At 35.2% G+C, this 144,179-nt stretch overlaps 9 protein-coding genes and 1 long non-coding RNA gene across 13 annotated transcripts; 6 read left to right on the top strand and 4 right to left on the bottom strand.

Annotated features, from left to right (window-relative positions):
- Window positions 1-40,829: 40,829 nt before the first annotated feature.
- LOC114359921 (uncharacterized) lies at window positions 40,830-48,962 on the bottom strand. Its single transcript, XM_028314471.1, has 10 exons — window positions 48,728-48,962; window positions 48,438-48,601; window positions 47,338-47,534; window positions 46,525-46,737; window positions 45,219-45,390; window positions 44,541-44,718; window positions 43,804-44,464; window positions 43,618-43,733; window positions 43,280-43,439; window positions 40,830-41,085 (listed from the first exon to the last, which is right to left on the bottom strand). The coding sequence occupies exons 1-10, from the start codon at window positions 48,956-48,958 to the stop codon at window positions 41,042-41,044; spliced, it is 2,136 nt and encodes a 711-aa protein (XP_028170272.1). The 5' UTR covers window positions 48,959-48,962; the 3' UTR covers window positions 40,830-41,041.
- Window positions 48,963-52,479: 3,517 nt separating this feature from the next.
- Window positions 52,480-54,803, top strand: LOC114359903 (ubiquinone biosynthesis O-methyltransferase-like). Its single transcript, XM_028314440.1, has 6 exons — window positions 52,480-52,669; window positions 52,780-52,962; window positions 53,056-53,170; window positions 53,514-53,645; window positions 53,919-54,189; window positions 54,377-54,803. The coding sequence occupies exons 1-6, from the start codon at window positions 52,608-52,610 to the stop codon at window positions 54,496-54,498; spliced, it is 885 nt and encodes a 294-aa protein (XP_028170241.1). The 5' UTR covers window positions 52,480-52,607; the 3' UTR covers window positions 54,499-54,803.
- A 1,181-nt stretch (window positions 54,804-55,984) lies between these two features.
- Window positions 55,985-61,077, top strand: LOC114359904 (ubiquinone biosynthesis O-methyltransferase-like). Of its 2 annotated transcripts, none has more exons than XM_028314443.1 (6): window positions 55,985-56,240; window positions 56,942-57,103; window positions 58,095-58,212; window positions 59,242-59,373; window positions 60,306-60,580; window positions 60,957-61,059. In XM_028314443.1, exons 1-6 carry the CDS (start codon window positions 56,200-56,202, stop codon window positions 60,958-60,960), a joined length of 732 nt encoding a protein of 243 aa, XP_028170244.1. In that variant the 5' UTR covers window positions 55,985-56,199; the 3' UTR covers window positions 60,961-61,059. The 2 variants fall into 2 exon arrangements, with proteins under 2 accessions (XP_028170244.1, XP_028170243.1); XM_028314442.1 differs by having other exon boundaries at window positions 55,987-56,240; window positions 60,306-60,576; window positions 60,957-61,077.
- Window positions 61,078-61,309: 232 nt separating this feature from the next.
- LOC114359905 (uncharacterized) lies at window positions 61,310-63,349 on the top strand. Its single transcript, XM_028314444.1, has 4 exons — window positions 61,310-61,628; window positions 62,037-62,261; window positions 62,761-62,877; window positions 63,055-63,349. The coding sequence occupies exons 1-4, from the start codon at window positions 61,538-61,540 to the stop codon at window positions 63,303-63,305; spliced, it is 684 nt and encodes a 227-aa protein (XP_028170245.1). The 5' UTR covers window positions 61,310-61,537; the 3' UTR covers window positions 63,306-63,349.
- Window positions 63,350-63,487: 138 nt separating this feature from the next.
- Window positions 63,488-67,783, bottom strand: Adck1 (aarF domain containing kinase 1). Its single transcript, XM_028314438.1, has 6 exons — window positions 67,207-67,783; window positions 66,621-67,031; window positions 64,912-65,085; window positions 64,455-64,655; window positions 64,050-64,256; window positions 63,488-63,939 (listed from the first exon to the last, which is right to left on the bottom strand). The coding sequence occupies exons 1-6, from the start codon at window positions 67,642-67,644 to the stop codon at window positions 63,820-63,822; spliced, it is 1,551 nt and encodes a 516-aa protein (XP_028170239.1). The 5' UTR covers window positions 67,645-67,783; the 3' UTR covers window positions 63,488-63,819.
- Window positions 67,784-67,925: 142 nt separating this feature from the next.
- RpL18A (ribosomal protein L18A) lies at window positions 67,926-70,834 on the top strand. Its single transcript, XM_028314445.1, has 4 exons — window positions 67,926-68,029; window positions 68,453-68,629; window positions 69,051-69,230; window positions 70,628-70,834. Exons 1-4 carry the CDS (start codon window positions 68,012-68,014, stop codon window positions 70,784-70,786), a joined length of 534 nt encoding a protein of 177 aa, XP_028170246.1. The 5' UTR covers window positions 67,926-68,011; the 3' UTR covers window positions 70,787-70,834.
- A 724-nt stretch (window positions 70,835-71,558) lies between these two features.
- Window positions 71,559-108,423, bottom strand: dcr-2 (dicer-2). Of its 3 annotated transcripts, none has more exons than XM_028314437.1 (35): window positions 108,236-108,423; window positions 107,319-107,442; window positions 106,793-106,920; window positions 106,285-106,398; window positions 105,809-105,986; window positions 103,717-103,840; window positions 103,188-103,377; window positions 102,043-102,221; window positions 101,738-101,874; window positions 101,211-101,451; window positions 100,606-100,724; window positions 99,776-99,888; window positions 99,362-99,467; window positions 98,518-98,699; window positions 97,612-97,727; window positions 96,898-97,036; window positions 96,255-96,541; window positions 95,679-95,856; window positions 94,343-94,428; window positions 94,084-94,222; window positions 93,010-93,224; window positions 92,419-92,501; window positions 92,236-92,332; window positions 91,231-91,342; window positions 90,691-90,863; window positions 90,076-90,312; window positions 89,526-89,661; window positions 80,201-80,299; window positions 79,230-79,322; window positions 76,243-76,347; window positions 75,336-75,491; window positions 74,760-74,971; window positions 73,814-73,967; window positions 73,325-73,509; window positions 71,559-72,896 (listed from the first exon to the last, which is right to left on the bottom strand). In XM_028314437.1, exons 2-35 carry the CDS (start codon window positions 107,419-107,421, stop codon window positions 72,740-72,742), a joined length of 5,073 nt encoding a protein of 1,690 aa, XP_028170238.1. In that variant the 5' UTR covers window positions 107,422-107,442; window positions 108,236-108,423; the 3' UTR covers window positions 71,559-72,739. The 3 variants fall into 3 exon arrangements, with proteins under 3 accessions (XP_028170238.1, XP_028170236.1, XP_028170237.1); XM_028314435.1 differs by lacking the exon at window positions 108,236-108,423 and adding an exon at window positions 107,809-108,092; XM_028314436.1 differs by lacking the exons at window positions 79,230-79,322; window positions 108,236-108,423 and adding an exon at window positions 107,809-108,092 and having other exon boundaries at window positions 80,108-80,299.
- Window positions 82,185-88,564, top strand: Jheh-lp1 (juvenile hormone epoxide hydrolase-like protein 1). The gene is made up of 7 exons (XM_028314439.1): window positions 82,185-82,385; window positions 84,516-84,701; window positions 84,979-85,368; window positions 85,768-85,925; window positions 86,276-86,466; window positions 86,738-86,966; window positions 87,423-88,564. Exons 2-7 carry the CDS (start codon window positions 84,516-84,518, stop codon window positions 87,640-87,642), a joined length of 1,374 nt encoding a protein of 457 aa, XP_028170240.1. The 5' UTR covers window positions 82,185-82,385; the 3' UTR covers window positions 87,643-88,564.
- An 831-nt stretch (window positions 108,424-109,254) lies between the features above and the next one.
- LOC114359922 (uncharacterized) lies at window positions 109,255-110,403 on the bottom strand. Its single transcript, XR_003656459.1, has 2 exons — window positions 110,342-110,403; window positions 109,255-109,642 (listed from the first exon to the last, which is right to left on the bottom strand). It is a non-coding gene; the product is annotated as an uncharacterized LOC114359922 (long non-coding RNA).
- Window positions 110,404-112,424: 2,021 nt separating this feature from the next.
- On the top strand, window positions 112,425-115,353 carry LOC114359927 (PRADC1-like protein). Its single transcript, XM_028314477.1, has 5 exons — window positions 112,425-112,612; window positions 112,745-112,881; window positions 113,183-113,298; window positions 113,716-113,832; window positions 114,557-115,353. Exons 1-5 carry the CDS (start codon window positions 112,525-112,527, stop codon window positions 114,726-114,728), a joined length of 630 nt encoding a protein of 209 aa, XP_028170278.1. The 5' UTR covers window positions 112,425-112,524; the 3' UTR covers window positions 114,729-115,353.
- The last annotated feature ends 28,826 nt before the right edge of the window (window positions 115,354-144,179 follow it).

Here is a 144,179-nt window from a genome sequence, read left to right as displayed (position 1 = left end):
CATCATTTGGATTTGTTTGATCGAAAAATTGGGTCCCGAGCTCCCGAAGTAGGAATAAGACGTGAAAGTGTTTACAAAATCTGGCGTCAATTCTAGGTACTTTTGAACCTATTTAAACCGATAATTATTCTTGTAATAAAAATGTTTTTTAACCAAAAACTTAAAAAGGGAAGGATAAAAATCATGATGATTGATTTATTACTTTAAGGCGAAAATTGAAAGTGCCAACCAACGAAACAATCCATACCTAGCCCTCGTAGGTGCAAAATTATCTTTTTGCATTCAGGCTTTGAATAAACAATAATCCCGATCGCATTTACAAAAATAATGGCCCAATTAAAATATCCCTTAAAATCTCTTTTGTCAGAGAATCGTTTTAATAGGTTAGATAATCGGTTGTGAAAGTATACCAAGCCGATTGGATACGATTATAAAAAGTAATAAACTCTTTATAATGGCACAAACGGGCGGAATAAACCGCTTCCAACGGTTGTGCTTAAGGCGTCTTAATTGGAAAAACTGAACGACCGGTATAATAACGGTTGTGGCACGCAATTCGTTCGTTTCTACGAAGTTAGTGTTTATGATAGTTTCAGTGATACTTTTACAAATATTCTCTACTACAAAGCATAAAGAAAAGCTCTGTACTGTAAACATACACGATACGAAACGGACCCTCGTTAAGAAACGCACTGTATCTAGGTATTAACAGACTGTACCTATAAGCGCCTCTAGTACCTGAAACTTTTACACCCTTCGAAAGAAAATCCCAAGGTTCTATTCATCAGCAGACTGTAGTTTCTCTAAACACTCCTTTCGAAAGCAAAATCCAAGGCCAAGTAATTAGGAAAAAATCTCCAAACTGTAGGGTGACTAGGGCCACACACCACCACGTGAGCCCAGTACGAATTCGTGTAGGGTGGATGTAAAGTTAGTGACCGACCTTACAGTTAGATGTTATCAGACCGCCCTAAGTAAGGCCCTTGACTAGGCTTAACAACTAAGTACCGAGTGTTATTATCTGGGATCAACTTTTATCGTGCTCTTTTAGCACAAAGATCCTTGTGATAAATACCCCCAAATTATAGTCGGAATGGTCACCCATCCATTAGCGACTGCGGCGAAGTCAGCTTAATTTGGTGTTTTTTGTTTAAGTCTTTCATAAACAGGGGGTGTCCCAAAATTAACACGTCACAACAGTTAATACGGGAGTAGATGGGCAAAAGACGTATCGAACAAGTCTATATTTAAAACTCATTAACTTTTCTTTGGAGATACCTACCTATTAGAAAATGGGTAGGTAAGTTCAAGCTAAAAATCTTACTAATTCAAAAACCAGGAGGCAATCTTACAAGCTATGTGTTTTGATATTAGAATTAATCACGTTTCCTATAGACCGTGTACGTTCCAGCCTTCATACCACTTTTATCAGCCACGACACATACTGATAACACACATGAATTTAGTTAATCACTTTGATTTGTCAGCCAAATGTGAACCGACAACTGGGGTCATGCAGCAATTTCATCATCGATCAAGTTAGCCGTTAATATCATTTTACAAATGAGATACAAATTATAAAACCAGTTTACACAAAATTAGTTACGCTGGAACTGTTTGATACGTGTATTGTGTTAAGAAAAAAATTCAAATTCGCGGAATATAAAAAATTAAAACAAAATATAATAAGCGAGTCACATCATCCATGCGAGTGAGTATACTTTTATAACATTAGAAGGGAAAATCCTGAAAAACCCACGCGATACGCTTCACTAAATTAATTTTGAGGTGTGTTTCCACTGCCGCCCCATTTAATGGTTATTTTTATATCACTTGAAAACGAGACACGTCGGCGGTCAAAAGTTACCACCAGTAAACCACCATGTTATTAGCAACTAGAATTCAAGGCACGAACACTGTTCGTCGAACAGGATAAAAGCTGAAAAATCGTTTACGCAAAAGTCCGAACAAACAATTATACATATTTATTTTGTCCGGGACGATTAACCCTAACGATTCGAACGTATTGTTGTTGCTCTTGAGTTTTAAGTCAGGTAGGTATATTTAAGTTAATTTTGTAGCTAAATAAATGACTATAATATTATTTTAAAAATTGTGATTGATAATAAATTAAAGTGTAATGCAATTATCCCATCTATCATAGGCAGTATGTGTCCTTCCGATTTTGAAAATGACCATATTAAAAAAAAATAACAAATTACAGCGTTGTTTCCGTTGGCGAAATTTTAACGAAAAACGATTAAAAAGTAGAATGAGTTTCTTAAATTAAAATACTTTTAAATATAGTGCAGTGCGATAAGGTACAGTGCATCTTTATCCATATTAGATTAATTGCTTTGTGCGCTCAGAGTTTAAAATAATCTATTTAAATGCTTATAAATTGTATTTAAATTTTATTGTTCTCTACGATCGCTTGACGTGAAACAATTCATGTCACGTGAAAAATATACAATACCCGTACGTAAAACAATTTATATTTTGACAATCTATCGAACAAAATATTATTTTGTCCGACGAGGAAGTGTGTCCCGCGAACAATATTCATGCCCGTTTTGATTCGACCTAGTTGCAAAATTGACACTTTATAACAGTCATTAAATACAAACAGTCCACACATTTTACTGGAGTTGAAATATCCTATGATTATACAAAAAAGTTTATAGGCTATACCTACTACTTCACAAACTTCATCAAAAACGCTCCTCATCTAACCTTAATATGTTATAGGTCCCCAGTTAGTTTTTTTGTTCAAATATAAAACTAAATTAAGAACCTCTTACATCTCTGTGTGTTGTCTGTTCAATTAGGTATTGAAAGAACATAACTTTTAAAAAAAATAAAACCGACTTCAAATGCGTGAACACAAAAAAAACTAAAAATTGCGTATAAAAAAGTTCATCCCCAATTTTCCACCCTTGGGGGTGAAATATTTTCTTCAAATTCGCATGAAACCACCCTTTTGATAATACCTATTCAACAAAAAAATAATCGTTCAAATTGATTTATAATCGGCGGAGATATTGCGTATAAAAAAGTTCATCCCCAATTTTCCACCCTTGGGGGTTGTTTTTTCTATTATTAAATTTAAATGGGACCACCCTTGAGGTATTACCTATACGCCGAAAAAAGATTTGTTCAAATCGGTTCATAATTGGCGGAGTTATCGCGTAACAAACATAGAAAAAAAAAAAAAAAAAAAACATACGGGTCGAATTGAGAACCTCCTCCTTTTTTTTGAAGTCGGTTGATAATAAACGGAAAATCAATAATAAATAGAGCCTTAAAAGCTTTCAACGCTGCTCGAAAACGGCAAACTAAAAAGCCCGAAACGTTCAAACAAAAAACAGGATTGATTAAATTAATTAATAGGCTCACTAAATGCCCAGCAGTTTGTCGAATATCCCGACCGAATGAAATTAATGAGGGAATTTTACGGTATTGAAACGAAAACTTTGCACTTTGCACGCTTTAATTTTGCTCTCGTATGGGTTGAAACAACTAACTACTCTATCAGATTTTGTCTGGTGTCGGATTTAATGAGCCAAAAAGGGCGATTTGATTCGAAGGCTTAATACGATTACTTACCCTCTCAGAGTTTTAGTTTTGGTCAAGGCGTCATATCTTACAAAATTGTTTTACGCGTGTGTCACCTGGGCATATCCAGAACTACTGAAACGAGAGTCAAACTCCCCACTGGATCGCAGTTGGTGTGGTTTCTCTTTACCCTACTCAGACAATCATTCAAACAACATACCAACAACAACTTTACGACGTGCATTAAATAAATTGTCGTGGTTTTGTTTGGACATTAAAAGCTTTGACCCAACATTCGAGCCCGTAAGCCAAAAAACAGCATGCAAATTGTGTCGGTGCCAACCGCAGACTATAAGGTTGCTTATTTATTCTACTGTTACCCTTAAACAGCTGCTAGAAATAATTAAAAGAACCTTCGTGCCTACCAGACCACAGCTGTTATAAAAATAAAACTGGCCGTCCCAAAATTAAATAAAGTTTGCGAAGTTTTTAGGACTTGTAGGTATTACAAAATCTCTTTGAAACCTGGCGAGATGTCAATATTAAATCATAGTCTGCAAAAAATACTAACATTTTTTTAATCTATACCTTCTATTGATCTACGTACCTCACGATCAAAAATGTTTACATTTCAAAGTTTTGAAACGATTCATGTTTAAGTAGATACTAAAGTTTATAAGCCCTAATTTAAAATCACTAGAATTCGTTTTAAACTTTCACTAGAATACCATTGATCTAAAATAGATTCTCTTTCTAGTCAAAGGACGATATTAGGAAAAATATCATATTTATTGCTGTGCCTACGACCAGGCTGAAGCTTATCCTTAATTGACCGTAAATTCTTGTTTATTTTGGAATCGTTATAGATAAAAAGATCAGACTACAGTGTTTTATGCAAAATCGTATTTATTACAACTAAATAAGACGCTACTGTGAAAGGTTACTGTACCATCGTCAACAAAACCGTTCTGAGAATCAAAAATTAGTATGATTTTGCCAACCCTCAATAAAAAAAGTCCGTAAGCTTCTCTGTTACAGGTGCAAATATATATTGAGATTCAAATTAGGTTCGATTTGATTTATATTTAATGGCGACTTCGAAGTAAACTGACATAATACACAGAGAGAGTCAGCAGGTACAACAGTCATCATCAAATGGTTCGTGACACCCATAGTAGTCAATAATACTTTGGGTGTCACGAAGGTATTAAGTTCGGAAAACATCTAAGATTGTGTTGTCAACTTTTTGGCCACTTCGGGTGTCACGAACTATGTGACGCTGACTGTACTTATTTGAAATGTTTGAAGACATAATTTTAGATTATTTTGAAATAAACTCAAAGTGCGATTTCACTAAATACGTTATTTGCCACTAATGCGACAAGTCGTTACTGTTAAGTAGTGTCATCTCTTACTGCTCTGAAACAACTGATAAGGATAGCCATAAGCGAGACACATCTTCAGAATAATAATAATATTTTGTAAGGCTTTCTAAAAGCTTCGCTACTTGACTACGTTTAATTAATTCGTTGAAGCTATAAGAGCCTACGAAAACGTATTCTGATATTTCGACGAACTTCTCGACAAACGAGTCTGGCTAGACAATAATGTCGTGCTTTACGTTACGGTCGTTAACTTGTGGAGTAGGGATCCTGTGTCACTAAGCGCTCATTGGCATTGGCAATTGGCATTTCTTGGTAAAGATGATTAAAGTACTTACTATCCGTTCGCTTTGAGTTTGCCGCTGGCGATATGACGTCACTCGAAGGGAAGCGTCTTTAACCGTATCACGTTAAAGTGTACATATGAAAATAGATGAAACTAGACCTATTTTTATCAATTATATTATTGTTCAAACTATCATAGCAAATGTTGTGATAGGGATAAAGACATGCAATTTTTGGTTTTACAAAGGTAATACAATAGAAAATAATACAAAACAATAAAAACCACCTGTTATAGGGGCATTTTTTGGAGAAATTTATCAAATAATCAAAAGAACACGAATTTTTAAGGAGATTTTTTTCAAAAAGTATCATTTTTTATTATTTGTTGGCAATTTTTGTGTATTTTATGTATTTTTTTAGTATTGCCTGTTATTTAGCATTATCACTGTTTTTATTTTATCAGGATATACCGCTTAGTTTAAAAGTTATTACGTTTTCTTTACAATACGTAATTGGAAGAAAAAAAAATCTATAAAATATTTTAAAAAAATCTCAAAAAAATTTTGATCTCTTTTTTGTCGATAAAAATAGGTCTAGTTTCATCTATTTTCATATGTACACTTTAACGTGACTCACACTGTATTTAAAAAATTTTTTTGTTCATAAAAAATGTTATTTGCGTAAAATAAGACACATTAATTGCGTTTAATCACTAACTAATTGCGTTTAATCGCGGTTGGGGGAGGGGACGCGCATTCCACGGACTAGCAAACTTAGCGTGAACGGGTAGTACATTACCTAAGGCCCGGCTTCCATCAAAGTGAAGAGGAGAGAGAGATGTGAATAACCAATCAGAATTTCCGAACCAAAACTGAGAAGAACTTAAAAATATGAAATATGAAATGTCTATTCAAACACAGCTCTCCATTTTGGTGGAAACCGAGCCTAAGGTATAAAATATAGCTCGTACATCTCGAATTGCAGACCTAAGGTGACTCATAAAATCTAATTACAGACTACGAACAAACATAAAATACAAAATAAAAAAATATGTTTGTGGAGCTCTTAATTATTATTTAGCTGTTACAATGAGGTTTCGCAAAACAGATTAGGTAGGTACTTGTTTATTTATTTTAAAACAATATTTTCAACCCCTTTTCAGCTTGATCCATTTCCAATCACAATACACAATTTATTCAATGAATGCAAATATTTTAATTAAGCATCTCATTTTCATTGAAAGTTTGTTCATTTGGAAACCTCGATGTGGAAAATCCCATAATTACAACATAACTCTTTTGGTTTCTACTGTATAAAGACGCATCCACACCGGCAGCGTACAGCAACAAGACATAGGTACATACACTTTCATTTGGCAATACTTCCTCCAGATAAAAAATAATTCTTTTGTATTAAATGACTAACCTGTTAAACCAATTTATCCCTAAATTCAGGTACCTATGTATATAAGCTGGATATCAGCATACACCCATGTAATGCCACTAAAACCAGCAAACTTGCCAAAATGTATTACGAGATTTCTTATAGGTAGGTCAATACATAAAAGTAGATAACTCGAGAGACAGAAACCTAATTTCTACGACGAAGTTTTCTTTACCAAACAAATGCACTCTGTGTGGATTCGCCTTTATATTCCACTTCGAATTGTCTTCAAAGTATTGAATTAATTAAAAGTCGATACTTGATGTACAAAGTTTAATAAGAATATGGTTTGTATAACTTTGGTACATTATTTATTACTCCATCGTACATTTGAGTATCTAAATAAAATCGATTTCAAAATTAAGAGGCTTTATTTTATTAAATGTCTAGTCAAGGCCACCTTTTTTAAGGTTCCGTAGTCCTGACAAGGAACCTTTATCAAAGGTTAGCGGTTGTCTAATAGGAAAGAACTCTATAGTAATTTGTATCTAGACTTGGCACTTTCCTTTGTTTCGTAATTATCTCTACTGCAAGAGATTTGCATCCTAAATTTTGGAAAAAACGTGCTAAAATTGGCTTATTCCACTATGACGGGGATTGTCAACGGGGATTAATGAACTTTTTTATTCACTATTACCCGTTATATTAGGATTTTATTTTCAACATTATAAGCTCCAATTGGCGTTAACGGGGAATAGTGAACAAAAAGTTCACTAATCCCCGTTGACGGGGATTGTCAATGGGGAATAGTGGAATAAGCCCTAAAATTGAGCCACTATTACTTGTTTCTCCAAGGAATTCTTAAATCAGATGCTAGAGATTAGATGCCGGAATTGCTACAAAATATTTTCAAATTTTCATTGAAAAAATAGTATAATCAAAACAATTAATAAAATAGACGCGGCTCGATAGACGAGGTCATCATATATCATGATGCTGATGGCGGTGAAAAAAACCCACATCCACACCCACAAAATCGTTTTTCTAATAAAATCCTATTTTTTAATTTAGGTATTAGTCGAAGCCTGATACCGGAGTGGACAGATAGCTAATAAATCTCAATGTACTATTTCGCCCAAAACCGAATAATTTCACGCCGAAGATTAATAGGTATGGTAATTAGTATTACCATTAATTATCCTATTTACAGCTGCTCTGTTGGAATAATGCATTGTACCTTTAAACCATCAATTCTCATTATTGTTGAATATTATTACTGAAATTTCAGTCAGTTCAGTGTCATTCATAATAAAGTTCTATTTTGAGGCTCTAATAATGTTTCAAGCATTGTCAGTTACCTTCATTAATAAATTGATGAGTGTCAATAAATTAACAAAATCACAAGCATATTTTATAAATGATTACATTAAACATATCAATTTTGAACATAAAAGCATACTTATTGTGTGTCAGTATAAAATAGGCCTTGAGATAGTATAAAGTATTTGAAATATTATGCTTTGCTATAAAATTTTATTAATTAACTTCATAAACTTCATAATGCTTTGGAGTAGTGACACAACAAGTCACCATTATTACAATAAAATCTTCGTACTTAGATCACTAATAATTAATTATAAAGGAATAATTAGCATCACTCACCATTAAAGCGCTATACATTTCCTAAGTGTGCACACGATGTAATTAACCAACACTAATTACTACACTATAGTTTTCACACACAAAAATACTATTTAAAAGTTTGAAACAAACTAGCTTAAACTTATACACGGCTGAAATATTATTTACTTCCGTAAATAACCGTAAAAAGTTCACAACAAGTTTAAATTTTTCACGTATTCGCGCATTTTTCGTAAAGATTCCGTAGCTGTCAAAATACCGGCGGACAGGACCCGAGCTGCCTGCACGCAGTCACTGGACCAACTGAAGTTGAGTCCGCCAAGTAAGCAGCGCGCAAGCGCCCAGAAACAAATGACAGTTTGAAAAGGGGCATCACAGAGCAACGAAGTTTCAGCGCTATTAAATTATTTGCAGTAAAATTCAATTATGTATCACATACGACCTTAATTAACATTATAATATTTGGCTTTTAGGCTGATTAAATAATTTATCGGTTGATTTATAATTTATATTCGTATTACATTATAGGCTTATTCCTTAAGAAGAAGAATATATCTTTTTTGTTCTCCATTATAAAGTTTTCCGATAATAATTCGAATCTTTCTCTAGCTACCATCTAAACTACCTACTTCACTTGAATTCGATAATTATTCGTTTATAAAAAGAATACAATTTTAATTATTTACAAATGGAAATAGTAGGAAAACAGTTTAAGGCTCGCATGATTATCAGCGAAGGCACCAGTATATTTGTACCGATAATCTCGTTATGTTGCTTATGTGGGTGGACGTTGCTTCGTTAAATCCGAATTCGTTATTGAGGTTCCGTAAAAAACATAAAAACCTTTAGTTTCACCTAGTTTGTTTGTTCAGCAGTCCATTGGTTTGAACTTGTACTTACCTACTATTTTAAACTACTCTACATATATTGTAGAATGATTGAATACATAAGCAATAATGAAGTAAATGATTTCAGGTGTAAATTAACTTTTAAAAAAAATAAAACCGACTTCAAATGCGTGAACACAAAAAAAAACTAAAAATTAAAAATATTGCGTATAAAAAAGTTCATCCCCAATTTTCTACCCTTGGGGGTGAAACATTTTCTTCAAATTCGCATGAAATCACCCTTTTGATAATACCTATTCAACAAAAAAATAATCGTTCAAATTGATTTATAATCGTCGGAGATATTGCGTATAAAAAAGTTCATCCCCAATTTTCCACCCTTGGGGGTTGTTTTTTCTATTATTAAATTTAAATGGGACCACCCTTGAGGTATTACCTATACGCCGAAAAAAGATTTGTTCAAATCGGTTCATAATTGGCGGAGTTATCGCGTAACAAACATAGAAAAAAAAACATAAGGGTCGAATTGAGAACCTCCTCCTTTTTTGAAGTCGGTTGAAAATAGAGCATGGATGTTTTTTAATGTTTAAGTGGCGTGTTATTGGATTACAGTTTTTCACGTACAGTCAGCGTCAAATATTTCGTGACCCCCAAAGTAGCCAAAAATTTCGCAACACGTCTTTGTTACAATTGGAATAAGGTTGTGTTGTAAATTTTTTGGCCACTTTGGGTATCACGAACTATTTGGCGCTGACTGTACAAAGTCACTTTAGGGATCTATTTGCTAAATGAAAACATTAAACTACTAATACCTACCTACTACAGAACCCTACACTGAGAATGACCGGACTCGAACACCTATAAATAACTATTTTCTACGATTCCACCCACAAGTATTTTTTCAGATCACCAAAGATAACCCACGTCTCTTGTGTATGGCGGATATCAAGAAACCAATATAAGTCAGCAGAGTAATCCTAAAAATACATTACATAATAATTGTATTTACTTAACTCATGGATGTTTCCTGGGTAAAAATAGTTTGAATCAGTCCGTCAGTAAACTTATCAAAAAATACTCGACACGTATTTTTAACTTTTTCAATCTAATGAAAATTTAAAGAGATAAAGCGCACCAAATTTGAAAAGAAGAGGCCCGTGATGTCAAAGCCTGCTTAAAAGTGTAGCGCATTGTGACGTCACGCGGAACTTCAACGCACCATAACTTCGTAATTACTTTTTGATTCAAAAATAAAAATATAATTGTCCAATAATTTTTGATATATCATTGACGGGCTAAATGCTTTTTTTAGGAAACTTTCCTAATATTGAAATATAAGCTCTTTATTATTGACCTACTTACGTAAATCAAGAATGTTAAAAAGGAATCACAACAAAGGCAGAGATCAAAAAACTCGTAGCAATACGTAGTCCGTAGTATTCGTAGCTCGTAGCACTTCGTAGTATTGCGTTACGCGCTTCGTAGTATAGCATCACTCTAGTGTGCCTAACAAAAAATGTTTCTCATTTTCAAATGGGGAAAATGTGTATCGTATTACCGTTATACAAAAATAATGGTTAGAGAACAGACTGAATGCTATATTACAATCCCCGCCATATAAATATGGCCAAATAATAACAAAAAAAAAACCAATAAATTTATTGAAAGAAAGAAAGAAAAAATATTTATTTGGTATTGAATGATCTTTTTTATAAAAATACATTTAGGTTTTAACGTCAACATTATAAAGCCATCGCGATACGCATTCCTTCTGCAACGGATAGAGGTATAACGTCGTTTATATTCGAGGAGATTTTTTTCCTAAATAGGAGTTATAAATAGCCTTAATTAATCAACACTGTATACACATGTTTGTATACGTCACAATACACAAAATTGTATAGCAATCGTTTAGGTTAAATAAATAAATAATAATAAAATAAAAAATATTTATTTTCAGACAAAACAGTCCATATTTTGCTAGTAACGAAAACCCTTAAACCCTTTCTGATTAACTCAAATAAATCCACGGTCTATTTAGATATGGAACAAATATTTGTCTAGCTATTTAAACAAATTCCCAGTATTTTGAATTTTAACTTGAATTCGTTCCATTATTTTAGCTATGCTAATAATTCGCTTTCTAATTCCAGTAATAATATTTTATGAATATAATATCTTGGTTTTTATTTTAATTTCCGGTGCGTCAATTGTGAGGAAGCACAGTTGCCGATGAGATGAGTGGGCTTTTGTTCAAATATGTGTCTTAACTCCAAAAATTTAGGGGTTAGATTAGGATGCTTTAGCTGTGGTCATCTAGATTTTGTTGAAAATGGGATTTAAATTACTCTTTGTCGTGCATTCGCCCGATTGGGCTTATCAAGATCTGTTAGCGACGCCGCCCATATTGAAATATTATAAGTTATGCGCGGCACATTTTTTATTGCCCAGGGCCGAGGGGCCATTTTTAATTGGCTTTTATCGGGCTCTAAATCTAAATAATATAGACGTTTCTCGTTGAGTATAAAGTAGAGCAATTGGCTTGTAATGAACGTTTCGTCACGAAGATTATTAAAGCACTGATTAAGGTTAATGAATGCGTTATTAAATGAAATTGGCACAGAGTTTATTTTTGTACGCAGTTTCATATTTAAATGACGTACTCAAATGTGTTTTAAGAATACATTTCCGTTATTAGCTTTTTAAGTAGCTTTATATGCTGCTTATTCACCGTTAACGCTCCTTTTACAGTAAAAATGCACAACAATTGAAGTTACAGACTGTAGTTTCATCTTTCATTCATTTTTATCGCTTTATTCATACTTATGAAGTCGGAACGAAACAAGTTGCTGAAAAGAAGAACTACTGCTTTGTTATACTCTATTATAAAGCAAGGATTAGTTTTTTTTTTTTTTTTTGTAAGTAAGTGCTATTGGAATGCACTTGCAATTGGAGCTAGTGGAGTACTCCAATTGCAAGGCAGTGATTGATGTTATAAGTGTATGATTGTTTAAGTTTTGTTAAAATCTTTTAGACTGCTAACAATGTATAATACGTAGACTTTAAAGCTTTTTGTTGTGTCTTCTTTGCTGGTAATTTCTTCGAGATTGTAGGGGTTAATTCTTAACAAGCGGGAAGTGGTTTCGTGTGCGAATCTTTGTGTGGTGAATCTAGGGCACTGAGTAAGTAGGTGTTCCCAGGTTTGCGGGGTTTGGTCGTCGCAGGGACAGCGGTCATCTGCGACGATATGGAAACGGTTTAGATATGCCTTGTGGTAACCATGGTTGGTTAGCAATTGGGTAATGGCAAAGTCCGGCCGTATGATCTTTAAGAACTGCTGCAAGGTGTCAAAAGTTGGCAGGAGAGATCGGGTATGGACACAGGTGTTCGGGTCCATATATAAAGTTTCAGCTGACTCTTTGCATTTTTGCCTGTTTTGGTGTTTTACGAGGCTGATGGGTACTGCTTGATTAGTTTGTAAGATCTAACGGAGCTCAACGAAGAAATTACACCAGTACCTGGAAAGATTCCACGTTATATCACTTATATCAGCGATGTATTTATTTCTAAAGAAGCTTTTTTTCTAACTTTGGCCAACTTAAACTAAACGTGCCTCAAAAAAGACGACGAAAAATTTCCGATAAGGCTTAGAATTTAAACCCTCATCTGAAATTATATCAGTGTGAATTCATACTTAAGAATATCATTGAAGCCTTAATTGGTCTAAGTACTAAAACTTAGCAAATCCAAAGGCACCTTTGAGCGAGTTTTAAGACAATTTAGCGGCCTTTCATAATATAGGCGTCATAAGCTGATTACCTTATTCATAGCGGATTCCATGACATTAGAGATATAACATTTACATATTTACACATTATTAGGTGCACAATAAATGAAAATTATAAACGCTAGTACAAAAGTTGCTAACTTTCAGCATTAGTTTCACAAAAATGTTCATTTCATTTTCTATCTGATTTATTACAAGTAGTTGCTTCTTCTTTTGCTAGCTGTTACAAATGCAATACAGTCCCCTACAAAACTGCTCTGAAATTCCGTGAAGAAAACGTATTTGTAAGTTGCAGCTTACTTCCTAAAGTCCTCCTTATTTTGCATTTCAATGTACAGCGGCATATGAAAGCGTTTAAGTGTACAAAATAGAGCAGTTTTCCTTGTGCAATGTCACATTATGATAAAATTCAAACAGTAAACATACATTCCGTTTTATGTACGGAGTATATTTTGATTTTTATAAGAATGAAAATTTCATTTCATACCTTTGTTGTAGTTTGCGCAAGTTGTTTGAGAACTCGTTTATTGTCCTAATTTCTACGAACTTTCAGCTCTAAGATGGAAGTAGCGATGGGGAAAACCAGAAGTTTATTTGGAGCGGAAACCACGTGACAATAACAAAAGCTTTAGGGAAGATATTCACAAATGAAGGAATACTCGTGTACCTATGTGCGTTTAACTTTAAAACATACATATGATAAACACGTCATACTGATCACATTTTCGGTTTTACAGTAGGTATTGAAGTTTTTCTGGTACATGCAATTAATTCTCTAAAATACAATTAATTATTAATTACAAGGCTTAATTATTTTATTAATAAATTGCAAGAATAAAGGCATAAAATGGAAATCAATTGAAAATTGTTTTCACGGCTGAGATTGGTCACGATAGCCCCTTGGATTTAAATTATTGTAGACCACTTTGGGTCTTCAGTTGCATAAATATTTTGAAAGGTTGAGAACGCAATTGTGAATGGAGCGACCGTATCTGCAAAAATGATTATATTACGAGTTGCTTTAAATAAAATCTTCCCTATCTAAAAATAATAATTCTGCGAAAACCGTACTGTAATCTTTTTCAGGCGCAAAGTTAAAATACGACATTACCCTATTTTAATGCAAATTTCTCGTAGCGGTCGGCTCATTAAGTATGCGATTGTACTCTTAATTAGGTCCAGGCTGCATTGAAATCCCTCCAAAGTTAAACTTTTATACCAGTTGAGATTATATTTTAATCACAACCATTGTTGCTGCATCCAGAACGAACGAGAAATGTACATACCTACGCCGCGAAAGAATTTACAAAGCGTCCAATGTATCTACTGTTGTACAGCACAGCAACCTACTTTATGCTTTTAGAATTTGATAGTTATAAGAGTAGTTTGTTATTTTATAAATACTTTTGAAAAATGAGATTTAAAATCAATTAAAGATGAGTTGTTCTGATCCGATCCGAAATTATTGATCTGCACCAGAATGAATATTTTCTGTGGCATCCATATAAAAATGGCTTAAAAGATACTAATTAAATCATTATTTTAACATTATATTATTATTATTATACTAAATGGCGACTTCTACGTATCCATCTACAAAAACATTGGTCATGAATTCTGAGAAACGAAATCCCTTTTATCCACTTTGTAAAAAATTGATACTTTATTTTTCATAGGAAATCACATCATGAGCTTCATAAGTACATACATTTGTTGCAAAACCGCTCCTATTGCTACATAATGCTTAACAGTTGGCCACATGCGACATAATACGATCACATATCTAAATTCTTTCTGTTGTCGAGATATTTGCATCGGAACAATATTTACCCCCGGCACTTTCAGCCCCGCTCTCCCCTACCGACCGACTTTTGATATAAATGTTCACGCTGTCTCCTACCTGGTTTTGAATCCGTAACATCTGGCGTTGTAGTCCAGTACGAATGACTAGGTAATTAGGATGTGCATTACATGAAACGTAGCATGAACCTTGTTACTTACACTTGGTAAGTACACTTGTTACACAAATTGTAACTAAAGTGTCATAAAGCCGAAGTTACTTTAATTAAAAGATTATGAGATAAAGGAACATAAAATTGAAGCAGTAAAATTGTAAAAGAACATTTGCATTTAAAGAGGTTAATTTTAACTCTGAGACGTCTGTACAAGATGGCTTTCTTTAGTCCATTTTTCAAATGACTTCGTTACAGTATTATTGTGTATACAAAGATGAATTCAAAACGATTTATCAATTTAATTACAATCTTGTAGCTGAGATAGATGAAAATATTGAAATATAACCTTACTTTTTACTAACAACAATGAAGTAGGCAATTTTAATTAATCAATTAGGTAGGTACTTCTCTCAGTCTCAAATTTTCTTAAAGAAGTTAAAAATCAATGTTACATTGAAAATATAAGATTACCTATTGAATGAAACTTAGGAAGAGTCAGTCGGATATCTTTATCATTTTGCAATACATAATATGAAATTGTAATGTGGCGACTGTACGGACATTTGTAATAGAATTAATTACAACCGATGTGATGGAACTCACTATTTCGATTCTAGTGTGGTTAATTTATTAAATGCTGTTTATGCAATCAACACACGAAAATTAATTACTTTACGGTTGTTTTCCATGTGGTTAACAAATGCATTAATACCACTAATACAACAATATTTTAGTATTAACTTCCGTGCGGTTTAACGGCTGTAATAAAATTGAAGTAATCGAGTTCCAGTGTGCACTTGAAAAATAATCCGTATGAAGCTCGATAGAAACTTTGTGTGTGCTTTCTTTGCGGTTTATTTTACTTCCTTAGCAGTGTGTTCCGATGATTTGAGTGAATTAGCTAGTTGGTGGAAGCTGAGAAAGCCGCTCATGGCTATCAGCACAGTCCGTCCGATAAAAACTAGTTAGTGATGTTATTTAAATAAATAAATTTATTAATAAATAACAGTTTAAAGTTGATAAAAATGTATTTTACAAGACACAGTCATATAATCATTATGCCTATGGGTATGTATAACAAATAAAAGTTGATTTTGTTATATAAATTACTTATAAACAGTCACAATTGCAAAATAAAAAAAATGGATTCACCGTTTCACCACACAACTGACACAACGGTTTCATTGAACGAAACCCTATTGAATTCGGGTAANTTTACAAGACACAGTCATATAATCATTATGCCTAGGGGTATGTATAACAAATAAAAGTTGATTTTGTTATATAAATTACTTATAAACAGTCACAATTGCAAAATAAAAAAAATGGATTCACCGTTTCACCACACAACTGACACAACGGTTTCATTGAACGAAACCCTATTGAATTCGGGTAAATGTTGACGTCTGGACTTTTAACGAGCATTCGACGTGACCCGTTCATTTTATTTAGGTTGCCCTTTATACAATTTGTTTGCTCAAGCTGTGTTTGATACCCATTCAGTAACAACAACCCGGTCGTGGTACGTTCACACCTAATACCGTGAAACACTTATAGGGGAAAGTAATCTACATTACCTACCTACTTTTTCGAATTATGAGTCAACTATAATTATTCTAGGAAAGCAAATTCATTGACTTTTCTCGCTAAATAATCATAGAAAGGTATATGATCTCTCTAATGAATGCCATAACATGTGAACAATGATGTGGGCGTAAAAGATGTAGATACCTACACTTTAAGGCTGGGTTACACCATCTTACTATAACTTTAACAAACGTCAGAAATCTGTCAAGTTCCATACAAAACACCGGTTATCGTTTTAGTTAAAGTTAGGTGTAGCAACTCAGCCTAAGTGTATAAATAACAGCACATCGACCTTACACCAGAAAAGAATGAATTTCTTTAATGGATTACAAACTTGGTCGTAGTGATATTGTGTGGAAAATAAAAATATTTTTATAGTAAGTTGATGTAATATCGCCACATTTAACGATAAACTGCGCATTGCAGACAATCTTTAGCTAAACAGGTGTTTTAGTTAAGACTGTGGTTTGTGTTTGTGGTTGTATCCACGATAAGTATTTAATTTCCTTGAAATAGGTACATTTAATTCAAATTATTTCTGTAGTATAAACAAACATACACAATATTCTTTGTAGTAACTGTGTTTCACTACAATGTAACTTGCTAAGTACCTAGTTGTTACATATGTACTTCTATTCTGTTTTTATTTTCTGGTGGCTACGCTAGCATGAACATGTTGTGTTTTTGTTTTTTCTTTGGGCGCCATCCAAGATGTACCCTTAAGCTTTTTGTAGTCGCCTCGTGTAATGTGGTATGTCTTGGCACAGAATAAATAGCTTCTTTAAAACTCTTGAACCGTGCACTAATCGATATTCCCTTTAGAATCTTTCGATAAATTGAAACTACCTAACTACAATCTACCAATCAGTAAACAAATTCTATGAATACGAAACCAATTCTCAAATCGAACATTTACTTACCTATTTACTTAAGTATGCTGACCTACATAACATGTACTGGTTTCAAACAGTAACATCAATCACCCGAACGCTTTTATGTCTTGAAATCAAACACAAGGTATGATTTTTGAAACGGAGCCAAAAGTCGTATCTTAACCATTTAGGTATTCAAGTTACTGATTTTTGGCACTGTATTTGTGTCTAGAAATCGAGGATACACAAGTGTCTACCATATTTTAGTAAAATCGACGAACCTTATTGTGCCTAATACATGGCAAGGCTTAGGAAACATTAATCTTCCACAGTCGAAGGATTGAATATGTCGTTATTAGGCCTGGAACCCTGCCAAGGCTATTACTGGTTCATGGGACCAATCTTTGACTAAACTGTTCAATGCCGTGCTGTTTTTACTGCTGCACTGCATTTAAATGTCCCGCAAAAGTCTTTAAAGACCTCTAAATAAAATTTTATTTGTTTAAAATGTCTTTAATGGGTATAAAATTCCATAATGTTTTTGTGTTGTGTATTCAGCGAGCTATTTCTTTTTTCAAAGTATGTTTGGAAAACAAAGTTTAAACTCGTGTATCATGGTAATAGGTACTAGGTAGGTACTCAGACTAAGTAAGGCTATCTGATTTATCATTAATCAACTTTGATTGAAACCATGACAAGGGGGTTAGAGATGTCTTTCAGAGATCTAAAGCCGTGGAAATAGTTAATCATTTACAGTTTGGAAAAACGAATTATCCTTCCGATACCTTCTCATAATAGTAGGTACCTAGGCTACTTATTGGCATACACAATATTATCTACAAGATTTTAAACTTTCGCGTTCCATTTCAACTAAAACTAAATTGTGACCACGGCTGCAGCATAGCAAAAATGTCGCGTTGAGACCCGTGTTTCTCTATTATCTTCATACGTTTAATAAAAGGCCGAGAATTTTGGAAATATTGGATACGCCAGCTGTGTCTGTTCAAATTTACGTCAAACCATTTGCAGGATCGTGGGGTGCTGTAAATCCTCGCAAATTCAATGGCTCCTCACTGGGGAACTGCTGTTCGTGGTTAACTAAGTTTCAGTTAAGGGTGTAGGCAATATAACGGGCCTGTACAGTGAGTTACTGCTAACTGTCCGACGAGGTAGGAACTTCTCTCTACGACTATCTACTCGTCCTTATCACACGACGTAAGGATATGGGGAAAAGTTTTAATTTGTTTTAGGCCTATTGATTTTTTTTATTTACTAAGTAACTTGACACTTAAGATACCTACGAGTAACACTCGAATATCATTTCAGAGCATTCATAAAATTAGAATGATAAATAGGTCAAGTGCGATCAATTAAAACACTCACAGGAACTGGATGTAGGTTAAATAGCTGAATCATTGGCATTAGGTATGTCAACTTAGCGCACAGAAAACTTAAAGTTAAAACCCACTTGCAAAAGTGATATTAAATATGCTTACTAGACAAATTGCTTGAAACAGTGAGAAGTGGACAGATCGCATCTACGCCAAATGCACTCGCTGCCCAAACAATATCCTAAGCAAATGAAAAATTCTTTTTGAACGCAAATCCCGTTATACCAGTGCATATCGTACATACAGTACCTCTAGCATGAACAACTTTCGTCTTCGAATCGTTTGCGTATTCGACAAAATTCGATACTCAACCTTCGAATTAAACGATAACGTGACAATTTTGATTCTCAAGTTAAGTTTCGTGCAACCATTTTTCTCATACTAAGTTTACTTTACAACACGTTCACAAGGGCGCTGTTGTAGTTTTCGTACTAAATCTTTTGATGACGATTTGAATACGCAAACGATTCGAACTCGAAAGTTTGTCGTGCTAGCCGTACAGGACGACTAAAATAATAATAAAAAAATAAAAATAAAATAATTTTAACTATTTCGTTTACAAGGTTTCTTTAGTTTATAAGTAGGTTGGAGCCTCCATTTAAGCAAAAAATGCCTGTGTTTGGAGGGTCCGCTCTTCAATAGATGTATACAATTATTAAACCTTATAATTAATTACATAGTTCTGTTCAATATTAAGTGTTATTGTGCAAGAGAATGTGAATGTGTGTGTGTGTATGTATGTGTGTGTATGTGTGTGTGTGTGTGTTCAGGCATCAGACAAGTCACCGCAAAACCATTGAACCAGTGAGATCTGGAAGTTTTGTGTTAATAATTTTCGTTTAGTTAGTCTAGAATCTGTACGAATGTACTCGACAAGTCAAAACATAATCACCTATTAGCCTGTGCAAGCAGTTAGTGCGATTAGAATCCAGTTGGTTGCCGGTTTTGTTCGGTTCTTCAAACAATATCACACATTAATCGGTACAGACACTTCTCATTAAACAATCAACACTCGTTTGGGATAAACCGATGTCCGGTTCAGTGACTTGAGTGTAAAATTCATGATTATATTAATCAGACCATTTCTGAGAAGATTCAAGTACACGGATATTTCTTTTACTTCATGATTAGGTGTAGGTACGATAAATTGACAACATGGTAATAAAATGTGAGTAAATATTAATAATAATAATAATAATAATAATAATAATAATTTTATTTCGTTTACAAGGTTTCTTTAGTTTATAAGTAGATTGGAGCCTCCATTTAAGCAAAAAATGCCTGTGTTTGGAGGGTCCGCTCTTCAATAGATGTATACAATTATTAAACCTTATAATTAATTACATAGTTCTGTTCAATATTAAGTGTTATTGTGCAAGAGAATGTGTGTGTGTGTGTGTGTGTGTGTATGTGTGTGTATGTGTGTGTGTGTGTGTGTGTGTGTGTGTGTTTATCTGCGTCGATTACACATAAAAAACAATACTATTTTACAAATCATGAGATTCGATCCAGCAAATGTTCGATTTCTTCATATGACTTATTTTGTATCCAAATATATAAAAGTTTCTTACACTCATGATGACTTTTGCTATATATAGATAAGTTTTTATTTATACTATTGTAGATGTAGGTGGAACGTGATTCAATTTGTCTACTGGCAAATGTAGTTTTAGTGATGACTGGTTTGGCAACCCTGCATGTGCGTCTTTTTTCTAGTATACGAGGGTCGTAATATATGGATTTGTGTGTTTTGAGGGTAATATAGACTATATATAATTTCCTTACCGAGAGCAACCCACTGGTGTTATATAACATATCGGTGGGGAAGCGTCTCTTCCTAAAGTACATGACTTTAATAAGAGTACGCTGCGCCCTCTCAAGGTTAATAAATTGGGAATCAAACCCGGGACCTCTGAAGCTTACCTCTTACCACTTGAAGACAGAGGCAGTTGTTACATTTTACTATTACCCTTGAAATACCTACTACAGTGAGAAGAAGAAGGAGGAATATTTGGTTTATGTTCATCAAAATTTACTTAAAATAACAATGTGTTCCGGAATTTGGAGGTAGGAAGCCATAGTTCCTTTGTAGTCGAAGTTCCCTTCCACCTTCAGCATAATCATCAGTTTCCACCAGGTGTGATGAAGGGCAAGAGCTTCCTCGTTGAGAATAAAAACATGTTCTGTCCAGTTACTGCTCTAAATCTGTTTTACGTAATGTAAACTTAGAGGATTCCCAATATTAATTCACTCTAAGAAAGTCAAAAACATGTAACGGAATCTCCGACTTACCACTTTAGTGGACCGATTACAGGAAATAGTGGCCTATTAAGTAGATCTTTTTTTGTATTATTATGAATGTGCAGAAAACGGCGCAGTTTTTAAAATGGTTTTGGACCTATGGAAGTTCTTTTTTTACTTAAACTTTTAAGTTGTAAATTTGATAGTGTTCTGATAAAAGCATAATTTTAATGTTTCTAACAAAACTTTTGTATCTTGAATCAAAGATAGAAAGGTGATTATTTTTTTCAAACATCTGCAATTCATAACAAATCTGTCGAAAAAAAGAAATCTGAAAATAGTCAACCCAAAAAAAAGATAAAAATGTTTAAAGCCTACTAGGTCATAAAATTTTAAAATATGACAAAATTAACTCTATCTCCTAAACTAAGCACAATCGTATAATATACATGGGGGTGATTTAGGTACACCTTGATGTAAGGAATCTAAATTTTTCTTTTAGACCTCACTGTTTTGGCCACCCTGTATAAAAGTCGACACGACTAGATCTCTATAAACTCTGTTGTCAGCATTTATTTATTAGTGCCACAAATTCAAAACTTGGGTTCCATATAGTGCTTTGAAAATTGTAATATGAGAGAAGTTGATATAAGTGGGTACATTATTACGATACTTGAGAGCTATCGGGGAGAAAAGTGAACCATGCACTGAGTAATTAAGTATTCTCCTTTACTTAACGTTCGATACATGGCATAAGTAGAGGAGAATTAATACGACAGGTCACAGGTTACTTTACTTCCAGGTAGGCACTTTAAAAGCTTTATGTTAATGCAACAACGGAAAATAATAAGATAAGTATCAAAAGAACACTTTTACCGACTGTCAATGAAACAGGATTTACCTAAAAGGTAAAGGTTTAAATTGCTAATTTTGAAAAGTATTCTCGTAGGTATTTCAAGTTAATGATTAAAAGTGAAACGTTTTGACAAGTTTTTCTATGTATTTCAGGCTGTGGAACATTATTACTGACTTTTATTAGCCCACAATTTCGGTACTTATAATAATAGTCTACAAGGCATACATAAAATTAGAAGCAGGTTCACAGTCCACTTACAAAGACAATAAGCCTGTAATAAGCTTTTGATAATATATTCCGTTAGGACGATGAGTATTAGGCAGGTACTAGATATCGGAAATTAAATTGAGAGATGCATACCTAATTAAATATTGATAATATCTTATCCCTAATTAATTATTAAAATAATCACTTTTGTATCGCTCTGAGTAGTGGGGTCAACTGATTCAAGATAACCTGAACATTGGTAACTGTTGCAACTTTTCATTCAGCTTAAGAAATTTTCAACGAAACCGAACATTAATAAAATTCAGAATCGGATTAATGGAACTAGTAACGACTAATAGAACACTAATTTGGCATCGAGTTATTGGAGTAAAAATTGAATAGAACTGTGGTTTTGGTTATCGAGTGAAACGTATCGTAACCAATCTCGGCATGCCGCAGCTGACGGGCAAATCGGCTTGGATTGAATCGGCTGTAATAGAACTGTAAACAGCGAGCGAGCTTGGCGCGCACTTGTAGCGAGAATGTTCGCTCGGACAACTCTATTGCTAACGTAAGTCGTTTTTAAAGCCATCGCCGGCGAGAAACGACGTTCCATCCACCGTTATCCATCTTTCATCAATCAAAGAAATACTTTAGAATGGAGAACTAAACAACAACAAAAATGATTTTGATTTTTTCCTAAGCTGATTACCTACTGTATGAAATAAAGTCTATTCATCCCAAGCGACTCGAAAGTCAAACATCTGCATCGCCCGCCCAATATTTATTATCTTTTTCATTTGTTTTGCGGAAGGGCGGAATGTTTTGTAAAGATCTATGAGCTGCTATTTCACGGTCAGAAGTTTCACAATAAAGTAGACAACAATATGGGAGGGGTAGCCGTTTATTTACTTTTCATTAGCCATTCATAGAAGTTTCGTTTTTTGCCTCTACCGTAAAGATACGACCAATTTTTTTTAAGGGACAATATTATTTGATCCTCTAAAAACTAATTGATCTTTTTTGTATGTGCACTTTTAAAAATAAATGATGTATTTTATTATATTTTATCTTTATATTAATTATTAGGTCTATATTAGTTGATCTACGGATAAATTATGAATGATCTTCATTTAAGGTAACATAATATTTATGTTTAACATACTCTTTTAATATTTGGTAAACAAAAATAATATTTGATCTTCTTTTTTAGTTATTGATCGTTAATTTTGTTAATTTGATGATTTTTATATCAAGTTTACCTTTTAACATTGATCACCTAATAAATACATTTCGATCTATGTATAACTTAACTTTAAAATGTATTTGATCTAACTAAAATATTATTGGTTAATATTTTTAATTAAAAAATATCTTTTAATTTACGCGGTACTTTGTGGTTGAGTGACAATCGTCCGTCATTGGTTACTGAGTTGGCCAAGGGCTTAGCGGCCAATAAGCAAGCAGAATAGTACATTGCCATGTTTGTTTAAATTACAAGCTTTGCTAAGTTTGGGACTAGAGACGCTATGTAAAATAATTTCTTACTTCTGTCATCCCTGAACCCGACATCATAATTTTTACCTCTTTATTTTTTTTCAAATCGCAAGGTTGATTTTCTTTTAGTACCTTTACCGATCTCGACCGTGATCAGTGACCATTAAGTCATCTGTCAACGGGTCGATTAGACACGATAAAAGCACTAAACGATATTTGTTTACTTTTAGTGCGACATCGGGTCGTAAGGACCTGATAAGTTTTTTTTTTTCAAATATTTACTGTGTTTGACGAAACAATAGTATCTTTCGTACTACTGAAAAGACCGAATATATATGTCACCGTAAAATTGTGAATTCCGTCAGATTATAATCTGACGTAGTTATATTACAATCTAACCTAACCTAACCTAACCCACTGTTAGTTTACAATCTAACGCGTTATATTATAAACTGACAGAGTTCACAATTTCACGTTGACATATAGGTACATCCCGCACCAACGCATCCAGCACCTAAGGTCAATTCGACCCGATAACGCAGTGTGAACGTGTTAAGTATGCTTTTTTAATAAAAAAGAAATCTTTGAACATCAAGTGCCTTTAAATAGTTTCCATCCTTTGACTACAACCTAATAAAAAAAAGGACCATAACATCATTATTTTGAAGATTATTTGATATAGATAAAAAATAATTTATACAAATCGAATTATTTAAAAAAGTATCACAATATTGAATATTTGGTGCTCATTTCTTTTATTTTTGAGGACCAACAAGTAACGATCAGATATAATTATTACATCTCAATAAGTTTTTGCGTAGTTCAAAAGAAATTAAAATATCGATCGATTTCATTTATTTTATGTCTCAAAGAAAGAGGATCAATCATTAAAATAGATGACCATTTAGATTTTTTTAATTGCCGTTTTTGCTAATTTAAAAAGATCATTTAAATACATGCCTTTTTTTAATACTCGTAGTGTTTTTTTTTAAGCTCTCGTTTAACTATGACAGGTGGTATTACAGGAAGTTTCAGCATAAAAATTTAAGTAATTTACCTAAGTTACTGTGCAAGAGAACCCCTGTCATGGGAATTAGTGGTGAATGTGGTGATAGGTATAGGTAGGTAATATCGTGCCAAAACAGTTTTGATAGTGGGCTAGTTGTTGGAACTTCTTTTTGCATTTTTTGAGGATTTTATTAAGTGACTTTCACATCTCCGTCTGAAAACTATATATTAATGAATATAAGGTGTTGATGGGCGTGAGAGTATAAAAACCTCACCAGCTGCGACTTCATAATTTCTCCATTACTTTTAACACTCATCACTGCTATGAATACCTACTTTTAGAGAAGTCCATAAAGTTTTATGCCGTTGTAAAAATACTACTTACCTTGTCGCCTACAACAGAATCCTCTAATACTTTGAAGATTGAAAAAGCTTTTATTTTTTATGTTTGAGCTGAAAGCTAAGGTACTGCATTTTCTCATAGTAAAATTTCCTGTTGATCAACATTATTTTGGACGTAAATGCAGGCCAATTTATACTTCAGTGAGCACTAACTCAGGTATACATCATGCTCCTGAACGCTAGATGAAAGTACCAGGAAGAAAACGGAGTTCAAAATATAACCTGGAACGAAATCTTAGTTTAAGACATTACAGCAGCAGACATGTAGGCTGAAAAAAGCTTTAGTGCTTAGAGAACATGATGAAAATCCTTTATCATATAGGTACCTAATCGTTTTACGTATACAAAAAAAATATTATTATTATGATTAAAATAGTGTACCTACCTAGTTACCATTAGTTGCTTTTGCTAGAAGCATTTTATTTTTGTGCATTCCACATCGCCTATCAAGCGAAGACATCACAACATCTACAAAAACAAATTAATCATCCAGGATTCCAGATAGGTATATTGAATTACTTTACTGTTTGAAAAATACCTACAGAATTACAAATAATATTATCATGTAGGTAGTACCTACTAGGAAAGTAGCACTACTAAATTATTGAAAGATCCAAAAATCCGTAAATATTTTCCTATTCCTAGCATAGCCTAACGCTCGTGACTGTGGAAATGAACATCATAATGCCCTAAATGCCGAGCCATCGCCGGCGCAGCGATGGCTGAGCCATTAAGCGGCAAGTTGGCGGCGCTCGTATCGCTGAGCGAATTTTCCGTTGGGCAGCCTTGCCTCGGATTTATGGGCGGCACGACTAATGTCCCAACCATTAAAAACTGGCAACTAAGCAGCTTTAACCTTATTTAGATGGTAATTCTAAAAGGGGGTTTTGTTTCTTAAAGATAAGCTGTTTTTTATGTAATTAAATTACGTCAGACTTCTTTAAGACTCATTTTTACTGTATTAGGTACATGGATTATCATAATATCGGTCATGGAACTTCCGTATTTTATTACCACAGTAGATTAGTGTTTGTGTAATCATTGCCTTTAGCGTTTTAGTTCTGTTCATCGACTCCTTTGACGTAACGCTTTTAGAGTCTACCTCCACCCTGCCAAAAAACTATCGCATTTCATATAAGTAGGTATTCCCCGTAGCGTCGTCTTGCGTATCCTCGCTCCAGCGACACGCGCCGGTCTATTTCTCATTCCTTTTACACGCTCTTGTTTATGCAACACGACCTATTTGAGAGGAAGCCGTTTGATTTTCGTGAAAACTTTATTCGAGTTGAAGGCTAAACAAATTCGAGGAGAAATCGACTGCCAAATCCGTGAGTATTCTTCACATAATTTCGCAGAAATACTTATTAGCACGATATAAAGGCAGAATAATGATGTTAAGATTTACGTCTCATACTTTACAGTCGTTTTTATAGTGCTACGGTTTGTGTTGTGACCTCATATTTGGTAACACTTTAAAGATATGACGACAGTACGTGAAAAATCTAAGTACCACCAACTTTTAGTTGGTTTTGATTTGACATCTTTTCGCTAGTACATAAACTATGTTTGCCTTGCCTTGCGCGCTAACATACCAAAACAAACGTGCAAAAAAGGACAACTTCAATTTCATGTTACAGTAATAATATGCATGCATTATTACCATGCCATCCGGAATTTCATTTCGTCGTAGAGCTCTATATTAAATTTCATTAATACACAATGTCGTATTAACCACCAGTTCCAAGTACCAATTTATAAATTACACACTGTGTAAAAAAATATTTTTAAATAGGTATTTTTATTTATTTCGGTTAACTTTCTGATATTCTGTTATCTTGACCGGAACAAAATAAACGGGTGCTTACGATGTTTCGGTGCACTTAGATCCATTAAGATCTTACTTTTACACTCTATCATTTTGGAAGATTTCCGTCGTTAGCTTAAAGGTAATAAGGCAAAGATATTAATATTTTAAGGGTCTTCAACAAAAGTCATAGGTACTTTATGTTATACCTACTTACGTAATAGTCACCGAATGTTTTCATATAAGTAGGTACTTAGATATAATATAAAAATAACATTCTAAAACTTGAGCTTACGTGGGAATTTCTCAAAATGTTCACATTCATAAAACAGAATCCGTCGAGACACTATTTTGCTCTAACCTTCAGCACTAAATCTTTTGAGAGCATACAAGACTGCTGTAATTTTTATATTTTGTCAGCAACTTTAAAAGCTTTATTGCTAGCAAGGAACGATGAAACTGCAATATGTTATTCCAAAATAATGAAAAGCAAAAACATTTTATGCAAAAAGAATAGAAGTAAAGCTATCGCGTGCTTCTTCTGGCAGAGTCTGAAACGTCTTGAATAATTTATCTCAGTTTCTTATAGGTATGTAAAGAACACATAAATGCAATTTGAATTTGTGTTTCTTGTTTCTAAAACTTTAAAATTGTCGACACAAAGCAAGCAGGTCTCCCACAACAATATAATATTATGGCAAAAGTTACGAAGATCATTCATCATAGTAAACTACCGTAATATCTATGGATTTTACATTTTACAGTGGTCAAAAACTAAATGGCTAAGATAGAAAATATAATGCGTATCTAATATACGGGCTCCCAATAACAGATTTCGTGAAGCATAAATCCCAGGCCACCCGACCGTTATTCAGCTTCCCGCTATATTGCCTGCGAAACACAACTATTGTTTTGAAACTGGGGAAAACGGTCCCTATTTGAATGGGGATTAAGGTTGAAAGTGTCCGCGTTTAGGAATCTTGCTGTTTTTAACGTGCACTTTCATAAATCCGGCCCTGACCGCGAGTGAGCATCACGAGCGTGCACATAACAACTTGCGTAAATTGCTTCCTGACAATCGACGTAAAAAGTTGTGAAGTTGACATATTGCGGGGGATTTGCCTGAAATATGGACACGGATTAAAATTAGCTGGTCGATGTCAACGTCAGGGACTTAACACGTCACCTGTCACAATAGATATAGTTGTGCAAGAGTTATAAATAGCACTTGCAGTTTGGTTTTCAGCGGATTGTAAAAGTTACAATAGCATACTTTAGTTCTTGCTGTTGGCTTTTAGTAGAGCGAAGAACTTTGCAGTTATCGAACTTTAAAATAAGATTCCAATACTACGAGTACTAGGTATCACGGAGCAGTGATCTATTCTTATTGTAGGCTAGTTGCATCACAGTGGTATGATCTGATACACTGAAGTGGATTTCGTAACATAATTAGGGGCATTTTACATTAATAAAAATGGTACCGAAAGCAACAACCTTCCGTTATTTTAACCCTTATTTTTCCCTCTGTAGAGCATAATTACGGCACAATGCAAATCTGTTGTGATTTCACACAGAAAGCAATTTCACGTCATGCATCAGACGAAAGCGCACGTCAGGGCACGTCAGGGTTTGAGCACTCGACGTAAAAGTTTGGAAGTTGACATATTGCGCCAAACCAGTCTGTATTAGAGTCAGGAATTATTTATATTACATTTTAATTAGCCTGGTTCTATCTATTACCTACATATAATTTGTCCACTTCCATTTAGGTGGCATATTTAATTATGGGACTCTTATAATTAAAAGTACCTACACTGACATTAGTTAAAAAAAACTTTAGTAAAGATAAAATTAATACGATAAACAATGAAGGAACCAAATTATGTAAAATGAAGATTTCAAACATTTATTTCATAACAATTACTTATCATTATGTATAACATCTAATGTTAAAATATAACGTAGACTAGCAATAATAGCAATCTACCTACTCAACTTCATTCAAAGCAAGCACAAAAAGAACAGGATCAATATCATTATTATAACGAACTTACATTACCTATTTTCCGATATTAAATAAGGTAAGGCGGAGCAAAGCAACTTTGATTCAAATGATCAGGATAAGAAGTGTCGCCCACTCATCAAGCAAAGGGCAAATGATCAATCCGTTTTATTACATAACTTTGAAAACTGAAGGTTAAGATGAATATTATCAGTATTATCTAGAGAGTACGCAAATAACAACTAATAAGTAACGCTCGAATTACTCAACAAACAATTTTAACCGTTATAAAAAGTGTTTATTTTTTAATTATTTAATGTTAACAATGTAAAAACATTGTCGGTAACCTGAGTAGACCATAGTATTAAAGATTAGTATTTATAAACGTTTTCTAAAAGCCGGTTCTTTTATTTTTGTAAGAGACACTCTCTAAAAACAATTTTATTAGAGATTTCCATTTTCAACAATTATGAATTTTATTTACTGGAATATTACAACTACTGTAACTTCATTCTACTATATTTTAAAGATTTCAACCGCTGTTATCAGAAATGGCATTCATAAGGGTTGAAACCTCTGGCTAAATGCGAATGAAGTCACTGGGATCAGTTTTACTGCCCACATAAAAGTTTTACGATACCATCCATCTTTTCCGTTTAATCTTGTGACCTATCTAATAAATTTTTAAACATAAAACATTTTGGATCGGCTACAAATTGGGATGACATAATGTTTTATTTATACTTTATACCACACCATATTAGCTTCTGTTCACCTGTTAGGTTATAATATTCAATGGCACGTAAATAAATGATCACACAACCTGATCCCACCGTAGAGCCTCTAAAAAAAAGATACTACACTAGGTTTTGTACAGCCAGGATAAACATCTAACGTGCTTTCTGACTCACATAACATGTGCCACTAAAATATTCCCCCAACTACGCCGCTAATAAGCCATTTTAAGAGCCATTTTACATTTTCGTGTGAAATTCTAAGATTTTGGAAGCATGAATTACTATCTTAAGCAACACCCAGAGATTATTTAATAACTGCGAAATATAGGTCAATCCTTGGTGTTGACCATTAATGAAACGGATTTACTAAAATTCTTTTGCTTAATTCACAGTGTCCCATCTCCCACAACCATTTTACGGAAAAATTGCCGCAGACTCATTTTCAAAGTCCTGTATCTATTATTTATGCTCATATAATAAGCTTAAAAATATATATTAATCATCGGACATATATTCTTGTAGTCCATTAATGAAATAGATTCTTGAATTTCATTACCATTATTGAGTAAAATCTAAAAATAATTTGGCAAATTTGAAGATTAACGTCACATTTTGATCGTGGTTTTTGGTTTAAAAAAACAGCAATAACTGCAATAAAAGTATCCCAAAATAAAGAATATTCATTGTAGAATTGATTTCTACAGTTATTGTTTAAATATTAGTAACCACTTTGTCAAAATATTGATGTGAATATCAGTATAAATTACAATGCGCAAGCCGACATCGATTAGTATGGCGCGAGCGCCCGTCAAGGCAGGACCTGTGTCATTTTTCCCGCCGTGACGTTTACGTGCGTTCGTGTCGTAAAGCGGTGATTTGTACGGCGACCAAATACATTTGATACTATGCCGAGAGGCTGTTTCGAGTCGGCCGGCCGAGCAGAAATTGAAATGATGAATTTTAATTTCTTTGACGGATCTGGGTGTAACTATGTATAATATGTAGGTACCATGTATTTAATTTAATAAATAAATTATAAAAAAGTATATCCATTATGCTAGCACCCTTAACACAAGCATATTGGTTGCCTACTTTTGGACTAGATGGCGCTGTGAAATTGTCCAAAGATTTGTTTATTTATTTATCCGCTTTGAGTTTTGTTTCGTGAAGAAGAAAAAGAAGCGTTTTGTTTTGTTGTTAAATCTATACTAATAAAAGAGGAAAGATTTAATTGTTTGTTTGTTTGTTTGGAGGCAATAGGCTCCGAAAAAAATTTCTTTCACGATTTAGAATCCTAATTTTTTTCTATGTTGGCTATAAAATATTTTCAAAAACTTTAGTCCAAAATCTTTGATAAAATTCGACGTTTAATAAATAAATTAGATAACATATTAATACTTTTTTTTTCAGTACGATTTTAGTACTTGTTTTTCAGAAATTCTACGATTTAACTAAACTTCTAAAGTGTTTATATTTTATGCATAATTTATTAACTTCTAAAATATACATATATCCTATTGATAGATGACGTGCTTCGTATTTTATTAAAATTATTACCTGACTAGGTTAAAAAGGTGTGGAATGTTATTTTGGAGATAACTTGGTTCCATAGAAATATAGAGAGATGCTAAGTAATGCGCTGAGTTCGAAACTCAGTGTGGTATTAGAAATTCACACATACAAAGAAATCAAATTATGTGCTCATTATCCACTGCGGTATCAGTATTCAACGTTCGAATAATCTTTAGTACTATGCAAGCAATATAAACTGTTTACATAATGACGTCGCTACTGTCATCATTGCTTTCACAAGCAATATGTTCCAATTTGTCTCTTGTCACATTTCCCTTTAGTTTCTGTGATCTGTGCTTGTTTCTAAGTTGATATAGATGACCCACGCTGAACTGTCCCGCCAAACTCAATGACAGGGGGGCGCTACCATCGTTCAACTTTATGGTTTCCAACATGGCAAAAATCGGAACCAGCGATTCGGTATTGACGGTGGCGCCCCGCTGTCAATGTCATCGATAGGACAGTTCAGTATTTTGGAACTATATCAATGAAATATTCCTTAGTACTTTTGATTTAATTTTTTTTTGACACGTGTTTGAAAAATCAAGGTCAGATTACAATTAAATAACAAGTGAAAACGTAACATTGCATTGCAACTCGCAATTTCGCAATATTGATGAGGAGATCCCATTGGAAAGTCTGTATTCATTCCTAGGATTCCCCTAACACCATCAAATTCAAGAGACTTCAAGAGAGTGCAGTTTCCCATCTCATGCTTAGGGACCACGGTTTAAAATAGTGTGGTTGCATAGAGCCTGCAACGGGCAACCGCGTGCGCAGCTGCTCATACTAATTTTCGATGAAAAGCAAGTGTTGGCGCCCTCACGAGTTTTAGCGGAGTTCCACATGGTAGCGGGAGTAGACTTAATGGAAATCTATGCTTCTCCGACGACCAGTTGTATGTGGCATACTCCAGAGTATGCGCACACAATAGCCTGGTGATTTTAACACCTGAAGGAAAAACAAAAAAACATTGTTTACAAAGAAATCTGCGGCAGGTGTAGTGTTTTAATTTTGTTTTAGAAAGATCTCATAATTTTGTAAGTATACATAATAATTTGTAGATTTTATATCAAAAAATATAATCATTTATTTTAACAAAATTAATTTTCTTAGAATATTTTAATTCTATTAGAACCATTTTCCACTTCATCGCAGAAGAAGTCGCGGGCAAAAAGCTAGTATGAAATATGTAGTATTGCCCGCTGCTTCACCCGCTTGAAATTTAGTTTGTCACAGATCGTCATAAATTATAGCCTAACATTGTTATTCTGGTCGACGCCAGGGATGGATGAGCGTCGCTGTCGCTGGCGACAGGGTCTTCTGGTTCAGGGTTCATGGCGTAGGTCTCAGGCAAAATGAAATCCACTCGTAGAAATTAATAAATTCAGTGTATTCACGAAAATAATTACACACAGCAATAGAGTCGTATCGGAACTGAGTGAACCAAAGGTCTTGCGATAGGAACTTCCGACCCGAGTGATAACGCTGTTATCATCGTCTGTCGTGTCTGGGCCAGACAACTTCTCACTCATCTGTTACGTATTTATAACAGTATTTTATATTATTTTAGGGCAATTATGAAACAATATTGTCAAACTCGCTTGCGTCCATTGACTGATAATATTAAATTTGATATGAAGTTTATATAATTCATGATTTTGGCAAAATACATCTAAAATCTCACTTCCCTGTGTATCATTTCCCTGGGTTTACGAAGAAAATGGAAAAGTTAATGTCGATACTAACCAGCAAAACTTACTGCCATATAAAGGCATTTTACAAATACACTAAGTGCAGGCAAATGCATACACTCCATTGAAACTGGATACTCCATTTTGACTTGCTTGACTCTATACAAACTTTTAGCTGTTTTTGCAGTAACGTGTGCGAGCACTTCCAAATAGGCATCGTAAAATATTCTTCCATGAAAGCAAATGTTGATGACGCTGAAACTGAATCTGAAACTGAGACCAGTAATGCCTGCAACACCAGTATTTTGATTCATCAGACTTGGTTGACCTTACGAGTGTACTGGGACTGAATGAACATTGATGATCCTGATGGATTGCTGGAGATGCCGAAAATAGATACTAACGAATTGTTTCCAGTCGAAAAAAAGCGTCGAGGAAAGAAGAGGAAGATAATAGAAGGAGATACGAATAGTAAGGAAAAGTCAAAGAGATCAGGTGACTGAAAAAGAAGCAACCTAAATGAGTTCTATGTTCAATTGATAGTGGACCTTTATGATGCACATAAAAGTATTTTTTATTATTTTTAGAATAAAGACTATAAACTCAAATGCATTTTTCAGTTAAATTTTCACTATCCTGTAGGTATATGTTCTCACTTCCCTGTCCATCGAAAATAGAAAAACCGCTATAAAATCTATATTTATCAGAATTTTGTCTGGCCCGTTAAAAATTGGATATGTTGTAGTATATTCTCGGTCTCTAGTCACTGTTTATACTGATTACTAACAAAAACTGGAGATTCATTTTATGGTCCTAAATAATTCCACCGTGTGTAGAACTACCCTTATACTAAAGACAACTGACGTAGCTGTATAAAAAACATAACCCTCCTTTTGTCGCAGTCTGGTAAAATATACCTACTTTATTGTATCTATTCCGCAACGCAGCTAATTTGTAAATTGGATTATCGGATTAATTAAATCACTGATACAATTTAGATTGTTTCTAATTCCATAAACACCCACTTAATAGACTCTAATTGTATCAAATTAGATAGGTAGCTAACTGCATACCTCAATACTACGGCTTCCTTTATTAAGTAGTTGGTAATATTATACCGAGGTGTTTTGATAGAGACACGTAATAATATATGTTTTACTATTTGTATTTATTTATTCTTGTCTACTTGTAAGGTATCTGATCCACAACTAACCTATACCTAGGTGTAGGTATATACCTACTCACGCCACCACGATGTTCCAAAAAATGTGCCTGCACAAAATTTTAGCACTGAGAATCCACAAAATAAATGGCCCCCGTAAAGAAATTGATAACCTCATTTATGGCGTCACGTTCCATATCCGAAAAGACGAAGGCAATTTTCTTTGTAAGATATTAATTAAACTTATTTTTTAACTTTGAGCCATTCTGTGGAAATGATCATTTTTATGGGCATTTTATTACTGTAGTTTTTATAGAAAAGGAATAAAGTTTAATTTTCTATAAACAGACATCAATAAAACAATAGGAATAGACTGTAGGTACTGTCTTTTTATTCGGTTTAGATTTTATCAATAAGTCCTTGAGATGAAGAGAAACTGTCGTTTGAAAATCGTCAGTTCATTAAGAAACAATCATCACTCCGATTGTCTTCTTTCGACACTTTAATTTAGAAATAAATTGAATCTTTAGTCACTTCCGGTTATACCAAAATGAACCTTGTTTAAGGCGAGGATTTCACAAAATAACTTAGTAAAGATTATATAAAGAGATAGTACTTATTTTAATAATAACAAGAGCGCGTGTCTCTCGAGACAAGCCTATACCAATACAATTTACATAATTTACTTATATTAAGATTCGGTGATTCACCTCAAGTTTAATAAATTTTAAAATGTGCTTTCAGTTTATATTTGATTTTATTTGAAGGACATAATTTTTAAAATCTTGGTACAAATTGCTACGCCATTAAATTTGAGGAATAAAATATCGTTGGCGCGGACATTTATAAGAAATTTCCAGTCTAAATTGGCCGTAAATCGTGTTTATGTTTAATTAAACTGCCAATAGAAAATTATCCCAAAGATTATCTTTCGAAACTTTGAGGTAGTTGCTGCTTAGAAAAGTTATAAGGACTTACGGGATTACGTTAAAGTTGTTCGTTTTAGATCTTAAGATTCCTTAACGTAAACTTTAGTTCCGTTCAGTGTCTGTAACTAAATAAATTTCGTAACTCCACTCTGTAAGTGATACTAAAAGAGCGAGGTCAACGCGGAACATGGATTAAGAAAGTGAAAGAAAGAATTAGAATCCAAAACCAAATATGTACCTACTACTTATCTAATGGTCCGTGTGGAATCTGTAACACAAAGACCTATGTGTGTTCCCACAAACACCTAGTTCGCTTGGCTAATTTCTGTCAATCCATTAACGTTCTAGCTAGATGAACCCCTATTTCCGTATCAAATGGTTTACCTCAATCTCTGTACTCTGTTGACTCCATTGGTAATGATGACTGAGTTTCATTCAGAGAACTTCAGCATTGTTAGTTCCATACTACAATGCAAATTGCAACCAGTGGACATCTTTGAGGGTAGAACAATGCATACAAGGTAGGTACAAGCCTAATGATGAAATCGGATACAGGCCTCATGTGCCGGTCCTGAATTATGAAGCATTTGAGCTAGTATAGTACTAGTACCTAGTTAACATAAATAATGGTGACACGCGTGAGCATGGAACCAAATAAAATTATAAAAATGTTAAACTACATTATAAATAACTTACCCAGTAGGTACTTTAACTACTGTCATGCATTTTATGATTTACTGCCTAATATTACGCCAACTTACCTACTTGGCAATCGTCCAGAAAACGCCAAGAATTTGGTGACGAGAAATCTCCGTACAAGCATGAAGCCAATTACATAGAATTAAAATTTCTGATCTCCCGCTAACACCATTTATCTAGAACCTCGCACCAGTTGCCAAAATTCATTCAGTTTTCGGATCAGATAGGGCAAAGACACTGACAAATGATCGTCCGGATTGGACGGCCGACGAGAGCGTCCGTGCGATCGCTGTTTCCCAATCTTCACTATTTATCCACTTCGAAAAACTCAGATTAATCTTGCTAGACATGTTTATCTATTACCGAGTTTGGGTGGCGTCGTGATATTTTACACTGAGTGATGGAACCGTTTATGAAAAAGCAAAATCAGTTTGATACATTGCCTTTCCGTGATTTATATTGGCATCTATTGATCTTCAGACGGCCAATACTTAGCTTTACTCACTTCTTACTACTTCTTCACCAATTTTTTTACCCTGCGATTTATCGCATGCCATGTTGCGTGATTTTCTCATCAAGAGTCAGTCGCAACTCTGCTTCTTTCAGTCAATAATATAAAATAACTTCGTTGTTCATAGAAATTCTATAAATCTCTTCTAAGTCCAATTCAGTTTCACCAACTTAATAACACCAGGAACCATGTCAAGTTTTCATCACTGCATCACTGAAGGTATGAAAATACGCACTCCTCGCAATACCGTATTTTACAAAAATATTAGTATGTTTCCTCCCAAATAAGTACGTGCTCATAGTTTGCTCTAACGCTGCTCCGCTTGGATTTGACGATTGAGCTCTTTCGCGAGCTGAAAGACGATTATTTCCACTTGCACCTGACACTTGGCTGCGAAGTTTTCCCGAGTCCCCATTGCATAAATACGAAACTCGTAGCCATAAGAAGTTATTACGATACATATCACAATTTTACTCAACTTACGACGTGGGCGAAAGTTCAATTTCAACTCCATTGTTGAGTTTACTTGCAGACGTGCTATAAACTTTTGCTAAGTTGTAAAAGTAAATTATGTGTAATTATTAACTTCATTCCGCTTAGGTGTGCAAAATGTTATATTAAGTTACGACCGACAATAAAGTTTTAATGTCTCGCTTTGTAGCTAGAAACAGACATCAATTTTGAATATTTTAGAGAAAAGTGATCATTTTCACCATATTGTTTTTTATCGCTCGATTAGGTTTATCTTTGCAGTCATTACTAAAACAAAAACTAGGATAAGTAGGTACTTACTTACTTTTATGTTCAAAATAAATAATTAAAGTAATAAAATGTAACAAAATCTTCTAAAGAAATAGTAGTAACTCTGTTAATGATAGATCGCCCGGTGCTTTGTCCTGCTGGAAGCTCTTCTGGAAGGACTGGTCTTTTGTTCTAAACGTCCTGCCAGAAGATTATCGCAAGTCCTGCCCGCAGTACGCAATTTGTACGTGTTTGCTTGCTGGTCCTTCCAGCAGTACGGTGACCTTCAAATTTGAACTCATCCTCACCAGAAGTAGTAAACACTTGGTTAGTGTTTATTAAATAAAAAGTCATGTCGTAGAATCATTTTGTTTAACCAGTATTTTACTTTTCTTAATATATTATAAACTTGTTTATCTTCTTTCAACTTAACTAATAGGAACTAAAATAAGGAACTTTAAATTAATTACTTTGGTACGTCACTTTGTATTAGAAATTACACCTATCACTTACAAATACACTACAAATTAAAAACAAAAACAAGAAATAAATTATAAATGTTTGATTAGGCTGGAATACTTCACATTCATTATAATATTATCGCCAAAATGTTGCCGACTCCACGCCCGGCGCGTCAAAATGTGTCGCGCGAGCGCGAACGCGCTGCCCCCGTGTATACTCGTGCGCCATCGGGCTCCGACTAACGGTTAGTCGCGTTTTTCGAACTTGGGCACTATTGGGTGAAAGAGAGAGAAACACTCTATTTTTTCGTGTAAATTTGAAATTTGTACAATGTATACTTACGAAACTGTGATCTTTTAATTTTGCGTCCTACCGGAAGTACTTTAAGTCCTGCTGGCAGGACTCCGGGCGATCTATCATTAAAGAGCTACTGAATGTAGAACTTTATGCTCACTGAAGCGATAAAGAACCTACATGACTTTTAATACCCAGTGTAACACTGAAACTATCCAGCTTAGATGCGACTGTTGTTTAATCTAGGATTTAAAATGACTCGCATCCATTTTAGCCCCATGAAATAAGTAAAATAACTTAGAAAAAGAACGAAGAAAAATTTACACAAGAACGGCTAATCTGGCATTACGCTGTACCTTAATAAATATTTTATTTTACTAAAAGGTTTCATTTTTCTTATTATTTCAGTTGCATTGAAGTCTAACATAAAATTTTACTTTGAGTTACATTTAGTTGTAAGACGCATAATAAAGATCACTTAGAAGAAATTCAAGTCTCCATTTATCTCAAACATACCTACTTAATGCTCCTTCTCCAGATAAATCTTTTTAATAAAAATATTAATATTATAAATGCTTAAAATCGCACTTATTTAAAATAAGTATTTTTATCGAGTTACTATTGACTAAGAATTCAGAAAAACTGGAAAAAACTTAATCTTATGTCTGCGTATGTGAACGTCTATCACAAACCTTTTATCATTTTGGAAATACTTCATAGAAAAAGTAAAGATGTACTAATTTAAAGGTATACAAATACGTGGGTAGGTACAATAATCCCAAAAAAAGTTTTTCCCAGTTATTTATTTTACATTTTAATATTCTTTTTACAAGCATTTTGACATTTTCATCAGCAGATATGTAACGGAGTTCATGATGATCCAAAGAAAATGTAATAAGTACCTATGTAATAATATGGAAAATAGACTTAGCATAAAAATATCCAGATCAAGGGAAAATAGCCGAGAATTTTTATAAATTAAACCATTAGGTTTTGTATCAAAATATTTACAGAGTCAAAACACAATGCGGTATCAAATCCTTAATAACCATTTGCCTGCCGCCAACAGCGGCCTTATTGCAACAAATTATACTTAACACCATCTTACCAATTCCAGCCGAGATCTCTGTCCTTGTTAACAGATAAGCCTAAAACACAACGGCATTACTTAAGATGACAGATTTTATTGCTTTTCCGTTTCAGTTTTTATGACACCATAATTTATTGCGTGGACGTAACGCTCATACCGTTTTTATGTCGGAGCTCTTAATTTGGACCTTGCTTTGATAGCGCGCCTATCATGCGGAATGTGAGATATATGGCTGCGGGATATTATGTCGTACTCGTGGATCCGAATTTCAGATTTGGGAAATAAAAATATATTGGATTAGCTGCGTTAAGGGGCTGGGTTTTTGATTATATTTAACGCAAAATGACAGCTCATTATTTGGTATTGTGCAGTTTGTTTTTACTAGCGAGTTTTAGGCACCATTAAACTTTATTATGACCTTTGAAATAGGTTTTTTAAGGATATAACAAATCAATTCGTAATAAGCTAATGACTTTACTAGAAACGACAATACTGTTAAAATATTTTATCCACAGAGTTTTACCAAGCAGCCAAATCTGTACTAAAGCTATTCCACAAATAAAACTCCGCGCTAAGTGGCGGAACCCACAGCACGTTATTGGTTAATGAGATGCGGGCTGTACACTCGCGATTCCAAATAGCGGTGTTTGAATCAGCGAGCGTACACACGGGCGAATTGTTTTATTAATTTGCGGAAACGTTTGCGGAGTTTTTGAACGGTTTTTAGATTGTTATTATTTAACCGTAGAGAGCTTTGGCTTAGGATTAACAGCCTGTCTTGATACACATGCGGTACCACAACTTCCATTAGGAATGACAAGTTAGATGGGGTTAATGCTTAATTTTCTATCATTGGTATAGAAAGTAAAAAATACACTATAAAAACTTACTTGTCCCTGTCGTCTCTACGGCCAGAAGTTAGCTAGGTGTACGTATGCGATGTGAAAAGCATTTCCGCTGTGTAAAAAATACTAATAACTATAAGGATTATTATTTCTAGGATAATTATTCTACTTACATATTATTATACATAAATAACAGCACAATCTACGAGATAATTCTGTACATTTTTATCTTATGCAGCAAAATGCAACAGCTTAATGTTCAAATGCGTATAAAATTGCATAACAGAAAGCTGCATCTGCCATGCCAATACCCAACTTACTGATGCAAATCAAACCCCGCATTTCCTTTGGGAGCATTCGTATTATTTCTACTTTCGTTCTGTACGGACGACGGCAAATCAAGGTGAACTCTTGCACCTTATGTGCTTGCAATAGAGACATTTTTACGACATAAATAAAGTCAGCTTTGCCTGTACAGGCGACTGAACCAGAACTTGTTTAATTACAATTTGTTATGTTTGTACCAACTTCTCAAGGGACCTAGAATGGTTGGATTCATTGATTTCGGAAACTACAAATAAGCCAATTCATACACATGCACACTCTTTTTCCCAGAGAGAGCCTCAGAATGACTCTCGTATACCTACTACACTCGGCGTCAAATAAATCGCACCTCCCGCGATAAGCACTTTCAAGCTTATGCATCCCCATTTCCCAACAATATGCATTGGTAATATTTGAAAGCTTAGTTCTAAACTTCATTTCGTCAAGCAAAGGTTTTTACCCCAAAAATGTGTCTTTAGAAGGATCAGGACAGGTAGTTACGCTTAAGCCAACTTTTATGGTTATAAAACCATTAAATTGGGATTAATCTATTCATTTATTGTGTGAGATCATTATTTAGTTTTATAATATTCAAATAACACTAATATTGGTGGAGCACTATGATTAAATCAGATGAAAATCTTTAAAGTTATTGTCGCGGTTGGTGGTTGGTTATTGATGTGATTTCTTTGACGCCGAGTGTACCTACTACAGCAACAAGTTGGGTAATACGCAGTATAATAATTATTAAATTTTAGCTGAATGTACGTCAGAATATCCAAAATATAAAACAAAGGAAACAAGGCTTATCCTCTCTTTGCCTAACTAACCGAATCAAAATCCACTTTGAATAACACTCGTGCATGTTACATAGAAATAAAAACAAAAGTTATTTTACCGACAAATATTCCGCTCCAAAATGTTTATTTAATTTGATAGTATAATACTCTTAGGCTGGGTTGCACCATTTTGATTCAACTTTAACAAACGTCAAAAATCTGTCAAATTTATACAAAAAGCACCGGTTATCGTCACAGTTGCCGTTTTTAGGTGGTGCAACGTGCAACTCTAACTTTAGCCTTACTTTAACTTTTTCCATACCGGGAAAAATCATTTAAAAGATGTTACAAGTTATACATTGAAGGCACTTTTGTTTGAAGCGAAGTCTTCGTTTTATAGAGAACGGCTTATATCTTGCTAATAGTTATCAGACTGGAAGTAATTTTAATTTAATTGTATTTTTCGAACAATATTTTATTCCAACTATAATAATGAAATCTATTTGTCCCAATTGATTCTTTGCAGCGACATTATTGGTTGCACTGAAATGGAAAAAAACGCATATCAAAATACTTAATAAAAATCAAAAAGGCTCATTTCCAATTGTCCACAGCTCTATTGTTTTCAAAAAATTTAAGTTCATACTTTGGTTCCCAACGGGTCCACGAGTTCCACGACATAAAAAAAATGAAAAAGCATTTTCTTAGTAGGTATATTTTAAAATTTCATGGACCCGGTGGGAAAAGAAGAACAATAGAGTCGTAGACCTTTGGAAATAGGTAAGCCATCAAACAAAAGTAACAATTATCTAAATTATGAAGCTTCATAACTTTTATACGCTATTTAGATTTACAGACTGAATTATAAATTCGACAATAGTTAGATGCATAATCACATCACAATTGATTTAAATAACTGATCACAAAGTCAAATATTAATTAATTACGTATAAATTAAAAAATAGCATTTAGTATTAACGCGTTACTTTATGTTTTAGTGGATAAAATGTATTTAATAATGGGAAACGTGGCATAGCAAATGAATGCTTCAAATGCAAACCGCTCGTGCGAACTCAAATACGGAAATTTTAAACTATGTAATTGCAAACTTTCATCCGAAAATAGTTTAATGATTCAAATGAACTTATTTTTAACTAATGTCATTTTGTGCATTAACTAAGGCTGTGTTTACCTACATAGATAAGACTATGGGGTCACTTAACACCTTTGCTGCGGCAGTAACTTTCTAATACTTTCCATTCCTTCGGTACAAGGTGAGTAAACCTGGTATTAAAACTTACATTGTGGCGGCACAAGGCTTAAAGACCTTGTAATATTTAAGATAAATTAATTTTATTTTTGGCTTCATGTTAATAGATATTGTGTTTTTTTTCTTTGAATATTAATAATAATACATTTATTGACATACACCTGAAGGCGTTCGTGAATAACTTGTTTAGTATAAAAATTTTAGCTATATTCAAAATACAAGGCTTATGCACCCTGTGCCGCACTGAAGTAGGGAAGTCTGGTGGGTATTCTAGGGACGTGAAATACAAATATCGATAGTTTAAATTAAGTTTTAATAAAAATTTAAAAAAGTAACAAACAAAGATGTTTTAATAATTTAGTCTAAATATTTTACAAATAAGACATCCGTGCATAAATACTTAAATAAGCTATATTTAAAGAAAACATAATATCATTTAATAACATTTAGTTACAACTTCAAATGTTTGTCACGAAAAACATTATTTAAATTAGCAATAAATCGTGTAGCAAATTAAATTATAATCAATTTGCAGTTTTGATTTTGTTTGTTTCTCNATGTTGTCGAGGCTCACAACTTAAATAGTGCCCTAGTACTTTGATTCCCAACGGGTCCACGAGTTCCACGACATAAAAAAAATGAAAAAGCATTTTCTTAGTACGTATATTTTAGTAGGGAAAAGAAGAACAATAGAGTCGTAAACCTTTGGAAATAGGTAAGCCATCAAACAAAAGTAACAATTATCTAAATTATGAAGCCTTTATAACTTTTACACGCTATTTGGGCAACTGATTTATAAATTCGACAATAGTCAGACGAATAATCACATTACAGTTGATTTGAATAACAGATCACAAAGTCATATATTAATTAATTACGAATAAATTAAATATTAGCATTTAGTATTTTATTTTCATGACATCTGGTTTGTTTTAGTGGCCAGTGCAACGTGTAACTACTAGAAACATTAAAATGTATTTAATAAGTGAAACGTGGCATAGCAAATGAATGATTCAAATGCAAACCGCTCGTGCGAACTCATTACGGAAATATTTAACTATGTAATTGCAAACTTTCATCCGAAAATAGTTTAATGATTCAAATGAACTTATTTTTAACTAATGTCATTTTGTGCAATAACTAAGGCTGTGTTTACATAGATAAGACTATGGAGTCACTTGTAGCTTATTTTATTAGGGCTGAAAAGAAGGTATTTTTTAGATTTGCGTTGGAATCGTTGTTTAATTAATGAACAACTGCCTAATTTATGGTTTTAGTCCCCTGATCTTGAGTTCTGAGGGAATGGTAGAAATTTTTGATGCCTTGTCATTAACAAAATAGAATACTTTTTAAGACCACTTCAACAAAGTAAAGTCACAAAAAATTTAGCTCACTGTAAAATTTTGGCCGGCTCTAGATCCGCATCACGCAGTACAGTTGTCAAAAAACAGTCAAAGCAACTCTCACCATTTTTTTGCGATTCATCGGGTGGTACAAACATGACAGGTTTCGGCGTAACGCACAGCTCCAATCTAAAGCTCTTCAGTTCAGTCGCGGTGGGCATATCGAATCTGCACGGTGCCACCCGCATTTTCCCAGAAATCAACCTCCCCAACTTCAATATAGCCTGAATGATAGATAAATTTTATTCATTTCAATATTGAATACTGTGAGCCTAGGAATTGCACTTCACACTATACGAAGAACAAAGTGATCATCGATTGCATTAAATTAAATAAATAATCTGTACATAATAAACATTGCCAAAATTAAAATGATCAAAATAACCAGCGTTATTCACTTACAGATCTTGTAGGCAGCGGCAAAGCAGGGCGAGCGTACACCGGGGGACACGCCAAAAGCACTCCCATTGGGACATACATCTTCAAGATATAGAATGGCATAGCAGCTTCAAGCAGTTCTATAAAAACACTTCTATCAAGAACAGACCTTCATCTGATGGATTTACAAAGAAAAAATACTTTACATACCAGGATAAAGTCTCGAAGGATATCTGGCAGAAGTAGAAAATACAGGCTTCACTTTTGGATACAAATCTTCAGTCATTTCCCAAACCTTTAAAATATAGTGATCACTTGGACCCTCTACGTAAAGCAGTACAATATTTCCTGCATCTAGACTAAATCCAGTCAATAAGTTTTCTTTTTCTTCAGACTGCAAGATCTCTTCATTTATTTCTGTTATTTGTTTCAATATAGCGATAATGGATTCTGAGTCATGAACGACAGAGTATAATCTTGAAAAGGTATCAGATCGTTTCTTAGGTTTACAGCCAACTAATCCCATCGACACTTCCAATGTCATTTGAGCTTGCAAAATCATGGGTGGGGGCACAACAAGGTTTGGGGTCAACGGGGCCCTTATGAGATTAATGTCGTTCGTACAAATCCCTTCTCGCTCCAAATTAACCACAGAAGGTACTGGTGGAAACAATGGATACTCTCCTCTCAAAAAATTATTGACTCCCCGACTAAAACACCGCCCGTCAATTTTTGTTACCGCTATGAGGAAATCCAGATCTTCATTCGTTTGTTTTCGGAGAGACGTAGCACCGAAATCGTGGTCACCTTTTTGATAGCCAAAAAATTTGGGATGCTCCTTTGATACAGGAGTCAGTCGTATGCCTCGAAGCTAAAAGAAATGCATATATTTTGATCTAAACATAAAGTTACTTTCAAAGTGTAAACATAATAACATTATTTTTTACCTGAATTTCAAAATGAATATCCAAAAACTGAGCCATGACATTCGGCACGAAAATTGGATCCATTGGCATGGCGTGGTGATCATTGAATTTTACATCGTTCTTGATGGAGCGTACATTCTGTGGCTCAGAATCGTGCACCTCGTCGCCAAGAACCCATCTTGTATAGATCTGTGATATCCTTGAACAGTAACAGTAAAATTTATTATTTTTGCATTTGAAATCAGACGACAGAGTAGGTAGTTCTTCATTATTACTCCAATATTCATTAATTTCCATGAACAAACATTATAAAACTAAATCATTTCCTTAACTAAGTATTAGGTCGTTCATAGAAAAATACCTTCCATGAATTGGGAAATTAAGCCCTACATTTACAAAATGGAATATCTAATATTCGACGATTTTAATAAGTAATGGGCTGATATTTCTAAGTGTGGGCCATGAAAACGGTCAGCGGTAACTCGTAACTCGTTAGTATCCGCGTCACTGCTATTGATAGGTAGTTTATTCCATATCGATACTTATCGCAAGCAATCCGAAAGTTGTTTCATTTCAAACCCCGACAAAGTTCTAAGCTAGCTATAACAACTTCTGAAGCAGCTTATGAACTTCTAAAGTGTAGCTGCAACTACAATTGCGCACAACTCTTAGAAACATTCCATTGCTGGATTTTTCTACCTCAATTTCTTCAGACTCTCCACAGGAACCTCTGATAAGCCCTCAACGTTGATAAAGAATACTGGCATATCATCTTGAGCAGGTAAATTATTATTGCTTATTACAGCGATTATTTCACCAAGGTCAGGCGGGCGATCGCCGATTTTCTCAAAAGGTACGACTCTCCCAATACCTTAAAGTCAAACAATGTTTTCCAATTACTTTTCTCGAGCAACATTCCTATAACGATGTCTATATAGTAAACTCTTGCAGTTTATAATAGTACAGAATGATAGACGGCTTTTATTTAGCATCCCCTGTATTACTATTATTTTATTTATCTATAAGTGTAGTTACATTGGGTTAGATTTCAGCCGTCCAACCAATCCTTAATCCTCTCCAGAGTACATTGACCCTTAGGAAATTCGAAGAAGGTAGGTACTAGGTACTTGGAGTCTAAGACCCTCTGTCCTGATTACTTAGCAGTTCCATCATATAAATATTTATTTACAAGCCTTATTATTAAAACATTTTCATTTGAAGGGCTCTCAAGGGAGAAACTCGAAGCAATTTCTCTCGTTCGTCGGTTTTGCGAGCACCTGCTCTCTTTAAGGGCCGTTATTGCCCTCAAATACCTATGCTCAATATCAAGAGTAATTGAAAAAGTCGTTACTTACTGGAACGATGCAATCGTTCTATAATGATATAAAAATTATGTAGATGGATGTTTATGAGTTTTTGACGCAATAACTACTTACTTACTNTTTTTAAATACTGATGTGATTTAAATAAATTCGGTATCAATTTAAAGTTAAAAGTTTAATCTTTAAAATGGTGCCACTTTTTTTGTTACTAACAAATTCGTTTGTACACAAGATCGCGTGGAAACAACTTCATGTAAGTGATTCCATACTTTTGCTCGCGAGTGTACGTGAAAGCCAAATGTTTTCAGCGGAAACATAGGTATCTTGAAACATAAAAATAAGAATTTAACTTAAAAAATCTGAATTTTAGTTAGGTATCCGTTTCTGAAGCGGCCTTATTTATTAATACAAATAAACAAAATATTAAATCTGAGCACATTAAAGTCGGGGCCAGTCGCCAAATTCAATAAAATAGGATGGCTTTGTAATTTCATAATTAGATGAAGCCTATGTTAACATAATAAACGAAGGGAAAACCATTTCAATAGAAATATATTATGTTGATTCATCAAGGAGGATAGATTAAAATAATATTTAAATTAAAGAAAATTTTTGTTAGCTAAAAAGCAACAATCTTATTTTTGCAAAAATATGAATTGCAATGNTTGCAATATTTTAGTTACCAGCAAGAATAGCGTCGCCTTGCAGTTTGACTTCGAACTTCACTTTAGGCACTTCAGCGACTTTTTTCTTCTCCTCCTTTTTTATTACTTTCGACTCTCTACGATCCCGCATTTTGGGCTCCTCTGGCTCCGGGATTTCTTCTTCAGGCATTTTGTTTGTATTTAAGATTGCTTCTTTTACGTGGAACATTATTGTATCTTGGTGCCTCACATCTAATTCGACATAATAAGATGTTTAATCTTATTAAATAAATAAAAACTAAGTATTCAATTTAATTCCTACTTATACAAAATTGTACTGTAAGGAAAATATTTGGATGTTTTCTATTACGGAAATAACTATCCCTGGGCAGCAAATCGGATTGGAAATTTCATAATCTTACACAAGGTTCTGGAAATAGAATCGAATGCCGTTTGAATGGGCCTCATGCCCGTTCGTGATTGGGTACCCTAAACTAGTATTGAACTACCTACAAACAGCTATTGAAACCGGAAGCCTTACAATTCCAAAGTTATATTGGTATGTAAAGGTTCACCTTTCGATCGATGAACATTCATTAGGTAAGATGGAAAATTAATAAGTGACTTCTTACCTTCTTCTTATGTAAGTAATCCAACAAAAAAAAATGTACTCTAATGGTCGAATGTATACCTACCTACCTATACTTAGGTATGTAGGTGGGTAGTTAGTGTACCTACATTATATCCTGTTAGTTACTGATTTCGAACACTCAAATATCCTCTCTATGGTCACTACACGACTACCTGTGTACGTGTTACATGCGGGCTTGTTTGCAAACTTCCTTAACTAACCAGTAACAACTTGCGGAATATCGAACAAGTTGTCCATAAAATTTGCAGGTATGTGCGCTGCGACTGGCTCCCATACTAGCTTCAGGATAAACTCCGTTAGGCTCAATTCCTCGCCTTCCACCACTGGAGCGAAGTATCTTAACTCGTTGAACTTGAGAGAAGGAAGAAACACTTCGACGTTCTTGTCGTTTTTGGCGCTAAAATGTAGGTAGGTAGTTTTCAAAGGACTGCACGTGAGTCATTTTGGGACGTGGTGTGAGTTATAAATTTATCTATAACTTAAAAATAACAATATAAATTTAATTTAGTTCAGAAATAAGGTCACACACTAATTTGTTCAACATGATTTTTCACTTGAAAAAATTACTGTATTAGATGAGACTTGATCTTGAAACCCTCGACCTAGATCAAATATTGAAAAGTCATGTTGGTTACATTAAGAATGAAAAAATCCTAAATCCTGAAGTACCTATACACTATGTATACCTATACGATATCATTTGCCTAAACATGAAATAGGAACAAGACATTTCAATTTCCTAGCTTACTTAGTTGGAAAAAGTGCTACTTAAAATCCGGAAGTCGCAGACCTCGCCCGGCCTGCGTGCATGCGATAAGTTTCCACAAAAAGATAAGTAGCCTGCTACCTACTTAGGCGCTTTCAGTTTTATCAACATCGCAACAATCCGAAGGAAAACATATCACATGTGTTGCGTGAGTAGTCAACAATGTGTTTGGGCACGCACGTGAAGAAATAATTACTTAGGGCAGCTCTAGTAGAATCAATACTTTCTATTATTTAAAAAAAAGAGGTCTAAATTAAACTAACCAATTTTTTAGTTTAGGAAAAACAATTGGTAGCAACATAAAATTCCTAAGTGCTAGTACCTACCACCTACCTACTTACTTACTTCGGTAGCAATAAGTTGCAAGTTTAGCTATAACGAGTTTTTTTATTAAAATATTGAATGTAACCTACTACATTCATCTGCTCCAAAACTTTTTATCATTAATACAAATTTGTAAACCAATAAAACGCAAGATCTCATAATTTAGAATTTGGACACAATAGTTAAGTACGTCTTTAAAATTTTACTTACTTTGCACCAAGACTACCCATTCCAACAATAGGCGTGATGGTTGCCGTGAAGTTTCGCAGTTCCATCACACGTACTGGGTATATGTGTGTAATAGAGAATGTTAGAAACCTGCGCTCCAAAAATTGCCAAGTCCTGACCCATCCATACTGACTTCCACACCATATCTGCAAAAAAATAATAAATCTTATGTAGAAGAAAACTTTACCAATTTTATTTCGATTTGCCGCCATTTTCAATTTTTTTTTTTAATGTCACGTGGTAACCAGGCAATGGAATAAAAGTATTAATACCTTAGCTGCATGAGGCCAAATCAGAATATCCACCTCAAAGTTCTGCCCAGGATAGAGCTGGTACTGAATTTTCATACCTTGAGCACAAGGACCAAGATCAAGCCAACCCTCATTGCAATCATGCCAGACATCTATACCAAGAACTTCGATGGCAAAAGTAAGGGTAAAAGTACTTTTACAGAAACGGGATAAATCCACTGCAGCTGTTTTCGGAGGTGCATTTTTACTCATAACGTTGTAGATTTATCCGTTTTTATTTATTTATGTTCAATCAATCAAAATAAATGAAGTTTATCTTTGTCAGGCTAATCGATTAAAAAATTTACCATTTAATCGATTTTATTATTCAATTCATATTCAAATACTGACTATGCATGGAACTGAGATGAAAATGGAGACGCTTTAGGTCAAATTAACCCTAAAAGCACAAAACAAACTCATCTCACGTGTATCTCATTGATTGAAACTTACATTCCATTTTAATTAAGTTTTAGGCTTTTGTATTCTCTCGTAATTAAAACAAATGGTGATCACCAATAAACAATGAAGTGTAGAAAACTGTAGAAAACACTGTTATTTTATTAAGCCGTCTCCTCAAATTCATGTGCTCGGTGCCACCGCTCATCATGCTCACCGCACATTTGTAGAAACGTTAAAATAGTATGTTGTCAATGTCAAAAATAAAATAGGACTCGCTCGCTTAGAAAATCAAGAAAATCCGTGGAAAACTAGAGAAAGTTCTCATTACCGGCGATTTTTTGTAAATTGAAAAAAACAAAGTAACGCAGTATAGATTAACATGAGTTCAAAAATATTACGGACCTGTTATCTATTTCATAAAACTCTCAGTAAAAATAGTGCGTAAGTACATAATAACGTCAAAAGATCCGTAACAATTCATTTTTAACCACCTAATTCTTTGTGATTAATTTAATTATAGTTTATACCTAGTTATCAGAGAAAAATTACAGGAACTTCAAACCTGCCTCGGCTAACCTGCAGTTTTCGACGACTGTGCAGTCTATCAAAAAGGATGATCATAAAACCGGTTCGACTATAGATCAAGATGATCTTAACAAGTTCACCAAACAAACAGAGNGAAGTATCGTGACTCGTTGAACTTGAGTGAAGGAAGAAACACTTCGACATTCTTGTCGTTTTTGGCGCTAAAATGTGTAGGTAGGTAGTATTAAAAGGACTGCACGTGAGTCATTTTGGGACGTGGTGAGTTATAAATCTATCTATAACTTATAAATAACAATTTACATTAATTTATTAAAGAAATAAGGTCACACTAATTTGTTCATCATGATTTTTCACTTGAAAAAATTACCGTAGGTATTAGATAAGACTTGATTGAAACCCTCGACCTTAGACCAAGTGAAAAGCCATATTGAGATACATTAATGCACAAATCCTAAATAGGGTACCACGATATCATTTGCTATGGAACAAAACATTTCAATTCCCTAGCCTACTTTAGTTGGAAAAAGTGCCACTACTTAAAATCCGTAACGTAGGTCGTAGACCCCACCCGGCCTGCGTGCATGCGATAAGTTTCCACAAAAATTAAGCTTGCTACCTACTTAGGCGCTTCTAGTTTTATCAACATCACAACAATCCAAAAGAAAACATATCACGTGTGTTGCGTGAGTGGTCTACAATGTGTTTGGGCACGCACGTGAAAAAATAATTAGTTAGGGCAGCTCTAGCCCTTTCGGACCCGCGCTTAAACTAGAAAGAAATTTGTGATTTTGAACATGAATTTTAGGTAATTTGGGGCCGCAGATTACGAATCTGCTATAATTTTCCAGATTTTCCGCCGCCATCTTGGAAAATAACTGGGCCCTTCACTTCCTACGTACAATTGTGAGGGTCAAAATTGTAAGGGTTTTGGAAATTTTATCAAGGGCATGTATTCCGAAAAACGTATTTATAACCAGTAAGGAATAAACAGGTTTAATTTTTATACCAGTATTTGCCATTTAATATTGATTTGTGGGCAAAACCATCTGTTCCATGAGCTCAACAGTAAATATAGCGCTCGAAATATTCCTATTGAGTTTTAATATCTCCTGGATCATGAACAGCATCTCCTGGAAGATGTTGACGATTAAAGGGCTTCGTCTGCTATGACGCTTGCATACTCAGAGGTATGTATTGTCATGAGTGTCTGAGCCTTCATCAGAAGAAGAGGAGTAGTTCATCTGAAGTAGTCGAAACTAGCTTTTGTCGTTGTCATCGCTCTCATCTCCAGATGCATTGAGCATCTCTGCGATAGTAGCGTCGTTTAAAATCGGAAACATGGTGCGAAAACCAAGAAAAATTAATAATTACGAGAAACTTAAAATACGCATAAGGTATTGTAGGGCCCACGTCGATACAATTGTGTCAGTAAAGTTCGTTAAGCCGTTACGCCAAAGCCTTTGCTTACAAGTAGTCACTGTTATCACAAAAAGATGCTATTTTTAACTATTTGTCTAATCAATAACTTGTATATTACTACAATTACAAAATAAAACCATGGTAGGTACTTTCTTTCGTCAAGTCGGGGAGTGCAATCAGTCATGAACTGTACAGGTTGTAACCTGCTCACCAACTGCGCTTCGGACAAAATTTGCACGGGAGGTGAAAGAACGCATCCCGCACAATCGTACAATACTCAGCCCATCCACTTCCGATGTACAACTAATGAGATAATCTCGATTTTGTAACCCGCACAATTGTATTGGAGCGGTCCGAAAGGGCTAGAATCAATGCTTTCTATTATCTCATAATTTGGAATTTGGACACAATAGTTACGTCTTTAAAATTTTACTAACTTTGCACCAAGACTACCCATTCCAACAATAGGCGTGATGGTGGCCGTGAAGTTTCGCAGTTCCATCACACGTACTGGGTATATGTGTGTAATAGAGAATGTCAGAAACCTGCGCTCCAAAAATTGCCAAGTCCTGACCCATCCATACTGACTTCCACACCATATCTGCAAAAATAATAAATCTATGTAGAAGAAAACTTTACCAATTATATTTCGATTTGCCGCCATTTACAATTTTTTTTAAATGTCACGTGGTAACCAGGCAATGGAATAAAAGTAATAATACCTTAGCTGCATGAGGCCAAATCAGAATATCCACCTCAAAGTTCTGCCCAGGATAGAGCTGATACTGAATTTTCATACCTTGAGCACAAGGACCAAGATCAAGCCAACCCTCATTGCAATCATGCCAGACATCTATACCAAGAACTTCGATGGCAAAAGTAAGGGTAAAAGTATTTTTACAGAAACGGGATAAATCTACTGCAGCTGTTTTTGGAGGTGCATTTTTACTCATAACGTTGTAGGTTTATCCGTTTTTATTTATTTATACAATCAATCAATCAAAATAAATGAAGTTTATCTTTGTCAAGCTAATCGATTAAAGAAATTACCAGTTGAATCGATTTTATTATTCAATTCATATTCAAATAGTGCCATGCAATAGACTGACTGGTACTGAGATGAAAATGGAGACGCTTTATGTCAAATTAACCCTAAAAGCACAAAACAAACTCATCTCACGTGTATCTCATTGATTGAAACATAAGTTTTAGGCTTTTGTATTCACTCGTAATTAACAAATAGTGATCAACAATAAACAATGAAGTGTAGAAAACACTGTTATTTTATTAAGCCGTCTCCTCAAATTCGTCTGCTCGGTGCCACCGCTCACCGCACATTTGTAGAAACGTTAAAATAGTATGTCGTCAATGTCAAAAATAAAATAGGACTCGCTCGCTCAAAAAAGCAAGAAAATCCGTGGAAAACTAGAGAAAGTTCTCATTACCGGCGATTTTTTATAAATTGAAGAAATAAAGTTACGCAGTATAGATTAAAATGAGTTCAAAAATATTACGGACCTGTTATCTATTTCATAAAACTCTCAGTAAAAATAGTGCGTAAGTACATAATAACGTCAAAAGATCCGTAACAATTCATTTTTAACCACCTAATTCTTTGTGATTAATTTAATTATAGTTTATACCTAGTTATCAGAGAAAAATTACAGGAACTTCAAACCTGCCTCGGCTAACCTGCAGTTTTCGACGACTGTGCAGTTTATCAAAAAGGATGATCATAAAACCGGTTCGACTATAGATCAAGATGATCTTAACAAGTTCACCAAACAAACAGAGTATTGGTGGGATCCATCAGGCCCTGTTAAGGCTCTACATTCTATGAACGAGATTAGGTAATATTTTTAAAATTATTTAATTCATAGTATTTACTTAAAACTTTAGTACCTAGTTTAAAAAGTCATGTAACTTAAACTATTGGTTTACAGAGTACCCTTTGTCAGAGATGGATTAGTTCAATGTGACCTCGATAAAAGAAGTCTTACTCCTCTTAAAGATAAGAAGATTTTAGAAATAGGCTGCGGTGGAGGTATATTATCAGAGGTAAATATAATTATTTACATCTTTATTGCAACCATAGTATAAGTACAGACAGTCAGACATCATAATATAGTTCTAATAGTGTATCAGATGTGTAATTGACTGAACAGCATGTTTTTACAATCTATTGTAGGAAAGTTAGACTATGCCCGTTTTCTCCATCAATCCCTAATTTTTAAGTGACCCCTAAGAACACAAAATTCATATAAAACTTAGTTTGGGACTAGAGGCGCAGTGTAAAATGTCCAAGGATATTTATTTATATTAATATAATAAGTGTTACCATATACCAGTTTTTGAGACACATTTAATATTTGCTAAATATCCATTCATTTATATTTTTCAGGCATTGGCTAAGATAGGAGCAACGGTTACAGGCATAGACGCTAACAAAGATATGATTGATGTAGCTAAACAACACAGTGAGTCAAACAGTAAATTAGTCAACAAACCAAATTACTGTTGTACTACAATTGAAGTAAGTAAAATAAAGTAGTTGATAACTTGAAAATTTTAAATAAATAAATTATGAATAACTTTTTAGGTATCTAAGAATTATTTACTAAAATTTTGCCTTAGAAATTTTTGGGACTGACTCAAAATGTCTCATAGAAAATTATATATCTAAAAATATGTATTACAAAATACTCTGTAGATTAGAGTTTCCGAAACAAAAAGTTCCTCTGTAAATAAATTGTTCATGAAACTTCTCTTTCATAAGCCGTTAAATTCATCTTTGCAATAATTTCAGGATCACGTAAATGACCACAAAAACTTCTACGATGGTGTAGTTGCTTCAGAAGTTATAGAACATGTCAACAATCAAGAATTATTTGTGAAGTCATGTATTGAAGTATTAAAGCCCGGAGGAAGAATATTCTTCACCACACTTAATAGAACTCGTATGACACAAGTCTTCGGTATTTGGGTAGCTGAATATATTCTGAATATAGTGCCGAAAGGAACACACCAGTATGAGAAATTTATCACACCAAATGAACTGACGTTTTTGTTAGAAAGAAGTAAGTAATCTTTTTTACCTGTAAGAATTTAAATAAATTTTTTCAACTCACTTGTAAATGGTTCTTAATCAACCAATTTTAAACAGAATAAAACTTTATACACTTGTTTCTCTTGCTGAAATTGAAAAAGTGTTTTAAAAATATCTTGCATAACTTTTTAACTAATGAAAGTAATTTTTCTTTTCAGATAACTGTCACGTGGAAGTGGTTTATGGCACAATGTACAATGTTTTATTAAACAAATGGGATTTCGTCAGTTTCCAAACTTTTATGTATGCACTTCAAGCTGAGAAGTTAGAAACAAAATAATTTTAATACAAAGTCACTCTTTTTTACTGTGAAGTCAGAAGAACAATAGTATTTTTATTTTATTTAATAATAATATCTGTTTATTGTAAATATAGAAAATGTAATTTTAAATGCTGTTTATTAATACCAAGTCAGCTAGGCAATATTTCCTATAGCTTTAAGTTTGCCTTTTGTTACAAAGGAAGTTATGTCACAATATACACTACACTACATTAAATACGATCCTATAAAAATATTTTACACAAGAATCCTACTTCTGACTGTATGCAAAAGTTTGTATGAATGTCTGGATGTTTGTTACTCTTTTACGCAAAAACTACTGAACGGATTTTGATGAAACTACAGTATTATTGTTTACTAGCGGCCGCCCGCGACTTCGTACGCGTGGATCCCGTTTAGCCCCCTTCATCTATCTTACGCGGTTTAGATTTTTTCATACAAATGTTTTTTCCCGCTAACTCCCGTTCCCGTGGGAATATTGCAATATGCTGTTGTAACTAAGCTTTAAGTTTACTAAGGTACCTGCATGCCAAATTTCAAGCGTCTAACTTAAACGGTTTAGATTTTTCATACAAAAGGATTTTCCCGCTAATTCCCGTTCCCGTGGGAATTCCTAAGTATACTATAACCTGCCCAGGAGTACGAAGAACTATTGTACCAAGTTTCGTTAAAATCCGTCGAGTAGTTTTTGTTTCTTGGAACATACAGACGGACAGACAGACAAACAAAAATTTTACTGATTGCATTTTTGGCATCAGTATCGATCACTTATATAACCCCCTGATAGTTATTTTGAAAATATATTTCATGTACAGAATTGACCTTTCTACAGATTTATTATAAGTATAGATAAGATAACCTAGAATAACATATCTATAGGCTATAATTATGACGATATGTGACAAACTAAATTTCACGCTTGTGAAGCCGCGGGCAAAAGCCAGTTTTTGTCATAAAGCCAACATTTGTATGTGATATTACTAGAGAAGTTTACTAATGTTTTTGTGCATAACAAGGAAAGTATCTGGTGATAAAAGAGATGCAGTCTAAGATGGTACTTATCCTATGTAACTTAATAATTATTATTGACGGGATTGCTACCCTGTACGGTATAATTATGTTAGTGACCATGAAAGTTTAAAACAATATTGTATACTTACTATGTTAATTTTCTTTTCATTAACCATGTCTTGATCTGCGTATTTTGTCAATAACTCCATTAATATGGACAGATTACATTCATATTACAGTGGGTAATAATAATCACAACTTTAATACGCCTATTCCTTACATCTGAGTAGGTATAATAACAGGAAAAATATCAAAATTGACTCAAATGTCTAACGCGACGCCGCGCCATTTCCAAAGCTACCTAATATTTATAAGCAACATATTTTTAAATCATCCTTCGTGTTTAAAAGAAAAAAAGGTTCCTTCATTTCGCTAGCCATACCGGCTTTTCAACAAAATACTATAAAGATGAAGGTAGCTAGGTCAGTGGGTATAGTAAAATCAATCCGTTAGTGTGCCACTACAACGTAAGTGAGAGTATTTAAATTGTATTACAAGCTAAATAGAATGCGCTTTGATACAAATACGCGATGATGTCGCGCCATTGAGCAATCTGCATTTAACCGTCACATAGTTAAGTTGTGCTAAGTGGAGTAACAAAAATTGTGAACGACTTGTGCAACTCGAATAATGAAAAACATAATTTTTAAAAGCACTGTTCTTGTCAAAAGGTAAGTTTTACATAATCATGAAATTGTTTTTTATTTATTTAAGTACCTAAACTACTTCCTAGAACGCTAGAACCATTATTTGTTTGTAAAACGAAAGAGGACCTAGGTAGGTATTACCGTCGCAGTCTTTCGCGTTTGAAAAAAAACGGTTGAAATTGGGTACACGGTATACCCATGCCTTTGCCCCAAAAGGACTCGATAGCTAAGTAACATCATACAAAGACCTAGGTTAGGTACCTACTTATAGTATAAACAACAACATTTGTTTTACAAGTTATAACACAAAAACACTATCAATAATGGTAGGTAGGGTATAATTATCTTATAATTTAATCGATGGAAAAATCCATCTACCTTCTTGTCTGAAACGCTCTATTATATTTAATAGCAGGGTACCTATTTGTAATTGCAATGAATAGGCAAAGAAACTGAATTGTGTCAATTTAATTGATAGCTTAGATTAATAAAGCCCTTAATTAACAATAGTAAAGTATTGTTTGTGGTATTGTAGTAACGTAAAGTATGCTACCTTTACTTACCTGTGTCCATGTCCGTTGAGATATTTCTCCGTATTTCCCACTCTCCTATACTTATGTAAGTTTTGTTCCGGAAATTGGAGTTACCTATCTTACCCTACATTGGTAACAACATCATGAACACTAGGTTCCCTAACATAATAATATTATCTTTTTACGTTACAGACAATTTCGGACGCAGTATCTAGGAATCTCGCGAGCCTACTCAAATCAACAGGCTGGGACAACAATAGATGAATATGAAGTCGGAAGATACTCGGAACTTGAAAAGAGCTGGTGGGATCCAGCGGGCCCTGTTAAAGCACTTCATTCCATGAATGAAATAAGGTTTTTATTACGGTTTTTTCCTGCGTAGGGATATTCCGATACTAGTAAATACGAGTAGGTACTCGATACTTTTGATTCGATACCAAGTATTTATTGTATCGAATCAATTTTGCGATACATAATCGGTATCGAAACAAAAATACTTGGTATCGAATCGAATCGGCAAAACAACCGAAAACAATAAAAAAACCGAGAACGCGTCATACAGAACTGAGAGAGCAAAAACAGTGAACTAATCAGCTTTAATCGGTTACCGAGTTACCGGTATTCGTCGCGTGGCGGCGTGAGTGACGCGTTGTCTCGCGCTGGGCCAGCCGAATTCGTCCGACTTCAGCCGAGCCCGAGCCGAAAGCGAGAGAAGGAGACACCCGCACCCGCCCGCAAATCATCTCGCCATTCCGCCATTGTGAAAGTGTTAAGTGATTGTTTACAAGTAACAAACTAAAATAAAAGTTCCAAAAAGTATCGATATCAGTAACTATCGATACTTTAGGAGTACTTATTTAAGTAGTATCGAAAAAAGATTTGAGTATTATCGAAATGAGTAGGTATCGATACTTAGGTGGTATCGGAACATCCCTATTCCTGCATCCCCACTGGGGGGAATTCAATTTAATAAATAAAAACCATGTCACAGTTGAGTTATTATTGCCCTCAATCGCGGCCTGTGACTCGCGTAGCGGTCTAAGTACTTAATGTGTCTAAGGTCGCAGGTTCGATCCCCCGAACCATGCATAGGTACATTTGCGTGCATGAGCTGTTCATTACTCTATTACCTATTGCTAGGTACCTACAAGGTGGACAGACGACCTCATAAGGTAGCAAGAAAACGCTGGATGCAGACTGCTACCAACCGGTAATATTATAAATCATTGGGGGACATGGGGGATGCCTAACTATGTTCAGCAGCAGAGGTTCTGTAGTTAAAATAGTGTGTTTTTTACATTTGCTACCTTATTTGTATGGTAATGTTTTATTTTTAATTTTACAGGTTACCGTTCATTATGGATGGCTTTATGAAAAGTGCACACAGCGCAGCAGATATTGAAAAACCCCTGAAAAATATAAAGCTTTTAGATGTAGGGTGTGGCGGCGGCATATTGTCAGAGGTACCTATTCTTAATTTAACTATGATAGGTCAGGAGACTTAAGTAATACCTAAATATCATTAATGAAAGAAAACCTTGTTAAAAAACTAAGTATAGGTACCTAACTTATAAATAGAGAAGGTACTTAAGGTTACAACAACCATAGATTATAAACTTACTCTACGACGTAGAGTAAGTAAGTTAAGTAACCGCGTAGATAGAGTCCGTAGAGTCTATCGTTATTGCCTAGGTCGCGTCGTGGATAATCGTAACTATGCTTGTCCATTTGTCACGATACGGCCGGCCGATAAAAATTCGGCTCACGCGGCATCTAATTTAATGACATCGTGCCATTCAGGTTTCACGATAAAATACGTCGTGTAGGTAGGTAGCTAGTTACGATTCCGCTATGTCCGTTGCGTGTCCCCATGTAACACTACGGGACGTATCCATACGTCCCGTAAATGTACTTAAGGATTCAGGATAATAAAATGTCTACCTGTGCTATGCAGCTAAATATGCATTTTGTGGTAACAATATTAAGTAGGTCGACCGCAAAAACGATTTTGGTAGCCCGCGAGAGTTAAATAAACTGAACTTATTTTAAAATGTACCTACCTACCTACCTACTATTCGCGCCAAGAACACTGACTATCTACACAGTATATAAAATATATGAGCTAACTACTGTGCTATCTATCTACCTATAATTTAAGTAACTCACACGCTTCGGTCGGTCGTACATTGTAGTATTGTTGCTGCTAATATGATTTATTTCACTCTTCTAAACTCTACCTTGCAGTCGAATATTTTCGAGCATAAGTAGACCTCACATTTCAAAAGTTTGGCCACCCCTGAAGTAGTAGGTAGGTAGGCTATCACTTACTAGCCCCCTGAAATGTACAAGAAGCAATAACTATTAATTGTGTTCTTGCTCTACTTTCTAAGTAGGCTAAGTACAAAAAATCGTAATCTCCTTTACAAATGTTAACGCTCTAGTAATTTTTGCTCCACTAATAAAATATTTTATATTAATATTGCTTGTTCCAGGTTTTGGCTAAGAATGGCGCTGAAGTCACAGGCGTAGATGCGAACAAAGAAATGATTGAAGTTGCCAAACGACACAGCCAATCTAACACGAAATTAATCAACAAACCAATTTACATTCAAACGACCATTGAAGTAAGTCTTGACATTTTTTTTGATAAAATATCATAAATTATATTATCTATTAATATGTAATTTAATTTTACGAAATCCCTTTCACAGTCCTACTATTACCTACCTACACTATTTTGTGCAAAAAAAAATTAAATAGGTAGATAAATCCGCTAAATCAGTTAATATCGAACATACTCTTAGAGTTTTTACTTTCACTTGTCCGTTTTTTTACCACTGACGTAGTTGAAACGACGAATCCTACAAAATGATTTAACCCACTTCCCAGAACTCGGCTAAACCACTTTCCTTGACTCAAGCTAATAAATAGATTTATTTCCTTCCTTCCTTTCCCATTCTATGCTATAAATAATGATGGTCTGAGGTTTGAACTCAAATATTTCTCTCATATTAAGTACTTACCTACTAGCGGCCGCCCGCGACTTCGGACGCGTGGATCCCGTTTTACCCCCTTAGGAGTCTAATTTTGCAAAATCCCGTTTTAGTGAGCACCTACGTTCTAAAACAGTGTTTCTTAGCCAGTGGTCCGCGGACCACTGGTGGTCCCTGGAGACATTCCAAGTGGTCCACGAAGTGCACTTGCACACCTTGGTTAATACCACTTTTAACTGATTTTTGCAGTCGTAACTGGTTTTGACCGATTATGAGGTGGTCCCTGACAAGACAGAAATTTGGTAAAATGGTCCCTCATGTCTTAATGGTTAAGAACCACTGTTCTAAAAGGAATCCCCATGCAAAATTTGAGACTTCTAGCACTTGTAGTTTCTGAGATTTTGTGATGAGTGAGTCAGTCAATCAGTGACCTTTCGCTTTTATAGATATAGATTTTCAATCGGTGATGATAAGTACAGCTGAAAGATTTTTTTAAATATGGTTATTAGCTAGCTAACTCGCGCGTGACTATTTAAAGCTACATAAACATCTTTCATTATTAGGATCATGTGAGTGACTACAAGAATTACTACGACGGAGTCGTCGCATCCGAAATAATAGAGCACGTAAACAACCCAGAATTATTTGTGAGAGCATCTCTAGAAGTATTGAAACCGGGAGGAAGAATATTCTTTACTACCCCCAATAGAACGCTGATGTCCAAAATCATTCTTATTTGGATAGCTGAATATGTGCTAAAGGCGATACCTAAAGGGACACACGACCACAAGAAGTTTGTCAGACCGAGCGAACTGTCGGGGATGCTACAAAAAAGTAGGTAAACTTATGTATAGTAAATATACATGCATGTTACGTAGTTCCAGGGTCCATTAATGGGACATGGGGCTATAAATTTTTGTTGCAAAATACCACTAAGTAAGTACCTACCTACATACAACTACACGACAGCGTTGGTATGTGGTTTACAAACCTACAGGTAGTTCAGTATCCAGAAGATCGAAAGGGAGAATTGGACCTTTTAATCATGGCCTTTGAGTAATAATAATACACTTCAATAATAATTGTTGTATGGTTTTATACTGTACCTACTGTAAAGATTATCCCTATGATGTGATCTCTTCTAGACAAACCTTACCTCAAAATACCTCGAGTTAACTAGGACTTACAAAAACGAATGTGTCTTTTGCTTTCAGATAACTGTAAAGTGGAGTTGGTACGTGGAATCAAGTACAATCAGCTACGAAATAGATGGACATTCGTACACTCCCAGGATTTGGTTTATGCTCTACGAGCGAAGAAGGAATTAAGATAGTTTATAATATCTAAATAACAAACTTTTTCTTATAACTTTCTCACTCTTTCCCACAGAACATTACTGCTCTTTCCTATTAATTTTCTCCAAAGCTATGCTCCGTTTTTCATTGTTTAAATAAATAAATTATAGGTACATGTGCTAAATTGTCTTTATCTACTGAAACTCAACCTTTATAGTTAACTGGTAGAGAATGCCATACGATGGCCATACGGCATTTTAGTGTAAGTTTTAAAAAAACCTTTTATGTAAAACCTCTACATAGTTTAAATATTGAAAAGTAAATGAATAATGACACTGACGCATTTACGTAAAGAGATGTCATTCGGACATTTTATTTGTTTATTTTCACGATGAGTTTCGCATTTTTTTCATACACGTAGTGAAAAATTGAGAAAATGTTGCAAATGTGCCAGTAAAATAGTATTTTAGCAATCGAGGGCCCAGAGATGACGTTGTAAAATGTCCTTAACAAAATTAATTAAAGCTCCTATAAAATTATTTAAGAAAGAAGTCATCACCTTTCTTATCATTCGACGTCACGATTTGGGCAGTAAGTATTTTAAACATTCAATAATCATCATCGCTTTTACAGACAATTAAATCAGCATGGCCCATAAAGTGGCAAACCCATAATGGGAACGAGCATGCAATGTGCATTGTGTTTGCATGCTTGCTTTATATGAACAACACCCCCTACGAGTAGCAATGCGTAGTCTACTTGACGACATTTTGCACAAGTCGTTAATACAAAATTAAACATAGGACTTTAATCAATCGGTATATTCCCGTTGTCCCCACCAGTGAAGATAACCTACCCCAATTTTAGTGATTTAATTAAATTCCCGGCTTGTCTCCAATCTCCACTGCCACTGGTGGGGACAAAGGGATTTTTTTTTATGCTAGACAAGGCAGGTATTTGACCGCAATCGTAAACCCGTTAATCAATCTAATACTGCAGGTCTCGAGGACAAACTACGCTACATATCCGTGAAGCCCACAGCCTCAGTTTCGGTGCTTCGCCAGAAAGTATGGCACTTACTAGACTTGCCGGACTATTGCGAGGAGGCGATCGTGCTAAAGGCGGATGAGACTAAGGAAATACCTCTCACGGAGTTGCGCAAAGGCAACGACCCTCAACACCCATACATATTGGAAGTATGGTTGCCCGGAACAGCATTGCAATGTAAGATATTGGTTATTAGTTCAAATTAATCTATGATTAAGTACATAAGTATCAATTAGACCATAAAGCGCAAATTGTTTTAATAACCGGAATAGTAAGTAAGTAATAATTATGGAATAGTTATTCGTATTATATGGTAATATTATCCAATGTATTATGTACTACATAATGCAATGAATAATACAAGGAAAAGATAATTTACATACCTATTACTTAGATGTTGACTATTCTGATGGCGTAGCGGTGGTACTACGCCAAGTTTTGAGCGTTCGACATCCCCAATTCAATCTGGCAATTCTCGTGCCGAAATAACTTCGTACTTTTCTAGACTGAAAACCAAGATTCTGGTGATGTCAGATTTGTCCTATTGTTAACACCTAGATGACATCTCATTACCCCATAAGCAAAATTCTTAGTTACAAACATAGTTTCTTATTTAGAGATCTTTTGCCTGTATAATGTATAGCGCATTATTATTTATTTAATTTCACATTTCCAGCAACAACATCAATGCGTAATAACATGCTGACAATGGGCACTGGCGAGAGCTTTACCAGCGACTTGACCGAGGGTACTTGCGACAAACAAGACACCTCTGGAAACGGTGCTGCTAATGGTAAGATTAAAGGAATTTTACTTGGAAAAGTCCCACTGGTTCTAGAATCATAGTCACACTGTTAGATTTTGCGATTCAATCACACCAATTTTGTACGCGAATTTCGTATGCGTGCTAAAGCCCAACGCAGCGTAAGAATTTATAAAATTGAGCGTTTCATTTCATTTTTATTTTCAGCTACTTCCGCAATATCTAAAGAGACGGTCGCGTTGAATGGCCTAAGATTTCCAGACAACAAGTGCATGAATTTGTTACACTCTGATTACAAGAAATCTGAGATATCTTGCCGTATCTCTAGCACTACCTTGTTCAAATTGAACAGCAGGAAGAATCGAGATAGCTTCACGAATATTCTCCTGAAAATCCAAAGCGATTTATGTACTTTGAGCAACAAATTGTCCAATTTGGAAAACAGAATCCCAATGTGAATATGTATTTTTGTCAACTTGCAAGTTTCAATAAAAGGAATTTATACAAAAATAAATTTTATTTTCATATTTTATATAAATCTACATGTCAAAATATAACTTAACAAGTTAATAGCCCATATAAACAATATCTGTCTGTACAAAATAGGAAAGTATTTAAGTCTGCTTGATTCTTATTTACAGATAACTTTTTATCTAAATTCACACACACCATGAGGTAAACTGTTGCGACTATGTTTTGACTAGGGAATGGCCTGTCTTCCGAAGTTAAGATTCACTAACAATATTTTTTATAAGTCGAGTTATGAAAATATAACCTCTAGTCGCAAAAGTACCGCTCTAATGTAATAAATAGGTTTAAAATTCACTCGCGTCATTTTTTTCCATTTCACAAATCTTCCAAAATAATATATACAACAATGAATAAATAGCAATAAATAGTTTTTTGGTGCAATTCAGACTTTGCCACTATCTCAAGAATAAATTGTGCCTATTGTAAAACTCATCTGTGATGTTATAGCAATACTGCAATGTTTTGTATCAGACTCTGATACAAAGTGTATAAATAAAGCAAAAACATTGACCAGCGGTATTTCAATGTTATCAGTGGTTTCTTTAGCGTCGTAGACTCGTTCTGAAACAAATACGTTGATATGTATTATGCAGAAACTGATTTACATTTGCTTATGTGTCAGGAAATTAAGTTAAAAAATTGCTGATTCATGTGTTTTACAAAATACAGACCTTATAATCGTAGTCGTAAACGCTCTTCATCATGCACTTGGTCATAGTGACGAAGCCACACATCCTCTCCTGCATGCCCAAAGCGTACTCTATGCTGCGAATAAGGTCGTTGGTCCTCAACACAAGCAACGCCTGCCGGTCTACATTCTCCAAGCACTGCGTTATGTAGTGCAGTATGTTTGGGAGCTCATTTTGGAACACAGCTTTCTGGAAAATGAAGTTTTGAGTGAGTTAGTTTTAAGTTTCTCTAACTTAACTCATAGTAATTTAGAATGTGGACAGTTAGATAGAAATAGTAGTTGTATGTAAGGTTGTGTGATTGTGATCTTATACTCTCATCTCTGAGAATATAAGATCACAATGGAAGGCAAACTAAATTATAAGTGAATTTTTGAAAACACAAACCTCTTCAGAACTGGGCTTAGTGTCACCAATGCCCTTTAAAATTGACTCCCATGGACGGCCTGATACCATACAGGCAAATAGGGCATACAACTCTTCGCGTATCCCCAACTTTTTGGAATAAATCTTCATTTGTTCTTTATTCTTTGATATAATACCCAGCCATAGTTTGGAATAGTCATATCTGAATTGGTCAGATAGTTGCTGAAAAAAAATTAATGTTTATTGTTCAGTTAAAATAAGAAGTAGTTTTATTCGTTAATATTAAAACAAACCCACCCAATAATTAGATCTTGATCTTGATACTTGAGAAATAAGCAAGATTATATTTTCCCATTGTTATAACACATTTTAAAGCTAAGATTGCAAATGATAGTCGTTTAGCAAGTCCATCCATAATAAATTAATAAAATTAATTGGATAGCAGTAATAGATTTATGACATCATTAGTTCAACTTACAGCATACAAACCATGATCCAACAAGTAGACACTGATCTCTTTGTCATCTGGTTGTTTACTTATGAGAATGTTGCCGGGGTGTGGATCACTGTGCACAAATCCAGTGTCAAAGATCATGTGTGCATAAAGGTCACCAAGCTTTTTGCACAGGTCGAGTCTGTCAATGTTGTTTTCCTAACACAATAAAAAAATATACAAAAAAACAATAGAAGTAAAAAAAATACAGTAAAAAATATGTAAATGAGTATTTCTCAAAAAAAATGTACATTTTGGAAAAAAAAAGTGTGCCTTGAAACAGTTCAAAAGTTTTATATTTATAAATCATCACACAAAAAAAACACACACACAATTTTGAAGGATGAATATTAATCTTTAAGATAACGAAGAATTATAGCTATAATCCTACTTATTACCAAATATTTAGATATTTTAAAAATAGTCCTTTTTTACCTTTCATACAAAAATCTGTTTGCCACCCTAGCTTTTTCATGTGTTTTTGTTTCATAAAATGCGATACGTAACTAAATTATTGTAAATTTCTTTGTATTATCGTTCTACAGTAATCGCAGTTTCTGTATCAAATTGATTTTCTATGGGGTGTCATAATGAATTGGCAATTTAAAGCAAAAAAACAAAATGAGTCGCTCTCATTTACTATTTCGTTATTTACTCTTTAGTTACGATTTATTTCTACTTTCCCATGGTTTCTGAACAATTCCGTATTTATTTTACACGGACAACAATAGCTGCACTCTGAATGGCTGTTGGCCTGACGTCTCCGCCATAACATCTATCGCGAAAATTAGTGAAAACGTGTGTGTTTTGTGGGATTACTTTTTCGTAACAGGCAGTAAAATCAGCGATTTTATATAGAACGGTAAGTCTTCATTTAACCATTTTTTGTAATACGTGTGGTACGAACATTTAGTAAGCTTTTATATTTGCTGTAACAAATTTTATCAAAAAAATACTTGTTTCTGATCTCATTTTGTCTAATATTTCGTTACGTTTTTTACGAATTTCGTTACGTTACGAAAAAGTACAACATAATGCTGAGTGTATACTGTTATTACCTGACTAAGCATAGTAATATTCACTACTTAATTTATTTCAAAAAATATAGAGCGTTAATAACAAAAGGATTGGATACTATCTGCTTTACAGAAGTGCCACCAGCAAAAAATTATCAAATCATTTAGATTACGTTTTTATGTGATTACTTCTTTTGTTTTTTTAGGAATGCCGCCAAAAACCAATGCCGAAAGGCAAAAAGCTTACAGAGAACGACTCAAAATGGATAAACATGATGGAACAAAAATAATTTTATTAAAATAGTATGAATGATTACTCCCTTATTTTATTTCTAACCCCTTAATATTACCCCGTATTTGGGTGCATACTTACAAATATTTCGAATTGAATAAATGAAGAGCATTCACAATATTTCGCCAATGTATAACAAGCCTTATGGCCTTACTATTTCGTTACTACTATTTCGTTACGTACATTTTTTTTTGAGAAATACTCAAATAACAAACAGTCATAATAACATTCAGTTGGTGCATTTTGTGAAAAAATCACACCTATTAAAATCACACCTATTGCAACACTATCACATCAGTGTTTAGGTCTGTGTAAAACCATTATGTAACAACATAGATTGAACTCACTAAGTGAGAGTGGAATAAGTAAAAGTTTTGTTTACTTACATTTATGTACTTGACATCATTGACCAATCCACCATTCACATATTCCATAACCAAGACCCTTTCCGTACTGTAGTCCCAATAAATTTTAGGTACCTTCAACCACTTATAGTTTTTAAATAGAACAGCTACTTTTTCAGAGTTTTTCCCTTCTTGTATGAAATCTAACTCTTTTTCTATGTTCTTTTTAGTCTCATCTATTAACCATTGCATTTGGAAGTCAGGGAAGACTTTGGACATAGTTTTCAGGACAAACTCCATCCATCTCAAGTCGATGTTGATATTTTTTTTCACGAAATGGTGTTGAACTTTAACTGCTACATCAGTGCCGTCTTTCAGCTTGGCTCGGTGGACCTGAGCCAGGGAGGCGATACCAAGGGGTTCTGGCTCAAAATCGTCAAATATTACTTCTGCCTGTAATGAAAATTAATAGATTATTACTGGAAAAGGAATGATTACAATAAATAAGAAATATGAACACATGACATTAGTTACATTATCAAAATGTTGTGCAATAGTGTTAGGTTTGTTGTTTACTAGTTATCGTCAGAATTCGTCTTACACATAAAATAAAACTTTAAAAACTTACATCTTCTTTTAAATCTTCTTTTATTACTTTGTACAACTCCTCCAATGTGTTCTTAGGTGCATCTTTATGCAATATTCGCATTGTTGTGACATATTCAGTAGGGAGTAGATAATCCATAGCACCAACATGTTGACCTATTTTTATATAGACTCCTTTATTTGCCCTACAAAGTTCTAAAAGTTTGTTTGCGCCAATTTGATGGGCTTCCCTCTTAACTGCCTCATATTCTAACGAAGTCCTGTCCCACTCCTTGCTGTAAAGTAACGACTGGTAGGTCCTACCTATGTCTATAGCTGTCACCGCTGTTCTAGTAATCCTCACGATGGCCAGTGTACCAAGATCATTATCCTGAAGCTTCAAAGCAGCAACTGTAGATCCAATTCCTACACTACCATACAACCCATATTTCACCACTCTTGAAATGTTCCTTGAAAACATCTTGGAAAAACTACTCTCTTATATGACTATGATCACATATTCCACTTAGAATGGAAATAGGAACAGCTTTCTATTTTATTTCAACTCTTGCAATGCAAAAGCAAACACTCATTTCGTCGTTCGTGACATGAATGTCAAATTTTGTGCAAATATCAATGTCATTGTCAATGTCACCAACACAGAGTAAAAATCGCTAAGTTCTTCGCAATTGAATAAAATAGTGTTGTCTCAACATTCAATTGCTCCGTAAAGCAGCGATTTTTACGGAATATTATTTTCTTTTGTGGCAACACTGTCATACGCCATCTTTCTTTCGCGTAAGTGTTCCGCTTCCGTTGACAGTTCTTTCAGGCTAAAACCTCCAAAAATGAAGGCGAAAGGAGAGGTGAGTTTTAATAAAAAATGGTTAATTGCAGCAAGAATACATTCAATATTTATTAGAAGTGTCGGATTAATGATATTTTGTGGTGATAATAGTGTGGTAAAGTGATAAAAAATGCTGCATCAAGTTGTCTAGCAGATACACGTTGTCGACGCATTGTGCCGAAGTGTTTTTTCGGATTCTCGCAATTTATCATGTGTTAACTATGTTTAATCCACCTGAATTAATGTACAATGTTAATTGTAATGCGTTATGAATAACTATGTAACTGGAAATTAGTAAATGACAATCGGTTATTTTTTAGGTTAGGTCATGTTGTGATGCTGTTGGGTTACCGATTATTGTAGTGATACTTGTGCTCTAAATCTTAATGTTTATGAACATATTGTGGTTCGAACAGGTAGTAACTTATTCGTTTGTTTCCAGTTGAAGGAATATGAAGTCATTGGGCGCAAGCTCCCTTCGGAGAGCGAGCCAAAGCCGCCTCTATACAAAATGAGGATATTCTCGCCTGACCCCATTGTGGCCAAGTCCCGTTTCTGGTACTTCCTTCGGCAGTTGAAGAAGTTCAAGAAGACCACCGGCGAAATCGTGTCCATCAAGGTTTGTTATTTTTAATTTGTTACGGATTTTAGAGATTAATCTTTCTCATCTCAATCTCGAAATGTCAAGGAAATAAAGGTCTAAACTATTACTGACCATTTATACATTTTAAAAAGTTTTTACCAATACAAAAGTGTCACATTATATTGAATATTAATTCTGACCGGTCATTATGAATAATTTACATGAACATCTTGGAAGAGGTAATTAGTTAAACCTATGCCGTGAGCACTGATTAGTGCAAGACACAATGACTTCAGCATTACAATGTCAATAACATGCATGCTTCGTGCTTTGGTGTCATATAGTGATACCAGCTGTTATAATGATTTGAAGATTGGCAAAATTAATTGTGATAGTCTGCAATCAATCTGCAAAAAATATTTGAATCCTGTCTATTAACGTTTAAATTAAATTACAGGAAATCCCAGAGAAGAGCCCAGTCAAGATCAAGAACTTCGGTATCTGGCTCCGTTACGAGTCCCGATCTGGCGTCCACAACATGTACCGCGAATACCGCGACCTCAGCGTCGGCGGCGCCGTCACACAGTGCTACCGCGACATGGGAGCCAGGCACAGAGCTCGTGCTCACTCAATTCAGGTATACTGATTTTTTATTTGGCTCAAAATTTAATTTGGCATAGGACTGCCATTCGTCTGGGGTGCGTTCGGGCAGGGTTTCATTTGTAGTCTGGACTTAAAAATGTCATTCTTATGCCGTTGCCGGGCAATGAGACTAAGTTTTAAAAAACCATGTTGACACATCGGGGTTCTGGGCTCCACAATCCGGGGTTTTCACGCTTCTTGCCCTGGTTGCCAAATTTTTGAGAGAGCTACCCTAGTTTGGCAGCAATGTAATCTGTTTTTCTAAAGCAATGTTTTTCAACCTTTTTCATGACACGACCCCCCTAGTATGAAAAAATATTTGGCGACCCCCCCACCCGTTCGTTTTTTTTTCATGCATTTTATAAAGTTACAAAGATTTTTGTAGGGATTTCAATCCATATAACATTTTATGCATTTTCATCGTTGCAGCAATTAGATTTCGTTTAAATCTATTTTATAACTTTTTTGTTTTTTTAACTGAGGTAGATTTTACGACCTCTCGCGACCCCCCAGAGGGTCGCGACTCACAGGTTGAAAACCACTGTTCTAAAGAATAATTTTGACGTCCTATAAAACCCTTTTGTACCCTTTGCACCACCGGCCTGCACCACTGGTGGTGCAAAGGGTATTTTTTAATCCCTTTTACACCACCAATAGTGCCGCCCTACCATTAACTGTAAAACGATTATCTATAATCATATAATATTAATATTATAAAGAGGAAAGATTTGATTGATTGATTGTTTGTTTGTACTGAATAGGCTCCGAAACTACTGGACAGATTTGACAACATAACATAAAAATTAATAAAAACCATTCATACCTACATACAACGAATAATATTCCTAAAATACCAGGGCAACATAATCATAAAGGAGCTATATCAAATTCTTCTTGGTTGACCCGAGAAATAAACATGTATCAAAAAATAGCTCCTTTATGGTTATGTTGCCCTGGTACTTTATTCGTTGTATGTAGGATGTAGGCCCGGGGTATCANTCACAGGTTGAAAACCACTGTTCTAAAGAATAATTTTGACGTCCTATAAAACCTGTGTTTTATTGCTAAAAAGTAAATAAATAATCCATATAAGTCCCAGGTGATCAAAGTGGACTCCAAGCAACAATTTAGTGTACTTTGATCACCCATGGATAATATGATGACCTGGGTGCAGGGTTCAAAATTTATGTTATCAAGATAATTATCGTGATAATTAATTAATTATCCTTTCGAACCCTGCCTGAGTGATGGAATGAAGGACACTAAATTGTTGCTTGGAGTTGAAATAGACCTGTAAGATCCCTGCTTAAAATCAGCATCGTATTTTAAGATTTTCTTTCAAGCATACTTTGTCTTTTGAATTTATATTTTAAACTTAATTCTTGTCTCCAGATTATCAAAGTGGAGGTGATCAAGGCGTCCGCGTGCCGCCGGCCCCAGGTCAAACAGTTCCACGCCAGCGCGATCAAGTTCCCTCTGCCCAAGCGTGTGCACCACCACAAGCGCCTCAATACCTTCGCGTACAAGAGGCCAAGCACATACTTCCTGTAATCTTACTGTATGCTACCATAATAAAATCCATGTGACGTGGAAACAAATTTTGTTTTTTTATTTCTAAATGCCTGTGATTTTCTTAGGCTGAGTTGCACCACCTTATTTTATCTGTAACAATAACATTAACCGGTGCTTTTTATATGGTTTGACAGATTTTTTACGTTTGTCAAAGAGTAAGACGGTGCAATTCAGCCTTAGCAGCCACTGTTTAGATTTTGTTAAATAATAATGAAAAATATAAAAAAACATTTATTGCATAAATGTAAAATTTGTGGTCCAATACATCAAACAAAAGGTTCAGAAGCGAGCCTATAAAGAATAAGAAAATGCAGTCTTTAAAAATATGTTTTTACAGAGTAAGCTATAAGGAGAACTACATACCATAATCTTTGAATAAAAAAATACCTATCTAACAAGCACGAGGTAAATTAACTACTTAATTAATTGTGAATGACCTATTAACGCCAACATATTTCATTTACCTATTGTCTAAGCAGGACCACAACATAGAAAATTAATTAATTTCTATTTTGTGGCAGGATTCTACAAGTAGCTACAATTTTTCTTAATAAATCGTAATCGTATCTTTTGTAGTGTATAATAATATTTATTTCTTATTATCTTTTGTGTTGTACATACAATAAAGTACGTTTTATTTATTATCATATCCGCGCTTTAGTATTGATTCAGAAAGCGAAACTTGAACATCTTGGTAATTGCTCAAAATCAAAAGCAGGTACTTAATTAACAATTTAGAAAAAAAGACGAGGTAATATAAAGTTTGTGATTTATTTACTTCTAATTACAATACATCCAAGCAACATTCATCAATACAAAATTCATCATCGAACTAGAATTTGGAAAATAATGAGCCCGATGTCGTAATATCTTTTATTCCATTCCCCATTTTACTCGGTAGGTCCGCAATCGTAATTCCACTAAAAACATAACCCTCCTTCTGGCGCAGTCGGGTAAAAATAGCCTTATGACCAGCAGGCATCGACTCGGGGATAAGAAACTGATATTAACGCAAACATAGTTGGGCACACACAGCATAATTTATACAATTTCGACGAAAACGTGTTTAACACGACATACCTTAAATTTGAGTCTAAAATTCTCTTATAAATTCAGTTATTTTAACCACTAATAATTAACACGCATCGAAAATTATATTTTTAAGCAATGTAATCTAGCCCAAATTTTATTTTAAAAATATCCACGTGTCGAAAACGTATGATGTTTATTTCATTACATATTATTAAAACGCATGAAATAATAATAAAATTCCCTGTATACTACATACATTTTATCAAAAAACTTCGACAACAAGCTAAATTATTTATACAATACAGAACAGTGGTAAATAGAAAAATTACAATGGTAAAGATTTACGGTTACATAAATTTAATTTGATATATTTTTTTATAAATGTAACTACTATATTAACTACAATAAATAAAATATGAGTGATGAATTCGTAATATGCAGACTATTGACATTAAGAGAGCTGGGAAGTTTTTTTTTATTGCATGTGACACGCAAAATTGGGAGATGTAGTATGAAAAACCCACCATCTCATGTTAAGATTCTGCTTTACAATAAAGTGATACTTTTGTTTTGGTTTTATAACGATGTAGAGAGATATCGCATAGGGTACAGTAAAAAAGTATGAAGAAATTGTGACTATCACATAAATACTTTGCCTAGCTATTTCTGCGATATTTTTATCACTTAAAACAAAGCACATACGAATATGATCACTAGTTCGTGTCGTGACGTCAAATATTACAAAATAGAATTTTCCTTTGAGTAACAGCAACATGCAGCATATAATTAATTAATTACAACAAAAAATAATTTCAGTTTTAAAATGACGATAATTTTAGTGACTTTCAATTTAAGGCCTCTGCTGCACTAGGCAGTGAGATCAAATAAGGGGTTGATATATTAAAGCGCCAATATTTTGAGGGCCAACTTGGCAGCTGCTCGCTTGGCCTGGAATTTGTTGTTCCCGAATCCATGGATAGTGTGCTGGCGACCATTCTTCGTCACTGTTACTGGAATCATCACCTTTGGCACGTCGGTGTTCGTCACTTGAGCGTCGCTGGAATTTGAAAATATTAGTTAAAATATAAACCTTATTAAGTTTCATGTCTATTGGGAAAAATCGTCTTGTGGAAGATTATGGCTGGCAAGTTTAAGAAATTGCTGCCACAAGTACCTACCCATTGGCAACTCTTGGATAGTGTAAGCTTTTACTAAAACGCCTGTATGCACTTCCAGATAAAAGTTTAACAATATGAATTGTGATATGAACCAGAAACAAGCCCCGCCCACTTCAGTGATTTTAACCCCCACCTCAAAAAGGTGTGTTAAATATTTAGATAAGTATTTCTGTATGTTTTGTATATGAACTAGGTAAATTATATTGGCATGTCACTGACTCAAGATATTAAAACAAGTTAAAGTACCTAGATAAAAAAATAAACAAAATATTTTGCGTACCATCAATGCGTTAAAAATATCACTTACCCAAACACAGGGCAGGCGTGTATCTTTTCGTATAGAACCCTGACCGGTTGCTGCGGGATTCTCGCGGAGAACGCATCGATCTCTTTCCACATGATGCGGTAGATGACCGCCCACACCGCGGCCAAGTCGCCGCCGCTGTCCAGGAATATCGCGCCGATTAGCGACTCGAATATGTCGCTTAGCACCTGGAGATAAGGTTTAATTTGGGTTCAGCAAGAATGACAAAATAATAAAGATAAAAACCTTATGAACTAGATACTTCTGTGGTGTGGTCTTTAGCGGTTGGTTAGTTGGGGTCGACACCAAGCTGTATGGGGCTGCCACAAGAGTTCAACAGTTATTAATCCTCTTCAATACAACTTCTAGAGTACCCTTGCCAGTGATTAACATTCAAAATGCTTGGCTTGTAAAAACATCATAATTTAGGACCGTAAGAACTAAGCAATAGGGTAAAGAAACTTTCTGTAGGAAGTCTAAATCACCACTTACCTTAGGAACTTCCACATACTCAGCTATGTGGCACTCATCCTCATCGATGAGGTACAAAACCTCTTCTATAACCTCGTGGTCCCTTTGTTCTTGATGCTCCACGAACGCCATTATCGCTTTATCTAGGCTCGGATTCAGTTGTGAGCATAAGAATCTGAAAATTTTAGGGAAGTAAATCTAAGGGGTTTAAATGGTCACGAAAAAACTTTGCTTCAATGATTTGGATGGTGGATTTTGACATATCTGTCAATGTCATGTCAAAAATAAGCAATCATGCAGCATTTGGACCTCACGTCTACATATTGCCATCTGGCGGATTTTTCAATCGCGAAAACCCTCATTGGATCTGCGCATTTTTAACAAACTTGAAATACTAAGTAATTGAAAACTTGAAGACTGAGGAGGACATTTATCTGGAGTGCTTATTGGGTTTAGCTAGTGATAAAAAAGCTGCCTAGTCTACGCCAATAGAAAAAAAAGAAAGAAATAGCTGACTATCTTGCAAACAAAATACCTATGTGATGCCTTTTAATGTTGTGAATTTTGGTAATGAGGGTTTTCTCGTATGAAAGATCCGCTAGATGGCGGGACGTGGATGTGGGATCTGACTGATACGTGATTGGTGGATTTTGACATATCTGTCAATGTCATGTCAAAAATAACCAATCATGCAGCATTTGGACCTTGCGTCTACATATTGCCATCTGGCGGATTTTTCATACGCGAAAACCCTTATTATTATTCTCTATCGTGGAAGTTTAAATCGATTTGTTGGTGCAGTTAGTAACTACATACACATGAGTAAAGTAACTGCAAAAATAAGCATTGCTGCCGGTAATTAAAACATAGGGAAGAAAGGCACCAATGATGAAATAATTAAAATAAAAAGTCTTGACCACAAACGACACCTGAGAGAAAAGTAACATAAAATATCACTCAAACTCACTTATACAGCCCCAGCTTGACCACATACGACGCAAACGTGACGTTATTGACCAACGCTGACCGCAAGTCGGTCAACTCCCCAGGTCTCAACGTCCGGCAGTTCTCAAATATGTGTGACGTAATAAGGAAATCCAAGATGGCGTCGCCTAAGAACTCCAGCCGTTCGTAGGAGCGGGTCAGTCTGTTGCGGATGTATGATGGGTGAGACATGGCCTGGAAATAAACCATTAAAGCTTTATAATTTACATTATAAGCAGTTTGACTTAGGGACGCTACATTTTTTGTACCGTCGACGTAATATAAAAATTTACAAGTTGAGAAACAGTTACGTGGAGTGGAATTAACGTTTGGCGGCTGCCTGGCCTTTAATATGTACAGGCGGGTTACAATACCTATAATATAATATAATATACCTATAATAAGGGTCAAAAGTTATAAAGGTAAACACGTCATGAGTATTTATATCCGAAGCAGCCAGAGCCTGGAATTTTATAACTCTAATTTAATTTTAGGCCCCATCAAGCATGTTTGATATTTTTTTCTGTTTACCAATTAATTTTAATATTCGTTGACTTACCTCCAACAAAAACGAAGGATCCTTGAACTTGTAATTCATGATATTTTCGATGTCTTTGCCGCAATTGTTCAATAGAAAATCTATATCTTTAAGTTCTGCTTTCCTTTCCGTCAACACAGTGGAAACCGACTTATGGAGAAGTTGTGCGAAGTGGTCCTGCGAAAATTGAAAGCAATATTTAAATAATTTATGGTGAACAATTCAAAACAGACACGTTGACAATGTTTTGAAAAACAAAAGAATGTGCCAAAGTATAATCTGTGCCAATAGTCACAAAGTTAATGATAATTTATTAGTTTTCTGTTTTTAATCAATTAATGTAATATGACATGTTAGTATTATTTTCGATATAAAGTCTACTACTCTTTTTAATATTTGCACGCTTCCTAGTTTGAGCAAATTTCAGTAAAACCTACCAAATCTATGTAAGACCACTTATGTACCTGGAATTACGCAAATAAAGAAATTTGATTTGATTTGATTTGAAAGATCTATCTTTATGACTAGGGTAGGGATTTCAATAAAATAATCTTGGATTGCAAAGTAAAGTACTGCTGAATATCCACGACTAAAATCTGAAAAAACCAACCGATTTTTGTTATACATACACGGTCTTATTCATAATCATTTTTCACATTTTATCAAATGCTTATTAGAGGTTTATAAAACGTTTGATAAAAATTGTTATTCATAATCGTCATTTAGCGCTAAAATCCTCTTATAACTGTGTGATAAGTTATCGAGAGCTCGGGCCTTGTTTAAAGCTCTAATAAACCTATTTTAACCTAACTTTTATTGAANTTATGCAGTAAATGAGTACGCTTACGTTTCATGTTCATGCTAGAGGTACTAATCTCCATTCAAATTGGAACGGATCGCGAAAGTTTAAGTCCTATAATATTATTACCTGAGGAGGTAGAACCCTCATCCACTCCAGCAACTTTACTGCAGCCAAGATCCCTCCGCTGAGCAGGTACGTACCAACCAGAGCCTCCACGCAGTCGGCGACTGACTGAAAAGAATAAAAGACACCCATGAGTCATTTTAGTACTATCATCATAATCATTTTAGCCACAGAACGTCTACTGTTTAACATATAGGCCTTCCCCAACAATTTCGAGATTGGTTGTTTGGTACCTTTAACATATGTAATAATTTTAACAAATGGTATTCCACTGCTGGACCTAACGCACGTATTCACAAACGATGCTTGCTAAAGTGAAGCAGCAAATCTAACACAGCGTTGAATAGAGCTCTGTGATTGGTTCGTGTGTCACCTTATGCGTCCACACGCACTGTGAGACCTCATAGTAATGTTTGTGAATACGGGCGTAAGTAGGTACCTACTTGATCGCCACAAACTACCTACCTAGTCTGATCTTGAGGTCATCGGTTCTTCAAGCTGGGGATCGTCGATGTATTATAATTAAAATGAAGATGCAGGCATTAATATCACCACCAAAATAATAAACCTGCAGCCAGGGTTACTATTTAATTTTATCCGAATTTTTCAGGCACGTTCAGGCTTGACTAACACTAATCGGACTTTATCGGATTGTACCTACATTAAGATTGAAAAGTTTTATAGCTTTGACAGTATTATTTCTTTGGTTAATTTTCTACATGTAAAACACGGCTTTACGCTCATTTAATTATCTTTATTCTTTAGCAGAAACTCAATATTTGCACTCGCATTTCTCATTTCTATGCTATTAGAATGCATTCTATTAATAGATTCTATGCAATTACTATCTCAGAATAAGTACTATAATGTGTGATAAGAACATCAGTAGGTAATTACCTCACTAAAGGGTTATTTTGGACGTCCATGACATATTATAACTTCCCGTTCCATACAGATAAACTAATGAATAATGCATAATTGTGCGCGTATGAAAGTTGGCCTGACTTACTTTCTTATCGAAGTTAACTTACAAAATCCTCTACTTTCCATTTTTGCGTTATTCGTGAGTAACAACTAACAATACTCGTCATAAATTAATTCGTCATTGTAAGACTGTAATCGGTTTTGGCAACAGTACTCACTATCTATAGTTACAAAGAATGCAAATGTATCAATTGTCATAGTCTTTAGGTAGATAAGCAACAAAATCTTAAATAATGTTGATATCATCTAATCCGACCGAGACCGCGTAGTGTGAATGTGATCTTGATGAAGGCTCAAGCACAGTAACAACTTAAAGTATCTTTTCTCGTTAACATGTACCTACTGCTTAATATACCAAACCAACATTTGCACGTTTCTATTTCTACAATGCATCTAAGTATTTGTTTTACATCGAATGAAACACTGATTCAGGATTAAAACGGACATAGTAAAATAATTTTGGGGAAGGCCTATGTAAATGAAATGATTAAAATCGATATCATCACGAATTTTGGTAAATTCGTGATTAAAAGAGTATTCTTATCAAAGATTAGATATTAGACACTGGATCAGTCAAAAAAAATGGTAGATACGAGTATGTCTACCTACCTACTACCCTACCTATGATAAATAATAAAATAATGGTAACTAAGTAGATAATTGATAAACATATACAATGTACTTAAATAGACACTATAAACACATATCTATGACTACAGGTACTCGTACTAGTCCTACTAACATTTGCCCTTAATAGGATTTGAACCAATAACCCTAACTAATGTGACGCTTACTATCAATTTCATAAAGTTTACCATTGCAATTTTGAACTTAATTAGTATTAACTTAACGTTTACACGTTTTAGTACTATGAGTAAACGATAATGCCGATATCAGTGTTAGACGGTGATTCCTTCCACGTGTCAGTCATCAAAATCTGATGATAAACCAACACGCGTGTCTAGCCGTCTAACTGAGAACGTACCTACCTAACACTATGTGTGCATTGTTGCTATGTTATTAACGTTTATGTGTATTATTCTGACTCCGCTATTTTTAGCTCGATTCATTTCAAATTCAAAGTAACGTAAGTATAGTACTGAACACATATTTTAAAATTCTAAGCCCTAATCTAATACGAATTAAAGAGCCGAGGGGTAAATCACTGTCTTAATATTTAGTTTTATTTATTTATTTAAAATCATCACAAACAAATCACCGTCCATTAAATAGCCGTAAAATTAAAACAATATTAAATGGTTTATGGTATAGGTATGATTTTGGTGTTACAATATCATGGCAAGGACCATAAAGCCGTTCCTACGGTCCACTAGCATCGTGACAGTAGATGTACCAACCAGCGCTGGATGACGTACAGCCGGGATATGAAGCGCGTTGTGATAAAATCTTATCGACGATTTTAGACATCAAAAAGTATGGGTTTATCGCGTGAAATTGATAAAATGGCGAGATAAACGCTTACTAGGCCTACACTCCTCAGATAGTGCCCCTTGCTACACGTAATTGCGGGTACAGCTAATTTATTTATTTATATAAGTATATAAATAAATAAATTAGCTGTACCGTTATCGCCCACTTTGGGAAAGACTGAAGTCAGTCTTTCCCAAAGTGGGCGATAACGCCCCCTTGTGGGCGCTGCAGGCTAAAAGGGGGGCGGTAAGAGACCCAGAAAAGAATTCGGGACGTTGTGTAGAAGCTTGGGAGGCATCATCTACTAAGAGGACTCTTAGACATCGACTGAGCTCGACTCTTGACTACAAAAATGGGGGGCGCTAAAAATATTTATTCTCAAAGTGGGCAGTAGACTAAATAAGTTTGGGAACCACTGATATACTTTAATGCTAAAATTTTAACATTAGGCGAACTTAATGCCATAAGACATTCTCATCAAGTTTACCTTCGGGTTATGCAGAAAAATGATTATCTCATCCCGATTAGAAACATTTAACTTGATACCAACAGCTAGAAGCACCTACTTAGCTCACTTTATCAGACACGGCCTGTGACCGTATGTAGGCCTGCATGGCCACCTGGGCGCGGCCCTCGGGCTCCGCATCGGCGGCGCCGTCGCAGTCGATGTACCGGCGCTGGATGACTTCCAGGCTCTCCTCAGAACAGCTAGAAGTAGCTTACCTTGTCAGACACGGCCTGCGACCGTATGTAGGCCTGCATGGCCACCTGGGCGCGGCCCTCGGGCTCCGCATCGGCGGCGCCGTCGCAGTCGATGTACCGGCGCTGGATGACTTCCAGGCTCTCCTCAGACAGTGTTCCTTGCAACGCCTCCTCGCGGGTGAAGCTCATCCCGATTAGGAACATTGAACTTGGTACCGACAGCTAGAAGTAGCTTACCTTGTCAGACACGGCCTGCGACCGTTTGTAGGCCTGCATGGCCACCTGGGCGCGGCCCTCGGGCTCGGCATCGGCGGCGCCGTCGCAGTCGATGTACCGGCGCTGGATGACTTCCAGGCTCTCCTCAGACAGTGTTCCTTGCAACGCCTCCTCGCGGGTGAAGCTNAATACTTATGAAATAGTAAGTTGAATAATGTACCTTTTATTATATACCATGGACATTAGCAAAAACAAAAGAAAACTATGTGTAAAATGGGATTGAAAAAAACTGGTCCAAATTAGCGGACTCTCCCTTATACTTTAATGCTAAAATTTTAACATTAGGCGAATTTAATGACAAGGCATTCTTATCCTGTTTGCATTCGGGTTATGCAGAAAAATGATTATCTCATCCCGATTAGAAACATTTAACTTGATACCTACAGCTAGAAGTAGCATGCAACGCCTCCTCGCGGGTGAAGCTCATCCCGATTAGAAACGTTGGACTTGATACCTACAGCTAGAAGTAGCTTACCTTATCAGACACGGCCTGCGACCGTATGTAGGCCTGCATGGCCACCTGGGCTCGGCCCTCAGGCTCGGCATCGGCGGCGCCGTCGCAGTCGATGTATCGGCGCTGGATGACTTCCAGGCTCTCCTCAGACAGAGACCCTTGCAACGCCTCCTCGCGGCTGAAGCACATCCCGATTAGAAACGTTGGGCGTATCTGAAACAATATGATGATTAAAGTAGGGAAAAATATAAACAGTTTTGCAGCAACCTACTAACTAAATTGTAATGTGACATGCAATAAACGTTTTGAATTTGAAACAATAGCAGTTGGGTGTGAAGCTAAAGATGGGAATAAGTGGAGACAAGTTATTCTTAAAGTTCATGACACGAGTCAAGATTATTCAAAAATTTAATTATTTAATCAAAATAATTGGTAAATAAACTATGTTTTTGTTTGCAATACAATAGGTATTACGCGATCGTTTTTTTTTTTGGGAGGTAGGCAGCAGTAAGAAAATATCACCTTTTTAAGTGTATTTATGGTACAGCTATGTGTACTTCATAGGTTTATAACAAGGCTCCAAAATGAAAAGTCGGCAGCATGACGTGTGAAGTGTATCAGACACAATACATTTCATTTCACAATAACAATAAATGAAAATATGATAACAAAAGAATTCTCAAGATTGTTTGTAATCAATCTTATTCGTATACCCGATCGTAATTCTTCTATTAAATCTTTAGTAAATAAATCTAACTAGCGACCCACCCCTGCTTCGCACAGGTACATATCATACTTAAAAACCTTCCTTTTGAATCACTCTTATCCATTTAAAAAGAACAGGCATCAAAATCCGTTGCGTAGTTTTAAAAAAATCTTAGCATACATCATAGGGACAAACAGACACTTTCGTTTTATAATAGGTATGTAGTGGTGATAAAAATACTTCAGGTACATATTAAAATGTTTCAATAAGACGATGAACTTTGATCGTTAAATAAGTCAATCAAGGTAGATGAAAAGACTGCGTTACACATTCACAAACTGGAGGGTACAGTGCTAAGATCATTCATAAAGAAAAGCTTCCACAGTGAAAGCGAAGCTAAAATATTTTAGCTTGTTATTATTAATGTTTCGAATCATTTAAATTAAACTATTACTTGTGTATTCTGTTACGTAAAACCTATTTTTTTACTTCAAAAAGTCGACTACTTGTGTTCGTCGTCGGCTAGTTATCTTGTACTTAGATATATTAAAATTATTTTAAGACAGTAAAATCTTTTTATTACATCATTCAGGTCACAGATGATACCAGTGGGTCTAGACAAAGTGCAAATTATAATCGCAAACCAGTCGCAAAGTGGTCGAAAAGCCCCTTTTTTGTATGGAGTTTTGACGGATTCGATTTTCGATTCGATCAAAAAGTGCGTTTTGTCTAGGGGGGCAGTGATACTCGCAGAAGAAATCATAGAACACAATTTATATTTTGTATGATCCGTCCGTACCTACCTATATCATGAATACACAAAGGCTTGCAATTTTTTTAAGTCAAAGTATGGATCAGTTATCGATATTTTATGTTGTCTAGTTTACGTATTTATCAGGTATCTAAATTGTACGTTAAATACTAATAGCTCAGTAATAAAAGTGATAAAATAAGGAAAAAAAATATGATAACCTACGCAATTTCAAATTCTCAGACATCAACACTTCTACGACTTCATAGATACCACAGACCATGAAGTTATATCAGGGTATCAGGTAATCTTGCGATTACGCTATCAGCATTATCAACAACTAACTTCGTACGCGTGAAAATATTATTTACTTTGAATAATAATTTCCGTTTTTGCAACATTTTTTTTACTGCTCCGCCCGCCCCTATTGACTGTAGGAATTAGGATGATTTTATATAGCCTAAAGATTTCCTCGATAAATGGGCTATCTAACACCAAAATATTTTTTCAAATCGGACTATTAGTTCCTGAGATAAGCGTGTACTAGTAAACAAACAACCTCTTCAACTTTATAATATTAGTATAGATAGTATAGATAAATAAAATAGATTGCATAGTTTCGCGTAGCGTTCAGTGATCCGGCGGCTTTTGCTAGGTCGAGGCCGAATTTGCGTGAACCCCTAGTTACCATACGTCAAGCATACAAAACGATTTCGGCGGCCGACGCGAGCGCAGACGCACGTGCTCATCTCATTGCTGATACATAGTGCCGGTTTATTCGTGCATTGTGATCGCGATACGTGTTTTTGTTATTTCTACTGCTGAAGACTTCTATACCAAAGGTTTGTGGTTTTAAAATATGATTTTGAGAAAATGAGGGTATTATTTTGGTTTATTCGTATTCGAAGTCATAACGAAATTTTAAATTCAAAATCTTTTGCAAATAACACGTGTAAATTAATAATGGTGTATTTTTGTACCGGTGTAATTTATTCCACGGTTTGTTTACGATACTATAGTTATCTCGTTGCATAAATTATTCGATTTGCGATGTGCGGGTAGAGTACCATTACAATAAACTATAAAAATCTGCAAAGTACAGGTGTATTTATCTCTAGTTTTTAACGAGTACATAAGTAATTGCTTGGAGGATATCGAAGATATAGATATTTGCCGTGACATTAGAATGACCGATAAATCGCGGAAATGATAAAAAATATAGGTACCTTTAATGTGGAGGGAGGTACATGTTGTATCTTTAAATAAGTATCTATCGAATTAATTTTACCACAAATTCGCATGAACTGTCAATTACTTTGAAATAAGCTTTAAACTAGTATAAAACCATTTATTTATTCATCTTTATTGTTCAATTTTCTCCAACTACGAGTAGTACCAGCTACCCGCCAAATAACATTATGCCACAGGGACAACGGTTATTTTATATCAATTTGTAAGGCTTCTGATAGCAAACATGATAATGTAGAACAATCAAATTATTGTTAAAAAATCGAAGAGAACTTTGCAAATAAGTTTACCGTACACATTCCGCGAACAGCACGTGGACGACCGTTACATATCTTATTACGGTTACCAAGTGATTGTAACGAGCCGAGATTTGCAAAATTAAAAAGTCACTAATTAAAAAGACGGTAAATAAAATCATTATGCGTGAGGCTCTTAAACAAATACAAACTTTGCAGACCATTCTAAATGGAATGGTAAGAGAAATTGTTTACTTAGAGATTTGGTTAGTTTACAAACCTAACTGCTTATTTCATTGTGGCATATTAAACTAAATAACTCTAAAGTTTTCTTTTTACTACTTTATGTAAAAATAAGATTAAATTGTTACACTGTCTTATACATGAAATGAAAAATTATTATTGCACCAAGATGACGAGACATTTACATTATAATAATGCATTTATCCAAATATAACCTTAGGTAAACCGACGCGATGAGTTTGGACTGCAGATAAATGATTTTATTTCGTCGCAATAGGTTGCATAGTGCACTATTCTTAAAAAAAACTAACTTTTTTATAAAATAAATTACATTATCACCATCATTAAATTAACACTAGTGGCAAGTCGGATATCAGTGGCAAGTTATAGCAAAAGGTGTAACTTTTGTCGTTCTAACAGCCATTTTTAACTACCTACATATGAGTATACAAAGCACTTTTAACCGCTTTTATAAGTTTGCTTAAGATTTAATTATCATAAGTGTCTAACAACACAAAAAGATTGCCAAATGATGTGATTATTATTTCTATTTTTACAACTTTTTGACTGCTAGAAAGTTACATCAACAGGTACTAGAATCGAGTGAATTTGCTTTTAACACAGAATATCTTTTAGCCAATGGTTCACGCGAATATACGAACGTCCTTTTATGGCATGGTCACATTAATAAAATCCTACTAATATTATAAATGCGAAAGTTTGGATGTCTGGATCTTTGTTACTCTTTCACGCAACAACTACTGAACGGATTTTGATGAAACGTTACAGTATTATTGTTTACTAGCTTTCCGCCCGCGGCTTCACCCGCGTGGAATTTTGTCTGTCACAGAAAAACATTATCGCGCGCGTCCCTGTTTCAAAAACCGGGATAAAAACTATCCTATGTTCTTTCCCGGGACTCAAACTATCTCTATGCCAAATTTCATCAANGAATAACATAATATAGGCTATAATTTATGACGATCTGTGATAAACTAAATTTCACGCGGGTGAAGCCGCGGGCGAAAGCTAGTAATAAATAAAACTTTACAAAACAAAGAAACGATCGTAAAAAGACAACTGCCAAGTTATACAACCAAGAGGGCTACTAACCTACTCCAAGAGGCCAAAATACATTGCGTCACAATTTCACCGATACAAGCATTTAGAGCAGTTTCTTAGCAATTTTGTCCTCTTAACTTTTTGTGGCATAAAAAAGTTCCCACTATTTGTTTATTTTTTCAGATGTACAGATTAATGTCATCCATCGCGGTGGTGATAGCAATTGGAGCAGGACTAGTGATTACCTACGTCCGATATAAAGTCCCAGAGAGACCCAGATTCGACTTGGAGAAATGGTGGGGCATTGGAAGCAAACCAAAGGAAGAAGACACTTCGATTAGAATATTCAGCGTAGACTTTAATGATACGGTAAGAAATGTGTAATTAAATGTTAGATGAAACTCTCAAAAAGAGTCAATTTGTACCAAAAGAGTGCCTGAGTATTATCGTACAAGATTTCACAATTCATATGGAATAGTGATTTGTGGCGAAAATAGTGCTAGTCACGCTACCACACAAAAACGTAAGCACATGTTAGTAGGATAAATTCGTGTCAAAGCAATTTTGTTATACCAGTTAGGGACTAACGTCCTTTTGGACGTAGAACTTTAATTGAGATCATTAAAGTGCCTAATGCTGTTTTCAGATGATACACGATTTAAAGCAGAGGATAAGAAATAGACGACCGTTGACAAGACCCTTAGAAGGCATCCAATCGGAATATGGGATGAACACCTTATACCTTGAGAAAATTCTTGAGTACTGGGTCGATAAATACGACTTTAAGGGCAGAGCCGCGTTACTGAATAGATACCCGCATTATAAAACGAGAATACAAGGTTTGGATATCCATTTCATGCGAGTGAAGCCCGACGCGAGAGGGTTAAAGGTCTTGCCCTTACTGATGCTCCACGGATGGCCAAGTTCCTCTAAAGAGTTCGACAAAGTTATACCGATGTTGACTACGCCCAAAGATGGGTACGACTTCGTATATGAAGTTATAGCAGCCGATCTCCCTGGCTTTGGATTTTCTGAGGTAAGTTTCCTATTATATGACCAAGTGGATAATTTAAATAATTACTGTTGACTCAAACGTATACATGCGATATCATGCTAATAGCGGCAAAACAGAAAAAATCAAACAAGTATTATTGACCTTTTGGTAGATTCTAAATATATTTTCCAAGTGTTATTTTTTTGCTTCACCATACACGTGTACTCGCTAATATAAATTCAATGTTATTGATGTGAAACTTCTATTATAGTAACACAACTTGGAATTTTGAGAAAATATGTATTGTATTTTAAATAGAATACAGGGTGTTGATTACAATCCTCGCCATATTTAGAAAGTTGATTAAGTAGCTTATTCTGATCACAAATCATAAAAAAAGTTGTATAATACCTATAGTAAAATGTATTTCACTATTTTCAGGGCACAAATAAGCCTGGTTTGAACCCAGTTCAAATGGGCATAATGCTGAAAAACCTAATGAAAAGGCTTGGCCACGAAAAGTTCTATATTCAAGCGGGAGACTGGGGGTCACAATGCGCCAGCCATATGGCCACGTTATTCCCTGAAGACATACTAGGGTAATTACATTTTTTCTCAGTAGATATACATATTTATGTCACGTCAAAAGAATTATAAAAAAAATAATAATTATACTGATAAAAGGAAGTAAATGATCTCTCTAAAAGCTCGAGATAATTTCCTCACTAGTTTTACTTTTCATTTTAAAAAATACTAACCCTACTTGAGCAGCAGATAAAACTTTTAAAGCAGTAATAGATTTATCATTTTATTTGCATAAAAACACTATCCTACCAGAATCCATGGATACATTTTCTTAAGCATATACCTAATACAAGCAAAAAGTATTAATTTATTTAAAAGTTACACATGTAATACAAATAAATGATTTGATTTGTTTATTTTTCAGATACCACACAAACATGCCGATATCTTCAAGACCCATCAGCTCCTTCAAGCTGCTGTTAGGATCGTTCTTCCCGAATTTGGTTGTTGATCCTAAGTATGTCAGCAGGGTGTATCCCTTGAAAAAATTATTCTCATACCTGATAAGAGAGAGCGGATACTTTCACATACAATCCACTAAGCCGGACACTGTTGGTAAGCATTTTATTTTTTATATGATAACATTTTTTTCTATGGTGGCTATAAGATAGATATAATCTTGCACATCAGACAAAGTTGACAAAAGAAATTCAAGTTTGAAACGACACAATTTAGGCGGTCTTATACCTAGTATACCTACGGTCTCTTCCGGACAGCCCAGGGAAAGAACCGTTTAAAGGTTAAAGCCGTCGCGTCGGTAAACTAAAGCGACTCAAAGTTTTACAGTGATTATACAACTGCTAATTAAAACCTCTTTAATTTCCAGGTGTTGCCCTAACTGATTCACCAGTAGGTCTGGCCGCGTACGTGATTGAGAAAATGGCCATATGCAGCAATAGGGACCAACTGAACACTCCCCACGGAGGCATCGAGAACCTCAACTTGGACGATGTGTTAGACACCATTACCATTATCTGGGCGAACAACTGCATAGTCACCTCGAGCAGGATCTATGCTGAGGGATTTCAGCAGCCTGAAGTCGTGCTGGTGCAGGAGTAAGTTGAAATTTTCATAGCACAATATATCACAGAATAATAATAAGTACGATATTATTATGAAACTGAGATTTCGACACTGGCCCCATAGTGAAAGTTGTTGCATTCGAGCAGTGGGCAGGGCGAATGCTTCTTAAAATAATGTTTGTTTAATCGGTTACATCTTGTATTGATATAAAGTTTCAGTATCGGAACAGCTTAAGTTTAATACTGGTGGTTTGTTATTGACATAGAACTTAGTCTATTAGTCCTATCACCCTACTTCTAAAGCCTTTTCTAAGTTCGACAGCACCACCAGCTTACATATTTACTTTTAAAAAAATCAGTAAAATTACGCGTATGTTACTTAATTTCGATCGATTTCTGCTGGCCATTCTTAAAGCATGAATTTTCTATAGCACAATATATTATAACAGGGTTAGAACAGACCACTAAAGCAATATTTTCTCGTTTCAGAATTCCGACACCGGTGCCGACAGCAGCAATCAACTTCAAGTACGAAGTCCTCTACCAACCAGATTGGATTTTGAAGGACAAATTCCCCAATCTAGTCCGATCAACAACGGTCGACGTCGGCGGCCATTTTGCTGGATTGCAGACACCACAAATGCTAGCCGATGACGTGTACGCAGCGGGCGCTGCCTTCTTGGCGTTCCACAACAAGTCTCGAAGATAAAAGTAAAGTTTACCACTTAATATGTCTAACTGTGACTCTTTAAAACCAATTTTTTGTACTTTTTATATGACAAGAGAACTTTAACATGGTCTCAATGTGTTACCAAATATGAACGTATTGTTGTATGTATGATGCGGTACAAACTCGGACATAAGTTAACAACTTTCACCTTTTAGGTATGAAATGTCTCAGATGTGACGTGACTTGGCAATACTTTGCTATCTTTAAATAAAATACAACTAAGCTTTACTTGTATGTATTTGTTGAGTCATATTACAAATTAGGCTGTTTCAATAACATTATGTTTGACATCTAATTACATGTTTATGTCCTATGTATATTATTATGTAATTATTTCGATTCGCTCCCTCGTTTGCCTCGCAAACAAGCGAGTGGCCAAATTATAGTTACACAAGGTTGTGAGGTTAATAATGTTTTGTATGTTTTAATAACTCAATGAGATATAACTAATCGGTTTAAAGATTAGATTACGGGGTCAAAACGCTTATTTTCTTTTCTGTTTTAGTTGTCTTCATTCGATTTCTATGTACATACGTATTTTTTAAAATCAATCAATATTGTCTAGATGTAATTGTAACGGCTAAATACTACAGTGAACTTTCTTAAAATCATTACAAAAGGAATGAATATTATTCCAAATAACTTCTGAAGTCCTATTGACCCATTGGTGCATCACAAAAAAATATCTATGCCTGTGTTACACCACGCTATAGTTAAGAAGATTGAATGTAGTATTTCGCAAATGCTCACTGTTTTTATTCGTACTTAAATTAGTTCCATACAATTCAATTAGGCAATATTTTTCAATTTATATTTTAACCCGATATAAAAACAGAGGATAAGCGATTGGCATACAAGTATTTTTAGGTTAAGTTATATTGGTTTAGCGAGTATAGACTGATTTGTATTACGAGTAATGTTTAATAATAACAAAACTTTGACAATAGAATTCTTTATTAATCAATGTTTCGATGTATGTTTTTAATAACCAGATTTGGAAAATATTTTGACATATTGTCAGATATTAAACAAAAGGAATGATTTCATTTACATGGTTTTATTTTCCATAACTAAGAAAAACCCTTCTAGTCCTTGCGCTGTAGGATAGTGCAGGTGACATTAGACAATTTGACATGACTAGAGATAGGACAACCAAGTAGCTTGTGAACTCGATTGTCACAATTTAAATAGAGGAAGCAGCTTAGCATCATACATAATTCGAACAGTTTAGGCCGGCAATACACGGACCGCTTGAAGCAGTCAGGGTCGACAGCTTCAAGCTGCGACTGCACAGTGAACTGCAGAGTTCTATGGACGCACATACACGAACCGCTCGAGCAGTTGCAACTGATTCGGGCGGTCGACAGGACGGTGAATTTTCATCGTGCGGTCAAGCAGTCGCCAGCCATACACTGACTGCTCGAGCTGTCGACAGCTCTCGCGCAGTTACCTCCGCCCACTTTCTTCATTCCACGGCGCGCGCGCTTGTGATTTGTTGAGCAGTTATCACTGGCAGCTTCAAGCTGTTGACTCTTGACTGCAAGAGCGGTCCGTGTATGTTGATCACTGACTAACTGGTCGAGCTGTCCGTGTATTGACGGCCGCAGCAGTTACACAGAGTAAGAAATACTTTCAATGTGGAATGTGCTTCTCTGGGAAAATTAATTTCGAGAGATTGATCTTAGAGCTAAGTATTATCACTTCTTTCTTTCTTTCTTTTCAGCCAAATGACGTCCACTGCTGGACAAAGGCCTCCCCCAAGGTTTTCCACAATGAACGGTCCTGCGCTGCCCGCATCCAGGCTCTTCCCGCGACCTTTACCAGATCACTTATATATCAGATCAGTTTATATTATCACTTACCTGTCTAGAATTGATGAAGTTTTCTGCCTCCTTGGGTGCGAAGAAACCAGGTACCAGGAAGTCTTTCCGCGGACTAAACTGTTCCACCTTCATGCGGCCTCCCAAACGAACGCGAGCGCCCGCGTAGTACAAGTTCCTGAAAATGAAGTCTTCATTAACCAAAAGTTACTAATATACAGAAGCACAAATTGGACTGTACAGTCACAAAATATAACAGAAGGTAAACTCATGTATGTACCTCGCTTTGCATACCTCTCTCGCTCGCACGCTCGGCCGTCGCGCCAGGGTTGTCTTCTTGTCATGTGTTGTGTTTATTTCGNGTCAAAGTAAATAATAAACCTAAACATCTGACTATCAGCTAACATAAGCAGGCTGTTTTAGAAATGAAACAATAACGCACAGAAAAAAAAATTGTTTGGTATATAAATAACAACCTGTACATCATTGGGTAGTCAGGTGTGTTAGTCTTGCATACTTATTTTATCGAATGTTAACCACCATAACCAAATCAGCTATCTTCTTGAGGTCGCCGGTCCTCCAAGCAGCTTACCTGTTTCCGATGAGTCTGCTCTTGATATTGGTCAGCTGTCCCTCATTCAGCTTCGGGAACTTGTGGAACAGATAAAGGCTGCCCGCGAACTTTAAGAAGGAGTCCCCAAGAGTCTCCACTCGTTCCAGGTTGAAAGTGTCTCCGGAATTGATTGTGGTGAGGGCCGCGAGTATATCCTTTAGTTCTGGCCCACGGTCGGTCGGTTTTTTTGATAGAATCCCAATTTTGTCGTTGTATCTGTGGAACGGTTGATTTGATTAGATGATTCATCACAAAATGAAACGCAAACAAAGGACAGTCACATATTTTTAAATGGTGATTTTTTTATCTTTTTTTACGCCTGTATATGACATTTGAAATTGTAAAGTATAGTATTTATTATTATTTATATGGAATGTTGTTTTTTAATATTCCAAGTAGGTATGCATTTGTGCATAAATGGTATGGTATGTTTTGCATTTGGAATATTGGCGCAACGCTACTGAATGAAACTGTCTGGAAAACTGGAATAATTTTACCTGCAATGGCGTCATACGCCAGTACTAACTATTGGCTCGAGTATTACTCTGATGTAATAGTATTAATTTTTATTTCTTAGTAGACTAAAGAACTTACTTCAATGGCGGCGGTAATATAGCCGCGGAAGTGGGAACTTTGACTGGAGATTTGACCTGATCAGGCCGACTTTTAGGCTCCAGGGGAGCAGATACGAATTCGTCGTAACATTCTATGTCCATCACGGTCACTGAGGACAAGTTGCGTTCTATGTCCACGGGTTCCATTGTTTCCTAAGGAAAAATGTGAAGCTTAGTAACAAAACTTCTTAGAGAATGGGGGCGTTTGGCGGAAAATATAAATTATAAGCACTTGCAAATCGATCGCTATGGCAACATTGGCAACCGCCGAAAAGTTTCGGCTGTTTTCGGCGAGGCCGCGAGGACACGTTTGCTAACTTCAATAGTGACGTTTCAATCAGTTTTAGCAGTGACAGCACTTGCCGCTTAGCGATCGCAATTTTGCTTATAAGCGCATACAATTTCTATTTTCCGCCAAACGCATCCAATGACAAAAAGCATCATTCCAATTTTAGAGATAAATCAGTGCCTATTTACTTTAGGAAAAATTAAAAAGTCAAGAATTTTGAACAAGACTTACGTCCCAAGGATATTCTTTGCTGATTTTCTTATTTTGCAGTTGATAGATTGTTTCTTTCATGGAAACAATATTGAGGGGTCTCGGTATGCTGTCATCGATTGGGTTGTTTATCCTGTAGGATAAAGAAAAATATACAATTAATAATACCTACTCTAGTAATTTACACTCAGCGTCAAATAGTTCGTGATACCCAAAGTGGCCAAAAGGTTGATAACACAACCTTATTCCAATGAGGGCTATCGTTTTAGCGCTCACCAGTTAGCGCCACTGTAGAGTAAGGTCCTGTCACTTGCTAGTAGCGAAGACAGTGGCACCGAACTGGTGAGCGCTAAAGTGGTAGGAGGACTATCGCATTTGCACTCATCAAGATGGCGCCACTGTAGAATAAGGTCCTGTCAATCGCCAGGGGTGCCAACTGTTAAGTATAAAAACGATCGCCCTCATTGCAACAAAGACTAGTTGCGACCTTTTTGGCTACTTTGGGTGTCACGAACTATTTGACGCCTATTGTACAGTCGCGGAATGAAAAGGTTCGTCATCTTAGTGTCGGTTTTCGCTTGCACTAGATAGGTACTGTAAGAATCAAAGCTGCCAACATAACCGTGCATGAAACAGTGCTGCTAACATTTAAATAAATATGACGTTTGTTAACGAATAAGGTTTTGCTTGTTTATTTTTCTATCCCATCAGTGCAATGTTACAAAATGTAGTTTTTTTTTATTTAATAGATAATGGCAGGTTGAACCAACAAGAAGGTTTTAGTTTATCAATCATAATAATCTTCTTGACAAGTTAAATCGTCAAACAACTTCTGAATAATTTTGAACTTTACTGACGAACAGTTAAAGATTATTTTCTCTAACTCGAGATTATTCTGTAACATAGTTTCAAAAGGTAATATGTGCTCGTGATTCGTTGAAGGAATCAATTTGAAAACTGACGAACCTTTTCATTCCGTGACTGTACATAACTATTTGCTTGTCAAGTACAATATAAACTGCTTACCTGTCGATTGTGTTGACCGGTGTTGGCTCTTCTATGTGGGATAGAAGCGATTTCTTGGCTATTTCTATGTCCACTTGTATCGGTTTCCATTCCTCACCTAAAAAAGAAAAGAGTTTTACCAACAAGTTCGTTTTGTTATTTCAAAATAAGAAAAACATTTAGCCAATTAACAGTTCAATTTACCTTTATCAAGTCGTCCTTTACCGTACTTGGTCTCAGCAACAATTTCTTCTCTGAGCTCGTGTGCGACAAGCAGCATGAACACTCTAAAACAAAACATAATTGATGACGGTTAAGTGAATCTGAAGCAAAAATGATAGCCCTTTTTGTACTTAACAGTTGTCACCACTTTCGAGTGACAAGACCTTACTCTGCAGTGGCTCCATCCCGGTGGGTGCAAATGCAATAGTCTACCTGCCGCTTCACCGCTCAAAAGTTGGCGCCATTGTCTTAGCCACTAGTGTGTGAGTAAAAGTGGCGCCACTGTCTTCCACTAGTGTGATAGTAGGGTCAAAAGTGGCACCAAATGGTTCATGTAATATTACACTCGGCGCTGGCTAGGCAGTTCCTTTGCTTGAACTTGGTTTGACACGCTCCCGCGTGTCTAGAACAGTGGCGCCAAATGGTGAGGGCAAATACGATAACCCTCATTCATTCACGTAATTTGAGACACAATTTTTATTAAATACAGCTTGTCTAGTCTAGGAACTACTATAGGTATATGACGTACTTATAGAGAACCATGGTAAACTGATATAATTATCTAAATGTTACCTGTGAACAATACTCGGCAGCAGTATAGCCTTGTACCACAGCACGCCTGGGAAGTCATACTTGATACAGAACTCCGGGATGAAGAACTCTGAGAATCCTTTAGGTTTGTCGTCACCCTGCGCAGCTGAAATCAGCTTCTGCTGTTTCTCAGTGAACGACTTGATGGACGCCGCCCTAGGCATGAGACAGTTCATGCGTGTGCTTATGTTGCGGACCTGTGAAAGAATTTGAGATAGATAAAGTAACCAAAAGTAGTTCGTTCGTTCGTTCGTTTCAGCCGAAAGACGTCCACTGCTGGACAAAGGATTTCCACAAAGACCGGTCCTGTGCCGCTTGCATCCAGGCACCTCCCGCGACCTTCACCAGATCGTCGGTCCACCTAGTGGGAGGCCTGCCCACGCAACGTCTTCCGGCTCGTGGTCGCACCTCAAGAACTTTCCTACCCCAGCGGCCATCAGCTCTCCGAGCTATGTGCCCCGCCCACAACCACTTGATTTTAGCGATTCTGCGGGCTATGTCAGTCACTCTGGTTCTCCTACGGATCTCCTCATTTCTGATTCGATCACGCAGGGAAACTCTGAGCATAGCACGCTCCATCACTCTTTGGGTACCAACCAAACCAAAAGTAGTATCAAATCGAAAGTCCGATATAAAATTTAACAGACAAAATTGGTAACTGTCTACATAAAATGGACAACTTCTGTTCTTCTTCTTGTCGTGTCGAAAACCTATACAGTGTCAGCCTAAAACTCCACCACAAGAGTGGCGTTGTCAGTAGCCTTCATTAAATCTTCCTGCGTGCAGTTGTTTGGGCACGCAGGGCATAACTTCTGTTTTTACCTCTCTGATGCCCGTTTTCACCATCAATCCCTAATTTTTAAGTGATCCCTATGGTAACACATAACAGGCATTTTGTTTTCATGGGGTTCACTTAAAAATTAGGGATTGATGGTGAAAACGAGCATAAGATTCTGCTTACTACATGACTATCTTAGAAAGTTAGTGCATTTTTCTTGCTATTTTCATTTTTTTAACTTAAAATATATCTTGATAAGATAATAAGAGATCTCATACCTCTAATAATGGCTGGTCCTTTTTCCCGAAGAGCTCCAAATTGTATTTGCTATTGTAGTAGTTTTCGTACGTCCCATATGACGTAGTATCAAAGAATGACTGCGGTGTCATATATTCGATTACGTCTGACACTATATACCTGACAAAAAAAAATCTTGTCTTTGTTATTCATGCTTTTTACATTTAAAATATCGATACAATGTAATTATTACTCCATTCTCAGTAATTTTTTACGTAAAAAAATATGAGAAAAAATCACCTGTCTGGCATAATGGTTCCTCTGTACCAAGGAGTGACAACGCAGTATTTGTAGTCTTCTCTGGTCACTACTAAATTCTTCCGTTCCTACAAAATACAGACAGCCTCATAAAACCATGATACCTTAGGAACATGTCATTGAAAACATTTACCATTTACCATTGAACATAAAATGTTTTTTTAATTTAAAAACTGTTGCACAAACAAAATGTACAAAAGGTTGTTTAATGCAAGAAGCATTCTCCGCTAGTCAATATATTATATCTATCATCAGAGGGCCTAGTGTGAGTTTTCATCAAACGCGCTCACAAGTGAGCGCGTCAAAAAACGTACATTAAATGTATGACGGATTGTACAGCGCCCCTAGCGGGAAACGTTCAACAACAAAAATTTTCATACATTTTTTAAACGTGCTCACTAGTGAGCGCTTTTGATGTTAACTCACACTCAGCCCACAGGTCATTTATGCCCGTTTTCACCATCAATTCCTAATTTTTAAGTGACCCCTATGAAAACAAAATTCCTGTTATGTGTTACCATAGGGGTCACTTAAAAATTAGGGATTGATGGTGAAAACGGGCATTAGTCTCCTTTGCAGGAGCACGACCCTCTCTAATTCACCAGAGGCAAATGGAGGATTTGGCCTACACTCCCCACGCTGTCTGGCCAAGGAAGGCAGTCAATATACACTCAACATCAAATAAATCGCACCTTCCGCGACGCGAACTTTAAATATTTTCTTCTGACACAATCTTGGTGCCCCAACAATATTGGTGTTATTCGAAAGCCCAATAAATAATACTGCAATTGTTTATTATTAATAAGAAAATATATTGAAAATTTGACATGTAATGAACATTATGAATAAATTTCTTATTCTTATTCTTATTCTTAAATAAAAGAAAGAAAAACACATTTAATTTCTTAATAAATGATTAACATATACCATAAATTTTACTGTGACTCGAAAAAAGACCTCACTTTGGGCTCACCTCTGGAATCAATTAGACCAATTTTTATGGTTATAAAACCAAATAATTATCTCACGTGTCCTCTTTAACAGATGGATAGCGATTAATCCCAACTTAACAGTTTTGTAGTCATAAAAGTTGGCTTAAGCGTAACTACCTATTTTTTGAAAAAGTGACTGGATCCTTCTGAAGACACTTTTTTGGGGTAAAAACCTTTCCTTTAATGAAATGAAGTTAAGAACTAGGCTTTTAAATGCTGCCCATGTTGGTGGGAAGTAGGGATGCATACGTTTGAAAGTGCTTGTCGCAGGAGGTGCGATTTATTTGATGTCGAGTCTATTACAAAAAAAAATAATTAATATGTACCTCATAAGAAGGCATTTCCACGGGTCGAATGTGTTTATAAGTCTGCATGACATTCCAGTCTATGTCGTGGCCGGAAGTCTCTATGGTAGGTACCACAAACATGTTGTTTTCCGTTCCATCAAAAACCAGAAATTTCTTCGCAACATCGAGCACTTGGTCAAATATGAAGTAGTGAAATCTAAAATATATTAAACAGCATTAGAAAACTTCCTTCAGTAAGGTCAATCGCATTGAGCAGTCAAAGAGAAAAGGGGACATAAAATATGATGAATATTAAACCGAATTTATGTTTGTGAATTTGTCTGACGTTTTGTGTAGTGACGCATCAGAACGGAATCAGTTTCTTGCATTATGCGACATGTCAGAGGTCATTATGACAAGACACGATCCACTCTAGTCATTAGAGTCTAGTGGCATAGAGTCCAATAAAAAAGCCTAAAAAAGAGTAGTGTATGAAATGTTCTGATCTATTACGACACAAACCATCATTAATCCATCTTAAAGCCCTTTCAGGTTTAAGACAGTTAAACGTTCAAAGTAATATTCAAATTAATAATTAGTTTGAACTCTACTTACTCTTTCACAAGATCGAAAAGTGTCAAATCGAGGTTAATGACAGCATAATTCATTTCCATGGATATTGCGACTTCGCCCACGGTCAAAAACATTGGGAAGTCGCAAATCTTAGGCAGAGGGTTCGGCGTCAACAGCCCGAAGCCCTCTCCCCTCTGAAGCAAGTTGAACAACGCCCTCTCGCGGGAATCTTTCGGCTCGTTGAAAGCAGCCTTTAAGTGTATGACGTGAAGGAAGAAAGTCCTTTGACCATACTTCCATTGGCTAGGTGATTGCAGGTATTTTGGAAACTGAAAAGAAAGCTCATATTATACAGTAGCCACTGTTACTAACAAAAGATTTTTATCAAGAAAAAAAGGCTAATCTTATAACCGTAGACTGTACACAAAAGACAAGTCGTAAATCGGCGTCACAAGTTAAGATTCAAGAAATAACGTGAAGTATAAAACAAGTAGATAAGTAGCTAACACAAATATCAACACATTAATCTTCTTGATATATTGTATTAGTTACCATAATGTTATCAGACGTTTTTAAATTCATTTTATTACGTTTGCAATAGTGTGCAGATTGAGGTCACTTTTCCACATAAGTAAAACATTGCATAATTATGTTCATTTATTAACCTAATTTTCTTTCTACTTACCACTTTTGGATGCTTCCGCATCATTTTCTTACTTCCCGGTTTAGGAGCATCTAAATTATCTGATGATGATTCTTCATTTTTATCCCATGGCCAGTTGGGGAAACATTGCTTCACGTCAATCTGCTCGAAGTCTACAATCCTGCAAAGGATAAAACGGTAAGTTTATAGTAATCAGTATATAGGATGATTTGTGAGTTTAGCGCCATCTATTGACAGTAAGTTCGTCCTTGCGAGGTTTTAATAGAATTACCTGCCAGAAACACCAGTTAGCCAACAACTTGGTAAATAAAAAATATTTTTATATGGATAAACAAGTGTCAAAGTAATTTTTAGGTTTAAGTTTAAAAACTTTTATTTCTCATAAGAACTTATAAATTCTTATTCTTACTCGATTATAGATTGTTTCATCCACGAAGACGCGCCCTACCAATTTTTGGTCGAGGGAAGCGCGGGGTGCGGGGAGTTTAAACCGAGCAATCCGAGTATTATTGTAGTGTGCGTTGTGTACTCATGGATAATTTAGCGTGTACCGATAACACTCAAACATTAGCGGACGAATGGTGGGGTGCGTCTTCGTGGATGAAACGATCTATACGCCACGCAAAGTATATTTTATGATTTTCAAATGAAATCACCAAAATTAATCTTGTAATAAGTGGCAATCGGGGATTATTTTTTGGTCTGAAAATGTAAAAAATAGATTCCATTCCATACCCATATTGCTTAGGAAGAAGTGTAATAGCGTCAAGCTCTCCCTCTTGGTGCAGTCGTATGCACGCATTTAAAGCCGCCGATCGTTTGGCAGACCTCAAAATCTCATACGAGTTCCCCTGTTAGGACAGACGATGCATAAACATTTTAATATAAAAACTCATGCAAACAAATAATTTATTATATGAGATCAAAACTAATATTGTTGGCATTGTTATTTAATTTTTAGCGTTAAGAGTCGCATCTCAAACTAATTTGAAAATTATAAATAACTTGAAAAAATCGAACTGCCTAAGGCGGGAATTGAACCCACGATTCAATTCCCGCCTTAGGCAGTTCGATTTTTTCAAGTTATTTATAATTTTCAAAANAACTAATATTGTTGGCATTTTTTCTATAATGGTTTTTGTTACCATATCTTGTAATCCGCTTGCTATCAATAATTGAATTAATGAAATTGAGATTGTTTGATATTAAACTAATATAATACGAGCCTGGACGTGCTTAAGCAACGTTGAATGTAACATAGTAAAGAACAATCAAACGGGTTAATAATAAACAAAAAAAATTAAGCAAAAAGCTAGCATATTATTGGTTACATGTCACGTGACTTCCCCTCCCACCCTAGAACTAGAACTTTTAAATAAACTACTAAAATTCTTTGAACTGATAATTATTTAAGTATTTAAATAAATAATTCTGTCAGTTAACTTTGAAAATCAGAACTTGCAATGACATCAAACATTTAAAAATTCCATGGAACAGCTCTATGACAGATCTAAAAATACTCAATTGACTACTGCATTTTAATCATGTACAGACTATATCAACTTAAACAAACAGACAACGTATACAATAGGTGCTATTTGACAGCAAAAATGTGTATTCTCTGCTGTTCATTATACAAACCTTGATCCTATCCTTGACGGGGCAAGCGATGGGCATTATGATAGTGATGACCCGCATCGTCTTATCCTGAATTACAACCTTCTCCTGAATCCACATGGGGGTTATAACCGTGAATTGGTCGTGGGGCAGCATTGAGCAGTAGCGGTTTAGTAAGCTGATTGCTGAGGCGGCTGATAGGCGACCTGGATAAAGTATTTTTTTATTTAAGACAGGCCAGTGCTCCGACAGCGCTAAAAATTCTCAACTGCAACGCGACAGGACGACGAACGAAACTCAGCAACGTTTTGACAGCTACTTCAAACGTAGTTGTAACGTTAACGGAATGCAACTGCGCCTCTGAGTAAAAACTGATAAAAAGCTACTTTTTGTCACACGCAAGTTTTAGTATAGTAACTGTGTGCTCGGAATTTTAATGGAAATCCGTGCATTGTTGCATGTCGAAATTGCATAAATCCGTGGTTTTGTCTCTGCGTGTGAACTTTATCGCGATACTAAATTGTACATCAGCTGTGGACTAGAGATGAAATGCGAATGAATTTTAGCCATTACAAATTAGCACAATCGGGGCCCAGGAGAAAGTAAATTAGGCAAGTACTTTATAATGTTCGTATAAGTTAGTAGCCTATAGTATATCCGGTCTGCTTTTGATTGAGTCATCATAACTCTCACAAATCATTGGTTGAATTTGACATTGAAAATTATTATATTAGAGGTGTTATTGAAAGTACTGTATCTTTGTTTATGTACTGGTCAATTTCTTGCTTCGTCAAGCTCAACACTGGTTTAAATAGTTGTAATAGATGCTATATTGCAACAAACATGTATAATCCGATATAATACTCACTGCCAGTTTGTGTGATGTAGGGAGGCACCTTGTCATCATCGTAAAGCCCTTCTTGAATGTCGTCCTTAGTCGGAGCGTCTCTATCGGCCGTGCTACCTACTAATATCTGAAATTATAGAACGCTATTAAAATCTAAACTTATTAAGGTCATTTAAAAATGTCAACACGTCTTCAGGGTAGACATATTTTGTCTACCCTGTATTATGGAATTTAATTTTTTTATTTCATTCATTAATGTTCGCCCTCCATATTAACCACACAAACAGTGCCTAAATAAAATTAAATAAATATTTTCCATCAAAATAGCATCCATATTATCATCGAACATTTATTATTTATATTTACATTGAATCTAAGAATCAGTCCCAAGTTATTCAAATTATCAAATTCAGAATGCAGAAAATTATAACTTACACTTTGAATGTACCTTTCCGTCTCCTGAAAGGCACGATATTGGGCTGAGAATTTTCCCCTGTTAGTTTCTTCTACGAGTATCACATAACTAGAATCGGAGCTACGAGCTCTGCCTGTAAAAATATCATACTTTAATATCAAGCAATCAACAAGGCGAGACTTCTTTTCCTAGCTATAAAAAACAACTGAATTAATGCCTGAGGGATGGGAGCTAGATGTTTTGTGACGTCAATCGATAGCGAAATTAGATTCAGATTTGTGAGCTCAATTGGGTATTTGCCACTTTTTTAAAAAGGCACTTCATTGTTCATTGTCGTCTTAAAAACTTAATTAATTTTAAATTACCTGTAAATTAAGATTTTTGGTTGCATTGTAATTGAAAAAAAAAAAAGTTTTAGTGGACAAAATAGTCACGTCAATGGCTAGTATTTCCATACAAACCCTATAGGAGAGTCTCACTTTGACAGTTTTAAAAAGCGCTCACCAGTTGGCGCCACTGTAGAGTAAGGTCCTGTCACTTGCTAGTAGCGAAAACAGTGGCGCCAACTGGTGAGCGCGAAAGTGGTAGGAGGACTATCGCATTTGCACTCATCAAGATGGCGCCACTGTAAGGTCCTGTCAATCGCCAGGGGTGCCAACTGTTAAGTATAAAAACGATAGCCCTCATTGATTGGTGGCAAATACCCTATTGCTCTGTCACGTCATATGATACCCCTCCCATACCTCAGGCAGTCAGACACTGATTCAGTTAGGTGCTAGTTCTGTAGTTTAATTTGCTCAAAAACAGAAATAGCGATTTTATTATTACGTACAAATATTTTTTACTGTACCTTTGCTCTGAATGTATGACCTGTACTCGATGGGCGGATCATAGCGCAGCACCAACAAGCACTGCGGAATGTCAACTCCTTCCTCGATGACACTCGTTGATATCAAACAGTTCAGTTCTCTGAAAGTGGGATAACACATTTATATACTTGAAATTTTCTGAGGATACTACATACTATAATTTACAGGGTGTATTTAAGGGCTTCTACTTGGTAACAAAACATTACCCCTCAATTTACCAAAAGATAAACTCTTGCTAGATAATGATTTATTTAGTCCAGTTGTACAGGCACGTAAACGCTCGATAGTAATTGGTAATGTAAATAAAACTTAAAGTGAATATAGCCCCATGGTGTCAAAATACCCCTATGGTGTCGGTGTCGGACTGGCCGAATTGAGCTCCAACAACCTATTGTGGTGAATCTGTGAACTCCGTCAGTTTATAAAATAACGCGAGATTGTAAACTAAGAGTGGTTTATATTAGGTTAATATACATAATAATACAAATATAATGGAATTTAAAATTTTACAGTGACAAATCCACTCATAGCGTCGTAACACAACTGGACTAACTACCAATATTCTTAAAAAATGCGTGATACTCACTTATTGCTAAACTTTAGAAGAGCTCTTTGACTGGCTTTCTTTAGATAATGCTGTTCTCGGGTACTTTTAAAAGGGTTAACATTGAACCCTACCAAAAAATCATGTTTAATAAAACCAAATTCAGCTGGATTGGCTTCTTTGACTTCTTTTATCAGATTGTATATAACTTTGGCCGTGAACCTCTGTTGAGTGAAAATGATCCCTGATAATGGTTTCCTTTCTTTGTTAACTTTCATCAACACTGCAAAATAAAAGCACAAAATAAGTTATTTTCTAACTATGCGCATGAGCAAAGCTTATTGCTATAGACAGGATATGCATGACGTGTTGCCAACACACGGGTAGTAATTTATCGATTTATATGTTCCACATAGAATACCCATCCGGGATCTCTGAATTGACAAACTTTTTGAAGACAAAATTCGGTTACTTCATATGTGACACGTGAATTACAATTCTTTTGTTCCCCATATTAGTGCCTGTAAGCAAACACAGTGCCCAATAAAAAAAATGCTATTATGTCTTACCTCCAGGCGAGTTATAATACTTAGGACTGTATTCTTTTAAAATATTCAACATTTGCAAAACTTTTGCAGATGAATGCTTTACAATTTTGTCGTAGCCTTTATCATTCTCCATCGCATCCAGAAGAATACTTCTGACCCTGTAAATACATAATATTATATCCTCTAAAAAACCTTACAAATAAATAAATGTATTTTATGATGACCCTAGTGTCCCAACAATTCCTCCAAAGTCTATGTCCAGAGAAACATATTATAAATGTTTATTATAGATTGGTAGTACTATAGTAAATGTAAAAACGACTTACTCAACAGAGTGTGTGATGGAAAATGTATATAACAACTCTTCTTCTCTGTTCAAACATTTGCGTTTTAAACGCTCCAGAAGTATAATATAAGCTATAACCCCGAGCGAGCCGCCGAACACGCCCAACTCTTTTATTAACAATATCATTCCAGATACAATGTTTTTAACAGCTTTCACAATCTGAAAACAGATAATTATACGACTTAAAATAAACTTGATTTTTCATCAAACTTAATTTTAGATAGGCTTTACGTTATTATTTTTCCGAAATAATAAAATTGTCCATTTATTTCAAGAAATAATAAAGGACACCGTGACAGAATACATTTTATAAAAATAGCTTTTATTTTATCTTAAAACGCAGAACTGCGTTATTACAATAAAAAAACTTTTGATTACTATAAAAACATAAAACCAGTTTTCATGTTTTTCACAAAAAAAGTTAAATAAAGTATTTAATCTATGTGCGTCCAACTCAATATATTTTAGTTAGACCATTCAAATGAGTTCGACACTTCTATTACTCGATCGCAAAGACTACTATCTACCCGATCAAGTTAACTGCGCATCTGACAGCCGTGACGTCACATCGACGCATTGGTGCGAATGGGGCGAACGCGGGGTGAGTCGCATTCCAGCGAATTGCTCAGTCACCTCGATCGGGTAGTTACTTAGATTTAAGTGGTAATAATTACCTTTTTAAAAAAATAAAACCGACTTCAAATGCGTGAACACAAAAAAAAACTAAAAATTAAAAATATTGCGTATAAAAAAGTTCATCCCCAATTTTCCACCCTTAGGGGTGAAATTTTTTCTTCAAATTCGCATGTAACCACCCTTTTGATAATACCTATTCAACAAAAAAATAATCGTTCAAATTGATTTATAATCGGCGGAGATATTGCGTATAAAAAAGTTCATCCCCAATTTTCCACCCTTGGGGGTTGTTTTTTCTATTATTAAATTTAAATGGGACCACCCTTGAGGTATTACCTATACGCCGAAAAAAGATTTGTTCAAATCGGTTCATAATTGGCGGAGTTATCGCGTAACAAACATAGAAAAAAAAAACATACGGGTCGAATTGAGAACCTCCTCCTTTTTTGAAGTCGGTTGAAAAGTGGCGTTCAGAATCAATAATATTACCTTTTTGGGATCTGTAGTTATATCCATCTGCCCATATTGTAATTTGATATTCGGATCGGTCACAGTTGGCAATTTCACTGACATAACGAGTTCCTGTAGTTCTTCTAGTAACATAATTGCTTTAAGCGAGGCGTCAGTCATTGCCAAAGGTTTATAAAATTGAACCATTTCATGTGGGTTCGTTGAGTAGCTGAAAATTTATGAATTGCTAAATGAAGTCCATTTGTAACTTCTCAAAACTTGCCTCATGTAAATTACATAGCTCCACACGTCACAGTTTACACTAATTAAATCCACTTTAAAAGTTACATAAATCCTCACATTGTTGCAAACTAGCCCTTATTACAAGTACTTAAGACGCATACATTTAGCATATGCACCGTAGCCCTTATGACAAGTACTTAAGACGCATACATTTAGCACATGCACCGTAGTCCGTGTAATCGTAATATTGAACTTTCCTCACGTCCGGCAGTGAGTAATGCCAAAGTTTATAAACTAGGGTTTTAAATAACAATAGGCCACTTACTTTAGTACTTCACCCAGTTCGTTGACCGTCGCGATAGTGGCGTGGAACGTCGTCTCCAGATTGCGCAATGTATCCTCCACTTTGCCAATGCTCACGTTCGCGTTTAGCAACGTGGCGGTTAAACCTACAATAAATACAAATAAGATTCAAAGTAATAACAGGCCTGTTCATCTCCGCGAGTTTAAATCGAAAACAAAACACGCACGATAGCCCCTTACAGGATTACTATTCGACAAGGCCTCACATACGAGCGAACATTGACTCACGCACGCGTATTCTTGTGTATAATGAAAAAAAAAGAAAATGGTGTACTAAATACTGTGCAGTATTTAACTGCCTAAATAATAATAAAAACACGGAATGTACTTTTTTACGTTGCCACTGCCACTTTTTGAAGACACTGAGAAGTAAATAAGTAGTTAATATTATTCATGATAATTCATGCTAAATCATGTATTTCCTCCGCCCATTTTCTGCAGTTTGGCACCTCACGTCACATCATTTTACCGAAGTCAGCCCTATAGCTTCGGCGCAGTACCGATCCCTGACGTTTGTCAACAAAATGGTGCTTGACTCTTGAGACAAGCTAAATTACACCATATAGTTAACGACATTGAGCATACATTTTTTTAATACCTTCGCGAAATAAAACTTCTGTACGTAGTAGGTACTTATTATTATTCTGTGGTAATACCACAATCTGCATTCGTTTCACATACGATGCGTACTTTGCGCGGACAATCAATCAATTATCCATTGCAAATACAACGGTCAAACGATCAATGCACAGTGGGCAATTGTCATACATCTAATCTAGCTACGAGAAAGTGATAATAGTATAATTACTTAATTATTGAAATTACATATTTAATTTGCATTAGGTACGCGGATTGCTTATTTATATTATGTACATTATAGACTGCAACTCACTTAACATCAGGTGCGATGACGGTCAAATACCTGTACTGAATAAAAAAAAATTGTAACTGAGTTCTCTTTGGAAGCGTGAATTCCCGCTTTCTCTGGCTATTCTGATTGTAAAATTGGGGATTCCCCGTCCTACGATTGCCGCCACATTCCCGAGATGCACGTAGCTAAGTAACAGTAATTTTAAATGTATTTCTATTGTAGATACAAGATGAAACAAAATCTTAATCGAATGGCTAATAAACAAATACGAACTCGATATCGCGCGTCTGCTCTATTTTTAGGACTCTTTCAAATTACATGTTTTCAGCAGGACGTCAGTGATTCGTTTGCAACAGCGCACCATTGGCGTAGTTTTTTTTTCAGGGGGGGGCTGGCCCATTAGCTCATGCCTTAGTACTACCAGGCCTGTTCATCTCCGCGAGTTTACATCGAAAACAAAGCACGCACGATGCCCACCTACAGGATACTATTCGACAAGGCCTCACATACGAGCGAACATTGACTCACGCACGCGTATTCTTGTGTATGATGGAAGAAAATAAAGAAAATGGTGTACTAAATACTGTGCAGTATTTAACTGCCTAAATAATGATAAAAACACAGAATATACTTTTTTAAGTTGCCTCAAGACACTGAGAGGTAAATAAGTAGTTAATATTATTCATGATAATTCATGCTAAATCATGTACCTATTTCCTCCGCCATTTTCCGCAGTTTGACACCTCATGTCACATCATTTTACCGAAGTCAGCCCTATAGCTTCGCGCAGTGCCGGTCACCTTCGTTTGTCAACAAAATGGTGCTTGACTCTTGAGACAGGCTATTACACCATATTGTTAATGACATTGAGCATACATTTTTTAAATACCTTCGCGAAGTAAAACTTCTGTACGTAGTACTTATTATTATTCTTTGGTACTACTATCAACTATCATCTTCAAAATCTTCACCGTGCCACCCCGGCCCCCCCGCTATAAAGCGCATGCCGCACACAAACCGTCTAATTTGAAGTCCTTAGAAGCTTGCCTACTATGCGCCGTGCGAGCTCTAGAGAACAAATTAACTACATCCGTTGACGCCAATTTTCTCGCGTGTACCATGCAATAATGCATTTATGCATCAACATTCGCATATGCAAACACAAACGTAGAAGAAAAAATACCTAGAACCCGAGGCTGCTTTGATACTGGCCAGTTATCAAAGTGCTTCATAATCATTCTCATGGGATGGTCTTCGACTGCATGATGACACTCGTCAAATATCAACAGATTTATGTCATCAATCTTGATGTATGAATGTGTGATCATATCACACAAAATTTGGCTCGTCATAACCACCACCTAGGACAGTAAAGAATTGATAAAATAAATTAGTTAACATGTAGCTTTAAGATAGTTAATGACTATTTGACATTATTAATCTAAGTTAAGTATACTAATTTTAGAAATGCGGTTGTGATTCTGTTATATTTGGGTTAGAGGAAAAAAGGTAAAAAATTTAAAGGTGGAGAAAGTTTCTAAGACTAATAGTTGAACAGTTTTTGGATATAAAACTTTAAGTAGGAGGAGTGCTTCAAAATTGTTACTTTGATTGCAAAATTCCAGTTCCATTAATTGCTAGCTAGATTAATAATACTACCTGATGCTTTTCTAATTCAATGTCCCATTTGTCTTTGTCCCAGTAGTCAACATTATCTTCTCCACTGTATGCTCCAACACTATTTACAGGGCATAATCTCTGGATGACTTTTTTCTAAAATTAAAATACAAACATTAGTTACAAAGTAAAATAAAACGTCATACATACTAAACTATTAAATTAGTTGTAAGGCACCATTACTAATCACATAAGTGATAATGATGTCATTAACTCATTACAACCAAACAAAACAACAAACAAAGAATTGGCTGTGCAACTATTTCAAAGGGATTAACTGTATGAAAGGGACACTCATTTTAAAGATTTATGTAACGGTTTTAAAACGTAATTATGTGGTGAGCAATTATTATAACGCCTCGTAACATGATTTAGTGATAAAACCAAATTGTGCTGCAAAGTAAGTCATTTCTTTATGATCAAGTAGGTCAGAATGAATCAAAGACCAAGTCTGTAGCTCAAAATAATGAAAAAATAAATACATACATACCTGTTGGATAACAAGTGGAACTGTATTCACCAGGAAAAAGGTTCGCTTGCCCCCTTGCCCCCATGGCTTTTGGAGTGCTTCTCTAAATCGTTTGATGAGCCTGATCGCAATGAATGTTTTTCCAGATCCTGGTTTAGAAACAATAGTTAAAACTAATAAAAATACAGCATAAAAATGTTTCGCCTAGATTGTTCAATGAATATTTTTCGATGAAATGACCATTATTCTCATGATCATTCATGATCTAACGTCTAAATATGCTCTCTATAATATAGAGAATGGACATTAAATGAAGACATGCTCCAAGGCTGCTCAACCCCAGGCCTGAAAGAATTTTGTGTGAGAAGAAAGTGGCCCACGCAAGTGTAGTTTGATCTTAATAATTAAGTTTTTATTGCGCTTGTAACTGAAATAGGAAATGTCAGCAGCGTCTTTAAAGACTGAATCCACCATTCGGCCCGAATCTTCAAAAGGTTAAGCAGCCTTGTTATAAAATAGTTTGCACTGTATTTTAAAAAACTGTTACCTGTTGGTAAATGTATGATAGTGTTTTTGTTTATAGCAATTTCTTCCAGTTGAGTCTGGTATGGCCGAGCTTGTAGTTGGTCATCTTCCATATCCACATCCATTTTTGTAGTTTTTCTATGTCACTAGAATAAAATTATTTTATTAAAAATTCATCTTCAGGGTAAAATAATTATGAAAGAAATAGGTTTCTTATTAGAAAACATCACTCTAAAAAAGTATACTACTTAACTTCCATAAAGGGTCATTAATAAAACTAGGTATGAAGGGAAAGCAGAAACAGTGCTTTTTATTACCCTATGTTTTTATTGGCGGATATTCACAACTTGGGTGAGATTTCCAGTGACCAAATGTTCTAATGGGATATGCTAATGTATTTTATTTAAATTTAGAATCCATTAATTATATTACTAGTTAACATTATATTTTTAAGTTTAACATTACAATGCCTTGAGGGATTGTCTATTGGTAAAAATATTTTGTATACTCACTTCAATTAATAACTCCACAGTTTAAGGAAAAGATCAAGTCTGAACTTGTTTATCTGAACTAGCTAAAACTTTTGCTTTGTTTACATTTGTAAGGGCACCTTGATATTGGGATAATATTCACTAGACTTGATTAGTTTGAGAATAGGTATTTTAGTGATATTAGAATACAATCACAAAATTAGTTAAAATCAATCCACAGTCGTATTAAGATGCACCTACTCGAAACTGCAATGATTTAATTTACTACCGGGGAACCGAACCGGTCTATATAGAAAGCTGTACTGCGGTCGAGGGATACACTCCTAAGTTCACATTTACCACACACATACACTGTATAGGGAAATATGTATTAAGCTTGAAAGATAATAAACTAAATAAAATAAATACATGAAATAGTGATCTTTAAAAATGAAGTAAACAAACATACCAGTGTCAATTGAAAACTATAGTGCTGACTTCGGCATCTGCATTCATTTCAAGCAAAATAACTAAAAAGGTAAAGCAGCAAAGTGCTTATTTCACGTAAATTAATAACACAAAAGCCACGTTAACTTTGAACACACGGAGCACGTAATAATATTTTATCATGAAATACTACATTTTCCCTGAACCAGTGGATAATTTTACAGTGTGAAATATTTTTCGCATCCGTCAATGTCATGTCGCGCTTTTGTCAGTCTAGTTACACTCCGATTCACGGAAGTTGTAACAAGCTATATGGCTGATGCTAGGTAATTAATTTCTAATGAATGCATAAGACCGAGCTTAGGACAATTTTATGTGATATTTATCTTTTGGGAATATAAAAATGTATTTATTTTTGTATTTTTAATGCAACTTACGCCTTTAGTAAAAGTAACGCAAATTGGTGTTTACGTAAAAAGAATCGTTAGAAGTATTTCACAACAAATAGGGGGATTTACACATCCAAAGACAATTCACAGCTGACGTGGCGTGGTACAAGTGGGTTGGCTTGGGAAGCCAAGCCATTGTGGCCCAATACTCAATACTCAATATGTTTATTGCTTCCTTAAGTACATTTAGGTGTTACATATATTTGGAGATCATTAAGGACCCTGTTGGGCGCTGCAAACTTAAAATCTAAGGAGAGGAGGCTTCTTTTTATAGATAGAAAGTTATAGTTTAGTTAGGTACATCGTTAATTAATTTTATCGTCTAGATATTCTTTTATGGTGTAATAGCATTTCGTAGTTAATAGCTCTTTTAGTCCTGTTATGAATGTACTATTATTATTTTCTTTTAATAAATGATCGGGCAATTTGTTATATATTTTTATGGCCATATTGTAGGTGCTTGAAATTTGTTAGTATTAATACATTATTAATAATCACTGATAAATGTAAATTCATTTATCACTTTTACCTCGACTGTCGGGAATTATTCATAATAACCGGCGATTATTAATAATTTTCAATTTATCACATTTACCCTGACATAATAAACTTGTTAAGTAAGTTCCCGCTATTTTACAGATTTCCAAAAGATCCAACTACTCGCAATATCTGGATCCAGGCTTGTAACAATCATGTATCCTGGAGTTACATGATTGTTACAACAACGTTTGTTGGAGCGCAGTTTGCTCAATGCATTTTGATACTACCTGTTTCATTTTTAAATCACATGACAAGAGGAAATTGAAACCGAATTCCGTGCCAACTTTGAAGTTGAAAAAGGTTTTTTTTATTTTTTTTTCCTTTATTCCGTCATGCGATCAGTCAGAAGACTATGAAGTTATGAACAGTTTTTTTTTATAACAGAAAAAGATTAATTTTATTATTGCTTTTTCTCGTTACTTTGTAAACGTTGAACTGACCTTATTTCTTATCGCCTTTTGGAGAAAAGGTAGTGGAATATATAGCGGGCTATGTAGTTTTTTCTCTTATTAAAAAAATCAAATGCAGTACGTACATGCATAAAAGGTTTATGTGGGGAGCCAAATGACAAAAGTTTAATACACCAAAAAGTCGAGGTGGCTTAAAGTANTAATATGTATCTGGAGTTATTTGAACAGTATTTTCGTCTATAGGATGGCATATTTCAAAAAACAAAACTGCACTCAAGCGTGTTGTCACAGCAACCGCTGAGGCTGAGCACATACTAATTGAATTTCGGTCCCTGGACCTGTTTGCGTGCCAGAAACAGTCTAGTTGACATGTCTTCTCTAGTACGTAGTACATTATAACTCAATGAATTGTGTAATATTTTAAGGATAGTGTACTTATAACAATATAATCGAAATTCTATGCAAACAATTTGATACTGCCAAAAATCAAATGCAGTACATGCATAAAAGGTTTATGTGGGGAGCCAAATGACAAAAGTTTAATACACCAAAAAAGTCGAGGTGGCTTAAAGTACGCATCGAAAGAAGTTATTGAATTATGTCGTCTTTGTGAAGTGGAAATCCGAAAGNTGCGATCAGTCAGAAGACTATGAACAGTTTTTTTTTATAACAGAAAAATATTAATTTTATTATTGCTTTTTCTCGTTACTTTGTAAACGTTGAACTGACCTTCTTAGTCTGAGTTGCACCACCTAACGTTCAACGTAACTTTAACGATAACTGGTGTTTTTTTATAGAGTATGACTAATATAAATTAATACACTTTAAAAATCAATAAGATCTTATTATATACTATAATAATAAATAATATTTGTATTTTTCACTATTTTTCTCTATAATAAATAAATAATAAATAAAAACGTTTATTTGAACCAAAAGTTACATTATGCATGTATTACTATGCAAAAGTTACAAAAAGTGGCATGATAATCGGGGGTCCCATGACTACTAAACTAGGTTACAACCTGTATCTTAGTAGCCAGTGATTCCTCAACTAAGATTTAAATACAATGACTTGGTCCGATTGGTTGTCTTTTAAAACAAAACCAAAACTTTTAAAACAAGAAAAAGAAGACTTAAATTTAGTAAAACAGGGTTACATAACAATTAGAGTACAAACGAATGAACGTGTTATTGTGGGAGAGTNTACGCATCGAAAGAAGTTATTGAATTATGTCGTCTTTGTGAAGTGGAAATCCGAAAACATATAAGCGACGATAAAAAAGTTAAGCCCTCTTGTTCGCCACAATGGGTTACCATTAGAGTGTTAAAACATTTTGTTGGTCGACAATTGTTTCCAAACATCGAAAGTCATTATTTTGATAGTGATTTTATTGTCCATAATATTGAACTTGCAAAAATGGTGATACAAAAGTATTTCATTATTAGAGTAAACTATTTGTCCAAGAAGACTGAACCGAAGAAATGCATTAGACATATATACACGAAATTAATACACAAAAATCAATAAGATCTTATTATATACNATTAAAGTGGTCAGCGACTTGTTTTGGGTTTGAGCAAAGATCACCTTTTATTTTTATTTTAATGTTTCTTTTTTCTTTTAGATTTTTCTTATTTGTTCTCTCGTTTATTATACTCCACATTGTTTTAACTTTATTATTTGAAAGCTTTATTTTATTGATATAATGATTTTTTTTAGCCCAGACAATCGACTTCTTAAGTATTTTTTCATAACTTTTGTAATGGTTATTAATTATTATATTATTTGACCTTGAAGCAAAAATTTTTAAAAGCCTTTTATGTTGACAGGATTTTTTAATACCTTTTGTTAACCAATATTTTGTATAGTTCTTTTTTAACTTTATTTTTTGCCTTGGAATACATGTGTTCAATATTTCTTTAACTTTGTTATGAAAGGCTTCATAGTTTTGATTAATGTTATTATTTTTATTTATTATATCATCCCAGTTTATAGATTAATTTTTCAAGGAGAGGTTCCCACTGCAGCAAAAACTTTACTTTTTTCCGGCCGGGCAGAAATTGAAATGATGAATTTTAATTTCTGTGACGGGTCTGTAGGCCAGTAGAATTAGATTTTAAATTGGAAATAATTCATACAAAAGATTTTATTGCTTTAATGGCTTCATTGGTTGCCCGTTTAAGACAGAGCCCCGATTACGGTAATTTTTAACGTCTCCAATCCAGACACGCTTCTCGATTCTGCGATACGATTGGTCGTTCAACAGCGTACGTCAGCTGTTTGTAAAAACAGATTTGAGTCGGTTCGAACTTCGATGTCTGGGTGTATAGTTCCAAAATACTGAACTGTCCTATGCATGACATTGACAGTGGGGCGCCACCGTCAATACCGGATCGCTAGTTCCGATTTTTGCCATGTTGGAAACCATGGTAGTTCATAGTTGAACGATGGTAGCGCCCCCCTGTCATTGAGTTTCGCGGGACAGTTCAGCGTGGGTCATCTATAACATAACTACCTGGTGGCAAGCGAATTTTTTTGGTATATATTAATGTGACTAGACCCACAGGTGGCATTACAAAATTTCAAATTCAAATTCAAATTAAAATTTCACCCTGTGTTTAATTCCATCTTGGCACGGTAATACGTACGGTATCTTTCTAGGCATCCATCATTCATTTTTCTAGGCATTGATCATTTATTTTCATAACTAATAAAAATTTAAGACTTGGCTGTTGTTTATAATGCCTTTGCCTTGTGCTGAAAAAAAATGACAAACTGACAGCACAGTGATTGACACATACTGTCACAAATCACAATAATTGATAATGTCATACGACGAAAATTTAATTTATCCCAATAATCGATTTAATTTAATTTTAAATTAATTACCTAGTTCAACTTTAAACTAATGATGTTTGTTTCTAAGTTTTCCTTGCTCCTTTCGTTCTGTAAAGTTTTTCTACTGATTTTGTTTATTCCTGTGGTTTTACCAGGCGGTAATATTCTTTTACTTTCATTGGATATATAAATGATGAAATAAAAAGTTAATCTAAATGCATGAATAATCTATTGAACTGTCTATATTAGTGTAATACTGTAATAGTGTTATTAATTTATATTTATTACAGCTAATGATTTGCATTTCTATGACGGATCATCATCACTTGATGTAATAGTTGGTGATATATTTTTCGAAATCGTGGAACCTGTGGAGTTGAGATATTCTTATCGAATAAGACCTGCAAAAGATTTCGGCACTACATTTGTAAGTAATAGCTTACTTTATATTATTATTTTACAATTATTATTTTACAATTATTTTTACACATTGGATGCCACTGAATGCTGTAACCGCCTTTTATTGAAATATAAGTAGAGCAAGTATTTCGCCGGCAAACGCAATATTATTTATTGTGGGAATTTATTGTTATAGAATAGCCCATAATACTTGTTTTAGCCACTTTAGGCTACCATTTTTAGTGTCTTGTGTCTGCTCATTATTAGCAATATGTCATACATTACATGTTTATCATCCCAATATTAATCGGTTTTTTAAATATTTTCAGAATGAAAGCTTCTCCTTCAAAAATGCAAAGCTAGTTCCGACTTTACCCTTACATAGCTGTTCAAATATTGTGAACCACAACGACATTGCGGGACACATTGCTTTAGCTGAAAGAGGGTAAGGAAACTTTGAACTACTATTTAATAAACAAATTATTGATTGACTGACTGACTCATCGCAAAATCTCAGAAACTACAAGTGCTAGGAGTCTCAAATTTTCCATGGGGGTTCCTTTTATAACATAGGTGCCCACTAAGTTGGGATTTTGCAAAATTCAACTCCTAAGGGGGTAAAAAGGGACTCATACATATGAAGTCACGGGCAGGCGCTAGTATCAAATATAGATTATAATAGAAACTCACCAATAAAACTTCAGTTTTATTCTAATAGGTTTACTTCCTGTACAGACAACATTGTCTTTCTAGTACCTACCTATTTAAAGTTTCTTATATTTATGAATTTTAAAAGTAGGCTACTATTATTTATAACTTTTATTAACATTTTTACTAACCATTTAAATCTTATTAATTTCAGAGATTGCTCCTTTGTATTTAAAGCAGCAATGGCACAGATGGCTGGAGCCAGGGCCATAATAATTACAGAATTCCTTGACAAGGATGATGACTATCTTATTGAAATGGTAGATGATAAGTAAGTACATATTATTAGAGGCCGGTAGATCTATTCCTAAATAAAACACTGAATACTTAACTTTCATAGCTGTCCGTGCGCGTCCCTCTATTCTATGACAGCTCATTGGCTATAACGATGCTGTTATTTTAACGTCAATTGATAGTATTGAATCATAAGAATACAAGGTTGAAATGAAAGGCAATGAAATAGAGAAATAGTCGTGCTTATACGAAATTTACTCAAGCCCAATCACAACTGTAATTACTAGATTAAAATATAAAATAGGCCTGCCTGAACTGAATTGTGCTTGTCATAATGACATTTTTAGCTTAAATCTTACTTGTTATCAAATTGTAGTTTAGTCATTATTGCACTTGATAAAAAGGGTCTGTGCTTGAAGTATCTACTGGTAGTATACCAGATAGATTTTTTCTATTGAAAAGGGCTCAATAAGATCATTAATTATAATAATATCATTCATATTTTAATAAGAAAGAGAAATAATATTTTTGACTTTTGGCTAGATTATAATTTTCCTGGTAGGTCAGACTGCTGACCTACCAGGTCTAGCTGGGTAAAATCTCTTAAAGTTCCTCCAAAGCTTTATCATTGCATTAGATTACATAATTGATCATTAGAAAACTGATCAGTCTGTTTTTGAGAGTGGACATGTCATGACATTGACATACTTTCTATGCAAGCTGTTATTGTTATTTAACTAAACGTATTCTTGCTTTTTCAGGAATGAACTGGATATCAATATACCAGCAGCCTTTCTGCTCGGGCGAAGTGGCGCTACAATTCTCAGAACCCTTAGGCTACTCCACAAAAGCTATGCAGTTGTCAACCTGCCTATCAATATGACACACACCCCTGTTAGCAAAATGAACCAACCTCCCTGGATTACATGGTAATGTTAACCAGTAAATTTTTGGTAAAGTTTGGTGTTTAAAATAGATTTCGCAAACATCCCATTGTTTAGAAGTTGGTAGTACAAAAATGTCGATTTCCCAGTGTTATTTATTTCTATTGTACATTCAATACTATAAAATAAGCGAAAAGTTAGTTAAACAAATAATATATACTGTCTTCTTGGTAAATCAGCAGTGTAATGGCTTTTTTAGCACCAAAAATATGTATGAATTGAATATTCAACAAAAATAAAAATAGCTCTGGTATACTTTCGAAACAGGAGTCCTATGTTTATCAGCATGTATACTTGTTTATAATGATGATGAAAAACTGCCTAGTCCTATTTTAGTAAGGGTCCTTTAATAAAAGTAATGATTGCTTAAAAAAGAAGGCCTATATTTTTAAGTCTGTATACAAAATGTAAATAAAATCTAAAATCATTCAAGATGAACTACCAAACCATATAAACTTAATGTGAAATTGTACCAAACCTATTATTATATAAAAGTAGTAAATGTAGTGATATTGAAGATCATGGTGACACAATGGTCTCGCTTATTTATTCTTGACTCATCTATTTATTGGCTGTAAATAATATAATAAATAAAGGTTTAAAGGTCAAAATCATTATTATCTTTTTACTGTTTTGTGCGTAATATTTGATAAGTAGTGCTATTCCTATAGTTGTTGGGGGTTTCGTCTCGAAACTATTGATTATACCCCTAGATATACCTACGACTCCACGCAGATTACCGTATTTTAGTTGGCCGGTAGTTGGGTAGGCTTTTCCAATTGATGCGAGGAATCGGCCGACTAAACATCTGTAGTCAGCGGTTTGTCTAACATTCAGAGGAAAGTCGAGTGTCCTATCCCCTACGGCCTACGCAAAGTAACAGTCGTGAGAGATTCAATTTTGCGTAGCGACTTCGCCACGTAAAAGCTTGGTTTCTTTTGTTTTGCCGTCGCAAAACGAGGTCTGTGGGCTAAGTGTGAGTTTGTGAGCGCGTTTAAAAAATGTATGGAAATTTTACATTTTAAAATTTTCCCGCTAGGGGCGCTGTACAATCCGTCATACATTTAATGTCATTTTTCACGCGCTCACTAGTGAGCACGTTTGAAAAAAACTCACACTCAACCCTCGGAACTGAATTTGCCACGAATGTCCTAACATTGTCATGTCATCGCTCATCGCCTAGCGATGAGCCTCAGTTTTTAGTTCTTTCTCATAGTGTAGGAACTGTAACTCATATCAGAATGTTTTACCTGTGTCGCCTTTGAAATGGTTCTTTGGAACGATGGTGTTAGAGTCGAAGAAGGACTAGAAGTAAGATTTTTCATGCAAGTGAACAAAATAATATTATATTTATTTTTGGCTGAAAAAGAAGGTATTGGTTTGGTAGGTGCTTACTTATTACACTGGCCGTTGTTTTGTGAAAAGCAATTGCGAGTTTGGGTAAAATGTTTCTTGATGTAAACTAGTAGGCTCGTTAACAGTTTTCATGATGTTAGTTAATTAAACACGAAATAGCGACAAGGGCGCGTGAAGGTTAATGTTCTTAACTCCAGGGTTTTTTAACCTGTTTCTGGTGTTACCTCTCCAAACTTATTTTAAGGGACATAAGTAATGTATTTAGGAAAAAAAACTTTAATCACACATATTTAAAAATTAAACACTGCGTTTCCTTGTACTTTGAATTGGTGCGATTTTGTAACAGAAATGTAGAGTCGGTAAACGTCCTCATAGACCCCTAGAATTCCTGTCATTTTGGTTCCATGGACTTGGACCCCTAGTGCGGAATGAAATAACCCAGCAGGCGAACTTTCAAAGAATTTATCAACACGCTACCAATTTTATAGTTTGGTTTTTTGTACACCAGTCGGTACCTAGGTAATAAAATAATATTCACTTACAAAAACAAAATGACTAACATGATCGGTTTTGACGAAAATACATATGTAGACGTAGTCGGTTATACAAACTTTAAAAAAATTATGAAGCTAGCCATTATGTGTATTCTTCGTGGAACAGATAATCTAGGCTATTAGCCATGCAATTAGAAGAAATTAAACTGTGTATTCGAAGGGAACATTATGAAAACTAGGCTAAAGTTAAATATTTAATGCGCTGTACGCGTCGACGCGGCCAACGGAAGCTGAACTGTGGCCCCCTGTTTGGTTGTAGTGGGATTGGAGAATAAAGGGGTGTAAAGGGCAAAGTGCGGAGTTCTTCTGTGGTTGGTCACGTGTGTTTGGAGAGTCTCACGCTTGGCTCGGTGTCGCAGCGCTGCCGTATCAAACATTCAAAGCTATCGACGTTCCTCAGCTATTTTGTCGCCGGAACGCTACTTGTTCGCGAGTAACGCAACATTAATTATATTATAACACTCGTTATAGGGGAAGAAAAATGGCACGTAATTTTAAAGGCCTTTTTATTATGGTGCCTGTAAAATAAAGAGAGACGTAGCTGTTACAAAGTATAAGTTTAGGCTAGTTTCCTAAAAAATTTTTTTTAGTCCGTCATGTTTAATATCAAAAAATATTGGACACATAATATTTTTATTTGTCAATCTAACAAATAATTACGTAGTTATGGTGCGTTGAATTTCCGCACGACGTCACAACGTGCGGCACTTTTATGCACGCATTGACGTCACGGGCCTCTTCTTATGAACTTTGGCGCGCTTTATCTCTTTAAATTTTCATTAGTTTGAAAAAGTGAAAAATACGTGTAGAGTATTTTTTGATAAGTTAACTGACGGACTAATTAAAACTCTTGCTTTTTGACCCAGGAAACATCCCTATTTGTAATCCCGTCTGGAGGGAAAGTACTTTTAAATTCTTAATACTATAGATAGAAAATTTTACTCAAAGAAAACATTCCTTTATTTTTGAAATGAAAGAGAACTTTAGCATTTAAATATTTCCGATTTTTTTTTTCAAAATTCCACCCTGTATACTGTATACCAGAGAACAGCAGAAACCACATCCTTGTTATAACATAATATTGGATTTTGATTGATTTTCCAGGCCGAGAAAATGCGAACCAATTTAGAAGACTTTGTCTATTGACTCTAACGAATCGAACCTGGGAACTACTGCGGTGAAGTCGATTTGTAACGCCACTTTAGCATTAAGGCAGTATTAATCATCTAGCATGTCTGGCCTTGAGACGTCCCCACAACTTTTTGTCCTCTGAACAACCTCCAATTNCTCCAACTGATTTAGTGAGACAGATAAACATGACAATATAATCAATCTACTATAATTAATCTTTATCTATAAAAGCGAAAGGTCACTGAATGACTGACTCACTCATCACGAAATCTCAGAAACTACAAGTGCTAGGAGTGTCAAATTTTGTATGGGGGTTCCTTTTAGGACGTTGGTGCTCACTAAGAACGGGTTTTACGAAACTCCACCCCCAAGGGGTAAAACGGGATCCACGCGTACGAAGTCGCGGACGGCCGCTAGTAATATTATAAAACTGAAGAGTTTGTTAGCTTGAATGCGTTAATCTCAGGAACTACTGGCCTGATTTGAAAAATATTTTTTGTGTTGGAGGAAATCTTTAGGCTATACGTATAACATCACCCTACAGCCAATAGGGCAGAGCAGTAAAGAAAAATGTCGCAAAAATGGGAAATATGATTCAAACTATTTTCACGGCCTACGAAGTCGCAAGCACGTTAGTTTAAAATGTAGAGACGCAATTATTTGAGCTGTACCTACCTAAAAACTACAATTTGTATTGTTTTAGTAGTCTTTTTCGTGGCTGACATTCGTGACTATGACTGTTGCGTGTTAAAGTTAAAATAAAATAAGTCCTCATAATGGAAAGTTTTGTTGTGCTTATCAAACTAGAGCGAGCGTGTACCTAGCTTTTATTTCATAGAGAATTATTATCTTAGTACGAGTACCTATTGTTGTTATAAGTAAGTACTATAAGTTGAATTTTGTTTCTTATTGTTTAAATGAAAAATATGAACAAAAAATATAAAGAATAATTCTCTGTAAAGCGTAGGCTGCGTTACAAGAAACCCGGCAAACTTTTGATCTCTTTATACCAAAAGAACTTTTAACTAGTCGTTATGAAGAGAGTACCTAATAGATATAATATCTATTTGCTCAATTTAGAACACAAGATACCTACCTATAGTCTAGTGTAATATGTAAGTAAAATCAAAGTCCACAACCTTTATTTACAATTCCATCAACAATGTTGACCACTTAAAAAGGAGGTGGTAGTAAAATGTAAAGCAAAGACTGGTAAGTATGTATTAGCTATACAAGTCATTTAAAGAAAGGGGGCGGTTTATACAAACATGGTTGTGTAACCTTTAAATTTTCACACCAACATAAATATTTGGGCATCTGGTGATCTAGCTAACTGGTGAGTTTCAGATGAAGCAGATTTGTTACATAAGTTTGTCTAAATAAATAATCTTAAGTACCCAAGTTATAATAAGAAGACGGAAAGACATACGACGAGAGAGTGATCTATTGCCTTACATGATGAACTTTCGAATTTTTAAACTGTTGTGATCAAAAAGCCGGTACCTACCATACTGGAATCAAACAACACGAGTTAAACGTGCCAATAATCACATGAATAAAAACAACATTTCTAATACACAAACAAAAGATATCGATTTTCTAATTCTAGATGGGAACCTGAACAGACGTCGAAGTAATTTCACCGAGCGTCTTTGTCAATAAATAATGTTCACCTAATTATTAAATCGATAAACGTCGTGTCTTTCCACTGTTTCTTGTGCTAGTTAAATGTTTTCGTATTTGGACTTTACAACCTATATTTGTATAGGATTTGAAGATATTATTGTATGTTTGAATGTTCCAATTATTATTTTAGCTAATGAAGTAGCCTTTCACAGGGAACTGCCAGCTTCCCCCTACTTTTTAAATTTAGTTATGATAGACTAGTCCATTGTAAAACATAATGCCTGTCCCAAGCATCTGTCAGTTTGGCTCCTGATTTTTTCATCCATTCACTGTTTTCTCGAACCAGCTATCTTTTCGAGGTCGTAGCATATTTTTTTTACATATAGTCGTAGGCCCACAGCGTTTCTGACATTATAATTTTTCCAATTCTGGTCTTTCCATCTTTTCTTATCCTCAGTAGGTGAACTAAATTCCACCGCGGGAAGAGAAATACCTCGTCATCATAAAAAACAGCTATCAAGTTCCGATCGGATATTCAGTTGATTCGTACGACATGCGGGCTCATTGCGTATGCGCATGTTTATTGCCGTAATTTGAATAGATGCGCCTGAACAGGCCCGAACAAAGGATAATCGAACGGAAGCGATAGGTAATACAAACGAGTTTTGTAATGTGAGATAATTGTTTTTGCTCGTAAATCGTTTAAATGAGTTGAATTTTTGAGTAGGTGCGGTGGAAATACTCGATAATTGAGGCAAAGAATATCTACCCAGGTCCTACTTGTTTGTATGAAAGACACTAGTGATAAAAATGCAGAACGTAATGCTCAGGTACTTGTATGGAAGACACTATNGGATCCCCTAAATCATGATTAGTATAGGTATTCTTAGCCGAAACTAAATCTCGCCCATTTTAACTGGAAACCTGTTTTGAAGTTATTCACATTGGAAAAGTAGGAAAACTAACGTTAAAAATAGTTCTATCGACTCTATAAATGACAAGCCAACTTAGTTCTTGTAAGAGAACAATACGAACTCCTTAGGATCAATCCATGTCTGTCGTCCATCAAGACCTTTTTCCTTTGAAAAGGGTGTTGGTGTCAAGCGAGAATTAATACCAAATACTCAGGTGTACGGTCCCTGTTTGTACCTATCTATCTATATTTAGTAACTACTAGCTGACCCAGCGAACTTCGTACCGCCTTAGCGTAGAGATTTTCTTAATATTTTTTTCCGTAAGAACCATCCTTGGACTTCCACAAACATTTAAAAAAAAGAATTATCGAAATCGGTTCAGCCGTTCACACGTGATGCCGTGACAACGCGAAACGGGTTTCATTTTTATATATATAGACTAGCTATTGCCCGCGGCTTCACCCGCGTGAAATTTAGTTTGTCACAGATCGTCATAAATTATAGCCTATATGTTATTCTGGGTTATAAACAATAATACTGTAAAAAATCATTAAAATCCGTTCAGTAGTTTTTGCGTGAAAGAGTAACAAACATCCAGACAACTAGACATCCAAATTTTCGCATTTATATTAGTAGGATGTATATTTTCTGTGGAGTAATTTTCGTTCGTCTTAGAAAGTGTAGGCAATAGGTATAGAGGGATAATAGGAAGAAGAGATGTAGAGACCATGACACGTGTTTTTGATGGAAATTTAAGTACTTAAATGTCTACCATTAACCTAGGAGTTGAGTCCGATTTCTGAGTTTAGGTTGTTATTTAATGTATCCTGACAAAAAGTAGACATTCAACGGAAACATGGTAAAGTGAAACTATTTCGTTGCATACCTATGTACTAAGTTCCTGTTTCCTGAATGCATCAAAGCATTGACTATCGTTTTGAAATTAGGCATGTCATCATCACCGGCCTAGAACTGGTACCTAAATATATTACGGGTTTTATTCGTATTTTACTGTATCACGCTCTAATATCCTCGGCGTTTAACTGGCGTACAACAATGGCAGTTACGCCCGCCGATTTCTACTGCGAACAATGTTTATGTAGAAAAAAACTTCGCGCTTGGCCGGCCAACCGCGACGGTTATGGCGTGTGCGCCGTGCTCTATGCGCGGGTTGGGTTGCGCGCGCGCTCTGCTACGCTTTTTGTACAGTACAGTTGTCTCACACAACATGGTTAGACAATACATTAACTAGGAGTTCAGAGCCCTTTAGTGATGTTAGCACTTTATTTTAGTACTTGCAGCAAAAGTACTTGAAGATACTTTATAACTTTGCTCGGGAACCACCAGAGCAAGGCAGTCGTCTATCTTTATTGTATGTTCGATGAAGATACCATATGAGTGGTGTTTGTGGTCATGAGCAAGCTAACTATGTTGGTAATAAGAGTTACCGTTACATTTACCATTCCTACCTAAGTAACTACAGTTAAATGTTCGTTCAACTTTTATATTTGTTAAATTCATTCACATAAAGTTCTGAATTCTGAAAGTGTGGTTACGGTTCAGCATCTTGATTGATATTATGAGAATAAAATCATTAACGCAGTAGAAGTTTTTTGAATTTCATATCAATTATTTACGTAAAAGGAAAATAATGACTTCATCTGAACAGAAGAGCAATTCTTATTAATAACTTGCCCTTTCCTTGTAGGTATCTAGTCTTTTATACAACTTATAGCCGACATTGTAGGGAACCTTGCATTAGGGTTCGTTCGTAAATTTCGCAAGCTGTTTCTGAGCGCAGGTGCATTTCGCTTAGGCGTGAATTATAAATGCACAACAGAGAAAACATTGTGTCTTAAAAAGTAACGTTAAGGCTGGGCTTATTAATAGTATCAAAGGTGGTTGTAAAAGAAACTGTGGATATTTAAAGTTATTCGTAGCACAGTTGCACATTTGTTTGATATGTTAATAAGATAACAGTAGTGTTATGGTCAATACTAAGTATATTGGCTATTTAAATAATACAAAACATTTGTTACTTGCTATAACTAATGAATAAAGTCAGCGACTCTATCTAATTTGCTTGCTATAGGTAACTAATATATCTTAGAGTTAGTTATACTTATCTAATAGGTAAGTAATGTACATCTTATCTTATAGGCGCTGGTGTACCTAATTATGCCCAAGTTCAATGTGAACATAATAAACTGTCTACATCATCTAAAAAAAACTTAGACTTTACTTCTTCCTCTAAAGATTTGGCGCCGAAAATTAGAGCGAGTGTTTCAAGCTGTTTTATCACATGCTCTGTAGGAGCACTGCTAATCTTGCTAATTGGCTCCTGGCCTAGATCTGGCAGCTGCCTAGATCTCAGTTCTAATTGGTAGCACGCAAAGGTGTTCGAGGCAGATTTCTAATTGTTTCTCTTAGAACCTCCGCACTCAAGGTTGCTGCGGTGAATAATGGAAGATAACAAGTAAGGGTGTTTACAGATTGGCAGTTATTTGCACGCACATTTCAGTCTGATCCATTTTAAGTACAATTTAAAAGTTTTTTGCGATTACTCTGATAATATCAAAACCATAAAGAAAAGGAAACTCGCCTATGTAAAAGTGCTTCAGAAAGTGTGTCTTTGGTTATAAATTCAGACTAAATTAAACATTATTAAAATAAAAAGAAGCTATCATACTTTACCTATGTCGAATAAGTGCTGTGCACTGTGCTATTTAAAAGTTATAGCATTTTCCTTCAATCTTAATAATTTAGACTTACACGAAAACGCGCGTTTAAAAACAGCTTAATTTGTAAGCGCTTTAACAATAAACAATCATAAGCAATTTTGCAACAGTCATTAAGTTTATTTCGGTTATTGTTCTAACGAAGAATGAAATACTCAGTTTAATAGTTATTAGTTGTATCTGATAGTTAATTACACCAAAGCTATACGTATTATATTGTTCATTACATTAGCCACGCGATGAGATGGTAAAAGCTGATATCGTGCTGAGAAAAATCGTCATGTTGTGTCTTTGTGTTTCACTAATTCTTTGTAAGTATTTAAAGTAGCTATTACTTACTTACGAAGTGTACCTACTTTGGTTTGTTGCGTTTAGTTCATGAAGTATTTGAATGCCTAATTTGTGCCTAAAGTAGTTAAGACTTTTGTTGACAATTTAGAAAGAGAATAAACCATGGAACTGTTTACTAGCAATTTACAAGTGACCTGCCACAAAACTTCTCCTACTGAATATTACATTGGGGTCTTTATGAAAAAAACATGCCATTCTCTTTACAAAAGGCAGTATATCAAGAACCCGTTTGAAGACTCTTCTAAAAACTACACTTTTTCTGGAACTACAATACCTATCCATTGGTAGGTACTCATAATTTTTGAAAATGTAATATTTTATATTGATCCTTACAAGCGCCACTTACTTTCTGTGAAGGTACCTACCTGACGTTCTGAAGATGAAAGAAGCATCTCACACGTTGAGTGATAACCTTCTTAACTTAAGTACACATTATTGATAAATGTAAGCCTCAAACGCAAGTAAGCGTAAAATATTCACTTAGGTCAATCTGCGAATACACGCAAAATAAGCACATAAAAAGGCAATCGTTTTATCTTTGCCCCAGTACCAGGGGCTTGCAAAAATAATATTAAGCTCGCGCAGGTGTGGCCCACATATTATATCGTGCAGCCGACTCGCTATTTTAAACTTGGTTATTTGAGATTTCTACCCGGTTTACGCCTTTGCGTTGGGACTTAGAGTTTATTTTTTATTTGCTTTATTTAAAATTCACTCTTTTAGGAAGTAAATAGGTGGACTCGTGAACTTTAAGTTGGCATGCGGAAACTTATAGCTCTTCGGGGAGTAGTTTTATTTCAGTGTAATAAAGTTATTGTTTCGTATTTTAAAAGATTTGCTTTTGTTATGGTTTTCTACGGAACGATGCTAAGAACAGATCTTGAATAGACGTGTTCAGAGCGATTTAATGCAGTTATTACAAAAAAAAAGCAAACACTACAGACGGAAAACTTTTAAATTTTGTAGAGGTGTTACTAAGGGTTGAATACACTATTGACATAGTTAATATTTCTTTATAAGTCATCGCCCTGTAATTTTCGGTTATTAGCCGACACACGCAAGTCAATAAACCTAAATACCCGCTGGAAAATATCAGGAGTTCGTATCATGCTCAAAATAAAACATTAATTAATTAAGTATTCAGCCTTTATCCAATGCACGTACTCTTATCAGTCTCATGAACACTCAGTACTTAATTAATTGGAAATTATAAAGTATTTAGTGAAAAATCGTAAATTCAGAATTTTCCGCTTGCAATTATTTAAATTAGACACGAGTTGGCATTATTTCCACAACGGCATATATTTTATCTTTCATTTGAATTTATCCCATCTAACTATAATCCCATGGTCCCATGTAAATTAATACTTACAATTCCTTATTCCAGCCAAGTCAACTGGTTGGTATATTCTTGCATTTTCAGCGAAACTGTTCTCAGTGACATCGGAAAAGGCGCGATCTTAACTCTAGAGTTTTTCTTCGGTACAATTCTAAATTGTTTTTAACTTAAGTACCTACTTATATCGTGTAGCAAACTAAAGATAATTTATTAAATAAAACAAAGGCCATTTAACTTGAAACTTTCCGTTTCATTAACCTAGGGAAACATATATTCAGATTCAGAGATAGGTAAATTAAACACGTCACTTTACGGTGACCTGCTTAAATCTTGGATAGCGTTTTAGTTTAGCATTGATCTAATGGGCACTTTCGGAATCCATTCCATTTAAACTGTTGGGTTATTCTTCAATATTTATATAAAATGTAAATTGTCCAGGGGCCTGGGGCCGGCTGGTTTTTCGCATGAAAATAACGTATCTACCCCACTGAGAGCGCTGCGTGACGATGTTCAACTTTAATTCTTTTACGTACCTACGCAAATAACTACACGCATTTTAAAAAAGGCCAATTTACAGGCAAGAATATGCAAATGCGATTATAAATATACGCGATCTGCTAGATGTTATTTCAATGACATTATTTATTTGTGATATAAAAAATTACGATAGGTACCTGAATTCTCACGTACGGTACGGTAATTGATGAAATCGTGTTATGCGGAACACATCACATTTTTGAACAATAATAATCCGTCAAAAGAAAGGTTTTCAGCAGTGGATCTCGATTCTGCCCATACCTAAGTGTATGCCTATTTATTTACGTATTGGCTTCAAACTTAAATAGCCAATAATTGTACTAAATATTGGCTTCTACACCTTCACATCAGAACTTGTAGCCTTCGCAAATTACCCCTATTGCCTTCGCCTTTGACTGTGTTATAAAAATACACACTGCGTGAGTTGGCATCTGGTAGGTCCCCTTATGTCCAAGGTCTGGACAATACACAAATCGGTGTTTTGGACCCAAGACTCTCTTATTATCTCGAGGAAAATATGTCTATAGGTACTCGTAAGTATGCAAAAAAGGTTTTTATTTAGTCGACGATAATTGGAAGTGGAATCCGTAAGTTATGTCTATTAAATAAATGCATGAGAGGTTAGGTTTAGGTTTAAAGAACATTTATTTATCATTACAAACCTTACATGAGAAATTAACTAATTGTATGTAGGTAAGTAGGCAATTTACAAGTTGTCCAATAGCCAGTTACATTAAATGAATCTTTATATCCCGTATAAAGGCCGTCAATAAACTTACCTACGTTCTTTAAACTATAAATAACGTCACATCGGCTACCTATTTCGGTATGTCACGTGATAGTATGATAACGGCCCCCGAACAAAGCCCAGTTCCGTCCCATTGGTCCCCGCAAAGAACAATAACCCATTAATTTTAAGACAGTTTATTGCGCCCATTGAACAATGCAGAGCCACCGTGCGTACGACGATAATAAGTTATTACGCGTGTCTTGTATTGTTATGGATTACGACATTGTACGGGCCAATGAGATTATTGTTTTAACACCAGTAGCTTATTTTGTAATATTGAAATCAATCGTAATCGCTTTTAAAGGGCAGTCATAATGTAATGGCGTTCTGCCGATACTACAAAAGCGCGCTACGGCCTACGACTTTGCTACGATTTGACTACGAGAACCAATATGCGTTATTATCACATTGATTGCAAAATATTTCAAAATTTAAACTTATTCTGTTTAGTTCAATAATACGTTTTTCCAATTTAATATTGTTTTATTACCTACTTGTTTACTTCGTATTTTCTTAAGCACACAATGAAAGCTAAACTTAGCTGTGTACTTTTTCTAATCCCTTTCTATTTTATAATTACAACGAGAAAACATTTCAAAAGCGTAACCAAAGCATTTTTTATTCCTTTTATAACTTGTAACTCACAATGAAAACGTAAGATTAATAGAAATAATATGCATACTTTTTAAATGCATTTACCTGGCCTTATTATAAAGAACGCATGCAATTTTATGTAAGTAAAACTAGTTTGTGCCGTCGGCTCCTTATGTGAACTTTACTCTTTTCTGCTCTTCTGTTTAGCTTCGAACCACAAACCTTGGAGTCATAGATTCGATTCCTGTCATGATTCCAACACTTTTGGAATATAAAAGCTCTACATATAAGAGCTTTTGTACTTGATATTTTCCCAAGTCTATAAGACTCTGATGTCACTTTTCTTAGTGGATAGTGGCGAGGCAGAAGTACTATGTACCTAAAGAATAACAATGTATACTTATTATTATTATATGTATTTAATGTAGGATTAATGCAAACAATCAAGCACGCGACAGGGCATTGGCTGTAGCAGTTACCGCGTTTTTTGTAATCGCTTATCTTAGTTTGCTTTGAGAGAAATGTTTTTAGCTCACGTAACACCCAGCAACATGTCACGCTATGCAATCATAAATGTTGAGCGTTAATCGGGCAAAAGCAGTAGAAAATAACACTGAGCCAATCAGAGACTTTAATTAAGAAAAATGAGTTAAAAAACGTAATAAGTAATAATTTATACTCGGTTCTTTTCAAGCTTTAGGTTTACCGCAGCTATACATAGGTACTCGTAGTTACAGCTACCACTATAATAGTGTAATTTAAGGTAATAAATAGCCACATCAAGAGGCTTTGGTAATGTTGACACAGTGCCAAAATACTTCTCAATAATCACATTCCATTGCAGAAGGCCATTGAGTAGTTTTCAACTTGAAAAATCTATAGGTCATCATATTATTTTGTCATGGAAGATACATTTTTTTTGGATCTGGAATAGTACTAGACCACATGATGGTACCTTACGAGTACGTATATGCTGGTCAATCTAATTTCAGGAAGTAAATAATGAATAAGCCATCAACTATTCGTAGTTGGAACCAGCTACGTGCTGCAGGATGCAAGCACGCGTTACAATAAAACCATTAGGTCCAAACCAAACTGCCGACCTAACTTGCGGCAAGTACTTTTGCGGTTGCTGCGGCTTGACTCACCCAAACAGCCCAAACTGTTTTATCGACTTGCCTTATACGCATCCTGTCAAAATGCCCGCCACTGCGCATGTGCGTGCGGTTTGACAATTCTGGCACGCTTAGAATCACTGCGAACCAATAAACCCTAAAAACATAACAAAATATTAAACACATTGCTAGCTAAATACCCCGGCACCGCTTATTATTGAAAAAGGACGCTTTCCAGCAGTTTCCCCGCCGCCCACAATGTGAACTTCCTAATCCACGCGTTTGTTTTCTAAGCTAATTTTGTTCGGTAACCAATCTAAACACACCAAGCCGCCATAATTCGGTCGAATAACAGTGAATCAGTGTTTTATAAGAAAATTGTGTGATTGCATAAAATGTTCGTGAAGACTGTAACACTAAACCAGTGAGGAAGATGAAGAAGTGTTTCCCCTCGTTGTACCATCGAGCCTAGAGGGACTGGCAAAGGACAATCCTCATGAAAATTTAATGACTTAGCACGTAACAAATCAAACGAATATACATATCATTACTGTGCCTGTAGGTTAAATATATCAATATTATTTACTATAGATATACGCGTATTGCATTTAAGAGTGTTTTAATATATAAATCGTATTTAAACAAATCTTTTCATACACGTGTTTCTGGACTGTCAAATTGAGCTGTCTACGAAGTACCTACCTTGATTTGGAGTTGGAGTTTTGAAGTAAGTAGTACCTACCTATGTTTATTTATTTGGTGACCGATTCGCTGGTTAATGATAAACTTTTCCATAACTGTTGTCTGGAATTGATATCATTACTGTCAAGCAGAAAGCTAACCTAATTATTGATACATATTAACTTATTCGCCAAATTGACTTTAAACCGTTTATCGTTAATTGGTGAAATTATTCGACATGTTTATGTAGTTATAAATATTTTTAGTAACTTTAAATATACTAGTCTGCAACTGGAAATGTAACCAAATACGTATTGACTGTTGATAGTAACGCGTTAAAAATAACTTTTGATCATTGTAATAAACTCTACATTTTTTTCATACACAACTTCTTTGCATATTACTTTCGTCTCGAGCGAAAATTGTTTTCTATGTATCATTACATTGGTGAAAAGGTAGAGCTAATTTTATGCTACTGATACTGAGAAAAAGGTTTAAGAAAAATGTTTAATCCCACTTATTTGCTATTATCAAAATCGTTAACATGGAGATACATACTCATATACAGACGCCTATATTTAGTAACGTCTGGCACATATTTTTAAACGCATGACCTCCATTGATGGGAAATGGAGGTTTTCCCTCCCAGCTACCCTTTCTGTCAATTTTTGCGTTTGCCAAATTGTATTCTCGTTCAGTAATGTTGCACATAAGGCTAACACACCCTTTCAACTCGCCGGCATACAAGGCTTGACAAAGGTCATTCTGTCCCTACTAATTTATAATGCAACACACGGACATTCCCCGAAGGGGTAGTTAAAAGATGCCCTAAATGTCAACACAATTAATTTACTACTTCCATAGAGGGTCACTACTATTTTTGATAGAAATCTTCGATTTGCTATCTACGGGGCGCAAAATGTCAACCGCCTCTCCCTTTGTATATGAATACTTTAATTTATTTTAATATGAACTCACGGCGGCATCCGATTTTTAATGGCCATGGTCATTGTTTCTCTTGCAAAATCATTTAGGTTTCCATGTGTTTATTTTTCTAAAGTATTCAAATATACGTAGGAAGGTTTAACAAAGTATCTAGAACATGACTTTTCCTTCAAAAGATCGATAGCTTCAGGGTAGGACCAGTCTTTCTAGCTCAATGAAAATATTGTGGATTCGATCCACATTAAACTAGTAAATTATCAAATGAAAAATCATATTTTAGCAACATACCTACTTTTAGAGACTACAGCCTTGGCCAAAAGTATTGAGCACCCATGTTATTTATTAATTTTGAAGGAATTATACATGTGTCTGAATCAAAACAGTTTTTAACAGTTTTATATTGTTTATTTACAACAAAAAAATAATACTTTGTTGGACCACCCTTCGCCTTAATTACTGCAGAAATTCTTTTTGGTAAAGATTGTACTAATTTATTACAATCGTCACATGTTAAAGCGTTCCACTCTTCTCGCAAGCGATGTTTTAGGTCTTCTTTTGTTATTATTGAATGGCGCCGGACCTTGCGCTTCAATAGACCACACAAATGCTCGATGAGGTTCAGGTCTGGTGACTGGGCAGGCCATTCAAGCAGCTCGATGTTATTGTCACTAAACCAAGCCATCTTTCGGTCAGCTTTGTGACAAGGTGCGTTATCCTGCTGGAATTTGACGCTCTTCATGTTGATGTCACCAAAAAGTGTTGTAAACGAGGGCAGAAGTGCGGATTCAAGAGCGTTTATGTACTTTGTAGAGTCCATGCGTCCTTCACACACAAACATTTCCCCAACTCCTGCGGCGCTCATGCACCCCCAGACCATCACACTGCCGCCGCCGCGTTTGACGGTAGGTACCACACACTCCGGGGTAAATTCTTCGTCTACTCGACGACGGACAAATGTCACACCAGGTGTGCCAACAATCTGTAAAGTAACGAAATTTTGTTAAGTGTTTTTCGGTCCAATATTTATTTTTACAAATATAGTTTTATAATATTATTGTCGCGTATTGTTATTACATGATATTGGCTAACTTACCTCAAAGTTTGATTCATCTGACCACACAATGTTTTTCAAATCTTCCTCAGTGAAAGTTTGGTATTTTAAAGCCTACTCGTAACGAGCTGTTTTGGTCTTTTCTGAGAGCCATGGCTTCTTTCTGGCTGTATAGCCCTTAAGCCCAGCTTCTTGGAGTCTTCTGCGAGTTGTTCTTGCAGAAATTGGCGTATTAATTTCAGCTGATAACTCAGCAGCGAGGTCGGAAGAAGTTTTTTTATGATTTTTCAAAGACTAACAATACTACAGTATCATAGCTAAACATCTCGAAACGTGTTTTATTGCACGTTGTGCCGTGAGTTTATGTTTCAAAACCTGTCAAGGAAAGGTTTTTATCAAATATCTTTGAGTATCTTTTATAGTTATCATGTATAAGCAGTATTTAGGGGGTGCTCAATACTTTTGGCCAAGGCTGTAGAATAGGATCTTGGGGCTTTTCCTTTTATGGTGGTTGGGATCTTGTTTCAAAATAAATAGAAAACATAAATCATCGGCTGTTTCTTTTTAATTTAGAGCTCGATTTGATTTAATTTAGACCTAATAGTCCTTTATTTGAAACGTACATCGTTATTATAGTCAAAACTTCCGCAGGCAATAGAAAACACTCATGTACTTTTACTAATGTGTTTCCCCTGCCCAGTGAAAAGTCGGAAAATGACGGAAGCCAAATAAAAGCGTGTTTAGACAACCTGACGTGTTCAAATTACGTTATTCCGTGACTATGGATTAGTCGAGTTAAAATTGTATCCTTATTTTACGTCGATAAGAAAGAAAGCTATGAACATTACAGTACATTAGAAAGAAAAACTATTTGACTTATTTTGTGTAGAAATTGGTAGGATTATCGCACGTTTATAGCACTTTGTAGTTTAGCACAGCAAGTACAAATAAAAGCAAAACAGAAGCTACTGTAAAGAGTGTTAGTTTGCTATGTTTGCCTTTTAATTACGGAAGCAATTTAGCTCAACGGTAAAGTATAAACTTGTATCATTGGGGGAGGCCTATGTTCAGCAGAGGAGGACGTCCTATGGCTGAATGATGATGATGAAAATGATGTTGAAAGTACAACTTATGCTATGAGTTCAGCAACGAACAAAATCGTTGTATTCATGTTTGTACCAACGCGACGCCCAATATTGTATGTTTTATAAAGAGTATAAAGTGGTATTTTCATAATTTGAGTTACAACTTGGCTCTGGTGTGGCGAATGTCAATGAGCTGTATAATGGTCACATAAGAGACCCATCTAAAAATATCTACTAAGTAATTGATTACGGCATACTGAAAACCTGAATATACCTAAGCTTTTCATGTAATCCTCGCTGAAATCAGCGTTGATTATTCGACTCGAAAACTTTTTAGAAAACAATACCGACCTATTTAAAAATTGAAAATGCCTAACATTGTACGAGCGGTTTCGCTTAATTCATAATGCAACGAAATTCCTTACGGGCTGTCGTGAGTCGTTCTTATGTAAGCAAACAACGGTGTTGTGTCAATAGAATGTTTTCAGCTATTTTCCCACAAATGTAGATTGAAATTGCGATAGTGAAGGCAAACATTGGAGTGCCTTGGGGATCTTTGGAATTTACTCAAAGGTCACGAATGTCTTTGAAATGTCAGTCAGTCATAATTTGTAAGCCGGCATTGTATTAATAGTGTGAAGTGCTAGGTATTAATTTTATTGTTTGGTTATTTTATCATATTATTTACCCAAAATGTTAGAGAGAATATTTTAATTCTTTATTCCATTCCAAAGTACTTATGAATATGACATTGATTCACTTTATAACATTTGGTTAAAACTTAAATAGTTCATGAATAATCAGCAAGCAAGTCAACATTTCTGATTTAAAATTTCATAAAAGATCGTATATATGTAAACTAATTTAATGTATTTATCTAGGTTTTATTGATAGTACAAGGACATAGGTTGCTTTTATTTTTTTCAAGCCCGTTTTCACAAGGACGACCTCATGGTCAACATGCTCACGCATCGGCTACCGCGATGGGCTAAAAGATTAGAGAGTCCCATAATGTCCCATAAAACCCAAGTCATGTAGTGACCCGACGGGCGCGGTTCGCGTGTTACCCGCTCGCGTTCTCCCTACATACCCACTGGTATCGGCGTACGTTATACCTGCCAACATTTTTCTACATTTTAGTACACGCCTGAGCAATTACGTATATTGACGTTCATTTCCATAAATAGGAATTAATTCCTTGCCATTATTGCGTGCATTTTTCAATGCATTTAAGTGTACAGGCTATACGTTACGGTAATCTGCATTGACCCAATTTAGGTTATATTTACAATTCAGAGGTTAGCTAATGGAAAATGGATTAGATTTTCATGGAATCACTGGTTGATGGGCGGCGTATTGATGTTTGCTTATTACGCTAATGATCGATACGTAAAAGGTTAATGATTGTTGCAACAATGACTTTTGAAGTACCTGTCTATAAGTTTGTTTAAAAGGTCGATAAAATTAAATTATTTTGAAGAATGAAGGGCTTTAGTTTAATACGAACTTAACATCGATCTAAACATAACATTTTGTTCTGTCATCTATTTCTATCACAAAATTAGTAGCTTAACCAGACTCAAATGCATTGATCGCCATCGCTGCACGCTGGCTGATCGCGTGTGATCGCGTTGGTTTGGCTAAACCTTAACATGGTTCATACTGAAATTGAAGTTTACTCAAGTTCTCCATACAAAGTAGGTATAATTACTTCAAAGAATCGCAATTTAATAGTCTGTAACCACTGACAGAGGGGTTAAGAGTAGGCGCACACCGTTGATTTTTCGTCGGCCGATAGTTTAGTCGGGCAGTTGATCAGTATGGGCATGTATGGGAGTGCGCACACTACACCGATTCGATTTGGCCGATTCTTCATACAAATTAAAATCGGGCACAACTATCGGCCAACTAAAAATCAACGGTGTGCGCCTACTCTAAATATAAACCAGTGAAACAAAAGTGAGTACATCTCCGTGTGCCAATACCGGAGGGCCACGCTTCACAGGCGGGGCTAATTAGCCGGTGGTGATTGCGACCGATTCCGCCGCGTGCGCAGCCGGCCTAGGGCTGTCGATGGCGAAACGCGTACGTTTCACTTACACGTGCGCTAAGTGAAACAATTCGCACGTTTCGTAAATGCGACAGGTCGTTTTTGCTGTGTACGATTTTATAGAAGTTAATAACGGATGTTAAAGTAGATAATATACACGTATGCTGGGTTGCACGAGCTTAATTTAATTTTGACAAACGTAAAAGTCAGTCAACCTCCAAAAAAAAAAGCACCGGTTATCGTTATATTTACGGTCAAAATTAAGTGGTGCAACTCGGCTTTTAAGTGTGGTGAAATTTGACATTTGAGTTGTGGAATATAATACTGATTTAAAAAAAAAGATAATTAAGAACATGCACACCATAATGAATACTTATTCTAGATATATACAGGGTGTTACTTTGCATTCTTGCCATATTTACAGAGGTTACTATATTACTGATACTGAACACAAATCCGTAAAAAAATAATGCCCGAAAAATTTTTTTTTTAATCTTGAGTATTTTATTTTATCGACAATCTGTTAAACACATCACTAATTATCGTAACGCATGCACATCACTTGTTGGCGATGGCGATGAAGACTTTTTTACTTTTTATTGTATTTTTAAATATCTATTGCAATCTATTGTCTTTAAAATGTCTTTTTGACACTTGTAAAAAACTGAGAAATCCATCAATCACAAATCACGTTATAAATAATACAAAAATGTCTGAAGTGTATTCAAACAACGAATAATTTAATCAAAATGGTGCTTGGAGTGTCTGCAAGACGTCTTAGACGAAATGCTTGATGACGTACCCTTAGCGTTACACCAAATGCTCTACTACCAGCAGGATGGTGCTCCCCCACAATAAGGACGTCAAGTGCGCGAATAATACGTTTGGTGAACAGTGGATTGGACGAGGGGTCCAGTAGCTTGGCCACCACGATCCTCGGACCTGACACCAATGGATTTTTGGAGTGACTTGAAACGACTGGTATGCGCAGAAGAGATAAACAGTGTAAACGCGTTACATGAAAGGATTGTTTTAGTGAAACTGTGAGACAAAACGTTTATGTGTTGCGAAAACTAAAGCGAAAAACCTACGCTTCGCCGTGCTAGACTGTGCCTTCATCAGAACGGAGGACACTTTGAACACTTGCTTCGCAGTACGTAAACTTTGTAAGTAGGAACTTATAAATAAATAATTAATTGTGAATAAGGTGATTTCATTTCATACTTAATTTATTAATTTGTAAAAATAGGGTACAATATTAAAATTAATTAAAACCCTAATAATTATTACGTATTTTTGACGGTCTTAAGCCCGTAAAGTAGAAAGGAAAATATTTTAAAATAATTATTATGACTGGATAAAAAGACTGGTACCCAGAGCCATAAAATTAAGAACTAGGCCACGCCCACTAGGTTTATTCCACTTGCACCTGTAGAACGTGCGAGACAAAATGGGTTTATTCCAATTTGTACTGAAAAACCAAATTTACTAAAATCTTAGTGTACTTTCTTTATGGGAGTCTCTTGTTTATCTTAAATAATAGGTATTGTTCCCTACTTTTATCTCTGTGAATATGGCAAGAATGCAAAGTAACACGGTGTATACATTTCTTCTAAGAAACAGCTAGTTGCGTTATATTTGCAATAATTCACGCAAATACCGTCTCTACCTCCCTACTGGAATTAAACTTATTAATATTAATCAATGATTGATTAGATAGATACAGTAGGTCTATGATTTATAGATAAACAGTGTCAACCCTATTCGGGCTCATAATTATCTTAATCGATTTGAAATAGTATTTTGGGTTCAGTTAAATGTTAAAGGTCATTTGCGTAGGAAGCATTCGTGGAGTCTACACGAACAATTATAACTTACAAAACCGAGCTAAATTCGATAATAATTACTTCACCGAATAAAATAAAACCTTGAAATATTATGCTGGCGATATCGCGAACAAAACCTTAATCGAGTAATTTTCCAAATTTTTACAGAATTTGATAAAAATCGCTGGCATTTCTACTTATGAAAGATTAATTATTGACATTGACTCTACATTTAAATAATAATTAACTTTTTAAAAAAATAAAACCGACTTCAAATGCGTGAACACAAAAAAAAAATTAAAAATATTGCGTATAAAAAAGTTCATCCCCAATTTTCCACCCTTGGGGGTGAAATATTTTCTTCAAATTCGGATGAAACCACCCTTTTGATAATACCTATTCAACAAAAAAATAAACGTTCCAAATTGATTTATAATCGGCGGAGATATTGCGTATAAAAAAGTTCATCCCCAATTTTCCACCCTTGGGGGTTGTTTTTTCTATCATTAAATTTAAATGGGACCACCCTTGAGGTATTACCTATACGCCGAAAAAAGATTTGTTCAAATCGGTTCATAATTGGCGGAGTTATCGCGTAACAAACATAGAAAAAAAAAAACATACGGGTCGAATTGAGAACCTCCTCCTTTTTTGAAGTCGGTTGAAAAACCGCTTCACCACGTTTTAATAACATAGAAATAAAGAGAGAGAGAAATTACATGTGACGTACCTAAATTATTATTTTTGGTTTTCATTACGTTGCAGGACTATATTGTTTTTACGTGCGACTCTATTTTGATGTGGAAGCATTTTCATTTCAGGCTTCAATAAAAGTGTATTTCTTCTATATATTACTTCTGTAAAAAACCAACAAGTTAGATTTTTATTTTACGATCCCATAAATTGTCTATGAATTGAATCGGTCCAAATAGTTGCGCGGGCGCAGCACAATGGATCAATAAGCGTCGGACGCGATTTCATTTCCTGCGCGCGCTGACCCGTGCGCCAATTTCCGCCGACACTATACCAACGATTTGACGTTAAGGCTGCGTTTCCATCAGAGATGTGCGAGGATGCGTAGCGAGGGATGTGTTTGAAAAGAACCAATAGAATCGCTTCATTTACCGAGGCGAAGTAAACGTTTCCACCAGAGATGTGCGAGGAAAATGTGCCGTGCGAGGATGTCTAGCTGTGCTGTGCAAAATGTGTGGGGGTTTCCACCAAATCTGTGCAAGAAAAATGTGTCGTACGAGGATGTGTAGCGGAGCTGTGAAAATGCGCAAACCTCGCAACATCCTTCTCAACAGACATCCCTCGCTTGTTTTGTATGCCCAAAAATCTAGCTCCGCTGTGACGTTTCCACCAGAGCTGTATGACTGAGGCGAGGTAAATGAAGCGATTTTATTGGTTCTTTAGAAGTACATCCCTCGCTACGCATACTCGCACATCTCTGGTGGAAACGCAGCCTAATGCTCTATGAGAATGTATTCGGAACGCAACGTTAAATTATCGTACGATTTCACTATCAATATGGCGTAATGGGCTGTTGAAAAATAATGACGATCTGATATTAAACAACGGTAATAAATCAGGTGATAATAACCCGTAATAAAAATAACTCTGTTGCCTCTTTAAAAATAAATAATTTTCTTGATATTAATAGCGGATTAAATAAGAACTTACCTTAATCACGTTCTCCTGTTATCATGAACTTTAATAGAATTTTAATTTATAGACGCAATTACTATGAAAAAAAAGTTAGAGCTTTTTTGCTAATTTATATGATAGATAGAAGACCTTTTTTATAATTTTTTAAATTTTCGGTATTTAATTTACTACATTTTTCATTACTAAGTTCTAAGAAACAATTTACTTAAGCATTTTATTGTTTTTTAGTGGATTTAATATATCAATTCATCACAGGTTTGTTTAGTAGGTACACAACTAGCGTTCCGCCCGCGGCTTCGCCCGCGTGGAATTTTGTCTGTCACACAAAAACCGGGATAAAAACTATCCTATGTCCTTTCCCGGAACTCAAACTATCTCTATGCCAAATTTCATAAAAATCGGTTCAGTGGTTTAGGCGTGAAAGAGAGACAGACAGACAGACAGAGTTACTTTCGCATTTATAATATTAGTATAGATTTATGGAAGCTATCGTCCTTGACAAATCATAAAAAGTGTGTCAATTGATTGCTGATGTCAACTACCCAATTACGATGTAAATTATCCTATTTCAATGCATTAACTTAACCATTGCATTCCTAAATTACACGGTCACTTGTAACCGTATATTAAAATAAAAGCCTCCGATAAACCAATCTTAGTTATTATTTTTATTGCGTGCTGGTATTTTTTGCGTGTTACACGCAGTGCATGTTCCACGTTGACAAAATAAAAATATTATACAAAATCAGACGTATCGGGCGTGGTGAATGTTTTACTTGACGATTTTTCACTGTTGTTTTGTCAGAGAACAAATAACGACAATTTTATGGCAAATTATAGTAACTTCTACTTTGAAATCTGCAATGGGGAGGTATTATGATATTATTATAAAGAGCGTGTATTTGTGCTACGAAAAATTTTTGAATCTTAAACTGTTTCTCTGTAGAAAATTTACGAGGTAACGTAGCTATATTAGCTTAGATTTGCTTTGTATGTTTAAGTAGTCAAGTATATTACAATTCTACGTAAGATGTCAGTGTTTAGCTTGGTATTTCATCGTCTGTACCTGCCTTTACTCGTGTACATCCTATTTACACATAACCTTCAACGGGCAGGGTTTAATGTGAGTTTATATAACATTAATTTATTTATGTGTGATGGTATTTACAAAAGCGCGTATCATAACGAATTCTTATTAATTATTACCCAACTAAACACGCAAATAGTATACATAATTAAGATTAAGCTACGCCCGCTATGGATTTAAGTGCTTCGTTTGGTATTGCCCTTATCACGGTCGACTTAAAGGTCAAATTTCGTCGAAATATGTACTTGTATATGAGCTATGTATGAAGGCACGCTCATAGCCTGAAAAATTTAATGTAGAGTCGACACAAAACAGACTGCTTTTCCGTATAAACATCTCGCAATCTGAGACATGAATTCGATTCGAACTTGAGCTTAGATTCAAGTCAGTGATGGTTTATTTCTATAAATATCAAAACAATTGAATTTGTTCTAGAAAAACACAGGCAAAAAATGCCCTGTACTTCCCACGCTGACTAGATGGGCCAGGAGCCTTGATATTCGCATATTCATCCTTTAATTGTAGTTATCCTTTTACAACATCTACGTGATGAGTGAAGTGGTCCTATTCTGCCCTGCCAAAACCACACAGCTAGCTTTATGGTCTTTTAAAGTATAAAATGTAGTGGCTGTTCACTTTGAGCTGTGGCGAGCCAGTGCGTGAGTCCAGTTGTTGCCCACACAGAATTAGTTATATTAATGGACGCCTAGGGTAAACTACCTTTTATGGCACCAAGCACCAATTACCGGCATTACGTGTGTAATTCCTTTGAATATGTGCTTCTGAGGTGCTGCTTTTCGTGCAGACTAATTGAATAGAGTATTAGATAGAATAATGCATAGATTTGTTTTTATGATTTGGTAGAGATGACCATTTAGGGTACCTAAACGTGTATTTTCAAAGACAAATACATTTATTTGCAATGATAAAAGCTTGATATTTTCTTTCTGAGGTCATCCTAATCTTCTAATTTCAATTCAAATGTTATGCAAAAGAGCTGGTTGAATAAACTGTCTTAAATGTTTGCATTAGAGTTAGGTTTCGTGAGTACAATCGATAAAAGTCCTAGATTGAACATAAAGCGACTTCTAGATAAAGAATCTGCGTAGAGTTCATGCAGCAATTATAACACAGCGATTTTTGACGGTAAAAGTGTAACACGAATTGAGGCTCTCGTATTGTATGCTTTCAAAATATTAAGCCCGTGTACTATTTCCCTTGAGCGTATTTGTTTAGACGCACGCTGCAGCGGGCTACAAACAAATATAGGCTGCCTGCATGCGGGGCAACTGAATTCAGCAAATAGTCATGATTTTGGCAATGAAAATTAAAATTACTATTCCCAGATTAATTTATTTAATTATGGATGGATTCGACCAAACAAGAGTAAATATTAATCTCAAAATGAATCGTCAGTTTTGACATATTTCCCAGTCAATGTGCCAGTTAATTTACCAGGAGTTATTCTCGGATAAAAGTTTGCTCGAATCGGGCATGTATGTATAATATGTATAATGGGAATTACCATAGCATGCCATAGAGAGATAGATAAATAGGTAGTACTATTTATTAGTCGCTGGAAGAGCCTGGATGCATGCAGCGCAGGACCGTTCATTGTGGAAAACCTTGGGGGAAACCTTTGTCCAGCAGTGGGCGTCATTTGGCTGAAACGACGACGACGACCTTAACTTTAACTTGTCCGACTATAGAGGTGTAATTATTATTCCACTACGCTACTCTTTTCTACTACGCTAATATGCAGCTCCTCACTTTTCACGATAAGATGATCCCGAAAGAAAGTCAAATCTCTTATCAAAATGATTCTTTTTGCTTCATTAAAAGTATTACAAATCGCCAGACAGCCTGTTAACGTTGCCCCCACTCAGCTGTAGTCGCCTCGTGTGTAACATTCCTAAAACATACCTACGGGTGTATAGAGCTAGTGGCGCCGCCGCGGCGTGTTGTGGGGCCGCGTTGCCATGGCGACACCCCCACCCCACCCCCTGCTTTCAGCTGACCCGCCGACCTCTAGTGACGAGTCGTAACACTGTCAGTGTTATAGTGATGGGACACGCGTTACAAAGGTAACATGTGTGTTACCCGTTACAGTATTAGAAAAATATATTTTCTTTTTCTTAGGTTACGCAAGCATTGTACCGCACTCATCTTACTTCCCTACTGACATATTAAATGCGAACATATGCGATGTCTAGAAAATCACACGCAAAAAATATAAAACATAAGCAGTAGGGATCTGTTAAGGCTTTATTTATGTTAGTAGAGCTCATGAAGCCTGTACTTCCTAGTTCCCAGCTTTAATTCAATAAATAATACCTACAATAGGGAACCGGTCTTTATAACATTAACGTGATTTTTATGTAAATAACGTTTTCACTTCATTTTCTATATGATAAGTTAGGTACTTACTATCCGACATCCATCAAATAGTAGCTAATTTAGTAGACACTTATGCTTCATCACTAACTTTTATGCTTAGTCTGCGTCTCATCCTCTTTATTACAAGCTTTTTATTACTTTCACATGTCTGGTGTCTGTCGTCAAATTGTGCCATTTTATATTGGCACGTAAAAAACGCTCTCATACCTGAGCAACATGGATTCATGAAAGCCAGATCAACCTCAACAAATTTAGTCTGTTTCATGTCTGAGTTGGTTGAATCAGTGGATCGTGGCACTCCTGTTGACGTTATATACACGGATTTCAGCAAGGCGTTCGACAAGGTGGACCATCAAATCCTTGTTAACAAGCTTTATCACTTTGGTATCACAGGAAACTTGCTGAACTGGTGTGCATCTTACCTCGTCGGCAGGTTGTCGAGAGTTGTGATCGACGGATTCGCATCTGATAGGTTTTTGGCATCATCAGGAGTGCCCCAGGGTTCCCACTTAGGTCCCTTATTTTTTAACATTTTCATCAATGACGTTCACTCATGCTTTCATAACTCACAAATACATTTATATGCTGACGATCTCAAAATTACAGTTCGCTTGGAGAACGTTAATGACTGGCGCCTCCTCCAGGATGACCTGAATCGCTTCGCGCGGTGGTGTAATATTAATAAAATAAAATTAAATGCTGATAAATGCAACTTCGTACATTTTTCGCGTAATAAGAATCAATATTTTAATTCTTATAATATAGACAACCAAGTGATACGAGAAGTTGATGTCATTCGAGACCTTGGAGTCTACATTGATAATAAACTGCGTTTTCACGTGCATATCGATAAAATAGTCACAAGAGGCTTTAGTTTTACAAGCTTTTTATTACTTTCACATGTCTGGTGTCTGTCGTCAAATCTTGCAACTTAAAATTGACCCACTTCCCGGTTTCCTATTGAGCTGAAATTTTGCATACATGTGTAAGTCCGATGACAATGCAATATTATGGTACCATTGAGCTGGTCTGATGATGGAGTCGGGAGGTGGCCATAGGAACTCCTAAACAAAACGGCGGAAACTCATCGAGTTTGGGTTCGTTGGATTTGTCTTTTCGAGCACTTTAGTGTTAGATAACGTCCAGGGTCCTGAGATTAAGATATAACTAAAAAGTGTAAAATAAAATTATAATAAAAATAAACTTTTTTAAAAACAAGCTTTTATTCTGAATTTCGAAAGCTTGTAGCGCAAACAGAGAAAAAGAGGAATAAATTCCATGCGCGATACAAACTTTCGAAATTCAGAATAAAAGCTTGTTTTTAAAAAAGTTTATTTTTATTATTACCATTTCAAAAACAATTTTATCTAATTATGTATGAAGGTAATTATAGCAACTAATTAATAAAGTCAATTGAATAAGTATTAGGTACATTGACCTTCACTAAGTTTTATTCTCTAGATTTCAACGACCTCATCATTATGAATGCTTGAAACCGGGCTTGGTATTACACTTCTGGGCATTGAAATAATACCTTAATACTGATATTTCTAGTAAATCTTAGAATAGTTAATAATTTCAACGAAAATTTACTGGTAAGCCTCTGTATCCCTAAGTGATAGAGAAAATTAAAACCATTTTCACTAAAATCACTAAAGAGTAATTTCAACCCAGTCTCAATTTGATATGTCATGATTACATTAAATCAACTATTTAATCAACCAACAACTGTCGTGATTAGTTAACTTGTTCTATCAATCAATCATCATACCAATTGTTTGATGATTGGACGCTTTAAATTGATCATTGGATGAGAAATCAGGGGACAGCACTAATGCTTTGCAGTTAATCGATTTGTAAATTAAAATTATTTAGTTTATTAAACGTCATAAATAAATATTAAGTTTTGAAAATCAGTTCTGAAAAGCATAGAACGTCTCTACGCTTTACCAACAACTATTTTTATAAAACTTTTTACTTACAATTTGGAAACTATTTACGTAAAACTGTTTCAAACAAATTTTCTTTTATTTTGAGTCAATTTTATTTGATGATTTATATTTCATTGTGGTTACTGGGTATTTTATTGATCCATAGCAGCATATTTTCAAAGGCCGTATGAATTCTTGAAACTCGATTCTTTGGCTTAATTACCGGTTTTCTGTCGATAATATTTATTAAACCAAAATGTATTTGTCAGTAAAATGTGTTTGACTCTGGTATTAAGCGACGTTTAAAGACACGGGCCTTGGTTCAATTTTTTTCGGAACCATGGATGATATACATTACTTAAGTATCATTACTAAATAAATATTCAATGATATTATTTTGAAAAGTAGGTAACACTTAGTTGGGATATGTCTATACGGGTCATATAAAAACAAGATTCTCATTTTTTATTGATTTGACACATCAACCCGCATTATGCTGGAAGGTAAAACTGGTGGATCATAAAAAAGCATTTGAATATTTTATGATTTGATACTTAACAGCTGCTGTAAATAATACACGGTATACATTATCTTCTGCTTCCTATAATTATATTATAACTTTTCACACAAGGCACTAAGTTTCCGTGTAGAACGCTACAAAACTTGGACTGAGTTAGTTGTACATGTAGCCAAAAATAAATATGACATATTGTATGTAATAGTTTTTAATCAGTGCCTACACCATTAGGTATAAGTAAGTATTATCATGGTACTGAACTGTATAGTGTGCTACTTAAGTTGTGATACGTTAGTATACAAAATTGCAAACATACATAAATACACAATAATACATAAATTCGAATTGAATTTACATCTATCTATAAAATACAATAATTGATATCCTATGTCCTATGTATTATTTAATTCATTATCCATCATTACGAACCATTTAATTGGTACTAACTGTAGGTAAGAGGCCGATGAAGCATTATTTATTAAGTTACTAGCTATCCGCCCGCGGCTTCGCCCGCGTGGAATTTTGTCTGTGACAGAAAAACAATATCGCGCGCGTATTTGCTCACCGTTTAGAGTTTAGACCTACCCTGGACTACGACAAACATTTTAAAACCAAAATCAGCTCAATCGGCCCAGCCGTTCTCGAGTTTTAATCAGACTAACGAACATCAATTCATTTTTATTTATATAGATTGACAAAACGCATCGAAACACATAATGTTACGTAAGTGGGAAATTTTCAAAGCTAGTGTTATAAAAGTCACAGAACTATGTTAAAAGGGGAGCAAAAAATTATGTCACGCAGTGTATAGTGGGAGCACTTTTCATACTTTCCTACGGCAAATGAGTGACTCACGTGTTAGAGATCAAAGGGATAATTATGAGGCGAGTTGCTCGTTTTTATGCAAAATTGTGTGGGTTAGTGTGTGCGTGTGGACTGTAATTGTACGCGTGTAGCCACATTGCAGTTGTGTTGAGCGGACGCATTCTTTGGTAGGTCGAAATGGTTCACTTGTGCACGGTCGACCAGTGTTACTTGAGTTTAAAGTTCGTCGCCATAGGTAATTTCAGAAATTCGATATTAATCTGAACAGCCAATCTTGTCCAATAAAGAAAAGTTTGAAAAGTTTTAATATTGTTATACTTAAATGAATTTTC

The sequence above is a fragment of the Ostrinia furnacalis genome, unplaced genomic scaffold (genome assembly GCF_004193835.3).
Source record: "Ostrinia furnacalis isolate ACB-3 unplaced genomic scaffold, ASM419383v2 OfSCF4694, whole genome shotgun sequence".
Classification (NCBI taxonomy): Eukaryota; Metazoa; Arthropoda; class Insecta; order Lepidoptera; family Crambidae; genus Ostrinia; species Ostrinia furnacalis.
The sequence above is the reverse complement of the archived record's forward strand: the minus strand, read 5'-3'. Positions and strand labels throughout refer to the sequence as shown.

Bases quoted from the DNA above. Each gene is read 5' to 3' on its own strand.
- LOC114359904 (XM_028314442.1), top strand. From the start codon at position 56,200: ATGAAAAACATAATTTTTAAAAGCACTGTTCTTGTCAAAAG. The intron at 57,104-58,094 runs GTTTTTATTACG...TTAATTTTACAG, and splicing joins CATTCCATGAATGAAATAAG to GTTACCGTTCATTATGGATG. The intron at 60,577-60,956 runs GTAGGTAAACTT...TTTTGCTTTCAG, and splicing joins GTCGGGGATGCTACAAAAAA to ATAACTGTAAAGTGGAGTTG.
- dcr-2 (XM_028314437.1), bottom strand. From the start codon at position 107,421: ATGGATGTGGATATGGAAGATGACCAACTACAAGCTCGGCCATACCAG. The intron at 101,875-102,042 runs GTAAGTCGTTTT...ATGTATTTACAG, and splicing joins TCCATCACACACTCTGTTGA to GGTCAGAAGTATTCTTCTGG. The intron at 92,333-92,418 runs GTAAATTGAACT...TTTCTTTTTTAG, and splicing joins TAAAGGACGACTTGATAAAG to GTGAGGAATGGAAACCGATA.
- Adck1 (XM_028314438.1), bottom strand. From the start codon at position 67,644: ATGTTTTCAAGGAACATTTCAAGAGTGGTGAAATATGGGTTGTATGGT. The intron at 65,086-66,620 runs GTAAGTAAACAA...TTATTGTGTTAG, and splicing joins ATGATGTCAAGTACATAAAT to GAAAACAACATTGACAGACT. The intron at 64,257-64,454 runs GTTTGTGTTTTC...TTCATTTTCCAG, and splicing joins CTAAGCCCAGTTCTGAAGAG to AAAGCTGTGTTCCAAAATGA.
- LOC114359921 (XM_028314471.1), bottom strand. From the start codon at position 48,958: ATGAGTAAAAATGCACCTCCGAAAACAGCTGCAGTGGATTTATCCCGT. The intron at 44,465-44,540 runs GTAAAAAATAAT...CATTTCTTTTAG, and splicing joins ATATTCATTTTGAAATTCAG to CTTCGAGGCATACGACTGAC. The intron at 41,086-43,279 runs GTGAGAGTTGCT...TTTCCATTTCAG, and splicing joins CGATGAATCGCAAAAAAATG to TGCAACCAATAATGTCGCTG.
- Jheh-lp1 (XM_028314439.1), top strand. From the start codon at position 84,516: ATGTACAGATTAATGTCATCCATCGCGGTGGTGATAGCAATTGGAGCA. The intron at 85,926-86,275 runs GTAATTACATTT...TTTATTTTTCAG, and splicing joins TTCCCTGAAGACATACTAGG to ATACCACACAAACATGCCGA. The intron at 86,967-87,422 runs GTAAGTTGAAAT...TTCTCGTTTCAG, and splicing joins GAAGTCGTGCTGGTGCAGGA to AATTCCGACACCGGTGCCGA.
- LOC114359903 (XM_028314440.1), top strand. From the start codon at position 52,608: ATGAGTTCAAAAATATTACGGACCTGTTATCTATTTCATAAAACTCTC. The intron at 52,670-52,779 runs GTAAGTACATAA...GAAAAATTACAG, and splicing joins ACTCTCAGTAAAAATAGTGC to GAACTTCAAACCTGCCTCGG. The intron at 53,646-53,918 runs GTAAGTAAAATA...CAATAATTTCAG, and splicing joins ACTGTTGTACTACAATTGAA to GATCACGTAAATGACCACAA.
- LOC114359905 (XM_028314444.1), top strand. From the start codon at position 61,538: ATGTCCTTAACAAAATTAATTAAAGCTCCTATAAAATTATTTAAGAAA. The intron at 62,262-62,760 runs GTAAGATATTGG...TCACATTTCCAG, and splicing joins GCCCGGAACAGCATTGCAAT to CAACAACATCAATGCGTAAT. The intron at 62,878-63,054 runs GTAAGATTAAAG...TTTTATTTTCAG, and splicing joins TGGAAACGGTGCTGCTAATG to CTACTTCCGCAATATCTAAA.
- RpL18A (XM_028314445.1), top strand. The intron at 68,630-69,050 runs GTTTGTTATTTT...ATTAAATTACAG, and splicing joins GCGAAATCGTGTCCATCAAG to GAAATCCCAGAGAAGAGCCC. The intron at 69,231-70,627 runs GTATACTGATTT...TCTTGTCTCCAG, and splicing joins CTCGTGCTCACTCAATTCAG to ATTATCAAAGTGGAGGTGAT.
- LOC114359927 (XM_028314477.1), top strand. From the start codon at position 112,525: ATGATGTTTGTTTCTAAGTTTTCCTTGCTCCTTTCGTTCTGTAAAGTT. The intron at 112,613-112,744 runs GTAATATTCTTT...TATTTATTACAG, and splicing joins TCCTGTGGTTTTACCAGGCG to CTAATGATTTGCATTTCTAT. The intron at 112,882-113,182 runs GTAAGTAATAGC...AAATATTTTCAG, and splicing joins AAGATTTCGGCACTACATTT to AATGAAAGCTTCTCCTTCAA.